The sequence below is a fragment of the Atractosteus spatula genome, chromosome 1 (genome assembly GCF_055471065.1).
Source record: "Atractosteus spatula isolate fAtrSpa1 chromosome 1, fAtrSpa1.hap1, whole genome shotgun sequence".
Lineage (NCBI taxonomy): Eukaryota > Metazoa > Chordata > Actinopteri > Semionotiformes > Lepisosteidae > Atractosteus > Atractosteus spatula.
This window is the reverse complement of record NC_142706.1, coordinates 49,711,395-49,826,759: the sequence shown is the minus strand read 5'-3', so window position 1 is coordinate 49,826,759 and position 115,365 is coordinate 49,711,395. Positions and strand designations below refer to the sequence as shown.

Genomic DNA, 115,365 nt, shown 5'->3' with positions numbered 1-115,365 from the left:
TGGTGGTGGCGGAGGGGAGTCCCCATTACCTGTAAAGCGCTTTGAGTGGAGTGTCCAGAAAAGCGCTATATAAGTGTAAGCAATTATTATTATCACACAACATAGTAACATTTCTGTTTCACACTGTTAGTGAACACAACACACTAACACAATGACACTGTATCACAACACACACCAAATCCTTATAATATATCATATTATTAGTGAAAACAATACACACAAAGACATTATCACAACACAACAATCCTTACACTTTATCATACTGTTAGTGAACATAAAACACTAACACAATGACATTGTATCACAACACACAACATAAGTAACAATCTTTACACTGTATCACAGTGTTAGAGAACTCTGCCTGCCGTGATACAGTATCATTGCAAGGCTTCCTGTGAGATACCAAGGTGCTGTATGAATCTGAAGCACAGAAGAAGTCAAAAGATCTTATCTGATTTGTGATCTTGTATGAGCTGAATATCATAAATGAAACACATTTTCAACAGAAATCATATCACTTGGGCTGCAGTGTCATTATGTTATTTACTGTGCTAAGAACAAATGACCACAGAGAGGAACATTGCAATTACAGTCTGTGGAAACTTTTAATACAAATGCAAGCACTGGTTAAACTTTCCACAACAGCACAATGATAAAAGACTAAGCTAAAGAACTTATGTAAAACTGGTGAAGTGCTTTTTGTGCATCAGACAGAGAGAGAGAGAGAGAGAGAGAGAGAGGCAGATTGATCTCTTCACTGCTGTTTCAGCTGATGCTTGGAAACCTTCTGTAGTTAAGAGTAGAGCAGACCAGAGTGATGTTTTACTCATCTAACACCCTGTCGGATCAGGGCTTATTGCTATATTTAGTGAACCAACAATTTGTTGTTGCATTGCAACCTTTCTTAGAAATCGTTCAGTTGGGTAGCTGCGTCAGCATGCGTAGGCTGCAAAGGAACAATAGTTTTATTCCATGCTGAAAAGAGAAGAAAGAAAACACAACATTTCGGCTGTGGAGCCTTCTTCAGGTGTGTCACACAGAATAAACTTATCACTTGTTTCTTAACAATCTTCAGCTTCTTGGGAATTTCTGAGCTTCCTGAAAGTGCCTGTGTCACCCTGAAGATACCCTGTATACATCACGCAGTTTCTGTGGTGTAACAGAGACACACGTCCTACAAGAGAACTGGTGCAGCGGATCAACCAGATGCAGGAAGATTCTTGTTCTTGTCCCCGTTTCCCATTGGTCTCCATATTCCACATTGCAAACGGAGGAGAAGTCACAGGAGGAGATCTAGTGCACAGATCCCACTGCCTGTTTGTTTTAGTGTCTGTCTTTCCCTGCTGTGATCTGTGGGCAATGCCGGTGGTCTGTTTTCCCTAGCCACGCTGACTTGTGAACCACAAGACCTGCCACAGTCCTTCCTCTCAGGGCTGACACATTTCTGCTCCAAGATGGGAAATGTGAAACTCAGTTTCTTTTGGTTGCTGTAAGACCTTGAGGACCTCAGGTTCGGCTGTAGGTCACTCCGCACTGTGCTGCCTTATGCTCCTCATCTAAAAGTGACCCTGGCAGCTGAAGGGCTTCATGTCAGCAGGCAGATGACTCCATTGGTACACTGCACTTTGCTATAAAGAAGTATCTCAGGTTGTTAACTTGTCTTCATTTAGGAGCTAAAGATCCTGACTAGTTTAGTCAGTGACTGTTTCAGTTTAGCAAAATGAACCAGAAAACCCTGAGAGCTCTGGGACCAGGGCTACAGATACTTTAGAGAGTTACACAGACCCCAGCCTCCCTGCTTTTTTTTCTTTGTTCTCAGGACAGGAAAAAACAAACCCTTCTGACTGAAAAATAATTGAAAAAGAAAGAGGGACCCTTGCATTATCACCCTACTGTAGGTTATTTTTACATCAGACAACGGAATACTGTGTTGAATAGAAAGGACAGGAGGGAATCTCCTAAAGAAATTGCAAAGAAAAGATAGAGGAAGTAGAAAAAGTAGCATCTCTGATACCCCACTCTTTGAATGCAAACAATGTTAAAAACAAAGTGTTAAACTTAAAAGCAAATGTATAAGCTTGTTGTAGGAGTCAAAGATGTGTGGCTCAAAACCTGCCTACAGGGGGATGAAATAATGAGCAAGAGCATCAATTTGCAGTCTCATTGCACAGGTGCTAAAATCTGGAAAACTAAAATCTTAACACACATTATTTCCGAGACACAGGAGTTAGTTAGAAGCAAGGTATGTACAGTGCTACACAATATAACAAAAAGAGCATTCAGACTCAGGAATGTAAGCTAGAAGAATCCAGAGACTCAGAATCTATGTAGGACAGACTTATTCAGACAGTGTTAGGAGTATGCTATAGACCACCGAATGTAGAGGTTGATCACAGTTCAATTCTGTAATTCAGAATTTATGTGCAAAAGAATACATTTTTACAGGAATCTTCAACTTTCACAATTTTAACTGGGAAAGACCTATAGGAAAATCAGCAGCAGATACGGAAATGGTGGAGATGGTGGACATGGCGAATGACAGTTTCTTACCCAATTTGTCAGAGCACCTACAAGAGGAAATGCTTGTATAGATCTTGTTTTCAATCAAGACAGAGTGAGACAAACAGAGGTGCTAAATTCATTACAGAGCTGTGATCGTAACACAGTGTGCTTGGAGGTATCTTTTTAAACTGTTCAGGTTGAGTCCAGAATTTCCAGAAAAGGAGTGTTGGAAGGAATGGGACACAGTTTAAGAGAAGTAAAATGGGATGGAATAGCCATGAAATCAGTGGAGAATGGACGGCAACAGTTTAAACAGAAAAAACAACCATGAGTAAACCAAAAGCTCAAAGACAGAATACTAAAAAGTTTAAAAATCAATTAGGAAAAATATAAGAAACAAGAGAGTGTTTTATAAAATGCTTAAAAAAACAACAGGATGCCATTAAAGTAAAAGAGTGCAATGAATTGCAAACACAGGTTAAAAAGAAATCACCAAAGGCCACAGGAGAAATTGAAAGGGATATCGCAATGGAGGCTAAAATAAATAATAAAAGTTCTTTCTGTATTACAACAGCAAATGAGCTGTTAAGAAAGAAGTAAAATATATCCGGGACAAAACTGAGAAACATATACTGTAGGCAATGAAAGAGAAATGGTTGATGTACTAAATGAATATTTCACTCAGGTATTCACTAAGCAAAAACTCAACAACATACCTCAGGCAGTGGAAGGGTAAAATACTGTATTTTATAGCATCAGCACCTGAGGGGGAAGTGTTTTGGTTACTAGAAGCACTCAAAATGCATAAATCCCCCAGACCTGGTAGCATCTTACCAATTGAACTCTAGGAATCAAGAGATGTTATCCAGAAGCCACTGGCACAACTTTTGTTTTGGTTTGCTCAGTTACAGCAACAGAGCTGTAACTCAGCAAAACAATGCATCTCAGGACAATGTGGACTGTATAATGGCCTGTTGTTTTATTTTTACAAAACCAAAATAATTTACATTTCACTGTTGAAAAAATACACAAAAACTTAATGTTTGTATGAAGGTGACATCATACACAGTGCTCAATGTTTTGGGGACTGATTTTTCATTACATCATGTTTCCCCATCAAAAACAATTAAATCTCTGTTAATTATGAGAGTTGAGCCTCATCAATCCCTGAAGCACAGTTTGCAGACGACACTGATCTCTAATCACAGAACTTGTAATTTCTTCCTGCAGTTCAGTAACTGATGCATACAGTATGTGTATACATGGCTGCACATTTATTTTCACTAGTTGCTGAACTGAGATGTGCAACGGTATTTTTTTTAAACAACAGATGTACAGAGCCTTGCAAAAGTATTCAGATCCTTCCTACTGTATAGTGCACCATTCCAAGAAATTAAAAAATCTGCATATATTGTACTATTTTTAAACTTAATATTTATCCAGAACCTGAATGCTCAAACTCAAAACTGGCAAGGGTAAGATAAGTTATAATAAATCTCAGCAAAAATTAAATTAAAAAATGAGCTTTTCTGATTGTGTAAGTATCCAGACCTGTGAACTCAATATTTCATGGAAGCACCTTTGGTAGCAATTATTGCTGCAAGTCTTTATAGTTTAGAGCAGGTTGTGTATATACATCGCTACTTGAAAGTGTCACGACGGTAAACTATAAAGTAACCTGTACTGTGCAAAGGTCTGAATACATTTGCAAGGCACTGCATATAGTGTACAATAATCACAAATGAGATATTTTAAACAATTATCATGAATTATGATGAAAAAATGTCATATACTCAGAGAAAATGAATAACTTCTGCTAATTTCAACATAAAATATAGGTGAATGTGTAGTGTTTAATTATTTTAGCACAGAAATACCCAGAAACAAAATGTGACATTCTGTACTTTTGCCTCATATTAACCTTTTCATCTCAAATCTGATTTGTTTCTGTTCAGAGCAAAAACAGAAATTTGACTTTACTATTTCAATATTTATGGAGGGTACTGTATATTGGGGTCTATTGAAGGCACAATGGGTGCTCATTGGTTTTAAGAGAGAACAGCTATAGAGAACACTGCTCATGCATTCAGAGCATGTTTTAAAAATGCCCCTTTAAATTCACTTCAGGCCAGGACAATTAGTTAAGGATTTTTACCAAAAGATAGGGAATTTAAGGATCTTTCCCCCAGGATAGGGCAGTTAAGGGTTTTTACCTCAGACAAGGGCAATTAAGGATCTTTACTCCATGACAGGGCAGTTAAGGATCTTAAGCCCTGAACAGGGCAGTTTGCAGCAGCTGTGGGATTCTGCCTATAGTCTGCAGAGGCTGGCAGTGCCTCTCACAGTGTTTACAGCTCCACAAAGCTGGTGTCTGTCTAGGACCCAGGAAGCTGTTGTGTAATCTCCCAAGCTGTTCAAAGAGCTTGTGGTGAGAAGATCATGCAAAAGTTCAAAGTTCTCTGATGAAAATTTAGATTAAAAAGCTCAAGATGATCAATATTACAGCTGATAAGAATGAAAAGGTTTATAAGCCAGGGTGCCAGGGAGCAAAGTATGCAGCAACCTAATAGTAATGATGTGCCTTGCAACACTTCAGTACATCTTTACGATTGTCAAGGACTTAAACCTGGTGACCTTCAGTGAACTCCCTACCGTGGCAAAGACAGGGGATAAGGTGCAGCATGATGTGGTTAAAGTTTGAAGGACTATTTTGAGACAATCCCAGAGAAGATCAGGTCACCAGCAATGCAACCGAGCTTTGGGCGTGTCCCACAAACACCACAGATGTCCCACTGCACTATGACACAAAACTGCTGTCAACACCTGGCCTGACTATTTCCATTGCCTTTGTTATTATCCTATTTTTAAACCCTTTTTCGATGTTCCCCATGGCTAATTATGTGCTGCTGTTCTGTGTAAAGCGCCTGCAGGTTCCAGGTTAGACAGGTGTACCTGGCCCAGTTGCTGGAGATTTTTCCTGGTACTGAGACTCACCTGCCTCAGGTCACACAGTCAGCCCCAGTTTGCCGAGACTCATGCATACTTCATGAAGACAGCATGAATAATTTGTTGAATACTGATAGCAGGCAGCAGGTAATATCCTCAGCATCAGGTCAAACTCTGCATTAGTAGTGCATCTAAATAGATTAGTGAGAAAACAGCGCCCTAGAAAAGCTTTCAGAAACACTGCACATTGTGCTCAGTTTCTGGGACCAGGCATATACAGTGTCAGAAAAAAGAAAGGCCAAATTTAATAAGGCTCCCTGAGCATGCAGTGTAACATGGCCACTTGAGAATCCTGTTTTGTTATTGCAGTATGGCAGGCTAATTTACTCTCATATTTTCAGCACTGCTTTGCTCACCACGTCTCCTCAAGCACAGTTACCTGTGGGGTTGTGTCTTATCTTATGCCCAAGAGCCTGTTTTCATTATATAAAGAATGTTCAGGTGAGGCTCAGAGCCAACAGCTGCCCATTTCACATCGCAAAAGAGATTCACCAAGAAACGCAGACAGCTGAGGCTGTTGGGCTGCTCAGGAAGGAGCATGGCAGGAGGCTCCAGGCTCTCACGCCCTTAATTTCCTCATTAAACAGCCAAACATTCTTTAACGTCACTATTTTTAATGCTTTTCTCCTTTTTGGGATGTCACAGTAACTGAGGCTAAAGAAACACTTCTTCTTACAGTATATACCGTGCCCTCTATAAGTATTGGGAATATTAAGTCAAAATTGCTGTTTTTGCTGTATACTCAAGCCATTTGGATTTGCTTAGAAAAGATGAATATGAGGCAAAAGTACATAATGGCAGCTTTTATTTCTGGGTATCACTGCACTTATACTGTATGTTGTACCATTTTAAAGTAACAGCACTTCTTGCGTTCAATCCCCCCATTTCAGGTGAGCATACTGTAAGTATTGGGACAATTGGCTGCCAGGTGTTTCTTATTGGTCTGGTGTTTCCTGTTGCATTGGTTGTGCACATAAAAGAGCTGTGAATGTGAAGAGTTGGATTTAGCCTTTGCTCTTCCCTTTGGAGTCAGTAGGCCTAAACCAACATGGAGACTAGAGAAACGTCTATGAAAGAAAAGGAAGCAATTAGGATGCTAAAAGAAATGAAGAATATAATCAGAACTATATGACAGAAACTGGACATAACAAAATCAACAAATTGTAAGTAAAGGTAAAGTAAAATCTTTAATTTCTGGGTATTTCTGTGCATATACAGTATGCTTCCACATTTTAGAAGTATACCACTTTTTGTGTTCCATCCCCCCATTTTTAGTGAGCATAAGTATTTGGATAAATTAACTTAAAGTAGTATAAAACATACCACTTGGTTGCAAATTCTTTCCATGCATCAAGCCTGAGAAATTCACCTTTCCTCTCCAATCTGAATTGCTTTACAAAGCAAAAATAGACGTTTTGACTTCATTTTCCCAATATCTAAGGAGGGCACTGTACATCTACTGATCTTTCCTTAGTCGACTGTTGGATTGACTACTGCTGTTGGCCAGGAGTTGCTGTCATCAGATGGAATCCAGCTGTCATCTGATGTTCCGACCCTTATCCATAATGGCCTCCTGCCGGCAGGTTAGCAATGACAGCTAGTCACCGCTCCTCTCCTTCCGGCCTCCAGCTTAACTCCTCTTTGCTGATCCACAGCCAGCATGAGTTCCCTCCGCTGTCCCTCCCAATCCGAACAACCTCCACCAGGAACAACACGTCTGCCACACTTTCCCCTGCAGGCTTGTACCAAAGTCTAAAGAAACCGTCCATTAAAGCATTCAACTGATAACTTATTTAACTGTTTTCATCTCTTAAAAACTTGGATGGGTTAGAAATCAAACTATTTTACAGAGTGCCTTTAAAGCAGAAAACCTTCACAAAGCACTGTACTTTAAGAGTAGTTCCAAAAAAGCACATTTTAACCACTTGGCTGGGTAGCCTGATCTAGACATCCTTGGATTTGTGTACCGCTATTAATTTTAAAGAAATCGACTGAGCAAACTGTGTCAGTGTCTTTGGAGATTTTGAACACCCATATCAGAGGTTCTCTCATAATTTCCCCTATTCAAGATGAAAACGGTTCTGTTCTTTCAGCCTTTTAGAATAAGACATTCACTTACTCGCCTCATCTTAATGCATATACTATATCCAATATATTTTATTTACTGCAGCAACCAAAATCGTAGACCATATTCTAAATTAAGTCTAACAGGTGTGTTGCACAGTTTTAGCACAATGTCCTTTAAATTCAGTTTTACACTTTTATCTATATATCCCAACCTGCAACTGCTAAATGGGCTGCTAATCAGGGCCAGAACTGTGAAGGTTAATTAATTCAAGCCCGGTGACTGTGTCCTCTCCTCATCCCTGCCTGGTTTGAGTCATTGGGCTCATACAGATCTCAGAAAGCTTATTCCAGGAGCCTGTGACACTGTTGCCCCCTCATGCACCAAGACATTGTTCTTGAGTCACCCACTGACACAGGCAAGGGTTTCCTAGTCCATACCGGAAGTCTGGATCAGTCCAGTTCTTCCTCCATGTTAAGGTCTTAAACTGCAGGTGATTGAAAGAGAAGTGGTGGGACTATAGACCTGGGACACTAACACTAAACACTGATATACTCTGTAGAAGATAAAACTACATTATCAGTCTTAATAACTAAAAATCATTTCATTGCTGTTGACTTTACAGCAGAGTAGGATTTTGCTCTTATAATGGCTTGGGTGGAGAGGACAGTGAGCTATGAGCATCGCACGACAGATTCTAACCCAGAACTCTTCAGGGGAGCAAACACCCCAGAGACCATGAGGTCCTCCAGACAGCTCATCTCTCTGCTCTGACTCCGTGCTCTGTGTGTTTAAACTGTGCTCTGTGATGTGCTGTTTTTAACAGTGTACTGTTTTGTGTGTGCTGTGTTTTTAAATCATATATCATGTATATATATATCATATCATATGAGGGAGTAGCAGTCTGACAGAGCACCCACGCCCCTGGTGCTGCTACCCGGGATGATCTACAGCAAACAGGGCTCAGTATTGCCGCCCAGTGGTCAGTCCCAGCCATTGATATGCACAGGGTTACAAGGAAACAGGGGGCACATTGACATCTCAATTTTTACTCATTGTAACTTGGATGCTGGGAATAATGATGTGGGACATCGTTTCCGAACATGTTTATTGACTTTTCACCGAGAGCCAATTCACACTGGTTTATGTTATGTTTTTCTCCACTGAGCTGTAATGTTTGTACAGAACAATGTATGCAATTCAAAGAGTTTATCTATACACTACTGCCCTCTAATGACACCAACATTAAATCCTATCTGATACACTACCCAAGGCTACAGTAAATAGCCCATCCGGTGCCCATAAAAATAATTATGAGGACTTCATGACATAAAGCCTGTGTTTTAATGCACAGTGCTTTGGACCAGGTGTATGTACTGTAATTTACCATTTACTAGCACTTACTGGAGCAGTCCGAGTATAGTGCCTTAGTGTGCAGCAGAAGTGCCTGGACCAGAACTCTTACTAAACTAATAACACCATAATTCTAGAAGTGTGTGTGATCAGGGGTAATAGGTGCTCACAGCTACAGCAGCCTTACCTGTCGAGGACGTTTAAACAGTTAAAGGCCTAGATCCGCCGCAATAAAAGTGAGCGCAATCATGTTTAAAAGCTCCCATGATCCCGCCTTTATCAGTGCACCAATCTGAACCTGCCAAACCAAGACAGGCACAACAATGACAGCACTGCGGGGCTGTTGCAAGCTTCACGCCACTCGCTCACAGAACAGGGCAGTTGTAAAGACCGCCGCTCGGCTCTGCTGCACTCTAACCTGGAAGTGCAACTAGATAAGCTTGCAGGGTACAGCCCCAAACTATCAGGAATCAGGTGCTTCCTGACACAGGGCGGCTGTCGCCATGGCTCTCAGCTACCTGGAACGCTGTCTTGTGTGGGGGCTGCGCGGCCTCGCCTGGCTCCTCTTCGCTGTATTCCAGCTGTTCGGTCCTAGACGCCCACCCGGGTTGCCCCGCCTCGCGTCCGTCAGTAACCCTCTGCTGCTGCTGTCCGGGGTCCAGCTGGCGCGCAAGATCCGCCGCAGGGAGGTGCGTGACCGTGCCGGAGTGGGAATTCTGCCCGAAGCGGCAGTGCGAACGTGTTCCGGGTTTGTTTTCTTATTGCCGGTGCGTTCGCGAGGGTCTGTGCGGAAGGACAGGTCGTGTAGAGGAGCAGCAGAGCGAATTGTGAGAGGGTGAATGCTGTCGAAGTTCCCCTTTATTATTTACAGAATCCTTAGAAATTGCAAATTAAAATATGAGTAGAAAGATAATGGACTTTTGTAGTGTCCTAGGGTCGGGACGGCTCAACCTTGTGTTGGTTGTGGGTTCTCGTTACCGGAGTGGCACTGCTGTCCTACTTTTGAGAGGTGCTTTACTCCGATTGTAAGGAACACGCTTTGTACAGTACATGGCACAAGTGTAAAAGCATTGCATAAAACTGCCAGCCAAACACTCCTCTTGCCACTGATAATAATTTAACCATTTAACGAGTGGTGCCGAAAAAGGCGGATCGAGGATTCTAGTATGTGTTCAGTAATCTTTGAAGCAGTGAGTCACATCAAACAAGAAAGGAGAAAGGAACAAGTAATAGACTTATTCCACGCTGAAAAGAAAAGAAAGAAAACACTACGTTTCGGCCGTGGAGCCTTCTTCAGGTGTGAGGGGCTCCTGAAGAAGGGTCCACGGCCGAAACGTAGTGTTTTCTTTCTTCTCTTTTCAGCATGGAATAAACCTATTACTTGTTCCTTTGCAGCCTACGCATGCTGATGCAGCTACCCACCTGAACTAAGAAAAGAGAAATATTCATAAAGGACATAGTACTGTATTTCCTTATGGTTAGTTATTGTCTCTGTTGGTGTGTATCACTGTTGATGGTAATATCTAAGGCAATTGTTTTTTGCATTACTATTTTAGCTGTAAGGGAATACCATTCATTTTATACAGTACATTTCATTACAGAATGTCAAAGCACTTTGCAATAAAACCGCAAAATACACTGAGTACATAAATTCACAATAGCACAATAGATTAAGCAAAACAAGTGTATAAAAGTCATTTTAAGAGTGGATTTAAGATTAAGGAGTGTATTTAAAGTGGATTAAGAGCAGAACAAAATCTTCCAATGTCTCCCAAAGGATACCAGAGTCTCTCAGAGTTCAGTGCATTTGAACCTTGCATTGGCCACTGAAAGAGGGCAAAGCTCATGGATTTTCCCTGAAAATCACAGGGAAGTACAAAGTACTGTGAAACTGTACAAGGAATTCCTGGATTTATCTGATTAAGGCACAAAGTGGTCTGATGCCTTCAAGGATTTTTTAAAATGCCAAATGTAGCAAAAAAGCATATAAACAGCAGTATCTAGGGCAATTTACAATACTATTTGGCACATAATTATAATAATAATTATAATTGCTTACACTTATATAGTGCTTTTCTGGACACTCCACTCAAAGCGCTTTTACAGGTAATGGGGACTCCCCTCCACCACCACCAATGTGCAGCCCCACCTGGATGATGCGACGGCAGCCATAGTGCACCAGAACGCTCACCACACACCAGCTATCAGTGGGGAGGAGAGCAGAGTAATGAAGCCAATTCATAGATGGGGATTATTAGGAGGCCATGATTGGTAAGGGCCAATGGGAAATTTGATGGGAAATGATTGCCAGGACGCCGGGGTTACACCCCTACTCTTTTCAAGAAACGCCCTGGGATTTTTAACAACCACAGAGACACATCATAAGTCCATATACTGTGTAATAGAGTCAATAAACTGGCAATCCATACCTCTACATAGACTACAACATAGGAATGTATAATTCCTTAATTAGCACGTACAAGTAGAGCTATATAAGTACATCATTATTGCAGTCATGCATGTTGTTTTATCCTTGAGAACTGTTTCAGAACTGAAACATTTTTAACCTAAATTGCTTCACCCTTTCAAGCTCGTTAAGTTGCTAGGAGGTAATTGATATGTAAATCTCATCCAGCAGTTATGTTAAATATAAGACATAGTATCAGCTTAGACAATGTAGCTGGGTAGCTTTATCCATACTCCTGCAACCCTTTGTGTAAAGTACCAGGCACCTCTTATTCTGTTTTAAATGTTCTGCCCTGTAGTTTCTGCTTGTGTTCTGAGGCTCATGATTCTGAACAAACAATTCCATTGACTTTGAGGATTTTGAATTTTAAAACAGGTCCCTTGTAATCTTCTCTGTTCAAGACTGAAAGATTAACTGGTCAGTGTAGGACATTCCTATAAGCTCAGGTCTGAATATGGTTGCTCTTTTCTGAACTGATCAATATCTCATGGCAGCAATATAATTTTCTTTAATGTGAAGTGGAGACATTTCATAGCAACGCCTTATGTTTCAATATCTATGATGTGGGAAAACAAAAGAAAAAGGTAAATACTGTACCATAGGAAAGAAGTTAAAAGTAATGGGATCTTCATCTTATGAAAAAGACACAACTATTGTGTAGTCCAGATAAAACTTCCAGATACATTCTGTATCTTAAGGGAATGTCCTACACTGACAGATTGATGGAGCTTAACCTTTTTAGACTTAAACAGTGAGGACTGGTCAGGGACCAGATACAAATTTTCCAAATCCTCAAAGCCACTCACAAAGTCAATCTGGGGACTTTTATGAATGAACAGCAAAACTTGAACCAGACGGCTGAACTGAAAACATCATGCCAATGCATTTAATACTGAAAACAGGTGACACTTCTTTACCCAAAGGGTTGTGGGAGTGTGGAGTAAGATAAGATCACCTTTATTGGCCATATACAATTTCTTGCATTAGGAATTTGTCTTTTCGCATACTTCAATTTGCTCTCTCTCAGACACACAGACAGGGAGAGAAGCTTAGGGTCAGAGCGCAGGGTCAGCCATTTATACGGCACCCCTGGAGCATTTGGGGTTAAGGGCCTTGCTCAGGGGCCCAACGGAGTAGGATTTTTCTGCCGGCTGCGGGATTTGAACCGGCAACCTTCCAGCCACAGGCGGAGATCTTTAGCTACAGTGCCACCGCTCTGCCTTTGTAGTGAAAGCTGTTACCTTGGCTTCCTTCAAAATGCAGTTGGATGAGATCCTCATTGTCAATTAGCTAGTATCTACTAAATGAGCTACATGGGTGAAATAACCTCCTCTCATTTGTGACCTCAAGTGCTTTCCTGCTTCTTCCCAAAAAAGCAAGGATATCTTAGATCATCATGGGCTAATCCTTCTAAATGCCTTTTCTGTGCAGCACTGTGTGACTGGAATGTTGCTGTTTCAGGTGTCGTGTGTGGAGGTGGTCCAGGCCTATATTGACAGAATACAGGAGGTGAATCCGCTGATCAATGCAGTGGTCAAGGACAGGTGAGCATCTCCCTAGAGGACAACTGTCCCTGTCTGTATGGCACTGTCCCTGGGTACTCCCTCCTCTCTGTACCCCATTGTCCCGGGACACCTCTCCCTCCTCTCTGTACCCCACTGTCCCGGGACACCTCTCACTCCTCTCTGTACCCCACTGTCCCGGGACACCTCTCCCTCCTCTCTGTACCCCACTGTCCCAGGACACCTCTCCCTCCTCTCTGTACCCCACTGTCCCGGGACACCTCTCCCTCAGTACTAGTGCTTTAATGATTAAGAAAGTGGACGTGGCGTTGGTTTTGTTATACAGTCTCTCACAGTGCGTGCGTGCGTGCGTGCGTGCGTGTGCCTTTGAACGGCTCTCGCAGTGCTCAGTGCAGTGCTCGGCCCTGTTCTGACACACGCTGCGCTTTGCTGTCTGCGTCAGGTTCCCCGCAGCCCTGCAGGAGGCAGCCCAGGTGGACCGGCTGGTGCGGGAGGAGAGCGGGGACGAGGACAGCCTGCAGGACCGGCTCCCTCTGCTGGGCGTGCCCCTCACGGTGAAGGAGGCTTTCGCTCTGCAGGGTACTGGCTGCGTGGCTCTCTGTGCACTGTGCCCGCCTGGATAAGCTTTCTCTGGGTCTCTCATACTCGTACTCTGTCTCTTTTACGGTCTCCGTATTGTCCCTGTACGTTGTCTGTCTGTATTTGTGTCTCTTTCTCCACACTCTCTACACTACTGGTATCTGTTGGTACTGCATCTCACTGGCGGTAGAGTGTATTAAGCATCTCTCTCTGCCCTGTACCATCTTTCTCTCAAATTCAGTGATCTTTATTGGCTTGACCAGTGATGTACAGTGTTACACTCTCTCTCCAGGAATGCCACAAACCTCAGGCCTGCTGTCTCGTAGAGGGCTAATCACACGAAGTGATGCCTCGGCTGTGGCTCTGTTGAAGAGGGCAGGAGCCATACCGTTAGGAGTTACCAACACCAGTGAGGTCTGCATGTGGCTGGAGTCCAGCAACTGGCTGTATGGTACCACCAACAACCCCTACAGCACCGATCGCATTGTGGGAGGGAGCTCTGGTCAGCACTTTTCACTGTCCCTGAACACTGCACACTGTCCCCGTACAGCATGCACTGTACCCGAACCCTGCACACTGTCCCCATACAGCACACACTGTACCAGAACACTGCACATTTTCACTATGTAGCACACAGTGTACCTGAACACTGCACACTGTCACTATACAACCTAGGAAAGTTTATAAATGAGTGGAGGCCATTCTACCCATGTAGCCCTTTTGGTAGTTAATGGTTGATCTGAGGATCTTGTCCGACTGTGTCTTGAAACAAGCCAGGGTATAAGATTTGAGCAATGTGGCTGGGTAACTTGTTCCATTCTTCCAAAATCATTTTTGGTAAAGAAGTGTCTCAGCTGTAAATGCATTTCAGCTGCATAATATATGCAGTATACACAGTGTTCCTATAAACAAGTTTTATACACAGCTCAGTGACTCTGTGTGAGATAAGAGTGAGATAAGAAGTATGAGCCCGCGAGTGAAGGTGATTGAATCCTGAGCTCACCTCTGTCTAGAGTACTAGTTGGTCATTCAGGTCCAAACACGACACTAACTTCTCCTTCCAATTAGCAAAAGTATGGAAATTTGTTAAGATAATTAATAAAGATAAATTAATAAGATAAAAAATAGATAAGATCAAAAAGTGATTGATTTCATAAAGAATGTCCCCTGTATAACACTGTAAGCACAATACACTGTGCCTGTGCACCACACTGTCTGTATATAGGATGTACCACACTATCTGTATGCTCAATACACTGGCTGTACAACACAGTGTATACTCAAAACACTGTTTCTATGCAATAAACTGTATTAACAATATCTGTTCCTATATACTTTATGGTATACACAGTCATCTGTCACTATCAACACAGTGTATATACAATACACTGTCTGTAATCGGACAGAGCTCTAGTATTACTTTCCTTGTGTTCAGAAAGGGTCAGTATTAATACTACTAATACTACTACAGTGTAGTATTAATTACTCCTCTCTTTCTCCCTGTCTGCAGGTGGAGAGGGTTGTATCCTTGGCAGTGCTGCCTCAGTTATTGGGATTGGCTCCGATATTGGGGGAAGTATCCGTCTCCCAGCTTTCTTTAATGGCATCTTCGGACACAAGCCCACTCCAGGTCAGACATATACCTTCTTTTACCTTCCACATGTCACCTGTGCCTTACATTCACCCTGGGAGTGGCACTGGAACACAAGAAGAGTGTAAGACTCCCACAACCCTTTGTGTAAAGATGTCCCATCTGTTCTTGGTTTTAAATGCACTTTCCTCTTCCATGCAAGTTCCTGGTTCGTGTTGCACTGCTGATTCTTAACAAGCCTGCTTGGGAATTTGAATTCTTGCACCATACTTTGTTCAAGACTATAGATGTTCGGTTCTTTCAGCCTGTCAGTGAGGGACAAGGGAGCCCAACATCAGTCTTCAGGAGCTGCTGTCCAGCTCCTGAAGATATACTGTAGGTCTACAGGTATACTGTAGGTCTCTTCACGTCTTCGGCTTTATTAGAATAAAGAAAGCCTCTGGCTTGTCTAGTTAACCGCACAGAGTTCAGTTACTGTATGTAATTAAGGGCACAAGAGAAGACAGCCAGAAACCTTCTGGCCCCCCCAGGACTGAAATTGTGCACCCTGGTGTAGGATATTCCTGTAAAGCAGAGAACACATCCAACAGCTGTTCTCTGCACTAATTCCACAACAGTAATTGTAACATGACAACCAGAATATGTACACAGTATTCTCGATGAGGTCTTACTAGTATATTGTACAGTTTTAACATAACATCCCGTCACCTGCCCCTGCTGAGAAGTGGTCTTCTTAGGGCCTGATATGCCTATAATAATCCAAGTACACAAGTCCTTCAATGAAGGTTTTAGAACTGGAGTCAGAAGTCAATCTCTTCAAGACCTCTTAAAAAGATTTCAGAACAGCAGGCACAATAAAGTCCATTCATTCCAAGTTTCCAGGATCAGTGCAGTGGAACAAACCATCCACCTCCCCAGGGCTCTGCAAGAGATCTCGCTATCTGGCCTGAGAGTTTGCCTGTTATTTCAGAAGGTTCTTCCTCTTGTTACCACCTGCAGCCTGCTAAAGGTAAATTGCTCCTTGACGTACATTAGTCAAAAGACAAAAAAATGTGCAAAGAACATCCCTTCTCCCTGACAAATGTTTAAGAAATATTTTTGGTATTTTTATAATACCCTAAAAGCAATTGTATGTAAAGAGACCATCTACCTTCCAGACCACTAGAGGGCACTATGGAACCTTCTTTGCTACCTTCTAGTGTATGCCTGGCCCTGGGCCTGACTGTCTTTAGCTTCCACAGTCTAGGAGGTGTAAGATATCTGTAGCTTCCATATAGCCAACCAGACAATTAGTATTATTAAGAAGTCCATTTTGTTTTCTTTTCCTGGTCTGATGATGTGATGTTCGGTGCAATTTCTTGGCAACAGAGAAATGCCCAGTTTTTATTTATTTTGAAGCAAGCTAGCTTGATTGAGCCTGTTAGTATAATGTAACAGACAGGCTTCGGAGTGTAGAATTTTCTGTTTCGCTTTTGTACTACCTCCTCACAAAGCAGGTCGAATATATAGATAATGCATCAGCATAAACACCAGTCTTTTTCATCAGTATCCTCTTCAGTCTCAGTGTTTCCCATTTTTCATTTTTTTTTATTTAAAAAGCCGACATTTCAGTCAGTCCAATTTTTTATGCATTATAATTACATACTGTAAATTGTATTTAGTTTCAATTTAAAATGGTTTATATTAAAAACACTACAATGATCTAAAATGAGGTTTTTATTTTTGACTTTGCCTTGAAGCAAAATGTAACGTATACCTTGGAAGGCAATACTGTATTTGTATTTTTTCTTGTATTACCCTCGCAACTGACCACCCCGTGTGTCCGAGAACGCTGTCCATCCAAGCCCAGTCTTACTGCTGCAGAAGGATGAGGTAACCCCACCTGTCACATGTTGGTCGTAAAACCTTTATTCACATCAGGTGACATGCCCAGAGGAATAACATCCTCAATGAGGTCACACAGGGGTTTATCTGTGCCTCTCCCGTCTCTCTGTCTGTTCGAGACACCCTCTTCTGGACAATGAAGAGAGACCAGGGTGTTTCTACAGTAACATTACCTCAGGGCACTCAACATTTCTCATGGCTCTGTGACCAGAGATGGGACAGGTAAAAGGGTTACAACTGTCTTAGAAATGGCTGTTAAGTGTGTTGCTACCAAGAGATGTCGGCAGCACACATAGTGTCACTGTTGCTGCTGTCCAAACTCCTTCAGTTAGTACCATTCCACTTCCTGTGGATGACATTGCTCTATCTCTTCTAATGTAGTTGACAGTGCAGCCTCTTTCTCTGGTATACAGTGTTACAATCTCTCTGTGTTATACAGTGTGTATCAATGCAGCCTCTCTCTTTCATACAGTGTGTAACAGTGTCTCTCCGTGTTATACAGAGTATAACAGCAGTGTCTGTTTGTGTTCTACAGCGAGTAACGTTATCTCTCTGTGTTATTCAGAGTGCATCAGTGCAGCCTCTCTCTGTGTTATTCAGCGTGTAACAGTGTCTATCTTGTTCTGTGTGTATCGGTGCAGCTGCTCTCTGTGTTATACAGTGTGTATCAATGCAGCCTCTCTCTTTCATACAGTGTGTAACAGTGTCTCTCCGTGTTATACAGAGTATAACAACAGTGTCTGTTTGTGTTCTACAGTGAGTAACGTTATCTCTCTGTGTTATTCAGAGTGCATCAGTGCAGCCTCTCTCTGTGTTATTCAGCGTGTAACAGTGTCTATCTTGTTCTGTGTGTATCGGTGCAGCTGCTCTCTGTGTTATACGGTGTGTAATAGTGGGGCCTCTCTCTCTCTGTGCTGTTAGGTGTTGTACCCAATGAGGGTCAGTTCCCTTGTGCCTCTGGTCTGCAGAATAACTTCCTATGCACAGGTCCCATGTGCCGCTATGCTGAGGACCTGCTACTCATGCTGCGGGTTATGGCTGGGCCCAATGCAGAGAGGTAAAGAGCACTTTGTCCTGCAAGGCACACTCATTGCATATGGCACTGCACCCCGACACTGCACACAGCACCCCACACACCTCACTGCACTCTGACACTACACACAGCACCCCACACACCTCACTGCACCCCGACACTGCACACAGCACCCCACACACCTCACTGCACTCTGACACTACACACAGCACCCCACACACCTCACTGCACTCTGACACTGCACACAGCATCCCCCACACCTCACTGCACTCCAGCTCTTCACACTGCACCCCAACACTGCAAGCTGCACTCCTCACACCTCACTTCATCCATACTCTTCACACAGCACCCCAAACACCTCACTGCACACTGCACTGAGGCCAGGAGGTGTGTGACCAAGGTGATGTTAATACTAAGAGATACTAAGAGAGCTTTTTCCTGGAAGAATCCAGGGTATCTGCTTCAACAGCATGGCTGGGAAGCTCGTTCCAGACTTCCACAACTCTTTGGTTAAAGAAACGCCTCCTGTTCTCAGTTTTAAATGCCCTTCCCTGCAATTTCCACTTGTGCATGATTCCTTCTGGATCCAGCTGTTAAGGCATTTGTGTGTTTTGTCATGTGTTCTGTACTCTGCAGGTTAGACCTGTCTTCAGACGTCGACTTGAAGAAGCTTAGATTCTTCTCGGTTCCTCATGATGGCGGCTCTATTTTTGTGTCTCCCATCGACATGCAATTAATTGAAGCACAGAAAAAGGTGAGGAGCAGGCTTGCCTGACTCTGGCATTAAGTCGCTGTGTACTACGGTTTTACTAAAACAGTATTCTTCTAAGTCTAGACCTCAGTCGCCCTGACACTGGCTCTCATTCTCTCCAGTCTCTCTGGGCCTCTGTGCTCTGACCCCAGTCTTTGCCAGTCATGAGGGAGTTCTGGTAGAAAGGCTCCTGGAGATTCAGGGCTGTGAAGTCAGAAAAAGCTCAAAGTGTTTTCTGTTGCCGTAGGTAGTGGAGCGCCTTGAAGCTGACTTAGAAATCAAAGTTCAACGAGTGCAGATACCGCAGCTCAAGTACTCTTTCCAGATCTGGAGTGCCATGATGTCAGAACAGGACGAGGAAGGCAGGGTCAGTCTATCAAGACATATCTGTGTGGGGCGGGTTCAGTGTGGGTGTATGTGGGGGGGGGGGGGGGTCAGTGTGTGGGACGGGGTCAGAGTGTGGGCGTGTCGAGGGGTGTGTGTGTCAGGAGGGGGGCGTCAGTGTGGGTGTGTTGAGGGGCGTTTGTGTGTGGGGGGCATCAGTGTGGGTGTGTCGAGGGGGGTGTGTGGGGCGGGGTCAGTGTGGGTGTGTCGAGGGGTGTGTCTGGATGTGTCGAGGGCTGTGTGTGGGGCGGGAGGTCAGTGTGGATGGGCGTGTTCAGGGCTGTGTTATCTGTGCTGTGACCTTGGGTTCCTCTGCCCTCAGCGCCCGAAGTCCTTTACAGAGCTACTGGGGGATCATGGGAAGCCAGTGTGGCCATTCTGGGAGCTGGTCAAGTGGACCATGCGCCAGTCGTCACACACCCTCGCAGCCATCGGTAATCACACTTTTACTACCAGTGCCAGCCAATGATAATCATCTTTATTGAATGTCTTTGACACTACTAATCTGATGAAGTGTGGCAAACAATACTAATAATATTGCTTCAATACTGTTAATAACACTGAGGGCTATCAGATATAATCCTTTTCACTGGTTCTTGGACATTAGCCTTCACTGGATTCCTGAGCTCAGAGGAACCACACAGGTTTATTCCTGTGATATTAAGACTTCCTAAGCTTTTCTTTGGGGAGTTATGTCAGTGTTTAAGGTGTAAATTAACAAGTAAAGGTTAATTCCACACTGAAAAGTATAATGAAATAACCTTTTCCCTATAGAGCAGTGATTTCTCCTTCTACTTTTCAGCATGGCGTTAACCTCAACTTATTCATATGAACTGACAGATGGTATTTTATTGAGACTCATTTCATTTATTTAGTGCTTGGTTGCATACAGGGGAGAATATTAGTCTTCCCTGTACAACAGAAGTGGTATTAATGGAGTCTCCTCCAAGGCCTCTGCCAGTGTCTTGTCTTCCACTGTTTCACTTCTAGTTCCCTCTCTTGACTGAGACACAGGAGGGCTCATAAATGTCAGATCATGTAAGATCCAGATCCTCCATTAAACGCCTTACAGGTGTGCAGGCACTTGGCAACTGACATGTAGAACAGTCAAGTGCAGGATGATCTATACAGGAAGCAGAGACAAACATCACTTATCACACAGATGATTGAGCCACAGGAAACTGCCAATGAAAGGGATCTGGGTCTATTTAGTTTCTTCTATGTCTGTTTCTTTTTAAGCTTTGCAATGCATTAGTAAGATCTTACTTTTATAGGCTTTGATTACCATAAATGAGATATTATAGCCTTAGAAAGGGTTCAATGACAGGGAACATGAATGAATAGTCATATACAGGCAGGATAATGAGTTAAATCTCTTCAATCTAGAACAAAGGAAGTTGAAAGGAGGATATAGAAAAGCACAGAAGAGGGGTACAGAGAGGGTTAACTCTCAGTAGTGAAACACATGCATGGAGCACTAAATTGGAAACTAAAAAGAGGTTTATTTAGGATGGAGGATAGTAAATTCATCTTTACACAGAGTTGTGAATGTCTGGAACATGATTCCCAGCCAGGTATTTGAGGCTGAACTTTGGGTTCCTTCAAGAAACTGCTGGGTGGTATTTGGAATGAACAAGTAGAGGTTAATTCCACACTGGTGGAATTTGGGAGTTAAACTACCAAACAAGCTAGATGGGTCTTATGGCCTTTCTAAATCTTTCTAAAAAGAAAAAGACAATGGTAACTGGCTGGTTGTAGCTGCTCAGGAATTGTCAGAACAGCCCACAGTTTTCTGTCCACAGGCTGATCATGTGTGTGGGATAAATGCTGTGGGAGGTCATACTCAAGACCAGCTTTGTAATGCTTCCATTTTGACTCTGTGTCATGTTTCTTACTGAAAACATATCTGAATTATTCAGGCTGTAATTTTCTCCATATTTGCAATCATTGCATTTTGTGTTTTTAATTAAATGTATTAGACTATGATGTAGTATTTCTTTGGTATGTTGGTAAATTTATTGGCCAGCTAGGGTGCAATAGGCATTGATATATGGGTTCTCTGACTTTTCATCCATCTCAAAACAGCTGAGCAATTTGTCCAGATTTATAGAGCTGTGAGGATTCTCTTTACTCCTGGAAGATCATGGGTCCTCTTCTTTCTCAGTCGGTTTCAGTTCTGAAAGAGCACTTTTCCCAGACATGATCACAGTCTTTGTGCTCTCGTGCATCACCCTTCAGATCTTTCGTGATTTAAGTAACGGCCTGTTTGTGCTGACATCTCTCTTACCTTCTCAGCGGGAATCCTGATCTTGCTGAATCAGCACCCATGTATAAGCAGTCACCCACTGCCAGCTATGTGCTGAGGGCCACAGTTTGTATGTTCATTTCCTGATTTTAGTGATGCATGCAGAATAACACCCAAGGGAAAGTACTACTGCTGGGCGTTGTTTCTCGCACTAAGCATCGCATTTACTGCAGTTTACTGTTAAGATTGAAAGTGACTGTATATACAGCCAAAAAAGCTATCTTTTCTCCTAAACTGAAATACAAAAATGACATTATCAACCTTCTTCAGGCTGAAATTAACGCTCCCACCCCAGCCTGCTCTTCATTTATCACGCCAACTTATTTCTTGGTAAAAGCTGCAGCTAATGTTTATAGTAATACCCTGCCTATGATGTGTCAGAGTTTCTTCTCTTTCTGTCACGATCCTCTGCGTATCAGTATCCCTTCCATCACTCCAGACAGGAGTAGCAAAGCACATTATCCTGGTCCAACGATGCTTACAGTGCCTATAAAAACTATTCACCCCCCTTGGACTTTTTCACATTTTATTGTGTTACAGCATGGAACCATGATGTATTTAACTGAGAATTTTTGCCACTCATCAACACAAAGTACTCTATAATGTCAAAGTAAAAAAAAAAATCCAGACATTTTACTAAATTAAAAATAAAAAACAGAAAATAATTGAATGCATAAGTATTCATCCCCTTGGTTTGACACACCTTTTCAGATATGGATCCATGTTGTAACACAATAAAATGTGAAAAAGTCCAAGGGAGGTGAATACTTTTTTATAGGCACAGTACTTGCTTTATAAAGAAGAAAAGCCATTATCCCATCTAACCTGTTTGGTAGTAAGTGGCTATTGATTCCTCTGCTTTGAAAGAGGTAGATCCTGGATACTACCTTCAACATTACAGTGCTCCCACCACATAGACTGCAGAGAGGTCTTCTAGAGTAAGGCAGTGAGACCCAGCCATCTTACCTGGATCAAGGCTGAGTCAATTCTTTTATTTCTTGAAGAGGCCAACGGATCCCCTCTGAGATAGAGCCACAGCTGAGAACCAGCTTTCAGTTTTGCAATGACACCTGAAGACCTTCATTGCCTCCACACTCCGGTAATGAATGGCAACGTCAGGTGTAATTCCAGGCAGAAAAGACCACATCTGGGTAATATTTGTTATGTGCATAATCTCATCATTAGGATTTGGTCTAGGGGCTGTTGGATGCTGGTGTTAACAGAAGAGAAGACATGTCCTTCTAAAGAGTCGTAAGAACAGTTACAAATGATAGGAGGTCATCTGGTTCATCTAGCCCGTTAGTAGTTAGCAGTTAACAGATCCGAGGATCTTAACCAGATATTTTATGAAAGAAGCAAGGGTATCATTTTCAACAATAAAGCTAAGCAGTTTGTTGTCATATAAAAGTACCTCCTGTTCTCAGCTTCAAATCCCTTCGACATTGTTTCCACTCATGTGTTCTGATTTGTGTTTCGCTGTTATTCTAGATTTCGTTTTTGAGCCTCAATACTCATTTTGATATAGTGCTACACATCCCTCTCTTCTGTCTTTCCTGATTAGAGGAAAGGACAGTGTAACCAGTAATGTTGCATTCATCCCCATCCTTGTCTGTTAGTCACTTTTCTCTGATTCTAATGACATCTTCCTAGCCTGTTAATGTTGTGGCTTCTGCTTCATGCATTTTGTGTCTAATTCTCCCAGCATTTTGGTATAATCGCTTAATTGCCTGATGCTGGGTGCACTGTTTTGTTTTTCACTTCTGTTTTTCTTTAGATTTTGCTCTCTGTCTAACCTCCTTTTAGATTTGTTTCTTTGTAGATCTTCCCTGTGGATCCTCGGTTTCTCCCTCCTTCCATTCTTGGTTCATTTACTTGAAATCGTCTGTGAATTCTTGTGCCAAGACGATGAGTCCCCATCTCATTTAGATGTAATTCGTCATGTCTGCACAGCTGTCAGAGACATTCCCAGTGCTAAGAGTCAGTAGTTCTGCTAAGAGGGGAAAAAGGGAAAACTGGGTACAGCACCGGTCTTGATTTCCAAAGGTGACCTGATGCAATTTCCCCAAGAATCTGTACCAAGGAAATACCTGGATACATAATTTATGGTATAGAATTTAAATCCTGGAGCATTATGTTAGAATGCATAACTCATGAGTTATACCTCACAATGAACATTGTTTTGTTTTGCTAATCTCTCTGCAAAAAAACCTATTGCTTCTCTAAAGGTGGCCCAAAACACAGAAGCCAGATTAATTCCTGGTTCGATTGCGATATCTGGCCCAGACAGTTGGACAGAACGGGAAATGTTAAACATGCGACACAGAAGATTACACTGGGTCCTGATTCAGGTTGTCTAAATTCTGAAAGCTTTTGGAAAACCCTGTTTTCAAGATTGAGAATGGAACAAGACTGCTGGAAAAATGGAAATTAGTATGGCAGGATACAATAGATACTTCGACATACAGGGACTTATGGGGCTCTTCAGCCAACTCACAAGCCACACTGTGAAATACTTTAAGACATTATTTATTATTGCTTAATAAAATTATTGGATTGGGTAAACACACTAATTTAGCCAAATAATCAGACCAATTAATTGACTATCGAACATAGTCGAAACTCAAAAGGCAGGGTAATATTGCCAGCAGCCATATCACCCTGCAACTCACAACTGGCAACCCAACTGGTAACCCAGGTGTGAGCCTGGTCAGTACCTGGATAAGAGAGCTCGTGGGAAAAACTAAGGTTGCTGCTGGATGACGTGTTAGTGTGGCCAACAGGGGGCGCTCACCCTGCGTTCTGTGTGGGTCCTATTGCCCCAGTATAGTGACAGAGACACTATACTATAAAAATGCGCCGTCCTTCGGATGAGACGTAAAACTAAAGTCCCGACTCTCTGTGGTCATTAGAAATCCCAGGGTGTTTCTCGAAAAGAGTAGGGGTGTAACCCCGGTATCCTGGCCAAATTTCCCCCTGGCCTTTACCAATCATGGCCTCCTAATAATCCCCATCTATAAATGGGCTTCATTACTCTGCTCTCCTCCCCACTGATAGCTGATGTGTGGTGAGCGTTCTGGCACGCTATGACTGCCGTCGCATCATCCAGGTGGGGCTGCACATTGGTGGTGGAGGGGAGTCCCCATTACCTGTAAAGCGCTTTGAGTGGAGTGTCCAGAAAAGCACTTTATAAGTGTAAGTGTTTATTATTATTAATAATAATAATTACTTTATTGTTCTGCTGAAATGCAGGATCAGTGGCTGTTTAGGACCAGGGCTGTAAGGCACTCTGTTAGAAAATGACAGGAAGGCCGTGATGAACTCACAGCAGCTACTCTGAGGAATATAATAATGCTGATGGATCAGTAACCGTTCTGGACTCTTCCTGAATGTCTATCTGTAGGACTGGCGATATTGGAGAGGTTTCAGAGTGCACAGCCCAGCCAGTTTGTGCTACAGAAGAAACAGGAGCTAGAGACACAGCTGGAGGAGATGCTGGGGTCAGATGGAGTGCTACTGTACCCCACATACCCCCATATCGCCCCAAAACACCACCACCCTCTCTTCACTCCCTTCAACTTTGCGTACACAGGTAACTGCATGTCTTAATTATGTCTTATTACCTGCAGTCAAGATGTTTGCAGCTGTACTCGATCATGCTCAGGCTCTTAACATTGTACTCTTACATGGAATGGCATTCGAATTAGACTTGTACCAGGGGGAGCTGTACCAGGAGGGAGCCTAACAACTAAAGCTGCTATCCAGTCGCACTCAGGGAATGGTCTGTAGGAGCCTAAGAGTATGAAGTTAATTTGAAACTTTAATTACAAACCGAGAATAGGGAGCCAGCACAAATGTACATCGATGTTACTCTTACTAGCCTAAAATCCAGGAATATACATGAGTTTTTAGTCAATTGTAGTTTTAGATTTGAAAACCAAGACAGGCCGACAAGCAGAGATACACCAAAAGCATGATGTGGACTTGAGGCTCATTCAAGATCAAGCTTATTTCTAGGTTTAACTGTGTGTCTGAGATGCTCCACAGACTGCTCAAGTTTCAGGTTAGGATCAAAGAAAACTCCCATGTTTCTGATAACGAGCTTAAAAAACCCCCGTAATGAACTGAAATTGGCTCCCGATGTGTCTGTGTGGGAAGATGCTGGGTACTGAATGCCATCATCTCTTTCATCTGAATAACAGTCAAACGAATTTTTAAAAGATTTGTGTTTCCATCTGTGCAAGATGAGCTGTTTGTCTAGGCAGAAAAACCTGAAAGATAAATTCAGCTGGACAAAGTCAGTGTAAAAAAACAGTTGTGTTGAAAGGTAATATCCCTCAGAGGTAGAAGTGGGGCTTAAATAATATCTGAAGGCTGAGCCCCAAGGTACACCAAGGTACATCACAGCTAATCGTTTTAGTGGTCACGTGAGTGTAAAATGTCCTCACCGAGGATAAGGCTTCAAGAATAAGGACAGTCCCAGACAGACCAAAACCCAAGCTAACACAGTGATCTACAAACCAAGGGCTGCAGAGAGATCAAATGAAATGAAGGAGTTGGGCTCCTCCTAAATCTGGCCAGAAAGAGTTTTAAGTGAAGTCTCCTTATTTTCAGAACTTTGTCCTGAGCAAGAATCTGTCTGAGTTGTTTCATACAAATTAAAAGGTTACAGGTAATTAATGATGAAAGGAATTGCAATCCACTGCTGAACAGCAGATGAAGATGATAAAAATGGGAAGGTAATGTACTGAACATTCAGGGTCCTTTTTAGCAGAGTTCACCTTTAGTGAACTGAACAGTGAAAGGAGCCTTGTTCACTGCTAAACGACAGGACCTAAAGCATTAGAACTGAAGTAGACGCACACCAGGCCAGGGGTGCAAGGACTGGGCAGGTTATATGGATGCTACGTGAGCAAGGTGATGTGGAGAGGGGCCGCTTCTGTGTGCAAACATATAAATTGAAGGTACCAAAGGAAAAAGTAAAGGTTATTCCATGCTTTAAAGAGAAGAAATGAAACACAACATTTCGGCTGTGGAGCCTTCTTTGGGTGTCTGAAGAAGGCTCCACAGCCGAAACGTTGTGTTTCCTTTCTTGCCTTTTCAGCAGGGAATAAACCTATTACTTGTTCCTTTGCAGCCTACGCATGCTGACGTGGCTACCTACTTGAACTAAATTGAAGGTACCCCTTACTGCCCACCCGTGAAAGGGTGAGCTGCTTCCCTGCACATCCATTGAAGTGGCCCTGTGCTGTTGGCAGTAATGATTTTCTCTCAAACACACATTGCAGTTGTCGCCACAGTGCAGCAATGCAGTGAAGAAGCTGGTCTGTCAGTGTTTATTAATAAGAGCAGAGCTTTGAAATGAAAAGGATGAATGAGGGTTAATATAGGGAAGGCTGCAGCATGAACACTCACCAGCACCGACACAGGATTATTTCAACTTTGAGAGTAATTATTTCATTTTGTAGTGCTTCTGTCACTGATCATGGATACAGACCTCGTGTATATAGTGACCTCGTGACCTCAGCCATAAGGCTGGGAGGTTTGACAAATCCTTTGGCTGAATTAAACAATCACTGTGATGAGCTGGATCTGTGTGCGTAGATTGAATTGTGACTGCTGTTGAATTTGCATATGAGCATGTGTTTGTCCTGCAGGGATCTTCAACATCCTGGGGCTCCCAGTGACACAGTGCCCAGTGGGCCTGAGCCGCGAAGGGCTGCCACTTGGCCTGCAGGTCATTGCCAACAAGCACTGTGACCGCTTGACCATCGGCACTGCAGTGCACCTGGAGAAGGCCACTGGGGGCTGGAGGGACCCTGGCACTGTATGAACACTGCCTTTTCATTAGAACTAACTGTGTGTCTGTCTGTCTGTCTGCATTCTCACAAGGACTGTCTTCTGCCTCCAGTATACTCACGGGGACTGTCTGCTGTACAATCACTAACTGTCTGCACTACTCTCTCAAGGACTGTCTGTCTGCAGTTCACTTATTAGGACTGTCTGCCCTCTCACGAGGACTGCCTGTCAGTACTGCTCTCATGAGAATTGTCTGTATGTTGGCCTGTCTGCACTACTCTCACGAGTGCTGTCTTCTGTCTCCAGTTTACTCACGGTGACTGTCCGTCTGCACTGCTCTCTCAAGGACTGTCTGTCTGCTGTTCACTTATTAGCACTGTCTGCACTGCTGTCACGAGGACTATCTTTCTATCAGCAGTAGTCTCGGGAGGACTGTCTGTTGGCCTGTCTGCACTACTCTCACAGGGTTTGTCTGTCTGCACTACTCTAACGAGGTCTGTCCGCATGTCTGCAGTACTTTGTGACTGTGTCACCTAATTGTGTTTTTGTCTACTTTTAGTCATGGAATGAATTTTGCTTTTCAGAGATCCATTAAAGTGCTTTTGTAAGGTACTCCCTAGAAGTTCAACATAAAAAGGCCAGTAGAATTGTACAAATATAATAAGAGTGATTAATAAAGATCTCAATATGGCTAATAAACAATGCTCTCTTCAGTTCATTTTGATGTTCTAACATTCAATCAAAAGTATTGTATTTACAAAAAAATGGAAAGCAGACTGTAGTGTCTACAAACAGACTGAGACATCAGAGGCAATGAGGTGTTCAGTTAGACACTGCAGTCGCAGGAATAGACACCCAGCTGGGTTTTCAGTCACTTAACCATGCCTTTAACCTAGATAACTGTCTGCATCACTAAACATTTTAAACTGGGTAGAGATTTCAAATTACTTTAATTTACTATTGTGTTAGGATCTCAAAATCCTAATTTTACAAGATCTAATTTTACACATTTTCCAGTGCAATAAAACCTAAATCCAGTGGGATGCTGAAGACAGGGTTTGGGATGCCCTTACAGGTGAAGCTTCCTGACCCTCGTGACCCTAAGCAGACCTGCATTTTCTGTCCTGAGAGGGCAACTCAGCAGATCTTTTCATATTAGGGACTACATGGAGACTTCTATGTCCATAATAGCACTTTTTCTAGCACTTTTTCTCAGAACCAAGTGTAGAAACATAAACAAAGGCAAGCAGATCAATTTAAAATACCAATTAGCAATGGTGATTAACTATTATTATTATTTTATTATTTATTATTAAACAATGAAAACCAGCACATCCCATCCAGGGTCGATCGTCACTGCTGTAGACAATCCAGCAGGTGGCAGTGTGATGCAACAGCTGCTGCTGTGATGCAGAGAGACTCCCCTCCATCAGGGGCTTCTGCTTTTTGAGAAATGTAATTGATCTGGTGCAATAAAAAAGACCTGGGGCAAGAGGGCTCCTTAGCCTCAGACAGCTCCATCCTAGGGCAAGAGCGCTCCCTAGCCTCAGACAGCTCCATCCTGGGGCAAGAGCGCTCCCTAGCCTCAGACAACTCCATCCTGGGGCAAGAGCGCTCCCTAGCCTCAGACAACTCCATCCTGGGGCTAGAGTGCTCCCTAGCCTCAGACAAGTCCATCCTGGGGCAAGAGGGCTCCCTAGCCTCAGACAAGTCCATCCTGGGGCAAGAGGGCTCCCCAGCATCAGACAAGTCCATCCTGGGGCAAGAGTGCTCCCTCAGATGACCTCATCCTGGGGCAGGATAACTCCTGCCTGACCTGATCTTGGGGTTACATTTAGGTGAGTCTTGGCTCCCTGTCACACATGAGCCTGCAATTGGAACAGTCTCCTCTTGCACCACGAGATCGTCTACAATAGAGGTCCGTTGAGCAGATGTACAGTTTTCCACACCCATCAGAATTTTGAATACTTGAATTAAGTCTCCATACTCTCCTGTTCAAGACTAAAGGCAAAAAAGTACCCCAGGTAATTACAGTCTATTAGTTGCTTTTGTGTCCTAGATTTTTATGTCTCCTTTAGATTGAGAACTGTCTGTTTTCAAATGTACACTGGAAGGCACAGGATCATATTTTAAAGAAGGAAATGAGCTAAAAGCCAGTTAGAGATGTCCACTGTGACATTGTGTTGTCAAAAGTAATAAGTCATTGCACAATCCCATGATTTGAATGTAATTTTTTAAGTAAGTCCTCAATATGATTTCCTGATAGAGCTGTAATTATGCCTGTGAATTTGTTTTCATCTACAGGTTATTTGTGGGTCACGTTCTCATGGTCTCAGATCCCTTTATATGTGTTGTCCCACCTCATCCAGCATTATAAGAGAAGGCTCAGTGCTGTTATCTTGGCAAAGGGAGGGTGTACAAAGTACTAAATGCAGGGGTGCCAATAATTGTGATATGTTTTTGAGAATAATGTTTATTTTTATAAAGATTTTTTTTTCTTTGAATAATTTTAACTCACTGAAAGGTTAGATTTCTCTCATATTTTCAGTGTAAGATCAAGCTGATAAACAATTTTCCATAGCCTTTTTTGCTCATCTTTACCAAGGGTGCCAATGATTCTGGAGGGCACTGTAATAGGGCAGTAAGTACAGACAAGAGGTAAACAGCAATGTTGGCTTTGAATGGACAGTTGATGTGATGATCATGGATACCACTGACAGCCCAGAAACATACAGTAAATAGTCATGTAAAAGGCAAGTTTTTGTTAAAAAAAATCATCCAGGTGGATGCTGCACATTGGTGGTGGTGGAGGGGAGTCCCCATTACATGTAAAGCGCTTTGAGTGGAGTGTCCAGAAAAGCGCTATATAAGTGTAAGCAATAATAATAATAATAAAAGAAAAATTAAACATCAAGGCACCACACAAAAATAGTACTTACAAACTGATACGCACACTTGAAAAAAATCCCAATCTCATAAACTGCATCAAACATTCATACTCTAATTGTTACCTTTGATAAACCCTAATCTAATCAGAAGTAGATGCAGATCTTTATCTTGGAATTTCTTAATAAAAGACATAATTTTCCACAGGTAGTATCACAGTTTAGACTGATTTCAGGACTCCTAATCGGAAATAATTGTCACTTTCTATACAACAATGTGTCCAACTGCAAAACTGAAAAAGAGACAAGCATCTCTCTGGCAGATTTTAATGAAAATTGCAGCTCCTTTTCCAAAGGTTTATTATGTGCCCCTCAAAGCCATTAACCTGACAGATGTCAGTTTATCAATGAGGAGTGCAGGTGGTGAAGCTATCTGCTTAAACTCTGCTGTCTCTCTCCTATCTCCTTCTCTGTACGTCTTTTCTAAACACTGTGCTGTTCGTGTTTGCAGGTCCTCAGCTTCATCCACCTCAGCAGACACCAGTTAGAACCGTGGAGAAGTGTGTGACGGTGCGGTGTGCCCCGTGGCCAAGTGTAGAAGTCTAAATCATTTTAAAGGGGAAGTCCCTCAGCACAGCTTGGGTCTGCTTGTGCTGTCACACCTCCCTTGCTCACTCTCAGTGTGCCAGCGACACCTGACATGAGAGCTGCAACTTCCTCGCTGCTGCGTTCGCCTTCTCCCTTCCTGCCTCTCTCTCAAAATCCACTTCAAAAAGACATACTCTGCTTCTATTGGTGCGACTAACGTGGTTGTCAGCGCTTTCTTCCACAGCAGGAAGTTTCACCCCGTACAATACATAAAGCAAATATAAACTCAATAATAATAAAACATAAATAAAGTAGAAAGATACATATCATCTACTCTCAAGCAAAAATCCACACGATTGAAGTCCTTCTAAACAATAATAGTAATTCTAATAAACTTTTTTAAAATTATTTTCAGAATGTTTATTATTTTTCATGTTTGTTTTTTTTTTTGTTCATTTTTTGTAGTTTCTCAGTGTGGCAGCACTGTAAATAGTCTTGCCAATTCAGCTGTTTGAGCCTCTCTCTCCATAGCTACAGCTGCGTGTGTCAGCGGATACCGTCTTCAGCCTTCCCAGCATGCTTTGCCCTGGTCCTCACCACCAGTCTGTGTGAGCGAAAGTGCTCTCAGTCTCAATCTCTTCATCTCAGATGGCATCTCACTCCACTGTTTTCTCGGTCTCTATTGGATAGCCCTGCAGCCTTTTGGTCTCTCTCAGTCACCGTGCCTCCAACTGTCATTGCCTCTGTCTCTCTCTGTGTCTTATTCTTATTTCTTAGATTAATTTTCAGTGTCTGTGTCTCTAGTTCCCAGTGTGTCTCTAATTTTCATTGTCTTAGAATTAAATACTCAGCATCTGTAAGTATAATTTAATACCCAGTATCTGTTTATCTCCAGTTCTCAGTAGCTGTGTCTCACCTCTGTCTTGGTTCCTCAGTTTACTTCTCATTGTCTATCTGGGCAGCACACAGCCAGGTCTCAGTGGCTATAAATCCCTACTGGAATGTCACGACTATCCTGCTCCCTCATTATGCTGTATCTGTGTGGACTACTGCTCTCAATAGGTAAGTCAGACATAGTCATTACTGCTCTAAATACTGACTACTGACTACTGATAACTAATTTTAATTTGTAAAAATTGCATCAGTTGATTGTGTGTTTTATACAGTACTTCACTCCAAAAGCAATTTCTTTGGTGACAGACAGAAGCCCTTTTAATGTAAGTACAAGCATAGATCGAAGATTTCTAATTAGATAATTAAATCCAATATTTTTCTGCTGATGATTCCCTTTGGCCAAAACATGCTTATTGGAACAAACATTCAAATAGATATTTGTGTTTTGCAAGGAGGTAGTACTGCAAGCAAGGTAAAGGACATTGTGAATGAAATGGATCAAAAATTGTTTTTTTTATGATTTTGTGAACTGAGTGCAGACTCACTTGTAAAGATTTTTCTCAGTCTGAAAATATGAGATCAGAGGAAACAACTGACATCAACATATACTGTAGCCGCGCAACCTGTATTGGAGCTGTAGCAGCATCTGCTTCCCATTTCAGTCTGACCAACAGGTATCCAAACTATGTCTGTCCCTTTCATATTCAGCAAAACATAAACTGTCCTTCAGTGAGGTAACAACCATTGACAGGAAATTTGTTAAAATGGGTATTAAAACTGGACCAAGTTATAAAATAAGTTTTACTTCTATTGTGTGTAAGATCAAAGAATTGCTGAGTAGAACTACACTAGAGCATAATCTATATGGAAATAAAATCCTGGTGCATAGTCAACACAAATTTTAAAAAGGCACGTCTCTCTTAACCGACTTGCTAGACACTGTGAACAACAGAAATGAATACACACAGAGCACACCGTATGCTGTACTTAGATTTTCAGATGATTTTTGCTAAAGTTCCTCATAAACAACTGCCTTTTAAATTCTAGGCACTAGGCATTCAAGATAAGGCAAACCTTGATTAATAATTTGTTAACTGACAGAGGTTTATGGTTAAGAAGTAAATGCTCCAATTCAGGTGATGAAATTTGTGTCGGAGGGATCTGTAGCATCACCACTGCTCTTCCAATTATATAGGCTGAGGATTTAGGTTTTGGTATAGTTAGTTAACTAGTCATAGTTACAGATGATTCCAAAACAGAAAGATCACCAAATGCTGAAGAAGCTAAAAAAGAAATTCAAGAAGAGCTTAAATTTCAAGATAAAAACTCTTAGATAAAATTCAAGACTGGGCAAACATCTGGCTCAATGTTACACATAGGTACATATAGGTACCAAAAACAAATTATGAATATAAGCCTGGAAACACTAAGCTTGAAGAATCCATCTATGAAAAAGAAAAAAAAAACGTAGATTTTAATATTGTCAGATTATTATTATTTTCTAGATAAAGCGGGGAAGCTTTTCCAGCTATTGAAGAAGCTATTGAACATTAGAATGTTACTATATGCAGTATAATGTTTAAATAGTGCAATGCACCAGTAAGACCTCATTAGAATATTATGTACAATTCTGGTCACCAAGTTACATGTAAGATATTGCTGCTCTGGAATCAGTCTAGAGAAAAACAACCAGATACATTCACAGGCTTATAGGACTGTCCTACCTTATCAGGCTAAAAGAACTGAGCCTTTTAAGCTTAAACAAAGAATACAATGAGGGGACCTATTTCAAGGACTGAAAATCCTCAAAGGCAAATGGACTTCTCAACCGAGAGGACGTCTACTGAAGGAGAGTGAAACAATCCAGGGGACACAAGTGGAATCTGCAGCACATGAAAGTGCATTTAAAACTGAGAACAGGAGGCTCTTCTTTACTTCTTTACTTCAGCGCAGTGGTTTTCAAACATTTTCGATGATGGAACCCTTTTCTGTCGAAGCTAATGTCATGGATCCCTGGCAACCTTTTTTCTTACTTTTCAGGATTACTTATGACGCTGTTCTGCAAAAAGCATTCTAGGACTGCTATTCAGAGGCAATTTAGCCAATTATTAAGGAAGAAACCATCGATTGCTTTTGTTTTAATTGTAAGCATTGTACTGTATGAGCCCATTGAGTTTATTTCAGTTATTTATTAATCAGATGAGGCTAGCAGCCATATTGCCCTGCAACTCACAACTGGCAGCCCACTGATTCTAAGCAGGGCTGAGCCTGGTCAGTAGCTGGATGGGAGACCTCCTGGGAAGCTATGGTTTCTGCTGAAAGAGGTGTTGGTGGGACCAGTGGGGGGTGCCCTCCCTGCGATCTGTGTGGGTTCTAATGCCCCAGTATATTGGTGGGGACACTATACGGTAATGGGCGCCGTCTTTCAGATGAGACGTTAAACCGAGGTCCTGACTCAGTGGTCATTAAAGATCCCCAGGCATTTTTCGCGAAGAGTGAGGAGTTATCTCAGTGTCTGGGCCAAATTTCCCCCCTTAGCCCTTACTGCGGCCTCCAGATTGTCCCCATGTATGATTGGCTTGCACTTGCCCTGCGATGGACTGGCGCCCTGTCCTGGGTTTACCTTGCCTTGGGCTCGTTGCTTGCCAGGTATGCTCCGGCTTCACCGTGACCCTCACCAGGAAAAGCGGAAGTGAAAACGGATGGATTAATCACATGATAACTTGTCTGCGATTAGCACCCCTACAGTTCAATACAGCTTAATCACTGAAATACTCATTGAGAATAAAATAATCTCTTTGAAATAGAACTTTAAAATAATTAAAGTTCTAACCGCCATTTAGACCAAGTTAGAAGAAAACAAGAAGGGTTTCCTTCTGGTTTTAAAACTTTTAATTTTTTTACATTGTTAACAAAGGAAAAGGGAAAAAAAATGAATACATTTATAGAACCAGACGACACTTTCTGTTGTCTAACTGGGCGCAAAAAGGAAAAGTTGGGAACAAAATTACAAAGTAAAACACAGTGAGACAAAATACATGAGGTTTTTTAAAAAGAGTACTGATAATAATAATCAACATTTACTTCAAACCAGTAGAAACAGGACAATCTCACTGTGATGAGTGAGTTTTCCTCTTCTACAATTTTTTTATATTTGGAGTTATGGATGTGAGTTGCAGTCTCATGTTCGACTCTGTATCCAATTCTGTTGCGGTACTTTTTTTTTGTGGACACATATGAAGAAAATCTGGTTTCACACAGGTGTGGTCACAAATGGGAGAAGAACAGAAAGAGCTTTCTCTGATAATACTGGATATTCGTTTTTGGTGCTGCACTTCATTAAAAGTTGTTTGTAAGGAAGAGTCTGAAGTCAGGTCAATGAACTTCTCATATTCTTGTGAAGTGAAGTCTCAAAGTTTTTTATTGTTTTTCATATTTTTTTCTTTTTCTTTTTTATCTCTCGTGGTTGCAGTAATTTCTAAGCGATCTTTCTACCCAGTAACTTGCTATTTTCTCTCATTGGGAGAGTTTTTGAGATTTGCCGGCTAGCGAAATGGCAAACATCTCCAAACAAGATACTGTAGAAGAGCAGATGGTAGAGGAAATTTCATCCAACACCTTTGAGATACTTTCTGGCTCTAGCAGCGAAAGTACAGAAATTTATTCAGAGTGAATTTGAAGATGACGTTTCAGAAGATATGCCTAATTTTTCTGACTTCTTGAAGCAATGCAAAACCATAACTCACATTTTTTTCTTGATAGCAAATTTGTTTTTTTCTTGTAGCCTGCACAAAATAAGTGAAATTTAGCTGCAGTACTGCACTGGGATTAATATCCCTACTCTTCCAAGCAGTGCCATTAGCAGGTAGTCAGGACCTCAGTGTGTGTCTCATCTGAAGGACAGTACCTTGTATACACAGTGTTCCCCATCACCATGTTCTGGAGTTGGCTTAAAAATGTTAATACAGAGGAAATAGCAGCGCCTACTGGTCCACCAACACCAGTATACTGTATATGTGCAACCCAGTTTTTCTCAGAGGTGTCTCTTCTCCAAATGGTAAAGTTCTGTTGAGTGCAGCTGCTGGGGAGACCACAGGGAATTGTGCTGGGATGTGTCCTGTGTGGTGTTGTGCTAATAGCTGTGAGTCATGATCCAATAAAGCTGTTGGTGACATTATATTAGTCTCATGGAAATTGTGGAAGGATGTTATTTATGTCAAGATAGAGCAAAACAAGAAAACCTATTTAAACTGGTAAACCTCAAACAGTATTATTTTATTAAACTCTAAACCTGTCATGAGGTCTATCACTATATGTGAGATCTGACCTGAAATTTTGTCTGGAACTAATTTCTCTGAGTTTCATATTATCTTCAACCTTGATTACTTTTGATGTTTATATTTTCTTTAATCACAAAATACTGTAATAAAACATCCAGCTTTTAACATTAAGTGCTTCTGCTAGCTTGCTTATGTTCACCTCTTTAACTTTAAAAAAAACTCAAAAGGTTTGCACTTATCAGTTTGAAATCTTTACAAACTAATGACCACCACAGTACATTTTCAAAGAATGTGAGCTTCCAGTAAAACCTTCTTTTTTTAAAGACCAACGACTGTGGTTAAGATTTGTGTGCAATGAAGCGTACATTTTAAGATTAAATCAGGAAATGTAGCTAATTATTTGACAGTTATGACTTGGTGGTGGTGAAACTCCTCACACTCCTGTCAGATTGAAAAGGCAATTTGTTCTTGTCAGTGTCAGATTAAAGCAATTAATGGTGTTTTTAGTACTCAGTGCACAAGTTTAATTATAATTAGGATAAAGTTAGAGTTGAAGAGAGGACAGAAGACCAGTTGAATCTCTGAGATCTGTGGGTTCATCATGTCAGCAAAGGGCTGCAGCCACAATGAATTCAGATGACAGGCTTCAGCCCTGGAACCACAGAACCACTGCAGTCCTAATGAAACCTTCATTCTGGTCAATCATTGTGTGTCATAATACAGAACTTGTTTTCTGGAAACAGATGGTCTGGTTAGGCCAGTTAGTCAGTTAAGAAGCACAAACTGAGGCTCTGTCAGTTGGGCAACTAGCAGATCACCTGGAATGAAAGGTTATGGACACAAACATCTAGAGGTTTAGGTGGAAGATCATTTTTTAAAAGATTTGTGCTCTGACACTAAACACCTGGAGTCTTCTACACTTACTCTCCTGTGTTTCCAGACAGGATAGATGTCAGTGCTTTGCTTTTCTGTTCATTCGCATTCTTTTCAGTTCTCTTTTTTCATTCCAAATAAAAACTGATATTAAGCAAAGTGCACAATAGTCCTCCCCTCAAAGTGTGAAGTTAAAAGGTTCGTGCTGTTGCTGGCAGTTGGAAACCACAGGCAGCTCAGTCCAGTCTGCGGCAAGCTGGTGGGTAGCTCCACATCACGAACAGAAACAAACATCCTTCATCTCTTTCTTTTTCATATGTCCCTTAAAACAAGTTCAGAAAATTTCAAGCATTGTTTGGAAATGCGGTCCATTTTTTGGAGAAAATTCATGTTTGCCAGAGCCGTGCCTGTCTGATGTTCTGTTCTGGAATTGTAGGACAGTGATTGTTTTTCAGATTGTAGGGAGAGAACAATGGAGCCCTGCAGCTTGCGGATATGTGGAATGCGCACAGTACTCATCGTTTACTTTAGACCACAACACAGGCTTAATCTGCTCAAATTTGAAAGTAAAACGACAAAACAAAAACCCAGAGCCCCTTTGCATCATTCTCACAAACCATCAAGAAAAAGCATTAATTTTCACCAGAGAAAAAGATGTTGTGGAGAGATGCTGTAGGTTGACTACCCATCACTCCCTGTGCTTTTGGGGGTGTAAAGACAGGTACGGGCTCATATCTGCCTGGCTGAGGAGTAGCCGTCTAATCATACAGGCCAAATGCCTGAAACAGGGAATGTGTACTTCACACCTGCACCGTGTGTTGGGTGTGAAAGCAGGGCTCCCAGAGGTGTTCCTCACCATGAAGACAAACTCCATACAATAAATATAATAATCAAACTGCTAGAATTACACTGGAATTACCCAAGCAGAGTATGTGCATAATAACACTAAAGTTAGTTATTCATAAAAGTGTGTGATGATTCTTCAGACTGATGGACAGTTGAATGATGGACGATCTGTTCCTCGGTGTGTCCTGGCAGGTGTCTGGACTTCTCCCTGTCAGGAGACCCTGACGTCTAAGGATTTCCACACCGTTCTGAGCTGGAGGTGCCCTGAGCTGCCGCCTGATGTGCTGTACACCGTAGAGATTCACACACGCAGGCAGGGGTGAGTGTGGGCTGAGCCAGTCACGAGGAATGGAAGCAAATTCACATTGACCTTATAGTGAGACCTGAGTGAAATAATACTAACAGCAGAAAACACTTTCTAAACACAAAATAGTTTATATGTGGATTTGATGTAAGCTTATACAGCCCTTGTTTCTCACTTACAGAATAATTCAAGTAGCTTTTGGATTATTAACACCTGTCTGTACTGGTAGAGGGGTGAACAAAATCAGGCTGAACATCCATTAGCACTCCAACTGTGCCAATTAAATGCTGCTAAGCACTACAGTACGTACATTTAGAATAAATACCAGCAATCATTTATATGAGGAATCAATTGTAAGTGAACACAACAACTAGGACAACCTGTAATGCAAAAATAAAGGCAAGCAATCAGCAAGCAATTCATTTATTTATATCATAACAGCAGATGTTTCCATAACTTACAACTTAGGTCTCAAATATTGGTAGACTGCATTATAGAACTTTGAAAGTGCAAGAATTTGCGTAGGTGGAAAGATTTTCACAATGACAATCAAAGTCAAAGCAAAGAGGTGAATTCTTTAAGAGTAAAAATGAACAACCATCACAAGCTGAACAAAGTGGGCGCAGGGGTGTAAGATGGAGAGAGGACATTGTCCAATCTGGGTCATCAGCTCAAGCTCAGTAAAAAATGCTGACTGTACATAAACCTATTATTTCACATTGTTTCAGAAGTAAATAAATGTTCGTAGTTCTTAAACCTATTTATTTTGTCTCTCTTTTTCCTCTGTTCCCTGTCCTACTAACACAGAAATACACACAGTTGCCCACTTACTTAAATCATGCACTTCTATAAAGAGGTGCAACAAAACGAATCCATCAATAATTCAATCAGCAAATAGTCATTTAGAGTACCAGAGGCTTGTAATGTGGCTCAGCCTTAAGTTTCTGGTTTCCATTCTGTCAAACCCATTGTAGTCATGTGAGGGTTTAAATGTACTGTAACAATTAGAAATTGGAACATTAAATTGCGAGAGAACTCGATGACTTTTAGGAATCAATCAAACTCAAAAGAATCAATCAAAATCAAAGGTGCCCTTCTTCAGGAGCCCCTCACACCTAAAGAAGGCTCCACGGCCGAAACGTTGTGTTTTCTTTCTTCTCTTTTCAGCATGGAATAAACCTATTACTTGTTCCTTTCTCCTTTCTTGTTTGATGTGACTCACTGCTTCAAAGATTACTGAACACATACTAGGATCCTAGATCTGCCTGTTTCGGCACCACTCATTAAATGGTTAGATTATTATTAGTGGCAAGAGGAGTGTTTGGCTGACAGTTTTATGCAATGCTTTTACACTTGTGCCATATACTGCACAAACATAATAGAAACTATCTGCTGTGATACAAAAAGCTTATTGTTTATTCAGGGGTTACAAGGAGAAGAGGTAATACATCAACTGTAAAGTGTAATAGTCTAATTTGAAGGTTTTATCAGTCTTGCATAATTACATCACATGTTTAAAACAGTCTGTGCACAGTTGTCTTCTTGGGTCCAGCTGCAAGGTAGACTGGAGAGAGAACTTGGTTTGTCCTGGCTACAGCTCAGTGCTGAATACGCTCTGATATGCACAATGTCCACAACTGTCTTATTTTTATTGATCAAGTGAAAATAACAGTGGAACACAAGGTTTCTTCTCTTTTCAGAAAGAATATCTTGGGAAGAAGTCTGTACTTCATTGACTCACTCTCTTGGCCTTTTGAATTGGAGAAAGGTTTATGTCCTGACTTGGACTGCTTGCAGTCACTTAGTTAGGAAAGTCTATCGCCAGTTTAGCTGGAGAGAGAAGAGGAGCAGTGAGCTAACCAACCAAAAATGAGCTGGGTGCTAGCTTTTAAGGTGTGACATCACAGGTGGTGATTGGTCAGGATGCAATCAGTTTAAGGTCTGGTACCCACCCTTCAGGTTTCTCTTTGGTGGATCTTTCTTTGGGTGATGAACAGTGACCTTGGACACATGGTCTTGGGGAAAAAAACAGACTATAGACTTGATGGAGCCTATATGTGCTATCTATCTTTAGATGGTTCAACACATGATACAGTTTTACAATGTCTCTTATCAGAGGGGCATTTTAACCACATTCCTCTGTATAATTAGCATACTTATTTAACTAACTGTTCAGGCTGAAACACAAACCAGAAGGCAAGAAGCCCTCCGGGACCTCAATTTGACACCCCTGGGCTTGAGTCAGAAAGCAACAATAAATCACCAAACAAGTCACTCATAATAATTTACACACAAGTAAGAGTCAAATATAGAAACAACGTGTAAAATAACTGTAATATAATAACAGGTACAATTGATGCCTTTGCAGGATCAAAGCAAGTTAATCACTCCAGGAGACTGAAGAGAGAATTAAGTCATTCCCAAATGCCACAATCACCCAAGTGTCAATGACTTACAAAATTTGCTCTTATAGAATACCAAACATCAGATTACAGGAGGTTTCAAATGTGTGATAGATAGAGAGTACTGCGTGGTTGTGGTTTCACAGAGCACCCTGGGAAAGATTTAATCATAGTGCTGAATGAGTGTTGAAGTGATAACTGTCTTGTTTTGATTATTTCATATCAATTCTATATCCTTGTGGTCTATAAGCCCTGGATCAGAAAGGAAATTAAAACCATAGTGGGAAAAGAAAAACTGGGCTTTTCAAAGAAGGAGAAGATGCTAACTTCAAAACCAATAATTACAAATTCTTACATGCAGTAAAGCTGTATATAGAAACTAATCATTGACTACAAGGCGAAATAAACTGCTCCAGCTAATGATTCCTTTCTCATAGACAAGCTGAATGAGTTCAACTGCAGGTTCTATGCACAAAACAATATGCAGCGGACTGTACCTAGACAGCCAGTGGAGCCTCTCCAGTCACCCTTTATCACTCAGAGGCATGACATAAGGTGATTTTTCTGCCAATAAAACAACAGGAAAGCATCTGGACCTGACCTTGTTTCAACAGCTACACTGAAATCTTGTGCGAGTTTACAGATATTTTCAATCTATCCCTTAAACAGGCAAAACTTACGCACTGCTTCAATTCAGTTTGATTAAATTGAATTTGATTTGATTCAATTTAAAATACTTTATTCATCCCCAGAGGGGCAATTCAAAATTAGGTTGGCTACTATAATACCACTACCTTGGACATCCACAGTAAGCTGCCTCAATGACAACAGACCACTAGCCTTGATTTCTGTTATTATGAAAGTTTTTCAGCAACTCATAGCCAATTTGTTGTCTAACATGCACTTGGACCAATGTCAGTTTGCCCTCAGAACAAACAGGTCAGTGGATGATGCAGTCTCCCTGGGGCTCCATGATATCTTTCAATATCTAGAAGCACCCTTCTTGTAAGCCTGGATCCTCTTTAATGACTACAGTACTGCTTTAAACACAATCATCCCTCTCAAGAATTTTGATAAGTTAACAGAGATGGGTATCAATCAGACTCTGTGTTATTGGCTACTGGATTTGCTTTCAGATAGGAAACAGGTGATGAAGCTGTAGGATACATCTATAAGTCTCCCACTCTGAGCACAGGGTGGGACAGGGACAGGGAGACAGCAGGTGGGAGCCCGGGACAGGGAGAAAATGGGCATGGGAGCCCGGGTGGACAAAACACATCAAATAAAAAAAAGCACACAACAACAAGAACAATACCAGGGAGACCAGGAACCAGAAGCCGGGTAGGCCAGAAAACCAGAAGCCGGGTAGGCCAGGGAACCAGAAGCTGGGTAGGCCAGGAAACCAGAAGCCAGGAAAAAGGACAAGAGAGACCAGGAATGGAAGCCATGGTGGCCAGAAAGACAAAAGCCAGGAAAGAAGAAAAGGGAGACAAGGAACAGAAGCCAGGGTGGCCAGGAGACCGCTCGCGGGGTCCAGTGCTGGCTTGGCATTCTGTCATGGAAGCCGGGGGCTAGCCGTGGAGAGAGACCGGCAAGACGGAAGGACCCTATGCGTAGCAGCAGGAACGGAGCAAACATGGGGGTTCGCTCCAGGCTCAAGGTATCGGGTGGAGTCAGAACGAGACATAAGCCCTCAGGTAGCAGACATGGGGCGACCTGGTGAGGCGGGCCTCTCGACAACTGATCCCAATGACGAATGAGGAGGATAGGGAGACCCGGAAATATAAAGCCCCAGACAACACTGGAAGAACAAGTAAAGCACAGGGAAACTAGGAACAGGACAGACCAGGAGCACTCTCTAGATGTGGAGGCCATGACACCTAAAGGTCAATAAAACAAAAGAATTTGTGGTAGATTTTAGACAAGGCAGGAGAGCACTCTCACCGCTATACTGGCTATACATCATTGTTCAGATTGTAGAAGTGGAGGAAAATTTTAAGATCCAGGGTACGACCATCTCTAACTCTGTAAAATGGGAGGTCAACACATCCTTGATGGTCAGGAAAGCTCAGCAGAGGCTGTTCTTTCTCAGACAGCTAAAGAAGTTTGGAATGTCACATGAAGCAATTCCCTCTATTGCAGATGTGATATTGAGAGTGTTTTGACCTTTTCCATTACTGTGTGGTATGGTAACATTTCTGCCTGGGACAAGAAGCAGCCACAAAGAGTTGTGTTTATTGCCTCCAAAATTGTAGGATGCCACCTTCCCTCTTTGGAGTAACTCTATGTCTGTAGTCTGAAACATAAAGCTCAGAAGATAATCACAGCCCTTCCCACTCTGCCCAACCTCTGGGTACTTTCCTCCCCGCTGGTAAGAGCCTTGTGTCTAGTAGTCAAGATGAGGAATACTAGGTTCCATAACAGTACCTATTGGACTAATTCATCTAATTAGTGGTTGTGTGTTTAGGATGGTATGTGAAGATGTATGTAATAGTGCTGTTTCTTACTGGTTTTATGTTGTATATTTGTATTGCATGCCTTTTAGTTGTAAGAGCTCAACAAACCAAATTCCATGCAACTAGTTGTTATGGCAATACAATATTGAACTTGAACTGAAAGCCCTTTAACGTTATCTGCATCATCTGTATGGCTCTTGATCTCGGTACGCATTGGAGTTACTAACAGGTATGGGTTGGTGTGTAGCTGGGTGTGGAGGTTCCACTGACTGCAGACATTCCTTGGAGGTGGTGGTGGGGTTATTTCCTATTTGCCCCTGATGTTTGGTGTTATCTTCCCCAGAAAGGAGCCTTGGAAGAACGTGGCGGGCTGTGTGAACATCTCCTTCTCTTACTGTAATCTCTCTTCGTCCTTTGCTGACATTTATCAGCTCCACTTCACCCGGCTTCGAGCAGTCTGGGCTGGGGGGGGCAGCCATTGGACGGGGTCCCACCGGGAGTTCGTTCCCTTAAGAGACAGTGAGTGACTGGGTGTTGCCCCGAAATCCTATCCCTGTTGGGGATCCCTGCCTGCAGTGACCTACAAACACACTCACGCCTTTGAGAACAGAGTCACAGGGCAGTTTGTCTGAAAGCCTTGTTTGGGTAGTCTGTTAGCAAAGACAGGTTGCACTGAGAATAAGGAAACAACTCAAGAAAATAGAATCAGGGACTCATATGGACTTCTTATTGCCCTAATTCAGACAATATGGTGAGGTAATAAAAATGACCAACAAAAATATAGATATACAGAGGTTTGAAAAAATATTGTCCCGCTTTCATTTATGTTCCATTATGTTAAATTACAAATTAAGCATACCCAATTAAGTGAACCAGTTAAATAAGATTAATTACATTGATCATTCTTAGTTATGTGGTTATCAGGTTAGGTGACAAAGATGTCAGTGATGAAAATGTGACGCCCTTAATCAGTTGCGTTAATCTAATAATTATTCCCACCTGTCTTACAGGTGATCAAGCATATCTGATGGATATTGAATAGGTGTGGCCACAAAGGCATACTGTAAGGAGTACTCCATATGAAAGGAGGTCCTTTGGTCCATCTTATTTGCTAATAACTAATCCATCTACTTCCTGAAGGAATCAAGGGAATCATATTTTATAGTATGGCTATACAACAAAGTTACAACAAACCTTGGTGTAAAAAAATGCTTATCTCCATCTGAAAATCAATCTGTTTAGAAATACTCTCAAAAAAGGGCACTCCATCTTTGCCTGTGTTCCATTTCTAGTTGTAATTGAGCTCCTAATTACTGTATGTAAGTGAAGCTAACATTTGCTCAACATTTGCACCATGAAAGAGATACAGCTAACTCTCCTGGAGTCAGAACTTGAAAATAGAGCACATAATGAAAGCACAGGAGTTAGGCTAATGAAGAATATTTAGCTGGAATGCTAACCTAAAGGACATGGGTTTGAGAGGCTTATTCAAAGCTTGTGGCACTGCATGTGTTCTGGTCTTTCTGAGAAAAGAACATAAGGACAGTTGCAAACGAGAGGCGCACCTAACAAAGAATGTGAACTACCATCTAGTTGGCTTGGTAGCTAGTAGCTAATTGATCCAAGGATCTCAGAGTCTTGGCATGAACAACATACTGTAGCTGGGTAGCTTGTTCCCATACTCCCACAGCCCTAGACCAGTTCCGACTATCTCTGGTGCCTGAGGGTCACAACTCTCAGTCCGAGGACTGCAGCATTAAACTGGTCCAGTAAGGCAAACAAATTGGCACAATTAGGTAATTAAGATCTTGCTGAATTGAAATGAAAATCAGAGAACTGCTGTTAGGCATCTTTGCTTCACAGCATTAATATATTACTGCTGATTACAGCTTTAACATTGAAAACATTTATTTTTACTTGATACATGTAAAATATTCCCTGATTTTAAGCTGTTTGAAACATTTGCTCCTTGTTTAAAGAAAGGTGTAGAACTAGACATTGCATCTGGCAAACATATTGAATTGTGCAGGCTTCGCTTTATGATATACAGTATTTGATTACAGTAAAACTGTTAATCAAATTTCTGTACAACATTTTTACACTCGGTTGTGAATCCTTCTATCACCCATTTCCCTGTATCTCTTATCCTCCAGTCCTGTATTTTTATCACCTGTCTCTGTGTCCTTTATCCTTCTCTAGTCCTGTAACCTTTATCCTCTATTTTAGTATTCTTTTTCCACCTATTCCTACCTTCTTTATCCCTCTATCCCTCTATTATTTATCCCTTGTATTCATTATTCACCTTTCCCTATTTTATTACCCCCTATTCCTTAATATCTTTATACCCTTTATCTCTCACATTTGTTTTGTCCTGTCTCTGCTTTGCCTGCTCCTGCGCCCATAGCATCGTTCAGCTCCCCCAGGCTCTCTCTGTCTGTGCGGGGGCAGTCAGTGACGGTGAAGGTGCACCTGCCCTGCTCACCCTACAGGAGCCGCCGATCACAGTGCAAGCTTGTCTCTAAGGTCACACCCCGCCTGCATATCAGCGTCACTGTGTACAGAGAGGACTTGCCATCACACTCACAGGTAACACCACGCCCCTCACACTGACTGTGGCTCCTAATGTGCCATTGTGCCTAACCAGTCAGCAATGTCCTAGTCTGGCTTCACAGTATAAGCAATTATAAACGGGGCTCTTGTTATACCCTGTAATTCCCCTGAGATACCCTACCCAGGCATGGGTACAATGAGCACACACTTGTGATTATGGATGAACCCAGTAGGAATGGGAGCTATATCTGATATCTATAGTGAGGGTGCTCTGTTTGAGCTCATGATCCACTACGTGCAGCAGTGAAGGTTCAGGAGTGTGTAGAGCTGCAAATGATGGTTCATGTCTCAACAGGTGATACAGCAATCATCACTAGAAAAAATCAGCCAAAAGCCAAAAGCTATTCTGTATTTCACCAGATAAATCAGTTAAGAACATTTACAGTGGTAAAATGGAGATCTGTTTACTGTGCAGGGGTTCAAGGATACACTGAACAGAGCCCCATCTGGGAATTGAACCCACACTATCTCTGTCAGGAGCTCCATCCTGCACTCCATACCATAGCCATTTTAAGACCACTAGGGAAGGGAGGACCTGAGGACATCAGTGAATTAATGAATATATTAATGAATGAACTATAATTACTGATTAATAGTCACACATCTAACACTGCAGGCTGAATTGTGATTGTTGTTGTGTTGCCACAGGTGGAGACACTGATAAGTCATGGAAAAAATCCAAACCACGTGTTCACTGGCTTGGTTGCAGGACACAGATACTGCGCTGTGGCCAACCTGTCCTCCATCTACTCTCACAGCCCCATGTCCCCTCCACGCTGCTTCTCTGTTCCTGAACATGTCCCAGGTGAGCAATGTTCAATACAGCCCAGCACACACAACACAGCACAGTAGAGCTCAGCATAGCTCAGCACACAGCACACAACACACAGTACACAACACATAACACACAACAAGCAACACAGCACAGCACACGGCACATGGCACACGGCAAACAACACACAGCACACAACACACAGCACAGCACAGTAGAGATCAGCACACAGCACACAACACACAGTACACAGCAAACAACACACAGCACACAACACACAGCACACAGCACACAACACACAACACACAGCAAACAGCACAGCACAGCACAGCACAGCACACGGCACACGGCACACGGCACACGACAGACAGCACAGCTCGGCACACAGCAAACAACACACAACACACAGCACAGGTGAACACACAACATATAGCACACAACACACAGCACAAGCTAACACACAACACACAGCACAGGCCAGCACACAGTACACAACACATGACACACAACACACCACATAGCACAGAGTACAGCACACAACACAGTACACAACACCCTGCGTGACAGTCTGACACAGATATTCTGCAGTATAACAATATCAGATCAAAGTGTCCTCTGTACAAAAGCAGCCAGGTTAGAGGCACAAATCTGCCAAATAAGGATGTGAGTCAATCAGGAGTCAGGTTATGATCAACAGCTTTAGCGATGTGATGTAACAGATTAGTGCATCTGTCATTTAGAAAGTAAACCCAGACAGCTCTTATTCATCAATAATAAGCATACCCACTGAACTCATAATGGGAATTATTTAAACCCACTACTGGTTTTAACCTCAAATTGGACATCAAAGCCTGTGCACTTGACCTAAAATCAGCAAGGAAAAAGCACATGGAAGACAACTGAAATACTGTACTCCACCATCCATGAGCTCCTCTGAGGAACCCCGATTTCACCAGGTCAGTCCCAGCACACATATCTGGTCTGAAGGAGGACACACAGTGAATTCCAGAGACCCTGCCTCCAATGAAAAGACTTAAAGTCCTGATGATGTCAGTGCCATGGCGTGGGGATCAATTGGCATGGACCTTATTTTGACTGGACGGGTTATTGCTTAATCACTGCTATTTACATCACTATGTAGAACCTCCTCCTACACTCTACATGGTGATTTAGTCTCGCACCCATGCACTTCAGGAAGACAATGTCACAGTCCAAATGACATCAATGCACAAGAGGGAACAAGGTGCAAACTTCTGTTCTGGGTTGCTCAGATTTCCAGGGTGAGCCCCAAGGAGCTAGAACTAAACACTAGTACAAACATGTGATTGAAAAACTCACATGTTTATGACTGGGACTTGGAATTGGAATGAAATTGGGACTGGAAATGTAAATAGGAATGGGACTGGGAATGGGAATGGGACTGGGAATGGGAATGGAGGGCTGCAGGGACAGGGGACAGTGTATGATGGAGGTGTGCTCTCTCTGCAGTGCCGCTGTGGGTGACCCTGACAGTCATCTTGTCTTTGCTGCAGCTCTCTCTGCTGTTGGCAGGAGGTCTGCTCATACATTCCCGATCCAAGAAGACACACCTGCCCAGGACACTGGTATGGTCATCCCAAAGACAGCACAAATCTGCTTAAATTGAACTATATTTCTATATGCTGCTGAACACTTGGAGATGGAGATTTTCCATAACATACCCAAAATTGATAGTGTAACGGTCACAGTGGACCAGACTGATCAAAGTGTTTTTCTGATGAAATATTGTTGCATATGACGTCTTGGATGAATGTGCAGTCCATTTGTCTGCTGAGGAGTATGTCTGTTGAAATGTTTTTGGACAGCTGAGGCATTTGATTAGATAAGCAGTCTGCACACCAGAGATATATAACTAGGTCATAGGCCCAGGGTGAGTGGAGCGACCAAAAGAACCATAACCGATTAAATGCGCCATTTACAGTTTCACTGTACTGGCCATGTGGACTTAGACATGCATGGCTTAATCTTTGAGACAAGCATACACTGCTCACAGGATCAACCAGGTAGGCCCCATGAGACATTGTAATATGGGGCTGGTGGCAGCTGGGGACATCCTGGCTGGCTGGCCCAACAGAGTGGTCTGGGAGAGAGTGGAGACCAGACTGTGAAGCTGGAATTCCCCCTGAAATCGCCCACATACCCCAGGTCACCAGTGTGGTCTTTCTAAAGACAGCAACAAACAGTTCAGAGCAAGAGTATAGCAGGAGAGTTGTGGCAAGACAGGAGTAAGCTATATCTTTACAGCCCAGATTTCTCTGAACTGAAGTGAAAACAATCATGTATTTGGCACTGACCAAACTAAATTTAGAGGAAGAAGATGTATTCTTTTATATTTCTGAAAATATTTAAGCATCCTGTTTATATCTGCCAGACAGTGCTTGTCCCTCCTGTTTATATTGATGTATTTTTATGATACAAAAGTTGTGAATTTTCAGCATCAGTTTGAGCACAGGCTGACATTTTCTTATGAAAGAATATTTAGAAATATTTTTATTAAATGGAGTCCTTCCTTCCCTTGTAAAGATTTCTGTTCACATCCGAGTGCAGTGGTGCAGTCAGTGTTAGAGATTGAGTGCAGAAAGTGGATGCAAGGTGCTGAGTTTTAAAATTCACTCCAATTTAAAATATTTCTAAATACTAGCTAAACATTGTGTTGTGTCTGTAATCCATGTAATATTTATCTTTTAAGCTAGTGAGTGTTTAATTCTCCAACATGAAACTGTTCAATGAAGATTAAAGAAGTCACCTCACTCAGAGTCCTCTGACCAATGGGGAGTTTTATCATTTAACTTTTGTGTATTGTACCCAAGCTTGAGTACGGTTTTTCACCTCCAGTGTATCTATCTCATAAGTCTGCATATCTGTGGCGACTGTTTTATGGTGTAGAAGTAAAATAATGGGTATTGTTAAAAAAATTCTGAGTGCCTCTGTTCCCTGTTGTAAAAGGACATTTATCTTTGCTCCAAAGGCCATCAGGATTGCAAAAATGAATATAAAGATTTTTTATTAATGTGATATCTATTAAATAGATCCCCTCTACAAATGTGCATGTACTTTAATACCTTCTTAAATATTACTGTTGCTTTCATGTTCTGTTTGCTGAATTTTTCTTAATTTTTTCTTAGTATCGTTATTTTATTTGGTTTGTGTTGCACTTCCTGCTTTTTCAAAATTGAATTGCATTTTTCACAGGAAGCCCTGAAAGAGGACATGTCAAGGGTGCGGTGTGCGCAGAGCACGGAGGCCGACGAGCCATGGGACCACCTCTCCATCCTTTCACTGCCACCAGAGAGCCCCCACCTCACCCAGCCCCTACACTACACCTCCGCCTCCCCCACTGAGGACCACGATTACCACAGCAACAGCCTCCCCACGAACTCTGTGGATAACGAAACATATTGGGACAGCAGGACATCCCTAGGGGCTGCGAAAGAATTGTGCTGTGGCCCTGGGTACCCCTCTCTACTACCCCACTGCACACAGGACTTTGTCCCGGGATGGTACAGCCTAGGGTCTGCCTGTGACTCACAGGAGGACTTGGAGTCCCAATCTTACAGCAGAACTGACCTGGAGGCTGAGCACCCCCTCCTGCCCACACTGTCCACCCAGGTGGACTGCCAAGCTAGCCCTGCTCAGGACATTCCTCTGACCTCAGTGAGACTGAGGGTCAGCAAAGGAGAAGACTGGGGATGTGAGAAGTGGGACCCCCTCTCATTTCCCCGGCTGGTCCCTCTGTGGGCAGACACAAGCCAGCTAGGTGGGGCTGCCCATGACAACCAAGGCATCTGTGACAGTGGAAAGGCACTACAGATCTCTGAGCGGTCTGGAGACAAAGACAGTAACACTGGGGCCACTCCTCACCTGCAGACATGCCCTTCAGCCCAGAGCTGTCAAAATGCTCTTGATTCACCCTTCTGTGCCCTTCATAACCAAGCTCCTGTCTGTGCAAGGACAGTCTGTTCTTTCTCTGGAGGGCAAGGGGAAAGCAGTGGGCTTGGAGACAGCTCTGGGATTCTGTGGGCAGATCCTGACTGTGAATCAGGGATCGTTCTGGGACCTCTTGGTCTGGAAAGCCTACTTAACTTCCTCCCCAACACTGCTGTCTCTGGGACCACAGACACAGACCATCAGCCAGTGGAGTGCATGGACTGATGAAGCAAGGCTGAGCTGGAGAGGACAGTTTCACAGGCCTAGGAGCGGACAATCCATGCTGAAGTGAAGCATTACTGTTTTAGCAGCATTTTATCTTGTAAATAAATTTTAACTGATGCACTTTTTTAAACGAAGATTCTACCTACATACCTTGACTACAAGAAAACACTGAACTGAAAAAGTTATTGGGGAAAGCTACAGGTGTAAGGTTGATGCCCGTCAGGTAGGGCTCCACTTTCTCAGAGTCTATACATCCCTCCCTACAATCAGATCTGCCTTTCTGTGCAAATTAGTCAAGAAAAAACTTGGCTATTCCAGTGAAACCGGATCTGGACGACCCAATACAATACAACACAGAACGTACAGCACTATTGGAGTGATGCTGGCAAAACCACAGTAGGTCTTGCTGAAATGTGAGCAGAGGGACTGGCAGCACTGTGCTGCTTAGTTCTGAGTGTGTAGTTGACATGTGACATACTGTAGAACCTGGTTTTTAATATACAGATATGAGTCTCTGGGCCCCAACCATCTATCGAAGGAAGGATTAGATGTGTGGTTTTGTTAGATCCCATCGCCCTCAACTCTGCTCACTAATACAATTCATACGTATTTTGATTCTTGGTTTCTGCTCTCATGCTGTTTTTCCACTCTTCTGGTCTGTCTGGTGTCTATGACATTTCAGTCTCAGGGGAAATTGAAACCAACCAAGTGTTCTCAGGGCTTCATGGAAACCAAGTGTGGAGGGATGTGCCATCAGATGCAAATTGTAGGCAAAGCAAAGTATTACAGACTATATCGAGACACCAATCGGCTTGAGCGTGTGTCTTAGGCAATATGAGAGAGACAACAGGTCTTAGGGTTGATTCTTCTGTGATGTCACAGTGCCTTCGCTGCTGAGGGGAGATGAAGTCAACGTCTCTCTGCTCACTTCAAGCCCATTGATCCCCAAAACAGATTCTGTGAATGCTGGGAAGAATCCCAATCGATTAATTTTAGGGTTAAAAGTTTAGAATATAAATTAAGGGAGTTTATGTTAAAATTGTATAATGTTCTAATAAGACCACATTTAGAATACTTGTGTACACGTTTGGTCACCACAGAGGAGGGTGCAGGAGGTAGAGCAATAAACTGAACTATGTGGTACAAGCCTGTAACATGCCAGAGAAACAATTAAGGAGAACTGTGAGAGCCAGACTGGCAGCAGAAGCAAGCATTTCCTGGGCATCAAAACATTGGCCACAACTGTCAGATATCAGGTCAGAGAATATGAAAAATTACCTAATATGAGCCTTATCCCCTTACTTATTTTAAAAAGATTAGCTTTTAGCAGGAAATCAGGTAAACGATTAGAGTATATGAGCCACAGAAAACTTGGATAATCTACTGTAGCTATCGTGCTGCAGCAGCTCCCACTCTTTGTAAAACCTTTACTTTCGGAGGAAATGTGCAGGGTAATAAACACTCCATGTGAAAGTTACAGGGTGTAGGACAATTAAGATGACTCTTTGACAGCTGCAGTGAATAATATCGTTTTCCATTGTCCTGTGTTTTTTGGACATTATTTTCCCCAGTGTTCTAAGTTATAGAAAATATATTTCAGTTCTGGACTCTGCCCAAAGAAGAGCAACCAGATATATTGTGTAGTTTAAAGTACTGTCCTACACTGACAGACTGAAGGAACTGGACCAGTTTTCCCTTAAACAGAGAAGACTATGAGCAAAATTGATAGACGTATTACAAATCCTCAAAGGCACTGACAGTCAATGCATTAGATGTCTAATAAAGCAGTTGATATTTTCCATTCAAAATCTTTGCACTGGTGCACCTGAACTGAGCCAAGCTCTGGCAGAACCCTGCAGATCTCACCCAGTATGAAAGTCCACAGTACATCAACAACTCTCTCTATTGCAGATCAATATGCCCTGATCCTCATGACTTTAACTAACATTAGTTTTGCACATAGGTTTTAATATTATATAAAACACAGTAAAACAGTAAATAATAGTTTTGCATTATTATTTTCTTCTTCATTTGACTTTTTTGTGTCTGTAAACTGCAACCTTATGAAGACATTCCCACTTTCCGACTTATGAAGACATTCACACTTTTCTGTGCTTGTTTTATCAAGAAGATAAAGAAGATAAATTATTTTTATTAAGAAGAGATCCGTACAGTAGTCACACTTGTCATGTAAATGATCTACAACGCCAATTGGTTGACAGCTCCAGCTGTGCTTGGCCCCATACCAGGACCTGATAGCTCTTGAGAATGATATTGTGTGGTTTACCTTGTTTCACAGCACAGCCATTATGAAGCAAGGTGTACCAAGAACCAGCAAGAAAAAGCCATCAATGTAAGAAAACCTTGTCTTATCTTCTCAAATGTTAATTGAAAGATATCTGTGTGAATGAAACTAGAGGAGATGTATTTGTTTTACATATTCATTATCATCACAAATGGGTGGCTCTGTGGTTAACATTGCTGTCTCGTAGCACTGGAGCCTGGAGTTCAATTCTGGATTGCTATTTGCGTGGAGTTTTTATGTTCTCTCTGTGTTTATGTGGATTTCCTCCGGTTACTCCATTTTCCTCCCACAGTACAAAAATCTATTGATAGGTTAATTGGCTTCTGGGAACATTAGGCCTTGTGTGAGTATGTGTCTGTCTGCCATCCAGAGTGTATCCCACCTTGAGCTTGTTGCTTGCCGGGATAGGCTCTAGCTCCCGTGTGATGCTATTATTGGATAAAACAGTTAAAAGTTGGATAGATGGATTATTACTACAATTAGCAGCTGTATTAGCATTTGGAACAATGTCTGAGCAAAAATTCAATTCCTTTAACAAAATAAAATGGATTATTCCTCACACCTTTAGAGCTGACTGACTTATTTGATTTCCACACAAGCTAAATTGGCCTACTGGCCTCCTCTGATTTGCAACCTTTCTTCAATTCTTACAAGCTCATGATATCCCATACGTATTGAAAAAGCTGAGAGACTTTTGCTAAGTCATTATATAGAGTAAAAAAATAAACTGGGTATTCAAAAGATAGATAAAAACACACACACAGAGAAACAGAGGGAAAGAGATACAGATCTGCAAACATAGATAAACACTTCCTTTCATTTCCATCACCTCAACCACAGCTCTGAAATGAGATGAAAACAGGACAGACTCTAACAAAAACAACCTGTCACAGACATTACCACACACAAGGTGGGACATAGAATGACCACAGAGATATGGGGCAGATGGAAGGGTGCAGAGAGATGAGGTAGATACTGTAGATGGGTACTTAGAGATGTGTGTGCTGGGACTGTCTGCAAAAAAGATACCATAAAATGATTAAGATTTTCGGTGATCAGATACTGTAGCACTCAGGAAGTCAGGGTTTGATAAACACTTCAAATCATATTCAGGTGAGATAAAAACATGAACAACCTAAAGTTACATACTTTAAAAACCTTTTCTGCACTAGGCTAAAATGCCCCCTTGCTAAATATACATCCATATCAAACACTTCTGCTCACACTTTCAGGATATATGAATTAAAATAGTAATTCATATTAAAATGTATAAATAGCATGGACAACCCATAACCTGCTGGTTCCTTAGTCTCATACTGTATTACATACTGTACTGTATGTTATATGAGATTGACCCCCTTGTATTTTATTGCTGCATATGATGCAATTGTGCCTTTCCTCGCGTTTGTAGCTCTGGGCACGGTTTTGGGCATGTTTATGTTTATTGCGGATGCATTCTTTAATTACGTCGTCAAACACCTCAACTACTGTAGTTCAACGGATTTTGGAAAATAATTCTAAGTGATGCTTGACTTTTCATGTTTCTTTAGAACTGTAGATAATTATTATTTAATTGTCGACTCCATCTGATGCAAGTACAAATGCTTCATTTGTGAAGAAGATTTTATAACTAAAGCATCATACCACATTTTTCCTCTGTGAATTAATGACCAATGGCTTCTCTACAAATTCCTTCTCTGCTAACACGGGCATAAAGCTCACCAGTGGAGCTACTGTCCTTAAGCAAAGAAACCCCTTTTATTTCCAATTGTCTATCTAGCTGGATCCTTTAAAACTGATGCATCGAAGACTGCCCACGCCATGTCTGTAATGCTCTATAAATTAGAATTTCATTTCTGCAATCCTTTGAGGTTAAGATGAGATACTCATCACTTTTCCAATCTCACAGACAAATCATTTTTGTCTCTTATTGGGATTTTTTTTTTGCATTTTTAATTTACAAACCCAGTGCACAGAGAACCTGGTGAAAATTGTGGTGTACACCAAAAGACAGACACAGCAGTTATGACAGGACATGACAGATTTTCAAACATGATGGACTTACTGTAGATGTTATGGACCTTTCCCTGACTTGTCTAAGGAATTTAAGAGGATGATCTACAATAAGTAAAAGACTAAATGTCAGAAGGTGCTTGAAGTGCAGTGGGCTGGAAAACTAGTTCATTTCTTAGCTGGACTTGAACAATAGTGGATCTGGTAGGAAGACATCAGGCTACCTTAGAGCTGCTGAAGTCCAAATGAAAAAAGAAGATTGTGCCCTGAAACCTCAGATGATGACAGCTTGAAAGAGTAAAAAGCCTTTGGCAGCTGCATTTGGAGAAAGAGAGACTGGCATGAGCAGCTTTTCCAGATTTCCACGACATTTAGTGTAAAGAAGTGCCAAAATTCTCTCGTGTAAATGCACTTCTCTTTAGTTTCCAATTGAGTCCCCTGGTTTGTGTATCACTGCTGACTCTGATGGGTCTTTTGAAACCAGCATTGTGCTATTTGAAGATGCCCCAGGATTTTCTCCACCTGTCAGTTTGCTATTGGGGAGCCCACAGGCTTTAACCAAACTATTTTGTGTAGGCTTCAGCGTCTCTGGGGACAAGTAGGCTCATATTCTCTTATCATACAGAGTTTGTTGGTTAGATGAAGTTCAGGAAACCAACAGCAGTGAAGCTCCTTTCCCTTTTTGTTTTTCTGGGAATCAGATTGCTGATATTGGCTAAGATTCAGCTTTTGTCCTCTTTTGCACTGATGTTTTTTACCTGCAGGGAAAGAATTTCCTGCCATTTTACATTCCTAAGACTTTGGGGGAGTTTTTTTTATTATAATCCATTAGCCAGAGATCTACTGTGGCTTTTTAATTGTTTATTCAAAAGCTTTCAGGCTTTCAGGCTAAGGACGTAAAACATTCTCAAATGACCAAAATCGGAACTTTTGCAATCCCAGCTATCTAGCTATATTGAGCTAACTACCAATTTACTCTCATACCAGTTGTTGTCCAACCTCAGTCAAACCTTCCACTGTCTGATTTCTGTCACCTTGGTCACTGTTACTTCTTTTTAATTTTCATACTTTTCTCTGAGTGTCCGGTATCCAACCGCTGTGTTTGGGACATACAGACATACCCAGCAACATGTGACCTCCCCGTGGCCTCACTCTGCCTGCTGCTCTCAGCTGCCAGGTTCGTTTTGTGGGTTTGAATGTGGGTAGACAGCAGCTTGGAAATGTCAAGTCGTGTGCCTACAATCGGAGACACTAATAAAGGTTAAGGGCAGATTGCGCAATGGCTTTGCTTTGGGGGTTTACTTGAGAAGCAGTTCAGGAACAGTCACAGGAAGTGAGGCGGCTCTGGCTGACACCGATCCCCAAGAAAGGGGGGGTTTCCACCACTGTGGTGCTGCCTATTCTCTTCAGAACTCGCCCACACACTCGCTTTCCTTCTGCATCTCTGAACAAAGACACGTCATTTCTGCTGCACAAACATGCATCTCTTCTTACAGAAGAGTCATCAGCACCTGCAGAGAGGGGAGTCTCCACAGCTGGCAGCCTGCTGACTGCAGCACCCACTCAGCCTCTTTGCAACACCAGGTGAATCCCCCAGGAGCAGAGCAGGCTGGGTGGCCTGAGAGTCAGTTAGCCCAGCAGCGCTCCCCACTGGCTCTACAGGACACAGAACAGCAGAGTGAGTCAGCTGCTCAGTGCTTTTATTACACACATCATCTGATAATAGATTCAAAGTCACAAAACATATTCATGTGTGTCACCGGCCAAGTAACCAGGTTTGGCTCAAAGAAAAGAAACTCCCACAAAGCAGTCTTCAAATGCAAACAAAACTGGATTTATTGCCATCAAAATAGGGATAACAGGAAAAATTAGCTACACAGGAGTACTCTCTACACCTTCCTCCAAGGCACCCTCTTCCATACTGAGCTCTCCCAGTCCCTTTTATAGCCCCTCCTCCTCTAAGGACCATCCTCTTAAAGGGACTCGCTGACATTTTCTTAACAGACATGAGCAGTTTGCTCAAAATAAAGTATTCAACCATCCAAAAAAAACCTTATACATTTTAACAGAATCATGCAACCATGATATATTCGCTTAAACAAAACACCTACTGTAACCTTACATCGGTTATTTATAGATGGCTCACCAGTAACTTTTCCCTTTAAGATCATTTGTGTGATACTACAAACAGGAAAGGTGACTGTCGGCCATCTTGATCAACACAAAACAATACAATATAATACAATACAATACTCCAAATGGGGAAAACACTGTGGAAAAAACACTGCAGTGATTTTAGGGAAACAACAAAAGGGTAAGTATCATTCACACTTCATTCGTATCACATACACTCTCTCAAACATACCAGAAGGGTAGAGGGAAGTATTGGAGTATTTAACATTCAGAAAGAAAAAATAACAAGCACTCTGTCACAATGTGTTACATAATGAAATACACTATGGCCATGCACAATGTAGAGAAACATGATTAACATGAGCTGGTGGAATCAGAACTTGTCCCTACCTGCGCCTCTTCTCAAAAAGACCTTAAATCCCACTAAATGTCTGTAGATGGGTACTCATGAAATTTCATAGGAATAAACATTTATTTGATGTATTTTGGTGTTTGCTTCAGTCCATATATTCAGCCCCTCATATAAATAAGTTTGTTCTGGACAAAAGTGTTGGGTCTAAGAAGTATTTAAAGGAGTAAATGCAATCTGATTGAGAGATGCTTGTCCTACTGGAAAGTATTACAACCCTTTTCCATTGTGGATTGTCATACATACTGGCATATACTATAACATTTACATAGAAAAGATCACACAAGTTTGAGTAAAAGGCTGGTTTCCTCTAAATTTATGATTTGGTGGGTTGTGGATTGAATTAACCACAGGAAGTTTCTGGAAATTATATGTTTCACTAAAATAGGAAGTATATGCTGTCAGCCTCTCACACACATGCCCAACTGAATCACATTAACTGTCTTTGTGACTGACAGTGTGACTATAAATCTGATGACAGGCGAAAGAAAATACTCAACTGAAACCAAAACAAACCTGCTAAGAGCTCTTTGATCTTAATTGGATTGGTTTCTTCACACAATATAAGTGAAGCTGCAAAAAAACAGAAGCTATTCAAGATTTTAAAAGTCATAGAATTTTTCTTGTACTGTATATACTGCATGATTATTTTTTGTTCATTCAGAGGATTATTTGCAACTCACCAATCAGTCACAAATATCAAAATTTGTTTGTGTCCATTGAAGGCAGAATGCATTGTTAAAAAAGACAATATTATGTGCAAGAACTGTAGTGTGACTTTGGCAAAGTTTTGATTTAATCCAGGACTAAATCTGACAAATCAATTTAAAATAACCTCACAAAAACACTTCACTTTGAATTAAATCAACAACAGTAAGTACTGTATATATTACATGAAACAAAAGAAGCCTAAAACTGGGTAGGGAAAAAAATCTTGTCATTAATCCAGAATCTTCTGGGCTTCAGTTTGCTTCAGCATTGCTTCAAATTAATGCATCATGAGATCATTCATTATGATGAAATTGGACTCATGTGATGCAATCCAGCGTCTCCTAACGCCTCACTCATGTCACAGTGCCTCTGTGAAGGATGAAAGAAATGTGCTCTGTGTTTGAGTGACACTGCCAAAGGGCTGTTTTAAGATTTCTGGCAGCTTGGAGGATTAGGTGCTGGTCTGTATTAGAAAAAATGAAGTTAAGAAGGCTGTCCTTATATGTGCCAGGCACATCACAGATCCTACAGTATATACAGTGGCACCGAGGGCAGAAAGTCCTGTACAAAGACAATTAATTTATTTCCCTCCACACCATGCAGTGTGCTCTGTTATCCATTTCTTCCAAGGGATGTAAACTTGTCTCCTTCTCCACTTGTCGAATGCTGTCTTGCTGTAATGCCTGTGACATCAGTCCTTTTCATTGACCAGCTTCACATGGGCAAAGAGAATCCTTGATGCGGCTCACAATGAACTCCTCAGAGAGCACAGCTGCCTTCAGAAAACCAAAGCAGCTCTTCAGTGAGCCGTCTGTCCAGGGCCCTAACCTGTAGGGCTGGGCCTTCTTGCCTTTAGCTTTGGAAGACGGGCTACATTGTTAATGAATCTCACTTTTCAGGTGCTTGCAGAAAGGGCTGCAGCTACAGAAGATAACTGAAGTGAATTACAAAGAATATTAGAAAAGAAAAAGCAAGCTGGGTGTGAGAGATCCTTGTTTCACTTTTAAGTATAGTAGATGTAGTAGCCTCCAGTATAGTAGATGACCCCTCCCACCCCTCGCATAAACTCTTTGCCCTCCTACCATCTGGGAAAAGCAATCATAGTGTACGGGCTAGCTCCAACAGCTTCTTCTCTCAGGCTGTCAGGCTCCTCAACACCCTGGAATCTACTTGCACCAGCCCCAATTCCAGAAACAGGGTTTAAATCCCCCCAGTGTGTTGTGTACAGTATATTGTATTATGTATTTGCCTTGTAATTTGCATTGTCTGCACTATGCACTATGTGTATCCTGTCTACAATGTCCATGTCAGTGTCCTGTCTGTTTTTGCACCGTGAACAAGGAGGAACAATATTTCATTCCACTGTATACTTGTATATGGCTAGGATGACACATAAACATGAACTTGAACTAGCTCTAAGCAAATATAATCTTGGAATGTGAGATGATACAGTAGGTTTCTGTAAAGGAAAGTACCTATTCTACATTATGTGGGGAATTGTTTGAAAAAGAAAGTGAAACAAGCTTGAAAAGGCAAGGGAATTTTCTTGGCTGAGAATAAAAACAAAAAGGTACACAGCAGATGGATAAAATGGTGATTATAAGATTATATTAGACGTATCTTAAATATATAATATGGCTTTTGAAAATTTGCAGCAGTGATCCCCGCCAGTGTCCTGACTGGTATGTGGTAAGTATGTGGATGGCTTATCTAAAGACTGTGTGCCAAGTTCTGAAACCATCGCCCAGGCCTGTGGCTCAGCCATTGACCAGGTTTTTCTGATCTGATTTAAATTCCAGCGCTAAAGAAGGTGAACAGATGACAATCCTCAGTCCTGTCTGGCAGGGATTTCCCGCTGTGAATACTGAAGTGCACATCAACACTTGTGAATTTTCCGCTCAAGGCGGATCAGTACTACTTTGAGATATTATTTTAATGTACAGCTCAAAACTATCTTGAGGAGAAATTTTCTCTTCCCAGGGATTTTAAATAATCGTATATTCTGTGTAAATGTGTAATTTTTACTATTTGTAGTTTAATTGAATACAATTCTTAAACACTGCTAAAACAGCTCTTAAACATACCCGTGACTAGGTTCCACTGCTCAGTGTCATTGTCACGACCGCCAGCCAGCTGAGATCAACGCACAAAAGAGCTAACCAGTGCCAGCAGCGGGTTAATAATGACAAGCGCCGCCGCACGTGTTAATCCATCAGCACACGCTCTATCGTGCAGCATGCAGCGATATTTAAACCATCAAAACGTGCTTCTCGCTGCTCGGTATTGTTGACTTATTGAGAGCTCCGACTTCGCCTTGTTTGAAACCCTCTAGCGATACCCCCCTTTCGGCTTCTGAACTTCCTTTTTCCTTTCGACCACGAACTTGCCTTATGTTTTGGATTGGAGGGCCTGTTTCAGTATAAACACCCTGCCTTTTGACTTTTGACTACGAACCCGCCTAACGTTTTGGATTGGACACTTGCTTCATTCTCCTTCGTCTGCATAGGATCCTCATACGTCCACGCTTGGATTCCTTATAGTTTTCACTACAAGAAGAATTAAGATGAAGATTGGTTTTTGTTCTCCTGTTTTATAAAATGCATTGTGGTATTCCCCAACGTGTTTATAAAACCAAAGAGTACGTAAAATATTTAAAGAATTGAAAGCTTAATTCAGGGGAATGCTGAATAACGTACGTGTAGTATGTTGAATAGTTCAGTAAGTCAATTAAGAAAAAACATACGAAGAAAGCACATTATCAAAATGATTTAAAAAAGAGCAGGATCCAGTTAAAGAGAGGATTATAGTGAAATGCAAAGAGAGGTACTGTGAAAAGGATATTAAAGAGCCAGGAGAGACGGAATGGGATATTGCAATGGAAACTACTGTGCAATGCAGTACAAGAGACTGCTTATGAAAAAGGCTCAGGTGTTTATGTTGACAGATTTATATCTTCAAGACAGTGTGGGGAAGCAGTAAAATATTATTTATACTGTATATTCAGTTAAAATTAATTTATATCAAGGAATGTTATGTTCAAATTGTATGACGCACTAGTAAGGCTTCATTTAGAAAAGTTTGGACAGTTTTGGTCACGTTCTAGAAAAGATACTGTAGTGCTGCTCTGGTGTCTTTCCAGAGAACAGCAAAAATATTGTAACGCAACGGGGTTCAGGTGGGCGCCCTTGCCACATTAGGTCGGCCCTGCACCGTCGGGGGCTCGAACCCGGGACTCCCGCGTCACTGAACCCCGTTGCGTTACATTGGTGTGAGAGCGGGATGGGATAGCCCTTCGCCGGGGACGGCGAGTTAAGCGGGGGAGAGTGTAACGCATGCGGCCGACAGGCACTGTGTAAGAGCCGGCTTACCAGAGCGGTGATGTCACCGCCCTTCCCTGTGATAGCAGGACCACAGGCACTGGACTGTGGAGAGATCTCTCTTTAGCTCACCGGGCTGGGTCCCTGGTTCGAGCCCCCGACGGTGCGGGGCCGACCTAATCCGGCAAGGGCGCCTACCTGAACCCTGCTGCGTTACAATATACATATTCTGGCTTGAAGGAATGTCTTACACTGACAGGCTAAGAGAGCTGAATCTTTCTAGTCCAGAACAAAGACAAAAAAGGGACATGATACATGATTTCAAAATCCGCAAAGGCGCTTTGAATGTCAACTCGGAGTGTTTCTGCAGAACAAACACCCTAACCACAAAGAAGTGCATTAAAACCCATGAATAGGGAGCACGTCTTTGGGTTGTGAGAGTTTGGAATAAGCTACCCAGCCAGATGGTTGAAGCTGCTACCCTGGATCAGTTCAAGAAACAGCCGGATGGGATTCTTGAATAAATTAGATACAGTAGTAATTACCAGAATAGGGCTTTTGTGCCAAATGGCCTCTTGTTTGTTACAGTATGTTCTTAAGTTTTAATACTTAATGTTTTACACTACAAATATGAAATGAGAATCCAGGTAACTATTTTAAATGGATGAATCTGTTTTTCTCTATTGAAAACCAAAAAGCATATCAAGGAAATCTGAAAGATTTCTTTTTTTAAAAAGATCCTTTTTTTTTAGATATCATGTTGCTGATTGATAAATCCATACCTTATAAACCTCAGGACTTTGAATTGCAGGATCCCCTGGCCTCCTCCGCAAAGTCCAGAGTTCTCTCCTCCTTGTGTTGGCCATCAGGGAACCCTGCCAGGGCTACAAACCCCTCCTTACTCTGTCACCTTCGCAGCTGCTGGCTGTCTCAAAGAAAAGAGGGGCTCTTCTCTTAACACAGTTTTCTCATTTCTGCTCAAATGCTGGGTGACATTTTATCTACAGTATATAATCCATGTGCTTTTAGAGACATTACTTAGACTTATACAGTACAATTCCAGCACAAATGTTAAGTGATACAAACCAGCACCTGTAATTGGGTTCAGGTATTCAAAAATGTGAAATTCAACTAAGACAGGAATATTCATTATAAAGCATACATTTTTCTAAACTGTATTAATCTTCTCAAAACAAACATCCACAGAGGACATCTGCGTGTTATGTTGATTTGCTGCAACGTTTCTTACCAAAATATTCCCCTTTGTTGGCAGACATGTTTGAATACCCTAGCAATTCTGTCATGCAATGTCAACAACATATACCTTACCTCTTGCTTTTACTATTGCTCCTACTTTGAAACAACCTTAAGTCTCATTCTTTTAAAGAACATTCTGAAAAATTCCAGAGAAAAGAAATCGGATACATTCCTTGGCTAAAGGAAATATTCTACACTGACTGGCTTAAGAAAATGACTCCTTTTAAATTGAGAAATTTACAAGGAGATCTGATACAAGCATTCAAAATCCTCCAATGCACTGATAAAAGTCAACCAAATGGACCTCTTCAGGATCAACTTTGAAACATGAACCACAGGACACAGATGGAAACCATGTGCAAAAACTGTTTTTAAACTGAGCTAGCAGTACTTCACTGAAGGTTTGTGGGAGTTGTGAATAATCTACTCCACTACACATCATAAAAATCCCATCTTTGAATCCTGTCCAAAGGTAACTAACACAAGCCACATTTGAAAATTGTTCATTACTCCAGTTTAGACATAACCAGTATTATTTCTGTTGTTCAAGCTTAAACCCTTGGTTCTTTCAAGAAATACTGTATATGGATGACATCCTCAGATCCTTTAGCTACTAGCTACCGATAAGTGTTAGATGGGCTGTATGGCCTCCTCTCATTTGTAATCATTTTTATGTTATTAAGAAAGTAAAAGAGAACTGACATGTTTTAGGTCAATCCATAGTTTTGACTACCAATGTCTATATTTAATTTTATTATCATGTTTATTATCATTTCCTAAGCACCAATTCCTTTTTGGAAAAATAGGTCTAAGATTGATTAAATATATCGATCTATTCAAATAGCTGTGAATTGAAAAAAATACATTTTTCACTCAGTAGCATGATTTAAAAAGGGAAACAAAAAAATTGAAAACACTGCAGACTGAAATATTAATAGGGATGTTTTATGTCTAGTTTTCAATGTTAAAACACAGTCTTAGTTTTTAATTAATTTTTATCATTACATTTATTATGACTATGTAAATGATTTTCATTTAATCATGTACCTTTTTACAACCAAAACACACAGCAGCTGCTCTCTGATTAGGTGAGGTCTCTGCAGTGACTGCAAACTTGCAGAAGTGACATTCTTCTTTCCGTCACAGACTGAGGGGACTTCTGTTGAAGATGTGGTGTCTTTTTTGCTACGTTTTGCGAAGACAGATTCGCAGAAGGTCAGAGCAGTATGGACATGGATGGCTACTCACATAGGTAAGAGAGAATACATTTCTCTTATGTGCTGTATATTCTGTATCATCAGTACAACCAGCACATTTTTCAAATCTGAGAGTAAAAAATTGTTTTGGAATTTATTTGCAAATACGAGAGAGGTTACAAATGAGAAAAGGTCTTATATTTGAAGCTTACGTTGAATCTACACTTCATGAAAGACAACATTAGTAGAAAAATGCACAACAGTCCTGCTTGGGAATTTAGAGTCCACATCATTGCAAAGAGAGCTGCTGGCAGTCATGACAGTCTAACTTTCCTAATCCTTGCAGAAGAGATATACAGTAAAAGACATGCAAAACATATAATAAAATAATGATGTCTTAGAAATAGCACATTTATGAGGCTGAGTAGTACTAGTAGTTCATTATAATACAAAATCAGGACTGGTCTACCATATACTGTAGGCTTTAGGAATGCCAGATCAGATGGAAGTTAAAAGTTTATCTTTTTAAAATATATTCAGTACTAAATTGTTGTATTTTTTTAACAGATTAATCAAATATTGCACTTGTAAAAAAGTGCACGATTACTCTAGTGCATGAAGTTTCTGTATGTTCTTTATTTTGTATAATGGATCAATCGTGTACAAATATAGCTGTCACTGCATAGCTTCCAGAGAGCACTGGGTTTGGGGTTTTCTGCCTGAGGATTTCACAGTTCAGTCTAGCCCAGTGTTGACCAGACACATAGTGGAGGGCTGCAAAGGAACAAGTAATAGGTTTATTCCATGCTGAAAAAAAGAAGAAAGAGAACACAACGTTTCGGCCGTGGAGCCTTCTTCTGGAGGGCTGATCTCTGTCATCTTAGTGTCCTTCATTAGCTCTTATGAGCTGTGGTCTTAAATATACTGTGCCATTGTAGAATCTGTTTTGTATCAGGCTTGAAACACTTGGTAAACAGGACTGTAAATGGTTAATTATAAAGGCTTGAGAGATTAAATGATTTATTGTAAACTATTGCTGTGAAAGTTTTCTTGATAGTCATAGCCATAATAAATTCACAAAAATATATTGAATGCTGATTTATGTTTTAAAATAATGACAAAGTATAACTTGTATGTGTTATTAATCAAAAAGGACTACTTTAAGGTCTACTATTAGGACTTATGAGGACTAGGTGAAGGTTAAATGTGACTAAATATGATAGATAATAAAATCGTAAGGAGATGTACTTTTCACCATTTTTTTTCATATTGTACTGAATGTACTATTCCTGACTTATGACTTCCTTTCCTAGGTATGGAAAGTAAGATTCTACCTACAGTATGTATGGGGGGGCACTGAAATATAAGAACTCCTGGTGCATGCTGCAAAAGTATTTTGGGGAACCGCTGATTTAGTGCAGTTACAGCGTAATCAAAATGTATTTATGTTCTGCAGCTGTTATAATAAACAAATAGAAGTGACCACAATTTTTTTAGACAGAAGCTCTAACTAACTGACAACCTACAGTAACTGAATTATTGCTAATGTTAAGAAGTGGTGTTTTTTAAAACAGAAGTTCGGGAGGAGGTCATATAACAATTTCATACTTCCACTTCCCTATGCGTCTAAGATCCCAGGCCTCACATGGCTCCGCGTGCATCCTTTCTAGCACTCAACATTTTGTTTTGTTGCAAACAGATGTGTTTAGCACTTGATGTTGCTGGGACCTTACTCATCTCTTAAGAGCCAGGACATGAGTTGCTTTCTTCAGCCTCAACCTCTCACCAAAAACAAGTGGCTGTGCTACCGCCATGCGGTTGGCATTTTTCTATTAGAGCTCCTGAAGTTGTTAAGCCTTCCAGAAACATTGAAGAGCTGCTGCATTTTTGTCCCCCTTTCCTTTCCTATCACTGCATCTATGGCTCCAGCCTGTATATTTCCCCTTTCCCAATCCTACTTTTTGCAGTCCCCAAGAGTTTACAGGAGCCCCTGATCATGTACTTCCACTTTCCCCCCTGGGTGTGAGTGCACAGCATCAGTCTGCACCAGATATGGGCCTCCTCATTCACAGCGATAATTTCCCTGCCCATGCAAATTTACCAGCTCCCTTGGTTGACGTCCAATTGGTACAGTATTAGCCCTTGTTCTCATGCATTCTGGCTAGCAAACTTCAGCAAGTGGTAGCTCTCTTCTTACTTTCCATCAAGCTACTCTTCCAGATTGCCACAGCACCTTCGACTTCCCAGTGCAGAGTTCCAATCTGAAGATAGCAGGTCCTGCTGGTTCTGCTACCTGTTCACTGACTCGCGCATTTCATTCACTCCTTTCCCTATCTGTGTTTCTCTGAAAAATTGCATATTTGACTCTACTGTTCAAACTCAAGCTCAAACCTGTATCACACACATCTCATTCACTTCATATCTGAATCTACTCAATCAACAAGCTCTGCATCATATGTACTTCTCATTCACTCTACACTGCCTGCATGTTCTGCTCAGTTCCTGCAAGACTGCAACAGAACCAACTTGCTCTTAGTGAGTTTTAAATCTGCATCACAGTTTTGGGGATTCTTCTGGGTGGATGTAACAGTGCTGATAGGAGCTTTAATTTTCTTAGCCAAGCCAGTTAAAGCCAAAGTACTATCCTTTAATATTTGTCAACTTGTTTCATTACAGATGCAGCCATTCAAAATGCGTGCGTTATTTTGCGGCATACCCCGGTGGGCGTGGCGCGGCATCTCGCAGTGTCACGCAGTGTGACGTGTTAATCGCGCGTCATTTGACGCTCTGCCGGAAACTATCCGGCGTCACCTTGTAAAACCGCCAGGGGGAGCTTAACCTCTCATGTACAGCATTTGAGCCTTTAATTTTGAACAGTGTATTACAGCATGTTAATCTTCAGTCATTAAAATGTTGGTATATTTTATGAAAGCAAGATTGCTCAGTTGGACAAAAGTACACAACCTACCTTTATCAGAAATATTTATGCATCAAAGCCTTTACCGGAGATATTACTAATAGTATTAATAATGGATGACTTTGGACAAGCTGTATACTCAAAGTATAATTTCTTTAGCACATTTGTACAAGCACTTGGAATCTGTCCAAGCCATACTTTGTCAGGCATTTTGTTTTACTTCAACGGGCATAAAAACTTCCTTGCTTTTAACAGGGCGTTTCATAATTTCTAACTACGAAAATGATTTAAAATGCGACACCTATCATTCAACTAGAGCTTAAAATATCACAAGGAAAAATACACACCGGTATTCCATTTCTCCCTAAACATTGTAAGCTTCGAAGTCTTTAACTAACGTGATACCGGAGTCAACAAGCATACTTTTAGAATTTGATTAAAAGGGAATATAATATGGAATCGCGTATCTCAAGAATTTAATAACGGTATGATTATATCCATGTACTGCGGCAGGGCTGTGTAGGGCTGTTTCGCCTGCCTGCTCATGCGAGCTGACTGTAGCCGACTGGTCTAGGTGCGTGCCTGCCAACGGGCAGGGTGTGTGCTCGAATCCAGCTGGTGCTGAACCTTCCAGTTTTATTTATTTATTTTTTAATCGCGTAACATATTACCGTATGCAAACTGTACTGTATACAGTATGTATATGTATATTTAATGTCTTAATTGTGCCCGTTTAATTGAATTTTAAAAAATTATTTAACACGAACATTAAGCTGTTTACATCTTCCGCCTGAGAACAGTCACCCGTTGCTACCCAACGCAGAATGGTGATTGGCTGACACCATCTGACACCCCTCTGATTGGAGAAAAAAGACGTGCTAGTTTGCTATACATACTGTAACAGGAAGAGGATTTCTTTCTATTCAAAACGTGTACTTTAAAAGTTTAAGAAGTAAAAACCTTACAGCGTACACAGATTTCTAAACTGATCAGGATCGTTATCTTTGTCTTATGCATAACAATATTCACCGCTCTGTGCAGCAAATTAATAATAAACTTTATTTTATATAGCGTTTTAAACGAATAAGTAATTAGATTGCTCATAAACCTAATCACTTGCTTTTTCTTTTTATTTAGGCTCAGATTTCAACTATAGATCGTATTATTAATACCCTTGGTGATACCCCTTGGTGTTTCTCTCGCTCTCTCTCGGGTCACCTGATCATTAGCTCGAAAGATTTGAGTGCTTTGTGTATATTCTAATGGTAGTGGGGGCGGGGTGTGTGGGAACAGGTTTGGTTGAAATTGCATTGGAGATCTATGTTCTTCACACCTGAAACATTTTCTCTGAAAGCATTTTCTTCGCTGTTTAACCGATCTTGTTACAGCATGTTACAGTTTACTATTATTAACCATATTAATTTTAAGTGCTTAATGTAAAATCTTGTAAAAATATATTTTCATTGTTCAAATATACATTAAGTCTGACTATCATATAATAAGTTAAATACAAAACTAAAGAAAAAATAGGGTTAAATATAATTCAAAATATTTTGCTAACAATGTTAACTGTTTATGAATAATAAAATGTATTAGCTAAGGCGTAGGATGGCACAGTTGTTAGTATGTTTTTTGTTTTGTTTCTTTTTCATAAATACAACAGTAGTACCTGATGTCTCAGTGGCTTTCAAAATTAAATTATGCATGCAAACCTGTGAACTAGAAAGATAACTAAGATATCCATCCATTTATAATGGTGGCAAAGTGGTTAGCATTGCTATCTTGCAGCACTGGGGTCCTAGGTTCAATTCCTGCCATCCTGTGTGTGTGGGGTTTACATGTTCTCTCTGGGTTACATGGTTTTTCTCCATATGTGTGATATGACTCCCTCTCGCACTCCAAAACATACTGGTAAGTTAATTAGTTTATGGGAAACCTGGCCCTGGTCTGTGTGTGTTTGTGTCTGTCTGTCCTGTGATGGACTGGCGCTATGTCCAGGGTGTATTCTGCCTTGTGTCCGTTGCTTACTGGGATAGGCTCCAAATCCTCTGTACTGGATAAAGAGATTAGAAATGGAAGTAAAGGCACTGTGTGGATGGAACTATACACAGTGTTAGAAACCCACTATGAAATGGCAGCATCTCACTGAGAATAAAATATTTTTTACTGCTGGCTTAAGGAAACAGCCTTTCCACCTCTCTTGCACATCAGTATCCATACCTAGTTATTTAAACAAATTGCCTCTAATTATAAACATCTTAATATGCTGGCTCTGTGGATCCGCATCAGCTATGTTTGCCCATTCCTTCAATTCATGTGCATCCAACACACAGTTCAATGCCAGCAACTACACATAATCTAAAATACAATCCTTATTTCAGTATCTATGTAAACATATAGTCTGTTAACTTCATCATCTTCATCAAAAGTATGCCTAACCCCATTAGGAAGTGTTCTTGTTATAAGTGTATTCCTCAGCTTTCCCCAAACTATCTTCTTCTTGCCAACATCTCTAGTCTTTTATCCTGCAATAACTCAGCCAACACTTAAATCTCCAAAAGCTGCTTGTGTTAATTTCTTTAAATCACAAATATCATGTGTAAATACTGGCCATGTAATACTCTGCATTGTGGAATAATAGTTTATTTTAAAGGGAACTAGAGAAACTAAGAACTAGAGAAATCAAGAAAGGCTTTTTTTCTAGAATTAATAAATGCACATCCTGTTCACTGGGGAAATTAAATCCACACTGAGCAATCTTCAATATGTTCAGAATATGACAGCAAGAATCCTATCAGGGATGCATTACACCTGTTTTCAAGTCCTTGCACTGGTTACCTATCAGATTTCGAGTCAACTTCAAAATCCTTATCCTCCTTATATACTGTCCTACAACTGGTATTATTGTTCTCCGAATTATTGTACTTGACATGACTTCATTCAGCCTTTCCTGAACGTCTATGACAGGCAGAGTGAGTGCTGTTTCTGGTGCGATCTTTTACAGCTGACATTTCACTGTTTTAAACGAACAAGAAATTAGATTGCTCATAAATCACTTATTCTATATAAACACAGCGTAATTGCCCTCCGAAAATCTTCTTTTTCTTGTTCGTTTTAGAGACCTTGATCGAAACTGATTTTAGATGTCAGAAAGAATTTATTTTCTCTGTATTTCCTACATTGCTTTGTCAAGATTTTAACTTTATATCTAACTTTATATCTAGGCTCAGATTTCAACTATAAATCGTACAGTAATTAATAGCAGTAAATACTGATGTTTATACATAAAAAAGTCATGCCTTGGAGTCATGCAAAAAGTCATGCCTCAAGAGCACAGCAAAGAGTGTATTAAAAGACACTTGTATTTATCAACGCTTTCTTTTCCGTATACCAGATTTTATGGAACCACTTCAGAGGGGTGTCAGCCAGTCAGATTCCAGGATTCGGCACTTTAAAGGAAAAATACACACCGGTATTCCATTTCTCCCTAACGATTTTAAGCATCGAAGTATTTAACTAGCATGTGAAATAGCGTGTGAAAAAGTGGTAGTTTTAAGCTTTTCTGCTAATATAATATGGAATCGATATTGATTTAAATCGTGTTCTGATTTAAATCGCAAACGCGTGTTTAATTATATGTGTTTTTTAATCATAATCAGGCTAATGCAACATAAATTGATACAGTATCTTTGTCTTCTAAGCATCTTAATAAACTTTCAGCATAGCTTTCTACCCGTCAAGATTTATATTTCTTGGGATTTTGGGATCAAACGTGGAAGGATTAGATTATAATCGTTTTTATTTGTCAAATACGTGATTGTATTTCTGAATGTTATGTGACGCCTACAGTAGTTCACTGCTTTAAATACATCGAATTAAGAAAGTTATGTGTAGCACTTTAGATCTTTTTTCTGAACCAGGGAAAATCTGATCATGTTTCTCTATAACAATAATAAAAAAAACTTTATTTTACATATCGCCTTTAAAAGTGGCATCTCAAAGCAATACAGTAGATCGAAAAACAGTTAAAAGGGACCAGATTAAATACCAGACAATCGCAAACGCATTTTCAATAAAATTATTTTATTCATTCAGCAGTTTGTGAGAGGAACATCCAGCAGGGAGAGACACACACACCGGTTTTCATTGACAAAATTGGTTTTTTTCAATTCCTTTTGTCTAACAGGAATGTTTTGTTTGTGGACAAACTGTTAGACAAGAGGAAAAGACCGCCTCCTCCTACGAAGCATTAATCGCGTATCTAAGGAAAATTGCAGTATACCTTTGTTCATGCACATCATTATACAGTACAGTATCTCAATTTGTATTTCGATAAAAAAAATCGTTTGCCCAGCCACTACTGTTGTTATTGTTTTTATCCTGTAAAGCGTTTTCTTTTTCTGCGTTTTCCATTTCCTTTTTCTGATCACTCGCTTTCTGGATACACATCTCACCTGTCCTGTTCTTTGTTTTCCTGGTTTGCTGATTATGCCTGCTGCGGTCCACTCCTACCCTCACACCTAAAGAATACTATTTTAAATTTCTTGGCGCAGTTCATTAACCCTTGTATGTGCTGTCCGCGCCCAAAATGCAATTAAAAAAAAGTAAAAAACCGCGCTCAAAATGCAATTTAGAGCTTAATAAGATACACTCCACAGGCAAAATTAAAGACAAAATTAAAGACGATTAAAATCTGTAATCTTTCCACTTGTACTGTGAGTCATCGGACAGTTTCTGCTTTGTGTAAGGATGGTGAGAAAGCTGTGTTCAATGTATTTAAGGGACTCAGAAGTAAAAGAAGATGCTTCATATTGCGTGACTAATTTTAAAAACCAAGTTATAAATGCAGACGCTCCCTCGGTGCCGCGCCGGGTGTAAATATCAAAGTATACATTCCCAACAAGAATTGTACCCATCTGTCATGCAAATAAAACACCTTGAATTGAATTGAGGGAGAGATGGGGGTAGTGGGACAGAGATACTGTAGACAGACTCAAGGCAAATAAGATACTTATGGGTACGCAGACATTCACGACAGCAACATACGAAACGTTTGCACGTACTGTATAGTTAAGTTATTACTTGGTTTTCAAAGTGCAACGAAATACAATATTGTTGTTGCTGCTGTTCTGGTTGTTTTTATCCCGTAAAGCGTTTTGAGAAGCCACCTTTAAAGGCGATATATACTGTAAAACCACTGATTCTTATGGAATGTGTTCCGCGGGAGATTCAAATTTTTATTTATTTATTTTTTAATCGCGTATCTTAGGAAATCTCAGTATAACTTTGTTCATGAACAGTGGCATGTTACATTATCATTCGTTTTTTTAACAAGGCTCGCCAGCTAATGTGAATCGAAACCTGTCTTGCTAGCTTTTAAAGTCGTGCATGTGTAAACTGTACTAGAGGGCATGCAAGTTACTCTGCCCCTTTCAGCGGCAGGGAGTCCCTCTGCTGCAACACACAGCAGACAGAACGGGAGACTATTGCCTTTCATATCTGACACCAGTGAAGTAAAAGGGGTGTCTAAAGGGGTGATTTTAGACCACATTTTAGTTACTTTATTTTGTTTACTTTTAACATTTCTGTAATTTACAGTAGATGTCACAATAGAAGCCCGAAGCCTATTATACTCAGTCTAGCCTTGGATCCTCTGAGTCCCTTGACTCAGTTATTGCATATTAATTTCTTGAGATACGCGATTCCATATTATATTCCCTTTTAATCAAATTCTAAAAGTATGCTTGTTGACTCCGGTATCGCGTTACTTAAAGACTTCGATGCTTAAAATGTTTAGGGAGAAATGGAATACTGGTGTGTATGTTTTCTTTAAAGTACCGAGACCAGCCATATACTGAACGTTTAAGTTCCAAAATTAATATCGTTTATGGACTTCACACGCGTTGCAGTATGCTCCTATTCTTTTTATGCTCAGGCACTAAAATCTCCCTTCTGCTTTGTGTAAGGATGGTATCAAGAGCAATCTTAAGTGGTGAGAAAGCTGTGTTCAATGTATTTAAGGGACTCAAAAGTAAAAGAAGATGCTTCATATTGCTTGACTAATTTTAAAAACCAAGTTATAAATGCAGACGCTCCCTCGGTGCGCTGCTCTGGTGCGCCGGCTGTTACACAGTGCCTGTCTGCCGTAAGCGTTACAATATACATACCCAACACTGCTTGTACCCATCTGTCATGCAAATAAAACACCTTGAATTGAATTGAATTGAGGGGAGAGGGGGGGAATACTAAAGCCAATACTGGCTCAATACCCTCAATGGGCTTTGACGTGCTAATGCGTTGGTTTAACAGTCCGGGTGTGGCAGGCTTCCAATGTCAACTCGACTCGATTGGAAGACAATGAACGTATTTTAGCCCTAAATGAATTAATAGCAAACATGGTTTACATAAAATACATTTTTCCAAGAAAGTTTATAATAATACGATCTATAGTTGAAATCTGAGCCTACTTTAAAAATAAAGGAAAAGCATTTTCAGAGAGTAATCATGCTGTGTTTATGTAGAAAAAGCGATTAGGTTTACGAGCAATCTAATTACCTATTAGCTTAAAACGCTATTAAAAATTTACTCTGTTGCACACACACACACAATAGAAGCAGGCACCGCTGTCAGAAGGGAAGATATGTTCAAAATATCGCAAATATCGATCATGTTGCGATATTTTGAAATATAAAAGTCAATTGATTGTCCATAATATCGCTATTCTATTTTTTCGAAGAAATGTTTCTTAAAAGAAAAGACCAGCACCAGCTGGATTCGAAAACACAACCTGTCAGCTGGTAGTCACGTCTACAAGACAGCTCACATGAACAGGCAGGCGAAACAGCCCTACACAGCCCTGTCGCAGCACACGAATACCATTATTAAATTCTTTAGATACGCGATTCCATATTATATTCCCTTTTAATCAAATTCTAAAAGTATGCTTGTTGACTCCGGTATCGCGTTAGTTAAAGACTTCGAAGCTTAAAATGTTTAGGGAGAAATGGAATACTGGTGTGTATTTTTTTCTTTAAAGTACCAAGACCAGCTATACACTGTATGTTTATGTTCCAAAATTAATATCGTTTATGACCTTCACACGCGTTACAGTATGCTCCTATTCTTTTTATGCTCAGCTACTAAGATTTCCCTTCAGTGGTAAAATTCAATACCTACAACGGGCACAGCAAAGACGTTTACTGTCTTTCTACGACAGACCAACGGACCACGAGTGCCCCTGTCGGTCAACCAATCACGTACTGCGGTGCCCCGCGTCATCTTGCGTCATACTGAGCGACGTCACCTGCGGTACGTGTCTGTAACGCGCACTTTGAATGGCTGCATCTGTATATAACCCATTAGAATTGGACCAAACTATTCAAAAAGTGGGAAGCATATTTCAATTCGAATTATAATAATGTTGGAAAAGAACTCAAATTGCTTAAAATTTTACATAGTTTTAAGTGAACATTTATATAGAAAAATGATTTAGAATTTACCAGATATATTGTATGTACAATACAATGACAATGTCATTGCATGTGGAGTACAGTAGCTCACAAGGAAAGGTTTCAGTGTTAATGCTGTACGTGGGGAGGAGGCAGAGTTCTTAAGGGTACCAGAAACTCTTGGGTCGATCCTGTTTAAAATAAAACAGTTACTTTCCCAGCACTTTGCAAATGCACAGCTTTGGGAATACCTGCTATCTAGAAGGGAATTCTCTTGAGGAACTCCTCGTCAAATAGATTAAAGTTGTTTACTTACTAATTTTGAAACAACCAGTCTTGTGTGTTGCTTTGTCGCTTCTCAGTATACGACTATAAAAACCACACAAAGGATCCTCAGGAAGTGTTCAGGAGAAGGAAAGCTAATTGTGCAGGACAGGCCGAACTGTTTCAGGAAATTTGCAGGTACTCCTGAGATCTAACACCGGCCTGTTGGTGATGTTCATGACGCAGTCAATTAAAATGATCAGGACGAAGTGAAGAGGGAGAAATCAGCTCTTACCACGTGAAACTGTATCCCAAACATTCAGGCTAAGGTTGATTCACTGTTCTCTGAAAAAAGGAATATTTCCATTCAGTACTTTTCATTGCAGCTGTGCTCATGGTTATACAGCTACACAAGAGAAGACTCATTTTAGATTAAGTTTTCTCTCACTGTTTTTGACACTCAGTCCTGTTTAAAAACTAACTACATTTTGTTTCCAAAATGATCTAACAGACTTACAATATTATAGCAAGACGTTTTATATTACCTCCTTTAAACCCAGGCATCCCAGTACCCTTTTTTAGAATTAAATTTTTAAAAACGTTCATAAAAAAAGAATCATAAAAGCCTATCTAACTGGTGAAAAATTAAAACAGGTTACTTGAAATGGAATCTAGAACTTCAGAACTCTAATGAGGGAAGTAAAAGGTCCAGCTCCAGTTGACAGAAAATAATTCCTCAATTCACTAATCTACATATGATTTAAGATAATAATTAGAAACATATGGTACAAGAAAAGCTCCTCTTTTAAATCACCACAACTCCTTTAAAATCTACATGCAAACCACTGGTAACCAAAGAAGGAGCATAAGCTCAGAGAGGATGCCTTCATAATTGATAATATAATAAAACATTAAGCCTGTCAGGGTGGGACATTTGTTGAAGTCCCAAAATGTACTGTATCTGGTTGCTCTTCTTTGGACTGATTCCAGAATTGCAATATCTTTTCTGTGATCTGGTGACCAAAATTGTACACACTATCTAATGGAAACCTTATTTATGTTATACAACTTTAACATGCCATCATTTCAGTTCAGTTTGACACTTTTGACTTTATACTGTATATGCTTACCATTCCCTGATGAAAATATGAAGGATGTGCCAACCTCTGTTTTTGATTTCTGATGTAGTACTCAGCACTTGTCCACATTAAGGGTCATTTGCCAGGAGTTTGCCTACTCTATTACAGATTCGGTCTATATATTTTTTTAATTTCCTTTGTTGCTTCTACAGTGTTTGTTAAACTCTACTAGTTTGTTAACTACATCAGAGTATACTGTACAGATGCAGCCATTCAAAATGCGCGGGCGATACCGCATTATTTTGCGGTACGCTGTACGCAGTCTACCGCAAGCTACCGGTAAATACCGCGAGTTACCGTAAATTCTCCTATAATACGACAAGCAAAATAATAGTATCCGGAATTTCCGCAAGGTGGAGCTAATAAAGCTCAACCTCTCATGTTTGAGCTGTGGCCATCAAAGTCTTTAACGAAGATATTACTAATAGTATTAATAATGAATGACCTTGGACAAGCTGTAAGTGTAAACTCAAAGTATTGCCCTGGTCAACATTCTTTTTTTCATTGACCATCTTTGTAAAAGTAACACCACAGCATTTCGCAATCACGCATTTGTTTCCAATCATGCAAAGTACAGTGATTCACCATGCCTTTCACATGCTCATAAAAGAGATTGATTTAGGAACATAAACATATTACCGTATGCAAACTGTACTGTATACAGTATGTATATGTATATTTAATGTCTTAACTGTGCCCGTTTAAGTATTGACTATTCATACCTAATTTTACCACTGAAGGGAAATCTTAGTAGCTGAGCATAAAAAGAATAGGAGCATACTGCAACGCGTGTGAAGGCCATAAACGATATTAATTTTGGAACATAAACATACAGTATATGGCTGGTCTCGGTACTTTAAAGAAAACATACACGAAACATGGTTTCATTATGACCAGAATCTGTCTTGAGATATTTTTAACTTGATTTACAGTATTTGAGAGGTATGTCTTAACACCGATACTACAGTGCTTAAGTACTGCTCACGTATATGTTTCTAGGTTTATATTATGCATTTCATAAGGTCAAATTACTTTTGAGCAACTAATAAGAAGCGCGAAACGGTATGCGTTTTAGTTTCGTTTCGTGCTGGGACCCGTGGATTGATTAGAGATATCAAGTACATACAAGTCATTTTTTAAATGTTGTAGTTCGTCTTGAAAAAATGTTACGAGTACATCATCTATCAACAATTACACAGGTTCTGTTTCCATATTGCGGATTTTGGTTACGTAATATTATTTTCTAGATTTCACGTTGTGAATATATGATTTGGGCAAACAGAGCCGCAAAGAAGTACATTATGGGTTGTTGTTTTTTTTATGCAGTTTTATCTAGAACAAGCGATGCTTAAACCTTTGTCTGATTCTTGTGAAACTATCCACACGACAGTTACAGTACCTAGGAGTTGACTTCAGTGATGTCACTGATGGGATGTTTCTAAAAATCCATCCTCTGTAAAACGTCTTCTCTAGTTGTCCTGCATATGTATTCGCTAATGAAGCTGTGTGTTCTGAGCCTGGATCTCTACATTTCTGTATGAACCAGCTTAGAGGGCTAAAGACAGCTTGTGTTTAAATTGAGTGTAAGGCAATTTATGCTTCTAAAGTCATGGTCAGCATTTATTATTGTTCTGTGCTGTAAACTTGTTCTGTGCCAAGTCACATTATTTTATAGCGTTTTTATAGCGTTATCAAATCCGGTGGAGTTTCCTGACTCCCATGTCACATGGTCTGTGATTGAAACTTGTAAAACCGGTTTAATTCGTCACAGCCAGCACTCCGGTTGTAAAGTAGAAGCAGGCGAGATTTCCAGCGAAAAACACCTCCCCCTTCTTCAGGTGTGAGGGTCTTCTGCTCAGAATGAAACGCTAAAATGTAATGTAGGCTCTGAATGGGTTCAATTGTGATTTGGGCTTGATTAAGGTCGCTGCCTTTCATCTAAAACCCTACTTGAATCCTTCTAAACTAAAAATCAGTGTTTGTGAGTTCTAAATAAAGAGGTATCCAGGTAACAGTGAAACGGGCGGACAGTCTGGGGAGATCGCCCGTTTTCCATGTAAATAGTTCCCTGGTTCCGCACCCCTTGGTGTTTCTCTCGCTCTCTCTCGGGTCACCTGATCATTAGCTCGAAAGATTTGAGTGCTTTGTGTATATTCTAATGGTAGTGGGGGCAGGGTGTGTGGGAACAGGTTTGGTTGAAATTGCATTGGAGATCTATGTTCTTCACACCTGAAACATTTTCTCTGAAAGCATTTTCTTCGCAGTTTAACCGATCTTGTTACAGCATGTTACAGTTTACTATTATTAACCATATTAATTTTAAGTGCTTAATGTAAAATCTTGTAAAAATATATTTTCATTGTTCAAATATACATTAAGTCTGACTATCATATAATAAGTTAAATACAAAACTAAAGAAAAAATAGGGTTAAATATAATTCAAAATATTTTGCTAACAATGTTAACTGTTTATGAATAATAAAATGTATTAGCTAAGGAGTAGGATGGCACAGTTGTTAGTATGTTTTTTGTTTTGTTTCTTTTTCATAAATACAACAGTAGTACCTGATGTCTCAGTGGCTTTCAAAATTAAATTATGCATGCAAACCTGTGAACTAGAAAGATAACTAAGATATCCATCCATTTATAATGGTGGCAAAGTGGTTAGCATTGCTATCTTGCAGCACTGGGGTCCTAGGTTCAATTCCTGCCATCCTGTGTGTGTGGGGTTTACATGTTCTCTCTGGGTTACATGGTTTTTCTCCATATGTGTGATATGACTCCCTCTCGCACTCCAAAACATACTGGTAAGTTAATTGGTTTATGGGAAAACTGGCCCTGGTGTGTGTGTGTTTGTGTCTGTCTGTCCTGTGATGGACTGGCGCTATGTCCAGGGTGTATTCTGCCTTGTGTCCGTTGCTTACTGGGATAGGCTCCAAATCCTCTGTACTGGATAAAGAGATTAGAAATGGAAGTAAAGGCACTGTGTGGATGGAACTATACACAGTGTTAGAAACCCACTATGAAATGGCAGCATCTCACTGAGAATAAAATATTTTATACTGCTGGCTTAAGGAAACAGCCTTTCCACCTCTCTTGCACATCAGTATCCATACCTAGTTATTTAAACAACTTGCCTCTAATTATAAACATCTTAATATGCTGGCTCTGTGGATCCGCATCAGCTATGTTTGCCCATTCCTTCAATTCATGTGCATCCAACACACAGTTCAATGCCAGCAACTACACATAATCTAAAATACAATCCTTATTTCAGTATCTATGTAAACATATAGTCTGTTAACTTCATCATCTTCATCAAAAGTATGCCTAACCCCATTAGGAAGTGTTCTTGTTATAAGTGTATTCCTCAGCTTTCCCCAAACTATCTTCTTCTTGCCAACATCTCTAGTCTTTTATCCTGCAATAACTCAGCCAACACTTAAATCTCCAAAAGCTGCTTGTGTTAATTTCTTTAAATCACAAATATCATGTGTAAATACTGGCCATGTAATACTCTGCATTGTGGAATAATAGTTTATTTTAAAGGGAACTAGAGAAACTAAGAACTAGAGAAATCTAGTTTTTTTTCTAGAATTAATAAATGCACATCCTGTTCACTGAGGAAATTAAATCCACACTGAGCAATCTTCAATATGTTCAGAATATGACAGCAAGAATCCTATCAGGGATGCATTACACCTGTTTTCAAGTCCTTGCACTGGTTACCTATCAGATTTCGAGTCAACTTCAAAATCCTTATCCTCCTTATATACTGTCCTACAACTGTTATTATTGATCTCCGAATTATTGTACTTGACATGACTTCATTCAGCCTTTCCTGAACGTCTATGACAGGCAGAGAGAGTGCTGTTTCTGGTGCGATCTTTTACAGCTGACATTTCACTGTTTTAAACGAACAAGAAATTAGATTGCTCATAAATCACTTATTCTATATAAACACAGCGTAATTGCCCTCCGAAAATCTTCTTTTTCTTGTTCGTTTTAGAGACCTTGATCGAAACTGATTTTAGATGTCAGAAAGGATTTATTTTCTCTGTATTTCCTACATTGCTTTGTCGAGATTTTAACTTTATATCTAACTTTATATCTAGGCTCAGATTTCAACTATAAATCGTACAGTAATTAATAGCAGTAAATACTGATGTTTATACATAAAAAAGTCATGCCTTGGAGTATAGACCAAAAGGAATGCCATAGACTCAAACTGCAAAATAAACACATACAGAAAGAAAGTATTTGTATTGTAATTGCAAATCCTGGTACTGTATGAGTGATTGGTATGACTTTCCTCATTACAAATCTCTTATTAGAATTTAAATTTCTCTGTAACTCCAGGTCAGAACAGAGAAAATGTAACTGCCTTAAGGAGTTTACGATTATGAAAAATAGAAGGATAAGCATGATACGTATGTCTTCTGTCATTTTCTAAGTCATGTTACTGAGCACCAAATCTTATTGAGAATATGAATCCATTTAAGGTTTATATCATTAAAGTAACGGTTTATTCCATGCTGAAAATGTTTGTACCAGACTTTTTTGAGGCCTGTTTAATTGTGTCTGAAGTCTGATGTTGTAAATTTTATTGTTAAAAAGATCCATGAAAATGTCACTACTAAAGTTAGCTGGTACTGTTGGTACTGTAAGTGGCAAGTAGAGCTCATATTTTAGATTTTGTGTAGTTGCTAGCGTTGAACTGTGTGTTGGATGCACATGAATTGAAGGAATGGGCAAACATAGCTGATGCGGATCCACAGAGCCAGCATATTAAGATGTTTATAATTAGAGGCAATTTGTTTAAATAACTAGGTATGGATACTGATGTGCAAGAGAGGTGGAAAGGCTGTTTCCTTAAGCCAGCAGTATAAAATATTTTATTCTCAGTGAGATGCTGCCATTTCATAGTGGGTTTCTAACACTGTGTATAGTTCCATCCACACAGTGCCTTTACTTCCATTTCTAATCTCTTTATCCAGTACAGAGGATTTGGAGCCTATCCCAGTAAGCAACGGACACAAGGCAGAATACACCCTGGACATAGCGCCAGTCCATCACAGGACAGACAGACACAAACACACACACACCAAGGCCAGTTTAAATCTAACCTCAGAACCTTTCTTTTCAGAAGACTTAGTGTCTGTATCTGCTTCATTTTCTAATTTTGGTAGCACCTCTAACTGCTTGTCTTTCTTATATGCATTTACTTTGTAATCTGTGGTCCTTTTATCTGTTTTTACATCTACTGTATTGCTTTGAGATGCCACCTTTAATGGTGATATATCAAATAAAGTTTTTTATTATTGTTATAGGGAAACATGATCAGATTGTCCCTGGTTCAGAAAAAAAGATCTAAAGTATACTAGTTTGTCACTCTTCTAATTCCCTTTGCTAAATGACTTTTCATACTAATCTGATCAATCTAACTGCCAGTTTTCTGTGCTTTCTCTATCCTGCTAGATTTGCAATTATTCTGAAAATTTTCGTCTTGAAATAACTCATTTCTAAATACCTTTTTCACTGTTAACATCTTGCAGCAACTCTGCGACAAAATATACACTCTGACAGTTCATCCTGCTACCAACATTAAATAGAACAAATCTTAAGATTTCTATATTTATGTCTTTATTTAGTGGTTTCATTAGTGACAAAGGCTAAACTTTCTTGGAAAAATGTCTTTTATGTGTTGTGGAAAAAACTGACTTGCTTTAACAAAATATGTTTACAAATCCTTTCACCTGGCATTTTCGTAGTTAGAAATTATGGAACGCTCTGTTAAAAGCAAGGGAGTTTTTATGTCCGTTGCAGTTCTTTTGCAACATGAATATAATTATATCGTTATTAATTTCTTGAGATACGCGATTCCATATTATATTCCCTTTTAATCAAATTCTAAAAGTATGCTTGTTGACTCCGGTATCGTGTTAGTTAAAGACTTCGATGCTTAAAATGTTTAGGGAGAAATGGAATACTGGTGTGTATTTTTTTCTTTAAAGTACCAAGACCAGCCATATACTGTATGTTTATGTTCCAAAATTAATATCGTTTATGGCCTTCACACGCGTTGCAGTATGCTCCTATTCTTTTTATGCTCAGGCACTAAGTAAAAGGAGATGCTTCATATTGCTTGACTAATTTTAAAAACTAAGTTAGAAATGCAGACGCTCCCTCGGTGCGCTGCTCTGGTGCGCCGGTTCTTACACAGTGCCTGTCTGCCGTAAGCGTTACAATATACATACCCAACACTGCTTGTACCCATCTGTCATGCAAATAAAACACCTTGAATTGAATTGAATTGAGGGGAGAAGGGGGGGATACTAAAGCCAATACTGGCTCAATGGGCTTTGACGTGCTAATGCGTTGGTTTAACAGTCCGGGTGTGGCAGGCTTCCAATGTCAACTCGACTCGATTGGAAGACAATGAACGTATTTTAGCCCTAAATGAATTAATAGCAAACATGGTTTACATAAAATACATTTTTCCAAGAAAGTTTATAATAATACGATCTATAGTTGAAATCTGAGCCTACTTTAAAAATAAAGGAAAAGCATTTTCAGAGAGCAATCACGCTGTGTTTATGTAGAAAAAGCGATTAGGTTTATGAGCAATCTAATTACCTAATCGCTTAAAACGCTATATAAAATAAAGTTTATTTAGAGATGAATGATCAATGTGGTAGTTTAAATAATGTGAGTCAGGAAACTAACACAGCGCCACCGGATTTAATAACGCAATAAAAACGCTATAAAATAATGTGACACAGTACAGCACAGTACAATAATACTGACCATGACTTTAGAAGCATAAATTACCTTACACTCAATTTAAACACAAGCTGTCTTTCTGTATGAACCTCTAAGCTGGTTCATACAGAAAATGTAGAAATGCATTAGCCTGATTATGATTAAAAACACATAATTAAACACGCGTTTGCGATTTAAATCAGAACACGATTTAAATCAATATAAATGTTTATATTGTAACGCATACTGTCCAGCCTCCATTTCTCTATAAAAATTTACTGTTGCACACACACACACAATAGAAGCAGGAACCGCTGTCAGAAGTCAGAAGTAATATCGCTTACCTATTTTTTCGAAGAAATGTTTGTTAAAATAAAAGTTCAGCACCAGCTGGATTCGAACACACAACCTGCCAGTTGGTAGTCACGCACCTAGACCAGTAGGCTACAAGAGAGCTCGCATGATCAGGCAGGCGAAACAGCCCTACACAGCCCTGCCGCAGTACACGGATATAATCATACCGTTATTAAATTCTTTAGATACGCGATTCCATATTATATTCCCTTTTAATCAAATTCTAAAAGTATGCTTGCTGACTCCGGTATCACGTTAGTTAAAGACTTCGAAGCTTACAATGTTTAGGGAGAAATGGAATACCGGTGTGTATTTTTTTCTTTAAAGTACCAAGACCAGCTATATACTGTATGTTTACGTTCCAAAATTAATATCGTTTATGGCCTTCACACGCGTTACAGTATGCTCCTATTCTTTTTATGCTCACTACTAAGATTTCCCTTCAGTGGTAAAATTCAATATCTACAACGGGCACAGTAAAGACGTTTACAGTAAGTCTTTCTACAACAGACCAACGGACCACGAGTGCCCCTGTCGGTCAACCAATCACGCACCGCGGTATCCCGTGTCATCATACCTGCGGTATCTGTACCGCGGTGTCTGTGCCGCGCACTTTGAATGGCTGCATCTGTACATCACTGATATAATTAGGGAGTGCTATGTTATTACTACAGATCACTGTGGTATCCACTAATCACCCAAATCTGAACTTTCAGCCTTTATCTGGTTTATGTTATCTAATCAATCCAAACACACATTGCCCAAATTACTAACACCTGTAATTTGAGAATTGTTCTTTTTTGAGAACTTTATCAAAAGTCTTCTGAAAAACTCAGTGTAAGGTAAAACAGTGTATGCAGTACAGTATGATCATTGTTGCTGTTGCTTATTCAAAATACTCTAACACATTATTTACACAATACTTTAAGGTATGGTGACCATCCATTAAGATCCTGTTTCTATATACTGTACATGATCAGTTTGGTTTAATTATTGCTTCAGTAATCTTACATGTGACAGAAACAAGGCATATTGGTCTTTAAGTCCTTGGTTCTATTTGTCATTCTTCTTATGGATGGGCACTACATTAGCAATTCTTCAGTCACTGGGCACTACCCCTGTCTTGAGAGACCATTGGAAGACACACTTCATACACCACTGAAGTGCAACTCTCTCTTGGTTTACATGTGGCAAACATTATGTGTCAGCAGTCCTGTACAGAGCAAACTCGATGGAGAACTGAGAAATTACTTCACTAATTCAATTAAAGTGGAACCTTAGTAGGCCATTTTCTATAAAGCCAGAGTGGAATTCAGCCAGGTTACCAGATCTCCAGCCTCCTCCACCAGATACTAAACCCCTAAACATTTACAAACAGAGCTTATTGATTTTGTAGTTTTTATTTTGAACAAAAACAGCATACAATCCCCTTTCATGTGGACACATTAACACACTTAAGCATCTCAAAAAATGAAATGTGCTGCATCTCAATGGACCAAAAAAGAAAGCTTGAATGATTTAAGATTTTTGATGTGGTGGTTTTAGAATTGCAGGTGTCCCGTGTGAGTACATTTTGGGATCATGCCCAGAAAAGACCAAATCAAGACACGCTTGGAATGCAGTTTCAATTGGCAGTCGGTGGCACCTGGTTGATGTGACCTGGAGCAGAAGGCAAGTTTGTTTCAATTAAAGAGGTTCCATTGGGGGGACTGTGTCTGTCAGTGGGTGCAGGGTTAGTTACACTGAAAAGAAGAAAGGAGAGGAAGGCACTGGCTGCGGAGTCTTCTACCTACACACTTGGGGACGGTCAAATTTTATGCTTTACTCCTTCTGTCTACTATTCAGTGTGGAATGAACCACTACATGGTCCTTCCTTGTAACTAATTTGAAAGCATTTTGAATGAATTCCAGTCAGTTATTCATTTACAGTCAGATCACAACAAAATTAGGATTTCTTCATTCCATTCAATCTTTCAGAAGGTTATTGAAATAGTGTCTAAAATAAAAGTTATTGATGTAACTTGGTTATCACTAATTCAGCCCCAGTACTTGAGGCTGGGAGTGTAATGCTGACCACATCAACTCCACTTCCAGTGTCGGATTGTCAAGAAAAATGGTGGCCCTTGCCCCCCATTCCCCATGGGCCTTTATGGCCTGAATAAGGGACCTACCTACAGTACCTACTTGAGGCTGGGCCTTTATGGGTAAAAATCAAGAAGCCTCTGGCAAGAAGAAATGCCATAATGTTTTGGAACAGTAATCTGTGATTGATCAGTGGGTTGAAGGTTTTGATTTAAACTTGGCCTAAATCTGACTGTCAGGGGGTCTCTCAGGAAGCATCTTGTATGTAGTTCAGAAGCCAGAAGACCCCGACATAAAAATCCCGAGACTACAATTTAAAAACGGAGCTTTCTTCTGCCACACTAGATTTTCTGCAGTTCCTAGTCCAACAGCAAAGAACAACTCAAAAACCCAAACTCTGTTCCAGCAGCCTTCAACTGAGGCTCCTTCTGCCTCCTCACAGCTCTCCCACAAAACTGCCCACCTGGAGCAGTCTTTTATTACTGAACCACTCCTCCTTTTAGACCATTGATTCTTAAAGGCCCAGTCAAAACACTCAAAATAATCCCCATATATATAACATAGTTATCAAAACACACTCACACATATATACACGCATTTACGCTTTTAAATTATTTTTCTTTTTTCTAAAATCTCAATCAGGAGTAGAATGTTGGGCTGACACACCAGTATGAAAAGGACGGGGAGACCAGTTCCTCTCCTATGCTCTAGAGGGCACTGTGGTGCCAGGAGCTTCAGGAACAGGCTGCTGGCCATCAAGCTACTGCTTCTTTAAGAGACACCTTGAGGTCAGATAAAGGTCTGACATTTTTTCTACCTGTTCCCAAATCAATTCCAATATACACAAAAATACAATAACATTTATTTATGAATATGTATTTGATTTGATTAATTTTACCACATAAACAGTGGAAATATTAACTGGTAAGTACATGGTTTTAATTGTTATGTATGATGTTTTTTTATACCACAGTTGTAATCAAAATGTTTGCTGCAGGCTGTGTGAGGGTACACAGGCTGTACTGTTCGTTTTCAACTATTTGTTACTTTTTACCCAATGAGTTCTGAAATTTTGAAATGACACACTTTGTTCCAGTTAAGGGTCCATTTCTAGAAAGCAGTGGCCAACCTGTTTTAACTTAAAGGCTCTCATCTCCACAGACACTACAGTAGCCTCCAAATGTGTCTGTTCTTTAACAAACTATAATGTTAAAATATTTCACTGAGCGCTGAAATATTCTGAAATTCAGCCAGTGAGTCAATAGTCAGTCAAAGAAAAATATCATCATGGTAATGCAGCTTGAAAAACTCATGGCCCTAGTGATCTATGATATTGTAGTTAACTCACTGTTAAATATAGGTAAGTATATTGTATTAAATGTACACTAGTAACATTAGTATTATTAGGTAAATTGTAAAGATGTCCACTGTTATCTTTCAGGGATTATTACTTCCTGACAAGACCTGAGGAGTTCTGTAAAACACACACACCAGATGACTCTAGATGGAAGCTCGACAGAACATGCAGCACAGCCACAGCAGCGTAGTATGTCTGTCAGACTGCAGGAAAGGTTTTCATGCAAAGATTTGAAACTGAATTTTATTCAGGTTATTGGGTACTGTAAAAGGATCTTTAATTTAAGCGGGTTGAGGTAACACAAATGCAGCCCGAAGGTAAAAAATAGTGTAGAAAATGTGAAACAAAATTCACAAAAATAAAACCTAACACCCCCGTTTGAGCTACAAAACAGTACTCCCTCTCTGATAATATCCTGGTAGCTAAACTGCTTATTGCCTCCAAACAAGTTTCTGTCTGAATCTCTTTAAAAACACGTTTTGAAACAAAACTCAGTCTCTCTTTTCCGATCATATACCTTCCTCTGACAAAATTGCATTCAATTAAAATCAAACCAAAGGATTATCTTTGGATTCATGTATTCTTAATCTTAGTGTGGTTCTTAACTCTCATCTTAACATTGAAACGTACAGTATAAGATGTGTTAAGTAGTGCATATTTGATGATTGAAGTTAGGCCATGACTTGAGATAAAACAAATACTACAGTACGTGATTAATTAAATTCAAGTTATTTTGACCAGAAAATGTGTCATTTATTCACTGTGTGATGTTATGTGCACCATGAAGTTTATTTGTCTACTTATAGAACTCAATTTCGTACCTCTATTAATCTAACAGTGAAGACAGAACATTCAGTTGTTTTTTAGCAAGTGTAGTTTCTCCAAAACACTTTTGGAAGGATACAGAGGGTAATTTCATTGCTGGCTATCAACAGGTTTAGGTGCAGAGAGAACAGGATCTTCTAATGCTTTTAAATCTCCAGTCTGAAAATAATACTTATACTGGAACAGTCCCAGTTATTTATAATATACTGAGTCTCTGGGCTTCAGCTGATTCAAACACGTGCCTTGGAACAACCAACACATCTGTTTTTTTATACTGTGAGGGATTAATCAAGAACAAATGGATAAGCCATTATTCCTTAAGACAAGATACTTTGTATTGATCCTAAATACCAAATAGTTTTCAGGTCATTCCCTCCTTTAGTAAACAAGCAATTAAAAAATGTAGCATCTAAAATGTAAGAATTAATATGCTTCAGAGCTGCCTCAGCAAAGTTAATTATATATGTTAATAGCTTGAATACAGTGTTTGCCTGGAATAAAGAAAAAACTGTGTGGAGGTTATCCACTTGATTTTAATCAGTGTCATTAATGTTATGTAATGCAGCTTATATGCATTTTAAAAGATGCCTTTTACTGTATGAAAATCCCAATACACAACATTACCATATGTCAAAACCTGTTTAAGAGTGTACATTTATTATTGGTTTTATTTGTTTTCAACATTAACAGTGACTAACAGGCTTACAGCATTCCTATCTTTCAAAATAACAAAACATCATGGTCAATCTATGCAAAAAGATAAAGAATAAAATACATAATGACATGTTATGGAGTGTAGGGAGAGAACTGTACAGTGCTGAAAAAATGATAAAGTAAATAGATTTAGAGGGGAGGCTTTCAATGTATTTCCAGAGGAATGACCAGATGTTCCAGAAATGGTCCGAACTTGAGTGAAAAGTATGTCAGTTTCTCTGAGGGTAAAAATACAGCTACTTTGGAGAGCCACATTTCAATGGTAGCTACTACAAATGTGACTACTGTATATTGTCACTGTGTATGAGATACAAGTTTCCAGACATACAGTAGAAACATATACAGTGTAGTGGGGAGGCTTAATAATAAGGCAGAATTAAGTGTTTCTGAGCTTCCCAAATGAGGCCCCATTTCTCTGTTCATCTCTGTGGTGCAGCCACAGAGAGACCATTAGTGCGGGGTGATTTAAGGTCCTAGGACAGCTCCCAAAGGGGGATGCACTTAGCTAAGTCTGGCTATCATGATCAATGGTCATCCATTGGCGCCTATCTGTCTAGGGAGTGCCAGTTGGACATCTGGACTGCATTACTAAGTGTCAGGAGTAAGTGACTCATATCTCACCTTGATCAACCAATCAGGGACTGGTAGGGCCGAGTAACCCACGTTAGACTCTGATGCCCATGGAACTTTCAGCCAATCAACAAGCTGAAGTTCCTCCAGGTAAAAACAGGCAACACAGAGATTAAGATTCAGATTCAACAAGATTCAGATTCGGGAGATTCAGTAAGATTCTGGAGAGGATTCTGTGGACTGTTCTAAAGGGAATTCAAAGGAGAATTCCAGGGCAGGACGGCCCAGGAGCAGAAGGCTCCCAAGGGCAGGACATTCTCGCAGCGCGCCTCCTGACCATCCTGAGACTCAGCCCGGACAACCACGGAACGGCCAGTGTGTCTGAGTGCCAGAACTTTCCTTTGTTCTAAGAGTCTAGAGCGGAGGTTGCCAGAGAATAACCAGAGGATCCACCCAAGGTTAGCACCAGCAGCAGGCCTCGTGAACAGGTCAGAACTGTGGACAGCTGAATCACTATTCAGAACTAGCTCTTCATCAGGAACGAACCGGTCCTCTTCCTGACTTGCTGGGATCCACAGTCATCTTTTCTCCTGTGCACAAACTTTGCTAGTTAAAGCCAACACTAACTAGCCGGACAGTGAGCATCAGCAGCGCACCGTCGCAAGCCGCACAGCACAGCCTGGCACGGAGCCAGAGAGCGCGGATTGGATAGCAACAGCCTGCAACTGTTTCTTTGTGCCCGCAGGAGATCTGAATCCCCAGAAATTGGATGAGTATTCAACTTCACTGCATTACAGCTCGAGAATTCAATTGTTATCCCAACCAGTTGATATCAATTTAATTCCTAAGAGTTATGTACTTGTTTTGAGTATCTAATGTAGAAGTTATGTAGAAGTCATTTATGAAACGGTCTTAATGAATGATATACTGAACGTATGTCCTCTTGATACAGTATGTGTAACTCTTTGTAACTGATTGAATATATATCTTTTGTATTCTGATAACCCTCTCGATAAGATCTGTTAGGTTTATATGCATATTCTATGTATTAATAAATGTATCCTCGTGTATCAGTACCTGTGTGTGCGCGTTGTTTGAGTTATGTCGCATGGTTGGATTCTAAAGCCATCAAAAGAATCAACTTTGTGATTTACTGCTACAATTGTTAATTGTCTCAGTAAATGCCCAAACCCTACAGAACTGGTGCCTTCAGAGAGCCACAACGTTACATATTTGGCGTCCCTGGGTAGGCTATGAAACGCTACATATTTGGCGTCCCTGGACCGGCGTGGCAAGACTGAAATGAATCAACCAAGCGGAATAATTCAATATAAAACGCCGCGGGTTTCATACACGATAATACAGTGTGCTGAAAGCCGAAAGAAAAAGTTCCCCTTGCTCTTTAAGCAGTGCTTGAGCGTTTTGTGATCTTTTGCGATCTACAGGGTTGATTGCATACTTGATCTTGTGGTTTTCTGTGGTAAAACTGTGATTTCGTACTTAAAAGTAATACTCTTTAAGTTTAACGATGGTTGCTAAAAGGTCTGAATTCGAGTCGCTATTAAGCACTCTCTCTAGCAGCGGCAAGTCTGACCACGATCTCCGTCATATCTCCGTCAGCGGAGAAGCTAGGAGAATAAATCTCCATTCTCTGAGAGAGCTAGCGAAGGACATAGAGAGATTTGACCCCGCAGTGTCAGAGAATAATATCGAGAGTTATATTCAAGACCTCAGGTATAACCTGCAGTACCTGCCAAACGCCACAGAACAGGAGAAAGTGTTTCTGGTCAGGAAAACTACCAGCAGAGCTGTACATGAGTGGATGGCTAGGCAGATGAAAGAAGTCTGTAATGACTTTGAACAGCTTTGTCATGCACTTATCGAAGAATACAGTGCGTTTATTGACCCGACTGCCGCGATAGCCGCCGCTCTTAACATTAAGCACGAGAGAGCAGAGTCCCCTCGCGAATATTACGAGAGACTTAGACGAACTTATTTTGCAGGGCGAAATGATGAGGGTTGCGAAGAGAACATACATTTCAAGGGTTTATTCATTGCGAATCTCCACCCATCAGTCAGAAAGATGATCTTAATGCATACAGATGCACAGACCATGAAAGTGACTGATATTAAGAGATTCGTGCAGAAAGCCTGGGAGTATGATGTCCAAAGTCGCTCTGAGCAAAAAGCTGCTAAAGCGACTGTGTTCGCCGTCAGAGCCAGCAGGGTTAATTCCCTCCTGCTCGAAGGAGCACAGGCTCCTGAGCTGGCTAAGCCCCGTTCCAAAGCATGCACACAGGACCGCACCCAGCGTCCTAAGTGCCATGAGAACACCGGGGGAGGGAAAGGGCTAGATAAAGCTGAACAAAAGGACTCAGTAGCCGCCCGCCTGGCCAGGCTTGAACAAGCTTTATTAGGACAGGGACAACCGCTCCCCAAGGCTGCCGGAAGCGTGAATGAGCTGATACTCTCCACTGGAGGAGGCGGAGACCCGCCCCCTCTCCCTCCCTCAGTCTATCTGATTGAGCGGAAGGGTTCCTGCCTGGATGAGGTCGGCCACTCCCAAGCGAGTGCTGACTCCACCCCTAACGTCACAGAGCAGGCAGTAAAACACAGAGGAAAAGCAGGAAGCTTTTACCTCAAGGCTGCCATGGGAGATGTCTTACCCAGTGAGACACTGATTGACACTGAGGTTGAAAGGTGTTTGATGTCACACGGCAAGCTCAAACGGGTTGAAAAAGAAAAGGGCATGCGACTCAGAGTGGAACCTTTGGTGGATCACCAGAAAGGCAAAGTGTGGAAACAGGTCAAGGCTCCTAAGCCTTCTGTACAGAAGGAAAGGGGGGCCAAGAGGCAGACTGTGCTCACACAGTGCCCACCGAACACAGAAGCCTATGTGAAGATTCCTTCTGTTCCCTCTGGACAAGAAATAAAAATATTTTCTTGTTCCCCGGAAATACAGGGAAGTCGTGTCCCGGCTGAGGTCACAACAGCCTCCCTGCCACAGGAGCGGTGCTCCAAGCAGCCGCCTGATCCACCAGGTAAATCACACCCCTTTTACATCCCTAAAGAGGAGCAGATCTCCCCACCTGGCGATGAAAAGGAGCTTTCCCTGTGCACCCTGGCACCCAAGAGGGGTCAGGAACACCACCCTGCAGTGGTGGAAGGGATCCAGATGGCAGGAGAGCAGGTTGGTGATGTAGCCCTCACCCTTAGCCCTGACAGGTCCTCTATTAGTGAGGATCTGCTTGAGCAGCTGTCACAGGGCCACCACCAGGTGCCCCTGGTGCAACATTCACAGGTTAGACAGGAGGTCCAGCTGGACGCTGAGACTACTGCGCTGTGGACACACCTGATCCCAGATGCCGATTCCCTCTGCTGTGACCCAGGGAACCTGCAGTCAGGTAACATTATTTCTCACAACTACCAGGTAGTGAGTGAGACTGACCTGATTGTTCCTGCCTCAACGGCAGGGTTGCCAACACACCCAGTCCCCCAGAAGGGACAAGGAATGAAAGCCGAGCCGGTTTTCTTACAGCCACCAGCTCAGTCTGTCAGTCTGAGTCTGACCAACAGTGGTTCAGCCAGACTGGAGCTGGATGGTCAAGTCACCCGCCTGCCAGTGCAGGACATCGCGAAGAGGGGTGTCAGAATCCCCGCCTGCACTGACATGGGCCTGGTGGGTGATAGTAAGTTCAAAGACAATGAACTAGCTATCCCAGTGCTGGAGCAGCTCCCTGAACCCCTAGCGAGGGAAGGGGGGAGCGAGCAGGTGTCCTACACCTACCCCCAGCGAACGACTGTAAACATGCCGATAGAGGGATTCCTCAATCAGGAGGTGTGCAGGGTGGACCTGAACAGTGAGAATGGGGTAACAATCCCAGATCACTCAGGTGCTCCAGATGACCACTCAGCCGAGGGTCAGGCATGCTCCACCGCTGCACCGCCCCCTGCAGGTTTCCTAGAGCACAGGCATGAACAAATCGAAAAAGCAGATGCCCTGGAAATGGAGGAGCAGCATCAGCAGCTGCGTCAGATCTCCCCAGATTTCCAGGATGTTGGTGCCCAAGATGCCACATGGCATACTGAGAAAGACACCATGTACACGCTGCGCCAGCTTAGAAAGACAACAGTCACTCAGAAGGAGATGACTGGGGTCAGCCACCCGAAAAGACTTTTGGGAGGACTGATCGCTGCCACCACTGTTGTGCATTTGCTCTTTTTGGTAGGTTTGTTTGTTACTGGCACTCTCACCCTGACTGCCCCAAGAAGGCAGGTGAAGGAGATGCCAGAGGGTAGTGACAGACTGTATTGACAGCAGCAAAAGTTGGAAAGCTTAGGGAAAACCCTACAGACAACTTCCTATGCAACAGGGTTAAACCTTATTCCCCAACCAGTGGACATGATTGCCAGTGTTATACAATGGGTTTATGCTTGTGTGCAACAGGCCAGAATGTTGACACAAGACCTGTTAAGGGAGTTTAGTGCCACTGTAGCCAGTCTAGCCATGGCACAAATCCCAACCCACTTGATTCCACTCTTCTCAGTAGAGGAGTATGTGACATTAACCCCATCGCTCATAGCTCACCCAGAAGGCAATCCAAGATTGAATTCGGTTCCAAATCTTGAGATGGGTATGGCTACCAAAGCTATCCATTAGCTGTGTCTAAACGATTCACCAATGAAGGGTGTAAAGCTACTAATGGGAAGAGGGAGGTTAATGAACCCCATGAAGAGCAGGTGGGAAGTAAATGGCTGGTCAGCACACCACATTTAACTGTCACCACGACTTGTGACAGGCATGATACAGCTACCACAATGCAGCTACCTAATCAAAACAGTTTTCCTGCAAGTTCCCGAGGAGGCCACAGTGCTCTTGAACTTAATACTGTACGGTCTGGAACCAGACAATATAAGACCAAACTTGAGGTCGTGGATGCCTTCAGGTGCCACACTATTGAATTGGATAGAAATCCAAGAAACAGTAAGCCCTGAAGAGGTACAGGTAGTTGAGTTTGCTTTAATGGAACAAACCTCCAAACCACCCTAGCAGATACCCAACACAGGTGTTGTGGTTTATCGGGGGGCTGGGAACAGGAACTGTTGTTATTGTAACACTACTGCCAGGTAGCTGGATCATGACTGACAGTGTACTCTGAATGATGTACTCTTACATCAAGATGTACTCCGGGTAGCATGAATGAGTCAAAGGTAGCATGTCAAAAGAAAGGAAGTGACTTCTCCCCAAATAACTACTACAGAGGTATCAGATATTGACAGTGAGCTTCCTGATGTGTAATTCCTAGACTTAGATAATGTCTCCTACCGTGTTTATACATACTCCAGATGTTATTCATCCTGTTTGTATCCAATGCTGGGTCTGGTATGAATTCTCGAGGAGTAATGTGGACATTTAAGATTAATGTTCTAATGGCAAGGGACATCACTTAACTCTGTTTTGTTTTGAAGGCAACAACGCCTCAGGACCTCGTGACCTTCAAAAAGGGGGGATATGTAGCGGGGAGGCTTAATAATAAGGCAGAATTAAGTGTTTCTGAGCTTCCCAAATGAGGCCCCATTTCTCTGTTCATCTCTGTGGTGCAGCCACAGAGAGACCATTAGTGCGGGGTGATTTAAGGTCCTAGGACAGCTCCCAAAGGGGGATGCACTTAGCTAAGTCTGGCTATCATGATCAATGGTCATCCATTGGCGCCTATCTGTCTAGGGAGTGCCAGTTGGACATCTGGACTGCATTACTAAGTGTCAGGAGTAAGTGACTCATATCTCACCTTGATCAACCAATCAGGGACTGGTAGGGCCGAGTAACCCACGTTAGACTCTGATGCCCATGGAACTTTCAGCCAATCAACGAGCTGAAGTTCCTCCAGGTAAAAACAGGCAACACAGAGATTAAGATTCAGATTCAACAAGATTCAGATTCGGGAGATTCAGTAAGATTCTGGAGAGGATTCTGTGGACTGTTCTAAAGGGAATTCAAAGGAGAATTCCAGGGCAGGACGGCCCAGGAGCAGAAGGCTCCCAAGGGCAGGACATTCTCGCAGCGCGCCTCCTGACCATCCTGAGACTCAGCCCGGACAACCACGGAACGGCCAGTGTGTCTGAGTGCCAGAACTTTCCTTTGTTCTAAGAGTCTAGAGCGGAGGTTGCCAGAGAATAACCAGAGGATCCACCCGAGGTTAGCACCAGCAGCAGGCCTCGTGAACAGGTCAGAACTGTGGACAGCTGAATCACTATTCAGAACTAGCTCTTCATCAGGAACGAACCGGTCCTCTTCCTGACTTGCTGGGATCCACAGTCATCTTTTCTCCTGTGCACAAACTTTGCTAGTTAAAGCCAACACTAACTAGCCGGACAGTGAGCATCAGCAGCGCACCGTCGCAAGCCGCACAGCACAGCCTGGCACGGAGCCAGAGAGCGCGGATTGGATAGCAACAGCCTGCAACTGTTTCTTTGTGCCCGCAGGAGATCTGAATCCCCAGAAATTGGATGAGTATTCAACTTCACTGCATTACAGCTCGAGAATTCAATTGTTATCCCAACCAGTTGATATCAATTTAATTCCTAAGAGTTATGTACTTGTTTTGAGTATCTAATGTAGAAGTTATGTAGAAGTCATTTATGAAACGGTCTTAATGAATGATATACTGAACGTATGTCCTCTTGATACAGTATGTGTAACTCTTTGTAACTGATTGAATATATATCTTTTGTATTCTGATAACCCTCTCGATAAGATCTGTTAGGTTTATATGCATATTCTATGTATTAATAAATGTATCCTCGTGTATCAGTACCTGTGTGTGCGCGTTGTTTGAGTTATGTCGCATGGTTGGATTCTAAAGCCATCAAAAGAATCAACTTTGTGATTTACTGCTACAATTGTTAATTGTCTCAGTAAATGCCCAAACCCTACAGAACTGGTGCCTTCAGAGAGCCACAACGTTACATATTTGGCGTCCCTGGGTAGGCTATGAAACGCTACATATTTGGCGTCCCTGGACCGGCGTGGCAAGACTGAAATGAATCAACCAAGCGGAATAATTCAATATAAAACGCCGCGGGTTTCATACACGATAATACAGTGTGCTGAAAGCCGAAAGAAAAAGTTCCCCTTGCTCTTTAAGCAGTGCTTGAGTGTTTTGTGATCTTTTGCGATCTACAGGGTTGATTGCATACTTGATCTTGTGGTTTTCTGTGGTAAAACTGTGATTTCGTACTTAAAAGTAATACTCTTTAAGTTTAACGATGGTTGCTAAAAGGTCTGAATTCGAGTCGCTATTAAGCACTCTCTCTAGCAGCGGCAAGTCTGACCACGATCTCCGTCATATCTCCGTCAGCGGAGAAGCTAGGAGAATAAATCTCCATTCTCTGAGAGAGCTAGCGAAGGACATAGAGAGATTTGACCCCGCAGTGTCAGAGAATAATATCGAGAGTTATATTCAAGACCTCAGGTATAACCTGCAGTACCTGCCAAACGCCACAGAACAGGAGAAAGTGTTTCTGGTCAGGAAAACTACCAGCAGAGCTGTACATGAGTGGATGGCTAGGCAGATGAAAGAAGTCTGTAATGACTTTGAACAGCTTTGTCATGCACTTATCGAAGAATACAGTGCGTTTATTGACCCGACTGCCGCGATAGCCGCCGCTCTTAACATTAAGCACGAGAGAGCAGAGTCCCCTCGCGAATATTACGAGAGACTTAGACGAACTTATTTTGCAGGGCGAAATGATGAGGGTTGCGAAGAGAACATACATTTCAAGGGTTTATTCATTGCGAATCTCCACCCATCAGTCAGAAAGATGATCTTAATGCATACAGATGCACAGACCATGAAAGTGACTGATATTAAGAGATTCGTGCAGAAAGCCTGGGAGTATGATGTCCAAAGTCGCTCTGAGCAAAAAGCTGCTAAAGCGACTGTGTTCGCCGTCAGAGCCAGCAGGGTTAATTCCCTCCTGCTCGAAGGAGCACAGGCTCCTGAGCTGGCTAAGCCCCGTTCCAAAGCATGCACACAGGACCGCACCCAGCGTCCTAAGTGCCATGAGAACACCGGGGGAGGGAAAGGGCTAGATAAAGCTGAACAAAAGGACTCAGTAGCCGCCCGCCTGGCCAGGCTTGAACAAGCTTTATTAGGACAGGGACAACCGCTCCCCAAGGCTGCCGGAAGCGTGAATGAGCTGATACTCTCCACTGGAGGAGGCGGAGACCCGCCCCCTCTCCCTCCCTCAGTCTATCTGATTGAGCGGAAGGGTTCCTGCCTGGATGAGGTCGGCCACTCCCAAGCGAGTGCTGACTCCACCCCTAACGTCACAGAGCAGGCAGTAAAACACAGAGGAAAAGCAGGAAGCTTTTACCTCAAGGCTGCCATGGGAGATGTCTTACCCAGTGAGACACTGATTGACACTGAGGTTGAAAGGTGTTTGATGTCACACGGCAAGCTCAAACGGGTTGAAAAAGAAAAGGGCATGCGACTCAGAGTGGAACCTTTGGTGGATCACCAGAAAGGCAAAGTGTGGAAACAGGTCAAGGCTCCTAAGCCTTCTGTACAGAAGGAAAGGGGGGCCAAGAGGCAGACTGTGCTCACACAGTGCCCACCGAACACAGAAGCCTATGTGAAGATTCCTTCTGTTCCCTCTGGACAAGAAATAAAAATATTTTCTTGTTCCCCGGAAATACAGGGAAGTCGTGTCCCGGCTGAGGTCACAACAGCCTCCCTGCCACAGGAGCGGTGCTCCAAGCAGCCGCCTGATCCACCAGGTAAATCACACCCCTTTTACATCCCTAAAGAGGAGCAGATCTCCCCACCTGGCGATGAAAAGGAGCTTTCCCTGTGCACCCTGGCACCCAAGAGGGGTCAGGAACACCACCCTGCAGTGGTGGAAGGGATCCAGATGGCAGGAGAGCAGGTTGGTGATGTAGCCCTCACCCTTAGCCCTGACAGGTCCTCTATTAGTGAGGATCTGCTTGAGCAGCTGTCACAGGGCCACCACCAGGTGCCCCTGGTGCAACATTCACAGGTTAGACAGGAGGTCCAGCTGGACGCTGAGACTACTGCGCTGTGGACACACCTGATCCCAGATGCCGATTCCCTCTGCTGTGACCCAGGGAACCTGCAGTCAGGTAACATTATTTCTCACAACTACCAGGTAGTGAGTGAGACTGACCTGATTGTTCCTGCCTCAACGGCAGGGTTGCCAACACACCCAGTCCCCCAGAAGGGACAAGGAATGAAAGCCGAGCCGGTTTTCTTACAGCCACCAGCTCAGTCTGTCAGTCTGAGTCTGACCAACAGTGGTTCAGCCAGACTGGAGCTGGATGGTCAAGTCACCCGCCTGCCAGTGCAGGACATCGCGAAGAGGGGTGTCAGAATCCCCGCCTGCACTGACATGGGCCTGGTGGGTGATAGTAAGTTCAAAGACAATGAACTAGCTATCCCAGTGCTGGAGCAGCTCCCTGAACCCCTAGCGAGGGAAGGGGGGAGCGAGCAGGTGTCCTACACCTACCCCCAGCGAACGACTGTAAACATGCCGATAGAGGGATTCCTCAATCAGGAGGTGTGCAGGGTGGACCTGAACAGTGAGAATGGGGTAACAATCCCAGATCACTCAGGTGCTCCCACTCAGCCGAGGGTCAGGCATGCTCCACCGCTGCACCGCCCCCTGCAGGTTTCCTAGAGCACAGGCATGAACAAATCGAAAAAGCAGATGCCCTGGAAATGGAGGAGCAGCATCAGCAGCTGCGTCAGATCTCCCCAGATTTCCAGGATGTTGGTGCCCAAGATGCCACATGGCATACTGAGAAAGACACCATGTACACGCTGCGCCAGCTTAGAAAGACAACAGTCACTCAGAAGGAGATGACTGGGGTCAGCCACCCGAAAAGACTTTTGGGAGGACTGATCGCTGCCACCACTGTTGTGCATTTGCTCTTTTTGGTAGGTTTGTTTGTTACTGGCACTCTCACCCTGACTGCCCCAAGAAGGCAGGTGAAGGAGATGCCAGAGGGTAGTGACAGACTGTATTGACAGCAGCAAAAGTTGGAAAGCTTAGGGAAAACCCTACAGACAACTTCCTATGCAACAGGGTTAAACCTTATTCCCCAACCAGTGGACATGATTGCCAGTGTTATACAATGGGTTTATGCTTGTGTGCAACAGGCCAGAATGTTGACACAAGACCTGTTAAGGGAGTTTAGTGCCACTGTAGCCAGTCTAGCCATGGCACAAATCCCAACCCACTTGATTCCACTCTTCTCAGTAGAGGAGTATGTGACATTAACCCCATCGCTCATAGCTCACCCAGAAGGCAATCCAAGATTGAATTCGGTTCCAAATCTTGAGATGGGTATGGCTACCAAAGCTATCCATTAGCTGTGTCTAAACGATTCACCAATGAAGGGTGTAAAGCTACTAATGGGCAGAGGGAGGTTAATGAACCCCATGAAGAGCAGGTGGGAAGTAAATGGCTGGTCAGCACACCACATTTAACTGTCACCACGACTTGTGACAGGCATGATACAGCTACCACAATGCAGCTACCTAATCAAAACAGTTTTCCTGCAAGTTCCCGAGGAGGCCACAGTGCTCTTGAACTTAATACTGTACGGTCTGGAACCAGACAATATAAGACCAAACTTGAGGTCGTGGATGCCTTCAGGTGCCACACTATTGAATTGGATAGAAATCCAAGAAACAGTAAGCCCTGAAGAGGTACAGGTAGTTGAGTTTGCTTTAATGGAACAAACCTCCAAACCACCCTAGCAGATACCCAACACAGGTGTTGTGGTTTATCGGGGGGCTGGGAACAGGAACTGTTGTTATTGTAACACTACTGCCAGGTAGCTGGATCATGACTGACAGTGTACTCTGAATGATGTACTCTTACATCAAGATGTACTCCGGGTAGCATGAATGAGTCAAAGGTAGCATGTCAAAAGAAAGGAAGTGACTTCTCCCCAAATAACTACTACAGAGGTATCAGATATTGACAGTGAGCTTCCTGATGTGTAATTCCTAGACTTAGATAATGTCTCCTACCGTGTTTATACATACTCCAGATGTTATTCATCCTGTTTGTATCCAATGCTGGGTCTGGTATGAATTCTCGAGGAGTAATGTGGACATTTAAGATTAATGTTCTAATGGCAAGGGACATCACTTAACTCTGTTTTGTTTTGAAGGCAACAACGCCTCAGGACCTCGTGACCTTCAAAAAGGGGGGATATGTAGCGGGGAGGCTTAATAATAAGGCAGAATTAAGTGTTTCTGAGCTTCCCAAATGAGGCCCCATTTCTCTGTTCATCTCTGTGGTGCAGCCACAGAGAGACCATTAGTGCGGGGTGATTTAAGGTCCTAGGACAGCTCCCAAAGGGGGATGCACTTAGCTAAGTCTGGCTATCATGATCAATGGTCATCCATTGGCGCCTATCTGTCTAGGGAGTGCCAGTTGGACATCTGGACTGCATTACTAAGTGTCAGGAGTAAGTGACTCATATCTCACCTTGATCAACCAATCAGGGACTGGTAGGGCCGAGTAACCCACGTTAGACTCTGATGCCCATGGAACTTTCAGCCAATCAACGAGCTGAAGTTCCTCCAGGTAAAAACAGGCAACACAGAGATTAAGATTCAGATTCAACAAGATTCAGATTCGGGAGATTCAGTAAGATTCTGGAGAGGATTCTGTGGACTGTTCTAAAGGGAATTCAAAGGAGAATTCCAGGGCAGGACGGCCCAGGAGCAGAAGGCTCCCAAGGGCAGGACATTCTCGCAGCGCGCCTCCTGACCATCCTGAGACTCAGCCCGGACAACCACGGAACGGCCAGTGTGTCTGAGTGCCAGAACTTTCCTTTGTTCTAAGAGTCTAGAGCGGAGGTTGCCAGAGAATAACCAGAGGATCCACCCAAGGTTAGCACCAGCAGCAGGCCTCGTGAACAGGTCAGAACTGTGGACAGCTGAATCACTATTCAGAACTAGCTCTTCATCAGGAACGAACCGGTCCTCTTCCTGACTTGCTGGGATCCACAGTCATCTTTTCTCCTGTGCACAAACTTTGCTAGTTAAAGCCAACACTAACTAGCCGGACAGTGAGCATCAGCAGCGCACCGTCGCAAGCCGCACAGCACAGCCTGGCACGGAGCCAGAGAGCGCGGATTGGATAGCAACAGCCTGCAACTGTTTCTTTGTGCCCGCAGGAGATCTGAATCCCCAGAAATTGGATGAGTATTCAACTTCACTGCATTACAGCTCGAGAATTCAATTGTTATCCCAACCAGTTGATATCAATTTAATTCCTAAGAGTTATGTACTTGTTTTGAGTATCTAATGTAGAAGTTATGTAGAAGTCATTTATGAAACGGTCTTAATGAATGATATACTGAACGTATGTCCTCTTGATACAGTATGTGTAACTCTTTGTAACTGATTGAATATATATCTTTTGTATTCTGATAACCCTCTCGATAAGATCTGTTAGGTTTATATGCATATTCTATGTATTAATAAATGTATCCTCGTGTATCAGTACCTGTGTGTGCGCGTTGTTTGAGTTATGTCGCATGGTTGGATTCTAAAGCCATCAAAAGAATCAACTTTGTGATTTACTGCTACAATTGTTAATTGTCTCAGTAAATGCCCAAACCCTACAGAACTGGTGCCTTCAGAGAGCCACAACGTTACATATTTGGCGTCCCTGGGTAGGCTATGAAACGCTACATATTTGGCGTCCCTGGACCGGCGTGGCAAGACTGAAATGAATCAACCAAGCGGAATAATTCAATATAAAACGCCGCGGGTTTCATACACGATAATACAGTGTGCTGAAAGCCGAAAGAAAAAGTTCCCCTTGCTCTTTAAGCAGTGCTTGAGTGTTTTGTGATCTTTTGCGATCTACAGGGTTGATTGCATACTTGATCTTGTGGTTTTCTGTGGTAAAACTGTGATTTCGTACTTAAAAGTAATACTCTTTAAGTTTAACGATGGTTGCTAAAAGGTCTGAATTCGAGTCGCTATTAAGCACTCTCTCTAGCAGCGGCAAGTCTGACCACGATCTCCGTCATATCTCCGTCAGCGGAGAAGCTAGGAGAATAAATCTCCATTCTCTGAGAGAGCTAGCGAAGGACATAGAGAGATTTGACCCCGCAGTGTCAGAGAATAATATCGAGAGTTATATTCAAGACCTCAGGTATAACCTGCAGTACCTGCCAAACGCCACAGAACAGGAGAAAGTGTTTCTGGTCAGGAAAACTACCAGCAGAGCTGTACATGAGTGGATGGCTAGGCAGATGAAAGAAGTCTGTAATGACTTTGAACAGCTTTGTCATGCACTTATCGAAGAATACAGTGCGTTTATTGACCCGACTGCCGCGATAGCCGCCGCTCTTAACATTAAGCACGAGAGAGCAGAGTCCCCTCGCGAATATTACGAGAGACTTAGACGAACTTATTTTGCAGGGCGAAATGATGAGGGTTGCGAAGAGAACATACATTTCAAGGGTTTATTCATTGCGAATCTCCACCCATCAGTCAGAAAGATGATCTTAATGCATACAGATGCACAGACCATGAAAGTGACTGATATTAAGAGATTCGTGCAGAAAGCCTGGGAGTATGATGTCCAAAGTCGCTCTGAGCAAAAAGCTGCTAAAGCGACTGTGTTCGCCGTCAGAGCCAGCAGGGTTAATTCCCTCCTGCTCGAAGGAGCACAGGCTCCTGAGCTGGCTAAGCCCCGTTCCAAAGCATGCACACAGGACCGCACCCAGCGTCCTAAGTGCCATGAGAACACCGGGGGAGGGAAAGGGCTAGATAAAGCTGAACAAAAGGACTCAGTAGCCGCCCGCCTGGCCAGGCTTGAACAAGCTTTATTAGGACAGGGACAACCGCTCCCCAAGGCTGCCGGAAGCGTGAATGAGCTGATACTCTCCACTGGAGGAGGCGGAGACCCGCCCCCTCTCCCTCCCTCAGTCTATCTGATTGAGCGGAAGGGTTCCTGCCTGGATGAGGTCGGCCACTCCCAAGCGAGTGCTGACTCCACCCCTAACGTCACAGAGCAGGCAGTAAAACACAGAGGAAAAGCAGGAAGCTTTTACCTCAAGGCTGCCATGGGAGATGTCTTACCCAGTGAGACACTGATTGACACTGAGGTTGAAAGGTGTTTGATGTCACACGGCAAGCTCAAACGGGTTGAAAAAGAAAAGGGCATGCGACTCAGAGTGGAACCTTTGGTGGATCACCAGAAAGGCAAAGTGTGGAAACAGGTCAAGGCTCCTAAGCCTTCTGTACAGAAGGAAAGGGGGGCCAAGAGGCAGACTGTGCTCACACAGTGCCCACCGAACACAGAAGCCTATGTGAAGATTCCTTCTGTTCCCTCTGGACAAGAAATAAAAATATTTTCTTGTTCCCCGGAAATACAGGGAAGTCGTGTCCCGGCTGAGGTCACAACAGCCTCCCTGCCACAGGAGCGGTGCTCCAAGCAGCCGCCTGATCCACCAGGTAAATCACACCCCTTTTACATCCCTAAAGAGGAGCAGATCTCCCCACCTGGCGATGAAAAGGAGCTTTCCCTGTGCACCCTGGCACCCAAGAGGGGTCAGGAACACCACCCTGCAGTGGTGGAAGGGATCCAGATGGCAGGAGAGCAGGTTGGTGATGTAGCCCTCACCCTTAGCCCTGACAGGTCCTCTATTAGTGAGGATCTGCTTGAGCAGCTGTCACAGGGCCACCACCAGGTGCCCCTGGTGCAACATTCACAGGTTAGACAGGAGGTCCAGCTGGACGCTGAGACTACTGCGCTGTGGACACACCTGATCCCAGATGCCGATTCCCTCTGCTGTGACCCAGGGAACCTGCAGTCAGGTAACATTATTTCTCACAACTACCAGGTAGTGAGTGAGACTGACCTGATTGTTCCTGCCTCAACGGCAGGGTTGCCAACACACCCAGTCCCCCAGAAGGGACAAGGAATGAAAGCCGAGCCGGTTTTCTTACAGCCACCAGCTCAGTCTGTCAGTCTGAGTCTGACCAACAGTGGTTCAGCCAGACTGGAGCTGGATGGTCAAGTCACCCGCCTGCCAGTGCAGGACATCGCGAAGAGGGGTGTCAGAATCCCCGCCTGCACTGACATGGGCCTGGTGGGTGATAGTAAGTTCAAAGACAATGAACTAGCTATCCCAGTGCTGGAGCAGCTCCCTGAACCCCTAGCGAGGGAAGGGGGGAGCGAGCAGGTGTCCTACACCTACCCCCAGCGAACGACTGTAAACATGCCGATAGAGGGATTCCTCAATCAGGAGGTGTGCAGGGTGGACCTGAACAGTGAGAATGGGGTAACAATCCCAGATCACTCAGGTGCTCCAGATGACCACTCAGCCGAGGGTCAGGCATGCTCCACCGCTGCACCGCCCCCTGCAGGTTTCCTAGAGCACAGGCATGAACAAATCGAAAAAGCAGATGCCCTGGAAATGGAGGAGCAGCATCAGCAGCTGCGTCAGATCTCCCCAGATTTCCAGGATGTTGGTGCCCAAGATGCCACATGGCATACTGAGAAAGACACCATGTACACGCTGCGCCAGCTTAGAAAGACAACAGTCACTCAGAAGGAGATGACTGGGGTCAGCCACCCGAAAAGACTTTTGGGAGGACTGATCGCTGCCACCACTGTTGTGCATTTGCTCTTTTTGGTAGGTTTGTTTGTTACTGGCACTCTCACCCTGACTGCCCCAAGAAGGCAGGTGAAGGAGATGCCAGAGGGTAGTGACAGACTGTATTGACAGCAGCAAAAGTTGGAAAGCTTAGGGAAAACCCTACAGACAACTTCCTATGCAACAGGGTTAAACCTTATTCCCCAACCAGTGGACATGATTGCCAGTGTTATACAATGGGTTTATGCTTGTGTGCAACAGGCCAGAATGTTGACACAAGACCTGTTAAGGGAGTTTAGTGCCACTGTAGCCAGTCTAGCCATGGCACAAATCCCAACCCACTTGATTCCACTCTTCTCAGTAGAGGAGTATGTGACATTAACCCCATCGCTCATAGCTCACCCAGAAGGCAATCCAAGATTGAATTCGGTTCCAAATCTTGAGATGGGTATGGCTACCAAAGCTATCCATTAGCTGTGTCTAAACGATTCACCAATGAAGGGTGTAAAGCTACTAATGGGCAGAGGGAGGTTAATGAACCCCATGAAGAGCAGGTGGGAAGTAAATGGCTGGTCAGCACACCACATTTAACTGTCACCACGACTTGTGACAGGCATGATACAGCTACCACAATGCAGCTACCTAATCAAAACAGTTTTCCTGCAAGTTCCCGAGGAGGCCACAGTGCTCTTGAACTTAATACTGTACGGTCTGGAACCAGACAATATAAGACCAAACTTGAGGTCGTGGATGCCTTCAGGTGCCACACTATTGAATTGGATAGAAATCCAAGAAACAGTAAGCCCTGAAGAGGTACAGGTAGTTGAGTTTGCTTTAATGGAACAAACCTCCAAACCACCCTAGCAGATACCCAACACAGGTGTTGTGGTTTATCGGGGGGCTGGGAACAGGAACTGTTGTTATTGTAACACTACTGCCAGGTAGCTGGATCATGACTGACAGTGTACTCTGAATGATGTACTCTTACATCAAGATGTACTCCGGGTAGCATGAATGAGTCAAAGGTAGCATGTCAAAAGAAAGGAAGTGACTTCTCCCCAAATAACTACTACAGAGGTATCAGATATTGACAGTGAGCTTCCTGATGTGTAATTCCTAGACTTAGATAATGTCTCCTACCGTGTTTATACATACTCCAGATGTTATTCATCCTGTTTGTATCCAATGCTGGGTCTGGTATGAATTCTCGAGGAGTAATGTGGACATTTAAGATTAATGTTCTAATGGCAAGGGACATCACTTAACTCTGTTTTGTTTTGAAGGCAACAACGCCTCAGGACCTCGTGACCTTCAAAAAGGGGGGATATGTAGCGGGGAGGCTTAATAATAAGGCAGAATTAAGTGTTTCTGAGCTTCCCAAATGAGGCCCCATTTCTCTGTTCATCTCTGTGGTGCAGCCACAGAGAGACCATTAGTGCGGGGTGATTTAAGGTCCTAGGACAGCTCCCAAAGGGGGATGCACTTAGCTAAGTCTGGCTATCATGATCAATGGTCATCCATTGGCGCCTATCTGTCTAGGGAGTGCCAGTTGGACATCTGGACTGCATTACTAAGTGTCAGGAGTAAGTGACTCATATCTCACCTTGATCAACCAATCAGGGACTGGTAGGGCCGAGTAACCCACGTTAGACTCTGATGCCCATGGAACTTTCAGCCAATCAACGAGCTGAAGTTCCTCCAGGTAAAAACAGGCAACACAGAGATTAAGATTCAGATTCAACAAGATTCAGATTCGGGAGATTCAGTAAGATTCTGGAGAGGATTCTGTGGACTGTTCTAAAGGGAATTCAAAGGAGAATTCCAGGGCAGGACGGCCCAGGAGCAGAAGGCTCCCAAGGGCAGGACATTCTCGCAGCGCGCCTCCTGACCATCCTGAGACTCAGCCCGGACAACCACGGAACGGCCAGTGTGTCTGAGTGCCAGAACTTTCCTTTGTTCTAAGAGTCTAGAGCGGAGGTTGCCAGAGAATAACCAGAGGATCCACCCAAGGTTAGCACCAGCAGCAGGCCTCGTGAACAGGTCAGAACTGTGGACAGCTGAATCACTATTCAGAACTAGCTCTTCATCAGGAACGAACCGGTCCTCTTCCTGACTTGCTGGGATCCACAGTCATCTTTTCTCCTGTGCACAAACTTTGCTAGTTAAAGCCAACACTAACTAGCCGGACAGTGAGCATCAGCAGCGCACCGTCGCAAGCCGCACAGCACAGCCTGGCACGGAGCCAGAGAGCGCGGATTGGATAGCAACAGCCTGCAACTGTTTCTTTGTGCCCGCAGGAGATCTGAATCCCCAGAAATTGGATGAGTATTCAACTTCACTGCATTACAGCTCGAGAATTCAATTGTTATCCCAACCAGTTGATATCAATTTAATTCCTAAGAGTTATGTACTTGTTTTGAGTATCTAATGTAGAAGTTATGTAGAAGTCATTTATGAAACGGTCTTAATGAATGATATACTGAACGTATGTCCTCTTGATACAGTATGTGTAACTCTTTGTAACTGATTGAATATATATCTTTTGTATTCTGATAACCCTCTCGATAAGATCTGTTAGGTTTATATGCATATTCTATGTATTAATAAATGTATCCTCGTGTATCAGTACCTGTGTGTGCGCGTTGTTTGAGTTATGTCGCATGGTTGGATTCTAAAGCCATCAAAAGAATCAACTTTGTGATTTACTGCTACAATTGTTAATTGTCTCAGTAAATGCCCAAACCCTACAGAACTGGTGCCTTCAGAGAGCCACAACGTTACATATTTGGCGTCCCTGGGTAGGCTATGAAACGCTACATATTTGGCGTCCCTGGACCGGCGTGGCAAGACTGAAATGAATCAACCAAGCGGAATAATTCAATATAAAACGCCGCGGGTTTCATACACGATAATACAGTGTGCTGAAAGCCGAAAGAAAAAGTTCCCCTTGCTCTTTAAGCAGTGCTTGAGTGTTTTGTGATCTTTTGCGATCTACAGGGTTGATTGCATACTTGATCTTGTGGTTTTCTGTGGTAAAACTGTGATTTCGTACTTAAAAGTAATACTCTTTAAGTTTAACGATGGTTGCTAAAAGGTCTGAATTCGAGTCGCTATTAAGCACTCTCTCTAGCAGCGGCAAGTCTGACCACGATCTCCGTCATATCTCCGTCAGCGGAGAAGCTAGGAGAATAAATCTCCATTCTCTGAGAGAGCTAGCGAAGGACATAGAGAGATTTGACCCCGCAGTGTCAGAGAATAATATCGAGAGTTATATTCAAGACCTCAGGTATAACCTGCAGTACCTGCCAAACGCCACAGAACAGGAGAAAGTGTTTCTGGTCAGGAAAACTACCAGCAGAGCTGTACATGAGTGGATGGCTAGGCAGATGAAAGAAGTCTGTAATGACTTTGAACAGCTTTGTCATGCACTTATCGAAGAATACAGTGCGTTTATTGACCCGACTGCCGCGATAGCCGCCGCTCTTAACATTAAGCACGAGAGAGCAGAGTCCCCTCGCGAATATTACGAGAGACTTAGACGAACTTATTTTGCAGGGCGAAATGATGAGGGTTGCGAAGAGAACATACATTTCAAGGGTTTATTCATTGCGAATCTCCACCCATCAGTCAGAAAGATGATCTTAATGCATACAGATGCACAGACCATGAAAGTGACTGATATTAAGAGATTCGTGCAGAAAGCCTGGGAGTATGATGTCCAAAGTCGCTCTGAGCAAAAAGCTGCTAAAGCGACTGTGTTCGCCGTCAGAGCCAGCAGGGTTAATTCCCTCCTGCTCGAAGGAGCACAGGCTCCTGAGCTGGCTAAGCCCCGTTCCAAAGCATGCACACAGGACCGCACCCAGCGTCCTAAGTGCCATGAGAACACCGGGGGAGGGAAAGGGCTAGATAAAGCTGAACAAAAGGACTCAGTAGCCGCCCGCCTGGCCAGGCTTGAACAAGCTTTATTAGGACAGGGACAACCGCTCCCCAAGGCTGCCGGAAGCGTGAATGAGCTGATACTCTCCACTGGAGGAGGCGGAGACCCGCCCCCTCTCCCTCCCTCAGTCTATCTGATTGAGCGGAAGGGTTCCTGCCTGGATGAGGTCGGCCACTCCCAAGCGAGTGCTGACTCCACCCCTAACGTCACAGAGCAGGCAGTAAAACACAGAGGAAAAGCAGGAAGCTTTTACCTCAAGGCTGCCATGGGAGATGTCTTACCCAGTGAGACACTGATTGACACTGAGGTTGAAAGGTGTTTGATGTCACACGGCAAGCTCAAACGGGTTGAAAAAGAAAAGGGCATGCGACTCAGAGTGGAACCTTTGGTGGATCACCAGAAAGGCAAAGTGTGGAAACAGGTCAAGGCTCCTAAGCCTTCTGTACAGAAGGAAAGGGGGGCCAAGAGGCAGACTGTGCTCACACAGTGCCCACCGAACACAGAAGCCTATGTGAAGATTCCTTCTGTTCCCTCTGGACAAGAAATAAAAATATTTTCTTGTTCCCCGGAAATACAGGGAAGTCGTGTCCCGGCTGAGGTCACAACAGCCTCCCTGCCACAGGAGCGGTGCTCCAAGCAGCCGCCTGATCCACCAGGTAAATCACACCCCTTTTACATCCCTAAAGAGGAGCAGATCTCCCCACCTGGCGATGAAAAGGAGCTTTCCCTGTGCACCCTGGCACCCAAGAGGGGTCAGGAACACCACCCTGCAGTGGTGGAAGGGATCCAGATGGCAGGAGAGCAGGTTGGTGATGTAGCCCTCACCCTTAGCCCTGACAGGTCCTCTATTAGTGAGGATCTGCTTGAGCAGCTGTCACAGGGCCACCACCAGGTGCCCCTGGTGCAACATTCACAGGTTAGACAGGAGGTCCAGCTGGACGCTGAGACTACTGCGCTGTGGACACACCTGATCCCAGATGCCGATTCCCTCTGCTGTGACCCAGGGAACCTGCAGTCAGGTAACATTATTTCTCACAACTACCAGGTAGTGAGTGAGACTGACCTGATTGTTCCTGCCTCAACGGCAGGGTTGCCAACACACCCAGTCCCCCAGAAGGGACAAGGAATGAAAGCCGAGCCGGTTTTCTTACAGCCACCAGCTCAGTCTGTCAGTCTGAGTCTGACCAACAGTGGTTCAGCCAGACTGGAGCTGGATGGTCAAGTCACCCGCCTGCCAGTGCAGGACATCGCGAAGAGGGGTGTCAGAATCCCCGCCTGCACTGACATGGGCCTGGTGGGTGATAGTAAGTTCAAAGACAATGAACTAGCTATCCCAGTGCTGGAGCAGCTCCCTGAACCCCTAGCGAGGGAAGGGGGGAGCGAGCAGGTGTCCTACACCTACCCCCAGCGAACGACTGTAAACATGCCGATAGAGGGATTCCTCAATCAGGAGGTGTGCAGGGTGGACCTGAACAGTGAGAATGGGGTAACAATCCCAGATCACTCAGGTGCTCCAGATGACCACTCAGCCGAGGGTCAGGCATGCTCCACCGCTGCACCGCCCCCTGCAGGTTTCCTAGAGCACAGGCATGAACAAATCGAAAAAGCAGATGCCCTGGAAATGGAGGAGCAGCATCAGCAGCTGCGTCAGATCTCCCCAGATTTCCAGGATGTTGGTGCCCAAGATGCCACATGGCATACTGAGAAAGACACCATGTACACGCTGCGCCAGCTTAGAAAGACAACAGTCACTCAGAAGGAGATGACTGGGGTCAGCCACCCGAAAAGACTTTTGGGAGGACTGATCGCTGCCACCACTGTTGTGCATTTGCTCTTTTTGGTAGGTTTGTTTGTTACTGGCACTCTCACCCTGACTGCCCCAAGAAGGCAGGTGAAGGAGATGCCAGAGGGTAGTGACAGACTGTATTGACAGCAGCAAAAGTTGGAAAGCTTAGGGAAAACCCTACAGACAACTTCCTATGCAACAGGGTTAAACCTTATTCCCCAACCAGTGGACATGATTGCCAGTGTTATACAATGGGTTTATGCTTGTGTGCAACAGGCCAGAATGTTGACACAAGACCTGTTAAGGGAGTTTAGTGCCACTGTAGCCAGTCTAGCCATGGCACAAATCCCAACCCACTTGATTCCACTCTTCTCAGTAGAGGAGTATGTGACATTAACCCCATCGCTCATAGCTCACCCAGAAGGCAATCCAAGATTGAATTCGGTTCCAAATCTTGAGATGGGTATGGCTACCAAAGCTATCCATTAGCTGTGTCTAAACGATTCACCAATGAAGGGTGTAAAGCTACTAATGGGCAGAGGGAGGTTAATGAACCCCATGAAGAGCAGGTGGGAAGTAAATGGCTGGTCAGCACACCACATTTAACTGTCACCACGACTTGTGACAGGCATGATACAGCTACCACAATGCAGCTACCTAATCAAAACAGTTTTCCTGCAAGTTCCCGAGGAGGCCACAGTGCTCTTGAACTTAATACTGTACGGTCTGGAACCAGACAATATAAGACCAAACTTGAGGTCGTGGATGCCTTCAGGTGCCACACTATTGAATTGGATAGAAATCCAAGAAACAGTAAGCCCTGAAGAGGTACAGGTAGTTGAGTTTGCTTTAATGGAACAAACCTCCAAACCACCCTAGCAGATACCCAACACAGGTGTTGTGGTTTATCGGGGGGCTGGGAACAGGAACTGTTGTTATTGTAACACTACTGCCAGGTAGCTGGATCATGACTGACAGTGTACTCTGAATGATGTACTCTTACATCAAGATGTACTCCGGGTAGCATGAATGAGTCAAAGGTAGCATGTCAAAAGAAAGGAAGTGACTTCTCCCCAAATAACTACTACAGAGGTATCAGATATTGACAGTGAGCTTCCTGATGTGTAATTCCTAGACTTAGATAATGTCTCCTACCGTGTTTATACATACTCCAGATGTTATTCATCCTGTTTGTATCCAATGCTGGGTCTGGTATGAATTCTCGAGGAGTAATGTGGACATTTAAGATTAATGTTCTAATGGCAAGGGACATCACTTAACTCTGTTTTGTTTTGAAGGCAACAACGCCTCAGGACCTCGTGACCTTCAAAAAGGGGGGATATGTAGCGGGGAGGCTTAATAATAAGGCAGAATTAAGTGTTTCTGAGCTTCCCAAATGAGGCCCCATTTCTCTGTTCATCTCTGTGGTGCAGCCACAGAGAGACCATTAGTGCGGGGTGATTTAAGGTCCTAGGACAGCTCCCAAAGGGGGATGCACTTAGCTAAGTCTGGCTATCATGATCAATGGTCATCCATTGGCGCCTATCTGTCTAGGGAGTGCCAGTTGGACATCTGGACTGCATTACTAAGTGTCAGGAGTAAGTGACTCATATCTCACCTTGATCAACCAATCAGGGACTGGTAGGGCCGAGTAACCCACGTTAGACTCTGATGCCCATGGAACTTTCAGCCAATCAACGAGCTGAAGTTCCTCCAGGTAAAAACAGGCAACACAGAGATTAAGATTCAGATTCAACAAGATTCAGATTCGGGAGATTCAGTAAGATTCTGGAGAGGATTCTGTGGACTGTTCTAAAGGGAATTCAAAGGAGAATTCCAGGGCAGGACGGCCCAGGAGCAGAAGGCTCCCAAGGGCAGGACATTCTCGCAGCGCGCCTCCTGACCATCCTGAGACTCAGCCCGGACAACCACGGAACGGCCAGTGTGTCTGAGTGCCAGAACTTTCCTTTGTTCTAAGAGTCTAGAGCGGAGGTTGCCAGAGAATAACCAGAGGATCCACCCAAGGTTAGCACCAGCAGCAGGCCTCGTGAACAGGTCAGAACTGTGGACAGCTGAATCACTATTCAGAACTAGCTCTTCATCAGGAACGAACCGGTCCTCTTCCTGACTTGCTGGGATCCACAGTCATCTTTTCTCCTGTGCACAAACTTTGCTAGTTAAAGCCAACACTAACTAGCCGGACAGTGAGCATCAGCAGCGCACCGTCGCAAGCCGCACAGCACAGCCTGGCACGGAGCCAGAGAGCGCGGATTGGATAGCAACAGCCTGCAACTGTTTCTTTGTGCCCGCAGGAGATCTGAATCCCCAGAAATTGGATGAGTATTCAACTTCACTGCATTACAGCTCGAGAATTCAATTGTTATCCCAACCAGTTGATATCAATTTAATTCCTAAGAGTTATGTACTTGTTTTGAGTATCTAATGTAGAAGTTATGTAGAAGTCATTTATGAAACGGTCTTAATGAATGATATACTGAACGTATGTCCTCTTGATACAGTATGTGTAACTCTTTGTAACTGATTGAATATATATCTTTTGTATTCTGATAACCCTCTCGATAAGATCTGTTAGGTTTATATGCATATTCTATGTATTAATAAATGTATCCTCGTGTATCAGTACCTGTGTGTGCGCGTTGTTTGAGTTATGTCGCATGGTTGGATTCTAAAGCCATCAAAAGAATCAACTTTGTGATTTACTGCTACAATTGTTAATTGTCTCAGTAAATGCCCAAACCCTACAGAACTGGTGCCTTCAGAGAGCCACAACGTTACATATTTGGCGTCCCTGGGTAGGCTATGAAACGCTACATATTTGGCGTCCCTGGACCGGCGTGGCAAGACTGAAATGAATCAACCAAGCGGAATAATTCAATATAAAACGCCGCGGGTTTCATACACGATAATACAGTGTGCTGAAAGCCGAAAGAAAAAGTTCCCCTTGCTCTTTAAGCAGTGCTTGAGTGTTTTGTGATCTTTTGCGATCTACAGGGTTGATTGCATACTTGATCTTGTGGTTTTCTGTGGTAAAACTGTGATTTCGTACTTAAAAGTAATACTCTTTAAGTTTAACGATGGTTGCTAAAAGGTCTGAATTCGAGTCGCTATTAAGCACTCTCTCTAGCAGCGGCAAGTCTGACCACGATCTCCGTCATATCTCCGTCAGCGGAGAAGCTAGGAGAATAAATCTCCATTCTCTGAGAGAGCTAGCGAAGGACATAGAGAGATTTGACCCCGCAGTGTCAGAGAATAATATCGAGAGTTATATTCAAGACCTCAGGTATAACCTGCAGTACCTGCCAAACGCCACAGAACAGGAGAAAGTGTTTCTGGTCAGGAAAACTACCAGCAGAGCTGTACATGAGTGGATGGCTAGGCAGATGAAAGAAGTCTGTAATGACTTTGAACAGCTTTGTCATGCACTTATCGAAGAATACAGTGCGTTTATTGACCCGACTGCCGCGATAGCCGCCGCTCTTAACATTAAGCACGAGAGAGCAGAGTCCCCTCGCGAATATTACGAGAGACTTAGACGAACTTATTTTGCAGGGCGAAATGATGAGGGTTGCGAAGAGAACATACATTTCAAGGGTTTATTCATTGCGAATCTCCACCCATCAGTCAGAAAGATGATCTTAATGCATACAGATGCACAGACCATGAAAGTGACTGATATTAAGAGATTCGTGCAGAAAGCCTGGGAGTATGATGTCCAAAGTCGCTCTGAGCAAAAAGCTGCTAAAGCGACTGTGTTCGCCGTCAGAGCCAGCAGGGTTAATTCCCTCCTGCTCGAAGGAGCACAGGCTCCTGAGCTGGCTAAGCCCCGTTCCAAAGCATGCACACAGGACCGCACCCAGCGTCCTAAGTGCCATGAGAACACCGGGGGAGGGAAAGGGCTAGATAAAGCTGAACAAAAGGACTCAGTAGCCGCCCGCCTGGCCAGGCTTGAACAAGCTTTATTAGGACAGGGACAACCGCTCCCCAAGGCTGCCGGAAGCGTGAATGAGCTGATACTCTCCACTGGAGGAGGCGGAGACCCGCCCCCTCTCCCTCCCTCAGTCTATCTGATTGAGCGGAAGGGTTCCTGCCTGGATGAGGTCGGCCACTCCCAAGCGAGTGCTGACTCCACCCCTAACGTCACAGAGCAGGCAGTAAAACACAGAGGAAAAGCAGGAAGCTTTTACCTCAAGGCTGCCATGGGAGATGTCTTACCCAGTGAGACACTGATTGACACTGAGGTTGAAAGGTGTTTGATGTCACACGGCAAGCTCAAACGGGTTGAAAAAGAAAAGGGCATGCGACTCAGAGTGGAACCTTTGGTGGATCACCAGAAAGGCAAAGTGTGGAAACAGGTCAAGGCTCCTAAGCCTTCTGTACAGAAGGAAAGGGGGGCCAAGAGGCAGACTGTGCTCACACAGTGCCCACCGAACACAGAAGCCTATGTGAAGATTCCTTCTGTTCCCTCTGGACAAGAAATAAAAATATTTTCTTGTTCCCCGGAAATACAGGGAAGTCGTGTCCCGGCTGAGGTCACAACAGCCTCCCTGCCACAGGAGCGGTGCTCCAAGCAGCCGCCTGATCCACCAGGTAAATCACACCCCTTTTACATCCCTAAAGAGGAGCAGATCTCCCCACCTGGCGATGAAAAGGAGCTTTCCCTGTGCACCCTGGCACCCAAGAGGGGTCAGGAACACCACCCTGCAGTGGTGGAAGGGATCCAGATGGCAGGAGAGCAGGTTGGTGATGTAGCCCTCACCCTTAGCCCTGACAGGTCCTCTATTAGTGAGGATCTGCTTGAGCAGCTGTCACAGGGCCACCACCAGGTGCCCCTGGTGCAACATTCACAGGTTAGACAGGAGGTCCAGCTGGACGCTGAGACTACTGCGCTGTGGACACACCTGATCCCAGATGCCGATTCCCTCTGCTGTGACCCAGGGAACCTGCAGTCAGGTAACATTATTTCTCACAACTACCAGGTAGTGAGTGAGACTGACCTGATTGTTCCTGCCTCAACGGCAGGGTTGCCAACACACCCAGTCCCCCAGAAGGGACAAGGAATGAAAGCCGAGCCGGTTTTCTTACAGCCACCAGCTCAGTCTGTCAGTCTGAGTCTGACCAACAGTGGTTCAGCCAGACTGGAGCTGGATGGTCAAGTCACCCGCCTGCCAGTGCAGGACATCGCGAAGAGGGGTGTCAGAATCCCCGCCTGCACTGACATGGGCCTGGTGGGTGATAGTAAGTTCAAAGACAATGAACTAGCTATCCCAGTGCTGGAGCAGCTCCCTGAACCCCTAGCGAGGGAAGGGGGGAGCGAGCAGGTGTCCTACACCTACCCCCAGCGAACGACTGTAAACATGCCGATAGAGGGATTCCTCAATCAGGAGGTGTGCAGGGTGGACCTGAACAGTGAGAATGGGGTAACAATCCCAGATCACTCAGGTGCTCCAGATGACCACTCAGCCGAGGGTCAGGCATGCTCCACCGCTGCACCGCCCCCTGCAGGTTTCCTAGAGCACAGGCATGAACAAATCGAAAAAGCAGATGCCCTGGAAATGGAGGAGCAGCATCAGCAGCTGCGTCAGATCTCCCCAGATTTCCAGGATGTTGGTGCCCAAGATGCCACATGGCATACTGAGAAAGACACCATGTACACGCTGCGCCAGCTTAGAAAGACAACAGTCACTCAGAAGGAGATGACTGGGGTCAGCCACCCGAAAAGACTTTTGGGAGGACTGATCGCTGCCACCACTGTTGTGCATTTGCTCTTTTTGGTAGGTTTGTTTGTTACTGGCACTCTCACCCTGACTGCCCCAAGAAGGCAGGTGAAGGAGATGCCAGAGGGTAGTGACAGAC

At 42.5% G+C, this 115,365-nt stretch overlaps 3 protein-coding genes across 3 annotated transcripts; all 3 read left to right on the top strand.

Annotated features, from left to right (window-relative positions):
- The first annotated feature begins 9,289 nt into the window (after nucleotides 1-9,289).
- On the top strand, nucleotides 9,290-27,938 carry faah2b (fatty acid amide hydrolase 2b). The gene is made up of 11 exons (XM_088909308.1): nucleotides 9,290-9,615; nucleotides 12,855-12,937; nucleotides 13,359-13,495; nucleotides 13,788-13,997; nucleotides 15,006-15,125; nucleotides 17,892-18,027; nucleotides 18,640-18,757; nucleotides 19,002-19,121; nucleotides 19,461-19,572; nucleotides 24,844-25,032; nucleotides 27,098-27,938. Exons 1-11 carry the CDS (start codon nucleotides 9,430-9,432, stop codon nucleotides 27,271-27,273), a joined length of 1,587 nt encoding a protein of 528 aa, XP_088765434.1. The 5' UTR covers nucleotides 9,290-9,429; the 3' UTR covers nucleotides 27,274-27,938.
- Nucleotides 27,939-31,338: 3,400 nt separating this feature from the next.
- LOC148841203 (uncharacterized) lies at nucleotides 31,339-50,465 on the top strand. The gene is made up of 7 exons (XM_088911832.1): nucleotides 31,339-31,774; nucleotides 37,798-37,924; nucleotides 43,111-43,286; nucleotides 45,172-45,353; nucleotides 46,026-46,182; nucleotides 47,638-47,753; nucleotides 49,381-50,465. The coding sequence occupies exons 1-7, from the start codon at nucleotides 31,714-31,716 to the stop codon at nucleotides 50,338-50,340; spliced, it is 1,779 nt and encodes a 592-aa protein (XP_088767958.1). The 5' UTR covers nucleotides 31,339-31,713; the 3' UTR covers nucleotides 50,341-50,465.
- An 11,520-nt stretch (nucleotides 50,466-61,985) lies between these two features.
- Nucleotides 61,986-86,194, top strand: LOC148841202 (kyphoscoliosis peptidase-like). The gene is made up of 5 exons (XM_088920802.1): nucleotides 61,986-62,057; nucleotides 63,632-63,737; nucleotides 74,409-74,508; nucleotides 84,111-84,236; nucleotides 86,089-86,194. The coding sequence occupies exons 1-5, from the start codon at nucleotides 61,986-61,988 to the stop codon at nucleotides 86,192-86,194; spliced, it is 510 nt and encodes a 169-aa protein (XP_088776928.1).
- Nucleotides 86,195-115,365: the final 29,171 nt, after the last annotated feature.

Bases quoted from the DNA above. Each gene is read 5' to 3' on its own strand.
- LOC148841203 (XM_088911832.1), top strand. From the start codon at position 31,714: ATGTCACGACTATCCTGCTCCCTCATTATGCTGTATCTGTGTGGACTA. The intron at 31,775-37,797 runs GTAAGTCAGACA...GTGTCCTGGCAG, and splicing joins TGGACTACTGCTCTCAATAG to GTGTCTGGACTTCTCCCTGT. The intron at 47,754-49,380 runs GTATGGTCATCC...CATTTTTCACAG, and splicing joins CACACCTGCCCAGGACACTG to GAAGCCCTGAAAGAGGACAT.
- faah2b (XM_088909308.1), top strand. From the start codon at position 9,430: ATGGCTCTCAGCTACCTGGAACGCTGTCTTGTGTGGGGGCTGCGCGGC. The intron at 12,938-13,358 runs GTGAGCATCTCC...TGTCTGCGTCAG, and splicing joins AATGCAGTGGTCAAGGACAG to GTTCCCCGCAGCCCTGCAGG. The intron at 13,998-15,005 runs GTCAGCACTTTT...CCCTGTCTGCAG, and splicing joins CATTGTGGGAGGGAGCTCTG to GTGGAGAGGGTTGTATCCTT.
- LOC148841202 (XM_088920802.1), top strand. From the start codon at position 61,986: ATGTTGCTGATTGATAAATCCATACCTTATAAACCTCAGGACTTTGAA. The intron at 63,738-74,408 runs GTAAGAGAGAAT...GTCGCTTCTCAG, and splicing joins ATGGATGGCTACTCACATAG to TATACGACTATAAAAACCAC. The intron at 84,237-86,088 runs GCAAGTTTGTTT...GTTATCTTTCAG, and splicing joins GATGTGACCTGGAGCAGAAG to GGATTATTACTTCCTGACAA.